Consider the following 121,896-nt stretch of genomic DNA (forward strand, 5'->3'; position numbering starts at 1 on the left):
TACAGGATGCGTGATCACTTGACTTTATGGGGTTCATAAACGGATGTTAATTGATGTAAACACACCGGCAAGTGGTGATTTTTTTTTTCAAAAAACTGTTTAAAACAAAATTTCTGAACAAGTTCAACTTGTTCATAAAAGACAGTTGTTCATGCGGCTTATGACATGTGAAAAACATAGCAATAACTTTTTTTATTAAGCCTGTATTCTTGACAAAACATTCGAGGTGTAATGAATTAATATACACGGTTGTGCTGCATGCAACGTGAATTATTTGCACCGATTGCATGCGTATTCAATAATGTATTCTTAAATCAAAAGATATAGGCACAAACTGCGAAGGGGGAAACTGTTAAGTAAGCACTAAAGAGTTTTGCAAACATATTTCAATAACTTGAGATATTTGCAAAAATAAAGTTCTTAACGGTGTGTTTTCATTATGGCCAGAGGCCTTGTGTAAATCCCTGTGAAACCCGTTGATTCGCACCCTGTATATAGTATTGTTCTGTTATGGGTTTGGCAAGTTTAAGATAAGATAAAAAAAATCTTCTGACTTATGTTGACCATTTTTAATGCATATACATTAGTAGTTAGTATACAAATTATCCTTGTGACTGTTTTCTTTTATTACTTCATATCTATAGTTTAGTTGTCTGTTATGCATTTTGGTTGTATATGTCGAATGATTTGTTTATTACCGTAAAACAAATGGCGCAGACGTGTTCTTGCTGTACTTTTCAAGTAATGGCAACAGTCTAATTGGAAAACATCAGCACACTAGTGCTTCTTATGTACTTGTTTTGGTTACTAGATTGATTAGTTATTTAAAGTTATGATTAAAATGAAATACATTGTGAAGTCTTTAAAAAGTTTCATATGAACTAATGTGTTAGTTTAATCATCATTCGGAATGGTTCTTTGACAGGCAGAAACACTATAAATACGCAATATCAAGAAGCCTTGATACAAAATAACGAATTGATAGACAGCATCCAGTTCACATAAAATATAATTTATTGTCATTAAACGTCATAAATATAAGTGGGAACACGAAATATAACGTAACAAAAACATGCAAACGATCATACCTAATTTGACGGAAATACTCGAGACAAGCGGAATATATTAGCGTTTTTACGGTAAATAATTTGTAAGTTTTACGAAAGTACATGTGCACCGTGCGCACCGATATTTCCGATGTCTTTTAGTATACTGCGTGTGTTCCTATGTACTTTATTTCCTGAGAACATTCAATTATACTTTTCTACTTGGTAATCAAGAGTATTAATAAAAGCTTTATTATGTTACGCGCGATGCATTTGTGAGGAACGAATTACACACATCGGAAGCTAAATTTAAATACTACCATTTTACTCTACATACATGTTTCTCTCAGAAAACACTTTGGTAGTACAAGCTTCAAATCAACTGTATGATAATAGAATATTGGCACGCAAACGTGAGAAATAGTTATAACTTGCTTTAAAATAGCACAATCCTGTCTGGAAACCGCTTATGTACTAATTCAACAATCAAACTGTTATTTTAGACGCCTCAATTTATTGATCTATTGATTGTTTCAAAAGTGCTACATGTTTTAAGACATATTGCTTATTTATACTGTACTTTTAACTGTACTTTTAATGCAACCCAATAAGTAAAACATATTTGGATTCTGCTAATACTGTCAGTGTATTCGTTGTGCATATGTTGTGTACTGCATAGAAAGGTTCCTAGTCATTTCTGCCTTGGCTGTGTTTCCTATTCAATAATGTGTTTTGAAAATAGATGGAAGATCTACCTTCATTAAAGGTCCATTTTCAACTTGAAATACATGATATGAAAATGTCCCCCAAAGCATTCCGGGCGATGTGTAAATTGCTTGATGCACAAGTATAAGCACACGAACAGCTTCTTCATTCGTAAATAAAAGCTTTCTGGCTCAGTTGGTAGAGCGCTGGGCTTCTAATCGAGGTCAGTTATAGTACACGCCCAGCAACATATCTGAATCGGCATTGGTCGTGAAAGTATTTTTACGCATTCGTATCCCTAACTTTTGATTCAAGTGGTGGCCTTTATAATGACTTAGCATCAGTTTGTAATTTTATAACTGGAAAAAACGCGTAGATTTGCTTAGCTTGTCCTAATGTGAGTAGGTTAACACAAATTACGCGCTTTAACTGCATTCAATAACGTAAATTTAGTTTCTCACTACAAGTGCAATAATTCTCTTAACGCAATCCGTAAATTGTTTTTGTTTGTTTCAAATTATTGCTCTCTTTCGACACTGGAAGATATTCTACTTTTAAATAAGAAGATGTATTCAAGTTACCGCCAGTGGAAAGAAAACTGACACAAGACGCATGAATTTAATTTAAGTTGCAGCACAAATATAGTAACATTTTCTTCTACATGTGTAAATAAAACGCCAGCTATTCCAGGATATGAGGACTTATATAATGTTCTACATTGTCATGAAAGGACATACATATATAGGAATAAAATACTAATCACCAGATGGTATAAATAAATCACAACGATACCTAGGTATAAAACCACACACATATGCTTAAAATTGTATTTATGTTCGAGTATTTTATTTGATTGGTTATCACAACGGTTAAGTATACTGCATAATAAACACAATGTTCCTGACACCAGAGATGGAATAGGCAGTAAATTAAGAATACTATAACTTCGATCAATTGTTCATAAATATATAGATCATCCTAGCGATAAACGAGGCATATTTGCCCCATCATTTCACCATCTAAGATTTCACCAACGCAGATAACAAGTTGAATGGTTTCTGCCGATTTTGCGCAGAATTCCATAAATCGTTGATGAAAAATGCAATACATTGAGATTTGGTTTCAGAGAGTTATAACATATTATCGTAGCGCGAATCGTTCGAAATTGTCATGATGAAATTTAAAGCAAGAAACTTACTTATATATCAATCGGGTTATAACTCTAACAATTTGTTATACAAAAATATGAGTGCTTTTTAACTTAATCGTTAAAAACGAAATTCTGTTTGTTAAAAAAAATATTATATTCATGCCTCAAGAAATAAAAGCTTTCGTTCAACACTTATCTTTCGAACTATTGATTTATGTTAATATGGTATTGATTATTCGGGAAAAGACGTTAACCAAAACGCATATTTGCATTTGTCTCGTCGCTATTAGTCCCCTTTATTTTCTACAATTTAACTTCATAATTCTATATGAATATTCAAAGTCATATTATGCGAATAGTTAGACATTGGTCATATCCTTGACCAGTAGTCCTTATTCTTCGTTTAACCGTAGAACACGACTCTTGTCCAAATATATTCCAGCCTAATTGGATTTAATTAAGATATGTGTTACTTTTTCGGATTTCTTAGTATAGCATTTAGCCTTCAAAACATATCACTTTAATTGTGCACTTTATATTATATCGTATGCGGCACTTACTGGTTCAGTTCAAATGTCTTTATAATCATTTAATTATTGTACAACCATTATGAAGGACAAAACACAAACCTGCGTATTATACGCTTGTTAATTGAATGTCAATATTGACACAATTTACAGTAACAATGCAGAGTTAAATAGCAATGTGATCTGTTTTGACAACAAGCGCAGTGCCATCTGCACTATAAACCATGCAATTTTCTAAAGGTTGCAAGTGTATACACCAACAGAAGAAATTAATATCTGCGTCCATGTAATGACAATAATAATAATAACAATAATTATAATAATAATAATATAATTATAACAACAACAAATAATGATGATGGTGATGATGATGATGATGATGATGATGATGATGATGATGATGATGATGATGATGATGATGATGATGATGATGATGATGATGATGATGATGATGATGATGATGATGATGATGATGATGATGATGATGATGATGATGATGATGATGATGATGATGATGATGATGATGATGATGATGATGATGATGATGATGATGATGATGATGATGTCTAAGGAAAATATTTGTCTACGACTCGCTATATCTGACTAATTGCACATCCATTTCACTCATCATCTGTTGACACCTTTATGAGTCGGTCCATTGTGCACCATTAGGCAGACTACGACTATCATCTGCATAAATGTGTTCTAAAGAAATATGTCACTAAATTGAACAATAGTATAAAAGCTCATTTTTTACATTTCGTACCGCCAAACTTCTTTTAAGGTTACACAATATTTCTGCATTCACAATTATGTTCAAACATGTACCATACATAAAACGGTTGTCTAAAATATATTGCAATAATTATTAGTTTCAAAAATGTTACTCTTTCTCCGTTAGCTGTCTTGCATATAAAACTAATATTTGATTGTTGTTAAGAATAGTATATTCGTGTTAAACCTCTAAAACTCTTTTGTATCAACGGATAGTATGGACTACGTGTCAGTGATAGATCAATAATTACAATTATAAAATAAACATGTTTGCAAAAATGGAGAAAAAAACCCATTTACCATGTACTTTATTGCAACAATCTCTTATATCAGCGGATTGTACGGACTACGTGTCAGTGATAGATATATAACTACCATTTTATGATAATGAAGCGATGTTAGATTAATAATTATCGAAACAAGATATGTCAAACTAACGTTATTACTTAGCTGTCTGCAATGCAAATACGGTCGTAAAATTAAGCTCTTGCAAAAAGTGGAAAACAAAATTGAACATGTACTTTATTGCAGCAATCACTTTTATTATCGACTGAAGAGACAATAAAGCTGATGTGAAGTGTCTGTTATCGGTAACTGACCGCATAGGGCGTACGTTGGGCTTGTTCCTCTTCGTTTCATCTTCAATATTTTAAGACAAATTTGCATTATATCGTGTCAGAATATGTTTTGTGTTAAGCTGCTGATAATTAAAACTATCAATGTATACTGTATTCAGATTTCTTTTTTATAGAAAGCATCGTTGGTTCAAAAAACAGAATATATATATTTTATAAAATTAGTTCCATCAGCAATGATCTCTATTCTTTGTGTTGCAGACTTATAAGCATAAAACTTAAAAACATGCGTTAAAATTAGATGGCGCAGCTTAAAAGGCATGTGAGTAAATATGATACTTGTCCTTTTTGAAAAACATTCAGACTTAATTTGTTTAGGTTGTGTACTGAAGGATTGTCCTTGAAAACGCTCATTATTATACCTACTAAGTCACAAAAGACTTCTGCCTCCTGCCAGATGATAAACTACATAAACTATCTAAAGTATAAACACTGTATTTGCAATTTTAAATATAACATCACCGATGTAATTTTAAAATTATTTAAAATTTTAAATGAAAGAACAAACACAAGATCACCTTTTTTATTGAATAATTATCAATAAACAAATACATTACAATTCGCAAAAATGTTCTTGTTTTTGAAAAATTATAATAGATTTGACTACTGTATGTATATACAATATTTATTCTAAATCAAACACAACATTAATATATGACTCAAGGCTTAAATAATGATGATAAAAAGTATAGGTTAATTCCACTTGGGTTTGTTTCGGAATAAATATTAATCAATAAGATAAATGTCGCGGTTAATTCTTCCTATTTTTTATATAACAATCTTCTTTATTTTGCATTTTATTTTGTTAACGAAAAATATAATTGAATCGCCTTTGTGTGTGAAAATGGTACTGCTTTGAACATATGCTCACAATCGTCATGATCTGAACATCTTATTTTATATTTATACAGGTGCATTTTAATCAAACCTGTAAATCAAACGTTTGAAACAAGAACATTTAAGCAAAAATATCAAAGAAAGTAGCAACGGTTACAAAAACGGTTTGAAGAAAAAGAATTGTTACTGTTAATGCTAGACATTTGATTGGCATGTAATTAAGGAGCCTAACCAAAGTATGCACAATATTTCTGAAACCAGTGGCGAAAACGGTGTCAGCATATTAAGATCATTTCACGATAGTTATGCAATTTATCAGATAGAGAACCGTTCAAAATAGTATGATAGCAAATATATCAAGGAACTAAAACAATTCAATACTGTAACTTAATGTACTTTATAATGATACGTTAACACAGTGATATCCTTTTTGATATACAAATATTGTTTCCAATATTCAATCGTTTAAGTTCAGGTGCATGTGTAATGCCTGTTATAAAAATAGTTATGATCACTATTTATAACAACATAATTTTGATCAAAAAGTTTAGGCCATTGCCTAAACACATTCTCGATCCAAATCCGTGAATTTTGTAGAATCGTGTATTTTGGATGTTTAATCGACCTTTCGAAGATTATTTTATTTGAACCACATGTCATCTTCCGAATGCCTGTAAAGATATTGCGCACTATGGTCCTGATATATGTCAATTTCCGTATTCTAATACGCTTTTATGATGACAGAAAATGCGCGTTTACACCGGCGGGCTGTTATAAAGGTAAGATTAGATCAAACTAGATAGTACAAATATTTTCCTTAGACAAAAACATCTTCGAATACATTACTACTAACTGGTTATTATCAATATCAATTATGATTTGCGTGAAGTAAACAATAATGTACAATATAATTATTTTTTGTCAAACCAATTTTGTTTTAGTTTATATGTTTATGCAGAATGATACGACTATGTGAGCTGTAATTCTTATCGCTTACTGTATGAAAAAACCTCGTCCTGAAAACAAGAATTATCTTCTGCTCAAGAAAATGACTTTTGACTTAATTGCTCGTTAATTAGCTATGTAAATACACAGACAATTTACTATTGGCCAGCTGACCCCAAAACTGAGACACATTCTTTCATTCAAAGAGCAAATTAGTGTTATTTGTTGGCTCCATCTTTACTATTTAGATTTTGGATGATTATTGACTTTGTGATATTTCATCGTTGAAGTCTAAACATAACATACACAAAGAGACTGCGATAAAGATAAAATAAAATAAACATTCCATTACTGAATGGGAGGCGGAAAACGACAACGGGCGAGGCATGGTATGGTATTGCGCAAGGGGGGGGGTTAGAGGGTTAGGATTAGGGTTTGGGTTAGTGTTAGGGGTCGGGTTAGATTTTGGGTTAGCCTAAACCCAACCCTAACCCTAACCCGACCCCTAATCCCAACCCTTACCCTAACCCTTTTTTGGGGTTATCACCCCTGACCATGCCTCGCCCGTTGTAGTTTTCCGCCTCCCTTACTGAATAGGTCAAATAAACCGGGTTGTCACATAGTACATTAGATATTCCTCCGTACATTTGACATATAAAAAGTCAAACAAGTAAATGAAAATTGTATTTCGTATTAACATGAGTATGTTGTTTTCTTCCTTCCTTGATGACATCTCAAACATGTGTTTCTTGTGTTGTAGTTGTGTCTATTGAATTATGATCGCTTTCCATCGACAACCTTGGAGAATGAAGAATAGCGCTTTTGAAAAAAAAGTGTCGGAAAAAAGGAATTGTTAAAATGGTTCTTATGGTTGCGAAATACATAAATACACTAAAGAGATTATATTTTGAAGTAGTCGTGTATCGACAATTTACGTGTCGATTGTGATACTTCGAAAGTTTCCTTAATCACGATGATAGGGCGAATACCACAACTTTTCCGCTCACCGTCGAAATTTTATACTTCTTACAAGAGCACCGTATCGTTCTGTCAAAAACATGGCCGCAACAATTTTGGCAAGTCCAGAAATGAAAGAAAAAAAACGAGAAAAGAAGATAATAAAAAGATATTTCATCGAACGAAGTATGTACTTTACATCTAATTGCCGTTTACCACATCAAAATTGAGTCGCTATTAACTTCAAAATAGTGAGAAAAAAATTGACCATGTGAAAGAAGTGACTTTCATGACGCGAAAAATCGTTTTTTTTTGCAGATTTTTAACATTTTAAATGAAAGATTTTTTTTGTTAAACGGTATTTTATGGTAGAAGAATCAATTTACAACACATTATGGCATGTTTTAATAAATATAACTGTGATTTTTACATTTACACGTGTTAGCAAGTATGCACCGCTCAACACTGACATTATAGAAATATGGACACCGCTCAACAATGTCCGTAAAAGCACCGCATCTTTATGATTGTTTGGCACCGCTTTATTCTGATATAAAACTATATCATCAGGCATCAATTCATCACTGTCTACGCCACTAATCGCAAATTCCAGCAAGATCTGAAAAAAATAGCACTAAATGTTTGTATTATGCCACAAGAGCTGTCGAAAGACAGTGTGCTCAACTATTCTCAGTGCTTTATAGTATGATAAAGCTATTCTAATTAGAAAAATTGTGGTAAGTTTGGTGTCATAATTGTTAACAATTATAAAGCAAAATATTAAAACATTGTCAAATAATGGCTTCATAATTTGAATCACGATGGTAAACAAGTGTACAAACGGCTTCAAAGCAATATTACAATGCATTTTGAAAATCTTGGGTTTTCAATTGTTGTTTTTAATACTTGACGGAAATAACTATATATGAATCGAACCCTTTACATCTCGTTAACACGGACCGCTCTGTAATGTCTTATCTATGGAGACATGCACTCACAAGCTTCTATAAACAGTCTCAAAAAAGTTGTTTTTTTATAATTGTAATCCCTTTGTTTCTGATATAAGTAGTCGAGAGCATCTTTGGTATATATCTTTGGTTTTGGCCACAAACACCAAATTCATATTTCAGTAAATGTAACCAAAGCAACACCACACTGTACACTCTATACATAACTAAATTCATTATTTCCTTCGGTTAGTTTTACACCAACATTTGCCTATACCTTTCCATAATCGTAGCTGGACATCTTTTTTACGGATTGTGAATCTGAAATCAATAAATAACAATATAGATAAATTAAAACATGAGACTTAAACATATGCCCTCCACGTACTGGAAAGCAAGACATTCCATCTCGGTGAACATTTTTTGGTGCAAGCATGCCTTCATTTTCAAGATCAATTCTGGGACATGATAAATGGAAGATTATCGTAAATAAATTTAGCTCACGATGGCTCGTTCTAGCTTATCATTTAAAACCATGTGCAGAGGTTAGCGGTGCCACGAATTTCAGTTACACAGAATGTAAATACCGTGTTTATAATCAGTGTTGCGCGGTGCATCGATATTTATGTAAGTGATGACAATCATCTGATTATTACATTTTTCTCACAATTACGAATGGGTGTCGAGCGCGACACGACTTTTTGTAAACACTATTTCAAAGTCATGCTAAATATTTCATGACTGGTAAACTTTTAAATAGACGACATATTGGTTCAGAAATTCGATGGAGTGCTTTGCAAGTGGCAATCATTTTGCAGTGTCTTATAATATAACATTTTGTCACCCACTTACCGGATATTTCTTCGCCCACCATGTTTGTTTTCGTCAGAAGGATACGGTGCTCTTGTCAGAAGTATAAAATTTTGACGGTGAGCGGGATAGTTGTGGTAATCGCCTTATCACCGTGTTAATAGTTTAGTTCAATAAGAGTGATTTGGACTGTACGTCGCGATGTAAAATACCATATCTGTACTTTAAACGGTTTGAAAAAAATTCTTCCACCATTTGTTCGAAAAGTTTCGATTACTGTTGCAAATAAGATCATGAATATTGGTTGGTTACTCCAGTTTTCGTCAATGATACATCTACGTTTTATTCCAACAACCAATCCACCATTTTCTTAATATAAACTATGCGCCGTTACTAAAACGTGTTATAGTAAATGGCATGCTGTTTTAAAATCAACAGCGGCCATCCGAGGCAATGCACTTTAATTTTTTATAAAGAGAAAGAGTTCCGAGTTTATAGAGTTTGAATGTTCAATAAGGCCTCTATCCTGATATCCGTTTTCAGCATATAATTACCCGACGGCTTAAGGAAAAGTGCATGACAGGTCGAAACTAATTGACGTCGTGAAGACGCAGGGACAACCTGTTAATAAACGTTTAATACAACAAAAGGATAAGTGCATCCGACAACCACTCAAATTGCGTTTCATACTCAAGTGCGGGTTGTTAATAAACTGCATACATCAACTTTCTATTTGCACGAATTTGACATTGTTTATACGTTGTTTTTTCAGGATAATTTTGACTGCAATAGATATACGTTGTTTCCCTGCTGTTTTTTTTTAATATTAAAGGGACCGTCAACCGCGATTGACGAAAAAAAGAAAAGTTCTAAAATACCATATTTTTTTTCAAATTATTAGTTTATATGGATTGAAATATCACGAGTGGTATATTACATTACTTTAAAAAAGTTAATATTTTTTGTCTATTCGGTAATGAAATTTCGCGATGTGAAATCGAAAGTTCATCGCGAAAAAGGTGAAATAACGATATACGCACTATAAAGAACGCAAGTAGATTGATCATTTTATATATATAATATATACAATTCACTACCCATGCACAATTTGCATTCCTGGGTTTACCACGTGACGATGATGATCAATCTACTTACGTTATTCATAGTTACCGGGTAACTGGTAGTTATCTGGTACCTGTACCCAGTAAAATGTATTACCGAATATACTGAAAATATGAAAACTTATCATCTTTTTTCAAATAATGTAATATACCAGCCGTGATATTTTAATCAATATAAACTAATAATTGTAAAAATACGGTATTTTAGAACTTTTTTTTTTCGTCAACGGCAATTGACGGTCCCATTAAATTTTGAAATAGACATACGTTATTAACTGATAATCAATGCAGATTGGGCATGAATAAACATGGTACGGTTTAGATAAATGGTTCATTGCTTCAGTATTGCGAAGGTGAATTACGTTCACGTTGCTTAGCGAATATGTCACCTTATTCAAGTCAATAGATGCTTGTGAGTTGCAACTCATACGTTACTTACCAGTCGGGGATCTTTCCCGATTGGGAAAGTTGGGTAATCCCCTTTTTACTTTCCTGATCGGGAAATATTGATTAAAAAATTGCCCGATCAGGCAAGAAAACAGCCATTTTTCATTTACCTTGGCAAAATGTGTCTGCGCATCATACAACTCATCCAAGGAACAACTTAAATAACTGAATCCAATCTTAAAACAATAATATTAAATTTGACCGTAGCGATTTTTAAAAAAATGTCGTTGTTCATCAGATATTAAAGCCCAAAGTTGAGCAACTTTTAGCATCTATCAACATTTTCCGCACTTGCCTGTTTTGAACACAAACTTGCCAGAAGGAGCAAGTCGTCGAGATAACATTATTTAATCACTTACCCGTTTTGAATTTGAATTTCCTGAACTAGCAATAGAATGCATTCTGTTTTTCATGTGAATTGGTGTATAATATTCAGGTAAGACAGAAAACATTCAAAAATCAAATTGAACAAATGAATTCATTCTTAAAATAATGATCTAACATTTCACAGTCGCGATTTTCTAAAAGCGCCGTTGTTTTTCTGATTGTCAAGCTCAAACTTGAACGATTTAAATATTTATTAACATTTTGTGCACTTGCTCGTTATGGAATCAAACTTGCCCGAAGGAGCGAGCTGCCAAAAATACACTCTTTGACTTATACATATATCTTATTACTTTCCTGTTTGAAAATTACTTTTCTGAACGAGCAAGTTTGTGAGAAAATCATGATCAAGTAAACACACAAGGTAAAATTTTCTGGTATTAATTAATCATATGTTATAAAATTATAGATCAGGGTGTTGTAAACTTGTAGTTTGGTGTGTCTGGCGTACCATCATACTTTGATATGATCATGGGGGGGGTGTCCTTTCACTATCATACTCGACCTGAAATTCAGTGACAAAATACTGTTTATGAATTGTTGAATTTCAGATAATGTGACTCTTAAAATGTACGTTATATAATGCTATTATTTACTTATTCGGAATTTCTATTTTATAGCACAGAACAACTCACGTGTGCGTTAATTTCTTTAAGAATGCCCTGTTCATCAGACGCTGTGCACATTAGAATATATTTTATTCTATCTGTTAAACTGGCAGGTGCTGATATCTTGTATTGGAAAGGCTGAATGATGCCTCCCCCTTTGGCACTTGTCTCTGGCCATGGATACGAGCTTGGGTTCCGAGAACAAATACCGAAAACATAGATATTTTATTATTTGTATTTCAAAGAGTCTTTCATATAGAGAGGCATATGAAAAAAATCGAGACTGTACATAGCATATCAGAAAGTTGATAAGTACAGGAAATTGCACAATAACTATCATTTATAAGCACTGGGTTTATTGAATCAGAAACAAAATCGTTATACCTTTTTAAAACAATAGTTCATTTCCAAAACTCACCATTCAATGGAAAGTCCAGAATGCATATCCATGATCGTTGTGAAGGCTTTATTTAGCGGAACAGGTAAAGATGGTACATGGCCTATGGATTTGCTATTATCCGTGCATATGTCAAGAATGGCATTCTTGACAACAACATTACCGAAATCCTTAACACACATGTATGTCTTTTCTTCAACCAATTTTTTTATAAGCATGATAGCCCTTAATTACAGAATTCAGCACAGCATGAGTCTAACAGTAGTGCGCCATTTTTATTTCCAGATTAGGAAAGGCACTGGAACATGCGTTTTAAAGTTGAACACGTATATTTTTATAGTGACATATACAATGGCCATTTAAGTTTTACAAAAAACTTATTCACTCGGCCCAATGGACTTATTAGTCACCTTTTATAAATAAATCAACTTTCTATTTACATAATACAATTATTATATGATAACAACTGTTTGAACCATTACATCATACTGCCTAGCTTAAATGATATTTTGTCTTTCAGACAACATGTCAACAGAAGCCACAATCATTAATTTACAAGAATCAGAAGCTGCAGTTACTCCTGGAGACGAACATCTTACAGAGGACGCACTTGCTGTGCCAGCCCTACACGCATCAATCGCAGACGAAGTAGCTGCACAAGTGTAAACTGCGTCTACCGAAGATGAAATAGCCGCCCATGCTCTCTGTGACCTTGTTGCCTCATCTCCTCCAGTGGATTTAGATTTGCCCAAGGATATTGTCTAGATGGTCTAGATCTCTGTAGGAAGATGAAATACAGTTAATGTCATCCGATACAGCTTGTGCCTCATGTTTTCCCAAATTGAATGCAAGCGTTTGTCTTGCACTGTTCGACATGCCTGTAAAAATAATAGCCCTCGGTAATTAGGATCATTAACAACTGGGTATTCAAACTTCGAGACATTTATTGGCAGATTATAGTAAAATTGTACAAAAAAACTAGTAGAAGCAGTCTTACTAAACTGTTATAATGCACTTTGTTTCATCAAATTCACACAGTTAACATAATGCTAAGAATGTCATAATTGTACTGATAAAACATCCATACAGTTAGTAACACTGTAGCGACAATTATCCCCGTTTTAACCTATTGGTTTATATAGAAAATCAACAACGTGACAAAACAATTGCTTCGGTGGTGGTGATAACTAGCATTCCAGTAATTTGGCTTCAGCAGCCTTTAACCTGATAGGTACGGGTTCGAATCCCACCACCCCTGTATCAGGCATAATAGACACGCATTTTTGTATCTTATTGTCATTTCGGTAATAATCTTCCAATCTGAATAAAACATTAAGTAGTGAAGCTATTAAGTTTATATAATCAAATGTTCAAGATTCAAAAATACCCTTGATAGTGTTTGAACGTAATTGACCTCCTTAAAGAAGTAAAAAGTAGAAATAACTCAACCTGCTATATACACACTGCTTTCACCGGATAAATCACTGTCGGTACTACAACATGCACCAACTTGTTGCGCTGGTTCATCAGGAGCCCTCTTTCTAACCCAATCCGTACAGGTCTGTTCGACATGCTGTATACATCTCATACAAAAAGATGCCTGTATTGTGTTAAGATGTCTATACTGTTTATAAATGTATAATCTGTCCAAAATTTCAAGGATTGAGCTTTAATGTGTCGTCTATTTAATATAGCTTCATCACTTTGTAAATTCCAGTGGTTATGTTAAAATTCAGTTCCACATTTCTTGCTAAATTGTCCCGCCATTTTCCCAGAATGTAACAAAAGTCAGTTGCAATAAATTGCTCGTTCAGGAAATTGAAATTTAAAACGTGCAAGTGATTGAATAGTGTAACCGCGACGACTTCCTCCTTCTTGCAAGTTTGTGTTCAAAACAGGCAAGTGCGGAAAATGTTGATGGATGCTAAATATTTTTCAACTTTGGGGTTGAATACCTGACGAACAACGACATTTAGAAAAATCGCTACGGCCAAATTTATGATAATTGTTTTAAGGTTGGATTTAGCAATAAAAGTTGTTCCTTGGATGAGTTGTGTGATGCCCGGACACATTTTACCAAGGTATATGAAAATGGCTGTTTTCTTGCCTGATCGGGCAATTTTTCAATCAATATTTCCCGATGGGAAAGTTAAAAGGGGATTCCCCAACTTTCCCAATCGGGCAAGATCCCGACTGCTTACGCTTGATTTCACTGATGTATGAACGTTCGAACCTTCGAGAATTGCCCTCTCGCAACATGTTAACTAAAATGGCATATGTGCATACTAAAACAATGCTATTGTCAAGCAATATGGTCCCCTACCGGCTCCATCATTGTCAGAAATTCCACCTTTTTCAGAATTGTTTTTTTTTTTTTTCGTTGCAACCACAATTTTTGACGTATGAACAAAAAGAAATGACGTGCATAATGTCCATATTGCCATCTATCCATGTTGCAAGTTTCATGAAAAAATATGAAGAACTTTTTAAGTTATCGCAGGATCCAGAAAAATTCGACGGACAGACAGACTGACTGACTGACACACAGAGCGCAAACCATAAGTCCCCTCCGGTTTCACCGGTATGGGACAATAAACACTAAGCGAATTAAAGGGATCTTTTCACGTTTTGGTAATTTGACAAAATTGAAAAACGTTGTTTCAAATTCGCAAATTTTCGTTTCAGTTATGATATTTGTGAGGAAACAGTAACACTGAACATTTACCATGGTCTAATATAGCCATTATATGCATCTTTTGACGATTTAAAAACCTGAAAATTATAAAGCGTTGCAACGCGAAACGATTGAATAATTTGGAGAGTTCTGTTGTTGTCGTTTAATTTTGTGAAACTACAAGGATTACCTATATAAAGTATAAAATACGTCTTTCATACATACTTGGCAGGATGGCCGAGCGGTCTAATTGGTTTTTACTCCAGGATTCCAGGGGTCAGTGGTTCGAGCCCTGACGCGATCTACTTTTTTTCGTTTTTTTTTTAAATTTTATTCTTGATTTTTTACTGGAGCTTTTTAGATCCAATGTTCACATTCATCAATATAAAGCATTTAATGACAAACTTCAAAACATGCCAAAATCTGTGAAAAGGCCCCTTTAACATAATCGTAGTCAAAGATCATTCTCAACAATTCATATTTAGCGTTTTGTGTCTTATTTAAACTTCTCAGAGATCAATCGTAACACACTTAAAATCTCTCATGTTGGGAACTTAGAGTCAAACATATATGCGCATCTTTATAAAAAAAATGGCATCTTTAGAGCATAATAGATACCCCATCGCTGCACAAATGCACACATACAGCAGAGTATCTCAAAACTGTTAATCATATTTTCTTACCATTACAACGTAAATGTGTCATTGGCGATTGTTTTTAACTCAAAAATGCCGAGGCAATTTTTAAAAACGTTTGTTTCTTTCTCGACGTCATTTTACCGGTTGCACCTTCACCTGTACCACGTGACTTTTTCGGCTATGTGCGGGACAATCGGATGTCAACAAACCATCGCTTCAGGTAACGTTTTGATATAATTTCTTCCTTCATTCAAAACCATTTTCAAAAAAACACAAACGAGAGCCCGGTCATTATCAAAATACACAATTGTGTTAAGTTTGCGCAAAATTAATTTAGTATTTTTTCCCAAAAGTGCAACCACGCGTTTGAAAAGACACGAGTTGAAATGCTATGTGTGGTATATTTTGTATTCAATCAACAAAAACGTTCATTATAATATTGTCGAAGGTTTAAAAAAAAATAGGGCGGACATTGTAATTCTTCATAGAGAAGCTTCATACATTATATGTTTGCACAAATACTTCTGATTCGGAGTGTGTGCTTTAAAATGCAATCATGCTATGTGTGGGACACGTTTTTGAAATGCTATGTGTGGTATACAAACTAAACTAGAGAATCGAAAGATTGACCTAAACATCAATAATATTTTAAGTCTGTCTAAATTACAAAAGTTGGTCAATAAAACATTGTTGGTACTGTTTTGCGTGCTTAAAATATGATAATCACGACGTTCATGTTACTCAAAATTATCATGATTGTCGATAATTTATATTCATATGTTTTACTTGTAGAATGCCATTTGTTTGGGAACAGTGTGGTAGAGAGGTCAAAACACAGTCGGGAATCTCCAAACACAAAGCCACCCACGCACGGGAAGGAAAATTTTTCTGTTGCGGCAAACATTTTCTTGTGAGTTTCTATAAAATTGATTGTTACAAAATGTTAAATTTTCAGTGAATTGTTACTTCCAACTAAGGCACTTGTTTAATACACAAAATCGTAATATTTGTGCAAGGTGTCATGTGAATATAATTGTAACAAAATTACAAATAGTGTTGTTGAACTTATGGTTGTGTGCTTTTTATCAGGAATGTGTAAACATATTAGACCGTAACGAGAGTTATATAATAAGCATAAAGAGATAATACAGCATTATTTAAATAAATAAACAAAAGGATCAATAACTTATTTTTCTGTAAAATCATGTATTCGTATCTAAATCCTATTGAGCTATCTTATATATCACGCATGTCAATTATTTATTTATTTTTTTAAGTTTTACAGTTTATTTCATGTGTATTTTGTTATTTTCAGGGAGATTAAGTATTTTTGGAAGCACCTTCAAGAGATGTACTGATATCTTGGTCAATGAAAAGTTGTCATATATAGTTTATGTTCAAAAGTTTAAAAGACTGTTTGTTTTGTTATCAAATGGTGCAAGTATTGCAGTGAAAGAAAACAATCAAAGTAAACATTAAATCCACATTTGACAATTCAACAACATGTATTGTTTATGACTTGGTGCGGTGGTAACAATGTCTTGCAGCCCCTTTTATGACCGGGTCGAATGAGTATTTTCATTAAACATCTTACGATATTTTCAGTTATTCAGATTTCATTTGAAATTGAGTTCATGAAGTATTAATACAATTAAATATGTTTGTTGGTATAATAAACCCCCAAAGCCAAGACTTTTTTGCGATGATCATTTGTGACGTGTTAATTAGATCATTTATATGTTTGTATAGCAAGATTTGTTACTTTGCGAATACTGATGTACTTCTTTATGTACTTTGAGCTTTAATTTCTATTGTAACATGTGCATGCTGGTTATAAAGCAATGTTATTATTTATGAAGTGTTTATTTTGATATACTTCAGATATTCATATAGAGATGATATTGGAAACTAAATGAACTTAATATACCACAAACAATCATCATTGGATTTATATTGTTATTTGTTATGAAACAATTGTTTTATTACTCAGATTTTATATTCATCTAATCAATGTCATTAATAACAATATACACAAATATCAATACATGCACTTTGTTTTGATTATGCCAAAATACATATTAAATGGTATGCTTGCATAGTTAGTTGAAATAGCTTTCCGTAAACATCACAGAATGAAGCTGGGTCCGTCTCTGTCACTGTGGTTTTGATAATTAACTTGCCGCATAACACCTTCCGTGTGGTTTGATGGTGTTCATCTAATTCTAACACAGCTTCGCGCCTTAGAGCGTTACAAATCCTTCGACTAATCCGTGTCAAGTCTGAAAAACAACAGAAGTAAAACCCATTTTAAAGCAAGTGCTTTTACTTTCTTTGTCATTCATTTATAAAAAAGGACCGAATTTAATAATCAGGCAGAAATATCAATCATGATATTTATTTAAAGACAATAAGTAAAAAAAAAAGAAAATATTATAGTTCAACATAACGTGTTTGTTAAAAAAGACCATTGGTTGGATAACAATTACGCAGTGTATTTTATTTAAAATTTATGTTCAATTAAACATAAATTGTTTAAACATTACACAATTACTTCAGTATTTCATCATGTAACATTTGGTTAATTTTATATATAGTTTCAGTACAGACTGAAGTATATGTTTTAGATTCTTACAAAACTGTGTTCAAATTAAATGCAGAACTGACGAGAAATTTCTTGCATACCACACATAGCATTTCAAAAATGTGTCCCACACATAGCATTATTGCACTTTTATACACAGACTCCGAATCAGATGTATATGCGCAAACATACAATATATGTAGCTTCTCTATGAAGAATTACAATGTCCGCCCTATTTTTAAACCTTCAACAATATTATAATGAACGTTTTTGTTGATTGAATAACAAATATACCACACATAGCATTTCACTTTGTGTGTTGTCAAACACGCGGTTGCACTTTTTGGAAAAAATCTTTAATTAATTTTGCGCAAACTTAAAACAGTTGTGTATTTTGAAAATGACCGGGCTCTCGTCTTTGTTTTTTTGAAAATGGTTTTGAATTAATGAAGAAATTATCAGAAACGTATATAAAGCGATGGTTTGTTGACATCCGATTGTCCCACACATAGTCGAAAAAGTCACGTGATACAGGCACCTTGTTAAAGGGATCTTTTCACGCTTTGGTAAATTGACAAAATTGAAAAAAGTTGTTTCAGATTCGCAAATTTTCGTTTTAGTTATGATATTTATGAGGAAACAATAATAATGAGCATTTACCATGGTCTAATATAGCCATTATATGCACCTTTTGACGATTTTAAAACCTAAAAATTATAAAGCGTTGCAACGCGAAACGATTGAATACTTTGGAGAGTTCTGTTTTTGTCGTTAAATTTTGTGGAACTACGAAGATTGCTTATATAAGGTATAAAATACGTCAAGCATGTGTACTCGGCGGAATAGCTCAGTCGGCTAAAGCGTTTTTACTTCAGGACTCTGGCAGGACTCCAGGGGTCACTGGTTCGAATCCTGCTCCGGGCAATGTTCTTTTCCTTTTTTTAATTTTATTCTTGATTTTTTACTGAAGCTTTTACGATCCAATGTTTACATTTATCAATATAAAGCTTTTAATGAATAAGTTAAAAAATGCCAAAATCTGTGAAAAGGCCCCTTTAAAGGGGCTTTTTCACGTTTGGGTAAATTGACAAAAATGACAAAAGTTGTTTCAGATTCGCAAATTTTCGTTTTAGTTATAATATGTGTAAGGAAACAGTAATACCGAACATTTACCATGCTCTTAAATAGCCATTATATGCATCTTTTGACTACTAGTATTTAAAAACCCGAAAATTTTAAAGCGTTGCAACGCGAAACGAATTAATAATTTGGAGAGTTCTGTTGTTGCCGTTATATTTTGTGAAACTACAAGGATTGCTTATATATAAATTGTATAAAATACATCAGGCGGTGTATTCGGAAGGATGGCCGAGTGGTCTGAGTCGCAGACTTTTTACTCCAGGAGTCCAGGGGTCAGTGGTTCGAGTGGGTGCTGTACGTTTCGTGCCACTACCAGTTCGTGCAACTGACATTTGTGTAGGAGGGCATTGGACGTTCCGTCCCACTGATAATATATAGACGGATAGGTGTGAATACTATCTTATAGAAGGTGTGAATAATAACAGCAAACTTTCGCACCTTTGATTGTAACATCTGTTCAATGTTAAAACAAGATTGTTTTATTTCATGATTGTTTAAGAGTCAATTTACATGCTTAATACAATACATTGACAAAAAATTACATCAAACATTTTCAAAACATTGACATTAACCATATCCAAAAGTGAATGGATACAATCATTTTAACAATATCTAGATTGATTACATAAATATATTCAAACATTTGCAATAAATTGACATTAACAATATCAGAAGTGAATGCATACATACATTTTAACAAAATCTAGATTAATTACATAAATATATTGAAACATTTGCAATAAATTGACATTAACAATATCAGAAGAGAATGCATACATACAATTTAAAATGTTTTAATACACATATACAAAAGTACATAAATATATAAACAAAAATACAACAGCATACTATCCTATACATACACAAATCAGATATACAAACTACCGGGGTATTGCATTTCAGAAGTCATCATTGTGGATTTTGTCCATGGTTGTGCTTGGTCCCAGCCCGATGATATGGCTGCACGCTCTCAGCAGTTCAGTAGTTGTTATGTCATCGTCTTCGTACTTCTCCAGATCTCGAAGAGTCGCCCGTGCACTTCTTTGAATATTTTCCGGTGTACCCGAGTCAGGGCGTATACCGACACTAGGCGGATTGTTAGATCCACTGTTTCTGCCTCACGGCGCAACAGGAGGCACGTAAAACCTTGGTCGAACTGACCCCAGTCTCACACGACAGATGCTGCCATCTTTCACATTCATCGCATGAGTTGGCTTTATCTTCTTCACCAACATTCCGTGCACAGTACACACAAGAATATTCGCAAGCCATTACTGGTTTTGTGAATTCAACGAACAACACACGTTTTAATACTATCAATAAATCATTTTATTTTTACAAACACATACACATGATGCATAAAAATAACAACACTTTATGTTTTACATTTATTGAACATAATGAACTATTTACAAATATTTGTATAATAACAATAAATCATTTTTTTTAGTTATTTATTATTATAATTGTCAACATTGTTGTAATTTTCGACATAAATATACACTTCAATATCATTCACACCTATACGGCATTATTCACACCTATCCTCCTATATATTATCAGTGGAACGAAACGTCTACCTCTTTTCAACACAAATATCAGTGGCACGAACTGGTAGTGGCACGAAACGTCCATAAACCGTTCGAGTTCTGCTGACGGTTACCTTTTTTCTCTTTTTTAAATTGTATAATTGATTTTTTACTGGAGCATTTTATAGCCAATGTTTACATTTATCAATATAAACCATTTAATGACAAACTTCAAAACATGCCAAAATCTGTGAAATGTCCTTTTAAATGGCTAGTTTTGTTGACGATACATATATACGTACCATCAAGTAAATATATTGATCTTGTATGAGCTTCTTCGTTTAGCCCAAGCTTCCGTCTTTTGTTTTCAAACATGGCGGCCTGAAGTTGTTTGAAGTGAAATTTTAAACGGTTTTTTTTTAAATGATAAGTTTTTAACATCGTACAAAATATATCTTATGGTGTATTTCAGCTATGCTAGATAATTAATTTATTTCTGTCTGTCAGAGATGTTGCTTTGTTTTAAACGAGTGTGTTTACAAGACATAAATAAATATGTATTTATTTATTTATCTATTTATATCTGTATTTACATTAATCATTATATTTATAGAAACTATAAAAAAAAATAAAGGATAATCTACCACCATGAGTGATGCTTATGATGGATGTTAACAGTGCAGGAATCCAACATTAGACATCATCGATTGTAAATAATATTCCTCCTGTTAACATTTTTTCTCGCCAGACTTTGAATATAAAAAATTGCAACACATTTGTCATTATCATATATTAGAACCAGACAAAACGCGTAAGTGCATTAAAGTGAAGATACTCTTACTTAAGTGCACCAGTCACATTTAGGGTTATCTCTATCAATATTTTCGCATAATTCAGGACGCAACTGACAAACCGTCTGTTTCTATAAACTGCGCAATTAACGTGTTTGTAACCAGACGCATAATACAAATCAAGAGAGATTTACGGCATGTGTTGCGGCTTAATATGGGAAAGATTCGTAAAAGTAAATAGAATTGTATATTTGACATTGTGCAATCATTACCAGGCATAATCAAATAAGATTGGACACACAGTCGATGAAAACACGTATGATATTTTTATAAGTATTATATACGCAATAAAACAAGTCTCGCTTTCTTTGGTAAATAACAAGTATACGCGTTTGTTAAAGTGATATTATGGGCATCTAACAGTTTATAGGTGGCTATCGCAACCGTTGTTTATTTTTGGTGTTTTCACTTCATATACATTTATATTTGTTAAAGCAGCATCAACATACTAAAACAATATCCCGGAAAGAGAAAAATAATGCATTTGAATATAAATCGTACTTTCGTTTGACAACTGATCATGCATGTACGATATGAATCTAAATTTAGTTTTACTGCAAATTCGTTCATACGGCACAAAGACACACTTTTTTTTTACGGATCATTTCGGCTTAGAGGACTGGGTGAGTCACGTAAGAATATCGAAAATAAAATATATTTTATAAACAACTGGTAGCAAGATGAGTTGCAGATAATTGGTTAGTAACTATATTTTAACTAGCTCTGTTGACCTGTTAATTCTTTTCAGCTCAATTCAACAGTGCACAATGCCCATAATATCCCTTTAACATTCTTACATTAATGTGCTCTTAAGCTTCAGTGTCCTCTATATTCAGTGGCAATATAACGTATAGTGACCACAATATACGCATCTTTTCTAATCGCTATTTCGTACACAGTTCTACAATTTTGCATGATTTTACATAGTATGTAATATTCACTGTTTCTCAACTAATGAATAATATTATTTGAATATTCAAATCAATATTGTACGTCCCAAGGATATATTATTCCTCATATTACATGCAAATAGAATCATGCGAATTCCCTGATCTTATTTGAAAATAGTGCTATATTCTAAGCACGTTGAAATAGTCTTCCAAAGCATAGAGTATATTAGACTTTAAATTGATAAATTATTATTTGTTGTTACTCCAACTGTAAACCTAATAATATTAATCATTCAACGACAGACGCCAACAGGTTTAAATTCCCAATTTATTATTTAAAAGGTTTGGCATTTAAATGTCAATGCTGAGATCATTTGTATTACACAGATTCCCCCGAGAACGGCCGGAAATTTAAGTACATTATGTCTATCCCCCCTCACAAATGGGAAGTGGTTTCATCGAAACTATGCCGCTAAACAAAACAATTTGTTCTCCAACACTGGTACAGTCAATTACGCAGGATCCTGTCGTCTGTGCCGTACAATGTAGACCACTTGACAGACCGACGGTGTTCCGCACGCTGCAGTCACAGCCATGACGATTAAGGTTTTTAAGGAAGGTTGTAAAACTCGACAAAGTCTGGAATATAACAAAATCTAGCAAGCACCGCTTTACAATCAGTAAACAAGATAACGAATAATGCAAAGCATCAAAGGGCGTCGGGAATTTCAGTGTATAAGGCACTCAATGAAGTTACATGGAACGATTTTTTTCTACTGTAAATATTAATTTATTGGCCGATTATTTTAAACAAAACAGAAAAAGATACTGGTATAACCATTATCTATGATTTTGTGTTAGAACTCCCAAATAACCATTATCTATAATGTTGTGTTATGATTTTGTGTTGTAACTCCCAAATATTTCATAGTTCATTTTATTTACATTGGTTTCCTTTTTTGTTACTGGCATCCGTGTGCAGTTTTCATTAATTGAACAGAACTATGTGGGTTTGAAAAAATTTGCTTCATCGTGTAAACGTTATTTCATATTTTTCTCAACTTCAAGGGGAGATGATTCTGAATTTATTCTTACGTTGCTCATTTACGATAGGCGTTGAGTACTCATTGCCATGAAAACACTGTAAAAGTTTGAAAAAAACATTGAATGAAAACTGTAAATTGCATAAAGAAGCTGCATTTCACAATACTTTTAAATTCAGTAAGAGATCATAATAGATTTATTGCTCCGATATTCATTATTTTCAATAGGGTTCGAGTAATACTGATATAAAAACACTTAACAAGTTTGGAAAGATTCAGACGAAAGTTGTGAAATCTTTTAAACGAGTGGAAAGTCTTTATTTTCTCAAATTTAATAGAAAATTATTCTCGACTTATTGTCCCGATGTTTCTCATTTAAAATGAGGTAAAAATGCTCAGTGATATGAAGACACTGTAAGTTTGGAAAGAATCTGATGAAAAATGTTGACATAATCACCTAACAAAGAAGTTTTTCACTTTTATTTTTAAATTCAAAGAGACATAATGCTGGACTTATGGTCCGATATTGCTCATATAGGGTTTGGGTTGGGTCCTCATTGATAAAAGAAAAACCTGTGCAAGTTTGGGAAGAATCGGATGAAAATTTTGGACTTTGAACAAGGATTTCAAAATTTCTCAAATTCTAAGGAAGATAACTATGGACGTAATGGTCGGATGCTTAATTCCAATAGGGTTAGAGTCCTCATTCATATAAAGACACTGCAAGTTTGGAAAGAATAAGATGAAAAATGTGACCTTTTGTGTAAACAAGCAGAATTTTACAATTTTCTCAAATGTAAGGAGATATGATTCTGGACTTAATGGTCTGATGTTGTTCATTTTAAATATTGTGGACTTTATCTATCGCGTAAACGAGCAGAATTTTATAATTTAATCAAATTCAAAAAGAGATAATTCTGGATTATATGGTCCGATTATTCATTGGCATTGTGCAACTTTGAAATGAATCGGATGAAAACTGTGGACTGTATCGCAAAAACAAGAAAAAGTCTAACGGACAGACAAACAAAAGGCAGAGACCACACCATCACATAAGCTCTTTTGGCCTACAGCCAGTGGACCTGTAAGGAAGATTTGCAATGCCAGGCTCATTTGTTGTTTAGGAAGACCCCATATACTTGTTGCAAATCAGCCAGAAAGCTGCTTCATATAAATTCAGACGCATTTGAATGAGTAGTCCTACTTGGCGACGAAGGGCATTGTGAAGTCAATTTTTTTTTAATATGTGGTTACGACCCCCCACTCCCACATATAGTTCATGGGCATACAAAAAAGGTTAAAATAAAACACCATATTTATTTAAACTAAAATGTCTACATAAAAACAAAAAGTTAACATAGAACACAAATAAAATAATTTGATTCTACTGGGGCTTGAACCTTGGGCCTCTCATATGTGAAGCGAGCGTGTAACCACTACACTACGGAACCGCTTGAAAAATCACCTTCTAACTAAGATATTAATAAGTGACTGTAGTGTAACGGTTATCAATAAAGCAATAAACCGTGTAATCGCTGTCGTCTTGTAAAATTGAAGAAAATACGCGTTAACCAAAACTCGAACAGCAAAAGTCTGCGCTATTGTTAGAAAAACCACAAAATAAATATATTTTGATTATGTTTTGTTTGTATACAAATCCAGAAAGTTTCACAACTCCTTGTGATATTTTATTATTGCCCAGTCCCTGTGATCAGTTATTTATTAAAAGAATTAGCTTTGCATAATTGCCGTCGTACACATACTAATACACAAAATAAATGTTGTAGTAAATGTAATAGGCAAAAATGCAGTACTAATTTACACTAATTTACACTAATTTACACAAAAAATCACCACTATGCAAGATATTCTGACAACAAAAATATATACATTGATCCGTAAAATAACTTCGCCTCCCATAAGCGAAAAAAACCGTATTACATACGAGTCGCCGCACTTCAGTGCGACGCCAATAAGTGGATGGGAGGGTGGAAAATGTAGAATTGTGTAAACCAGCGACTTACTCGGATATGCGACCAGCTCGAGAAAGATCGGTTATGCACGAGGGCAATGGTTTTAAACAGTGGACGAGTCTAAGTGTTACCGTTGACTGGGTAGAATGGGTTATGCCATAGTGGTGGTCGGTTTCGGCGTTCCCTATTGAAATAGCCTTTGCGTTGAATAAGACAGTGTATTCTTGAGCGAATTAATATTATTTTTATAATCATAAGCATCGACATCATCAACATAATTTACATCTCCTACTATTTTAAATAACATGTGACGCATATGATCTTTTTCACTTGTATTCAATATATAAAAGCTGTTTTCTAAGTAAACACAATACGCCGAGTAATAACTAATATGATGGGTTTATATTTATGTGTATGCACCTGTTGTTAATATGTATGTCATATATTATATATCATTACTATCATCAACATCATCATCATTCCCTTGGCCGGTTTGCCCGTTGAGAGGAACGATGATACAGAAATTCTCCCCCAGTGAGGTTTGTTGTGTGCTTCTTGAAGTAATTCTTCCATCGCAAAAGATGTCCATTCTTTTAAATTATCCATCTTGCTTTTCTTCTGACCGCCTCGACGTCGACCTCCCTCTAGCGTGCCCTGGAGAACAGTTTTGCACAGAGAGTCGTGTCTGGTGACGTGCGGAAACCGAGACAACTGTTGTCGTTTGACGGTCTCCAGTAGGGGCTCTTGTAGACCAACAAGTGTTGCAGTCATGCTCCGGACGTACTCGTTGGTATTGTGCTTCGTAAATCATTACTATTAAAAGTTACACAAAGACGTCGCGAGCTGCCGTTATTCGTATATGGCGGGATATTTTAATATTATATTGGTCCGCTTAGCCTGGCCGATTTTTCATATCTGAAAAGAATCGGATCGCGCGGCTTATGCTGAACAAAATGGCGCCACGTTCAGTCCAAAGTCACATTTGACACATACACCTCAAACAACAAATCAACGAAACAATCGAACATAATAATAAAACGTAGCACACAATTTGAATAATTAAACTATCGATTGCAAATGAATCCGTACTGTAGATTAGATTATCGACATTAAATACGAGTCATCAAAACACAAAATTAAGTAAACGACACGATTACCTCCATGACAACTTGAATATATTGCTTATAGCAAACAATAAAACAGCAACGATATGCACTTCCAAATTCCGTCCTTTCAACCGTTTGTATAAATATATTTTAAACCACACTATGTGTTGGAAACGTTCGAATCGAATGCTAACCATTCTGACCAACGATTAACGATATCGAATCACGAATGACCGGTCGGAGCGATTTATTTATGTCCAATTGAAGTTTCCATTTATGCATGACAAACACACAATCCGAAATATGATTTGTATTTGTTCGTCGATGCTTTAAAAATGTTGTAATGTTTAATAAACCACCACGTCAGAATGTCGTACTCAAAATCCAGAGAGTCTACCATAAACTGGTGTGTTTCGTCACAGAAAGTCCACTCTCGTTATCTCGCCATCGGATATCTCGATATTCTCGATATGTCGAAGTAAGCTCAATGTCCCAACTTTTTTCCTTCTTTATCTATATAAATAAACATCGCATATCTCGATTTTCGTTATGTCGAATAATTCGATATGTCGATATAAAATTTTGTCCCGAGTCCCGATTTTACATGTATTTACTGTGGTTAATCTCGAAGTGCGAATAACTGTCCCAGTGTCGGCAAAAGGTGAGAAATTTTTTCTTTGATACTTCGCCGTCTCGCTTCGCCCGGCTGCTCCCGATACTGTGCGGTAGGAAATTGACCCGTTGATTGCATCAATGATCACACGTGTGTAATGTCGTTAGCCATTAACACTTGAGTAAGGCCTGTCACTTTAACTGTCACTTTAACATGAATTAACTGCAATTAATACACTGCCTGACGGAAGGCCGAAGGACTAATTGTTTTTAATATATAATAAAGACAAGACTCAAAATGGCTTTTCATTTTTATTTGACCCTGTACTAATAATCGATTGAACTTTGCATTATAAACTACAAAATGTACATGTACACTTCAGTATTCCGGAACGTGATTTACGCATGTTCAGATAGAAAACACTCGTCTTGATTGGACGTCAATTGCATCATAACTATAAATAGCAACATTACCAGATGTTTACTCGACAGTTCAGAAAAATTATAACCGCATGTGTTCATGCAATTATGTAATACTTAAAACGTCATTTTAAGCATTTAAATAGCAAAATTAACCGTGCCTCGTAAAAACGCGTATACATGTATATCAGGTCGAGAGTATTATGCCACACGGTGACGGCTTTAGTTAGACCACTTAGCAGGTATTTATTTTTTTCTTTGAAAACGCCTAATCGGATATCTCGAACTCTCGTTAAGTCGATATTTTTTCTTGTTCCCGCCGACTTCGAGATAACGAGAGTGGACTGTACGCCACACGAGATACGTCATATATTGCTCAATCAATAGAATGAAAATAAAAGTACGGAAAGCTGGTTTCGGAATAAATTTAAGTGAAGGAGCAAAATAGAATGATTTGTAATATAAACTATAACACACGACAGAACTGAGCCAGACGTCTATAATCCGCCCTTACCGCATAATGACACTCGGGCCAAACGTCCTCGCGCCGTTAAATCGGCAGCTGGCTGATTATAGACGTCAGGTCCAGCTCAGCAGTGTTTTATTGTCTAAGTATGTTTGAGTAGGTCATTCTGATAGCATGTTGACACGAATTATCGATCGTTTTGTCAATAAGCACTTCAATTATTGCGACATACAACATGGTAATCAAATGTTCATAGCAATTATGGAAACTGAGGCTTCAGAACTAAACAAAAGTATATACATGTGTAGTTTGTATACATATGCATGTACCTTATTTTTTGTATACGTGTTACAAGTGTTCTTGTCATGTAAATTATGACAATATTTATTCCGTGTTTAATTTATTGCATCAAAAAATGCATCACATATACCGATCATACTTTTTAATTGAAATTCTGGTTCATTACATTTGATGTACAATCACGATTCTAATCCTTCTTGCATCGCAATAATGCCAACTTACGTGAAACATTTTGCATTTAACCATTTTCTGACAGAAGACCTTTTCTCTGAATGGCCGTATAGTATGGTACAAATCACTTAAACAAGTATGCGTATGAACTGGCATTAGTATTTTAGATTCAGAAGTACATTTTAAATACTTGGTAGATTATTTCATAGGGTAAAATCTAAGATGTCCTTTTACTATATAAAAATATATAGTAAAACAACTTTTCCATTAGTAGTTACATTTAAGTATTCATGTATGTATTCAGTATTAATTAGGTTTTAGATTTGAGTTAAACTTACTTTGCTTCTAGTGTAAGAAGAAAGATAGCACTCCTATGTAGTAGTAAGAATAGTAGTTTGTAACCTATCGTTTTGCACGAGAATTAATACTATTCACCTCACTACTTCGCTACTTTCCCGCACTTTGTCAGACACACAAAGACAACGAACACGTACTGATCGCGGTCGTACAGATAGTACAGATCATCTTTGCCGGCACATTCAAATCCATTTTTGTAAGGTTTAATAATAAACCCACAGGTAAATATTATTAATACATGTCTATATAATTGTTCAAATTGTGTATTTGTATTTTGTATTTTATTATGTGAATGATGTTAGAGATCCTCGCTCATCATACCGCCTGTTTTATAATACACTGTGATTGCCTTTTGTATTATTATAATTATTATTATTATTATTACTACTACATGATCTGACCAATACAGATTTAAGACCAGAACCTCTAGTTATTTGTCATTCCACCCGAGACGCTTAACGGGGCGTAGCTAGGCCGGAGACAATGGCGCTCAACGTTGCAGTCTTTTGATGTTTGGCCGAATGGGATAACTTGCACGTTTGGTATACCAGATCTTCAGGACGGTACCAACAAATCGATCTTCAGAAACCCGCGGGTACAGAACGTTTTAAGGGGCCCCATCTTCTAGAAAGTTACATCCACACCGAACCAGGGATTCGTCGCTGGAGTTGGAGTTTTGACATTAAATATTGTGACAGTGTGTGAACATTTTGTTGATTCGTGATCATCGATTCATTTGACGGTGGTGTGGTGAGCTTTATTATCTTTGCTGTTTTTATAGTCAATCAGATTATATTTATATTTATATATTCAGGTTATTATTTATTTCTGACATTTAAAGCCCTTTAAATTGTTTTTCCTAAACAATAAATAAGAAAAACCACTGCACTAACATTTAGGTTGCATGAAACCTGATCTGTCCCTGCATTTGAGAAAAATCACGTGCATTCATTGACCACTAATCCGTTGAACTTTACTTAGTTTTGCTATGTAGTTATTATGTGTAGTTAGCTAAACACATAACTCTATATAGTTATGTAAAACCCAAGAACCAGATTGCTTTAAATCTCCAGAAGCTAGTAGTACCCCGTGTAATCCCTCCAATCCCGCATTTATCCATTTATTGGCTATTGGTAAAACTGAACAGCTATACACGTGCATTTCATAAATGCACGGGTATTAGGTGAATGTGACCGTTGATGGAAGCGTTATTTTTCAATGAAATTTGTTGCAAGCTAATTTCATTGTAAAACAAATGAATGGTTATAGAAAATCCTTGCAAGGTTGCGCGATTTGATTAGAAAGCGGTCGTACGTTGATTTAAATCGGAATATTGTAAATCTTTGCAGGTTTAATCTGTAAAATTTACATATATTGCGATTGGATAGTTATCGAGTTACCGATCGAGGTTTAAAAGGCGTTTATCGGAAACGGAGAACGTGCGCGTTTACGAGTATTAATTGTTTGACGGGTTATTGATAAACATTTGTAGAGAATACCGATATTAAAACATTGAAGCGCAGCCGTTTGAACTCTGAACCGGAACCGGATATAGTTAAACCGGAAAGCGAAATACCGGAAATTAATTGCGCACGTTTGTATATCGTTGATATAGAGGTACTTTATGATACTTTGATTATGTATTAGAGTATTTTGAAAAAAGGATTTAGATTTTTGTGTTTTTTGTTACAAAATTATAATTTACTCTGTTATAATGAACAGAAAGCAATACAAGAAGATATTACACAATTTGTTCATTCTGAGGACAGAATTAAAAGAGAGAGGGGAAAAGACAACACATATGATCATCAGCTTATCAAACGAGATATACAGGATGAAAGTGGATACGATGATATAGAGCTAATGTGAAAATACTGAGCTCAAGCCGGGGATTGAACCCACGATCTCCAGAGTGGTAGTCCGACACTTTAACCACGTCGCTAAAGAGCTAGCCCAACAGCAAGGCTGTTGGAAGTGACCTTATTTCACTACACCCCTCCACCTTTTAATGTGTCAAGGCCCAGACACGACCGCTACATCATGTCTTGCATCCGCATGGCCCACCCAGACACCATTAAACAGCTCAGACCCATTCCCGCATTCACAGTTCTATTTTGCCTCGTCGCCATTAATGTGAAAATACTGAGCTCAGGCCGGGAATTGAACCCCAACAACATGCATTATCGCCCTGTGACTCTTCAGGTGATCTTACAATTGCACAGAAAATCACTTCGGGTGTGAAAGCACAAATCTGGAAAGCCGCGTTACTTTGCCCTATTTCCATAGTTCTAGAATTGTCAAACTGACATTTGGGAAAGTCATGGTTCGAAACTACATTGCCCTGGTTACAGGCTTCTGCTGGATTCTTGTTGCCACCACCTGGCATGAATGAGTGATCGTCTCGCCCCCCAGGATCCCAGGGATATGATCCTAGCTGACCAGCTGTCTCTTGTCTATTGGAAACGTCATAAACTGGCTGAACGTTCTCCACTTCCGTGCCATCCGACGGTGTACTTGAGCAAACTGCTCCTTCGATGCGAACTGATTGTTCATGTTCTGACATTGTTTGGTCACCCCTCGTTTGGAAACTGCCCTGCTCTACTAGGCCAATGGCGTCGTCGACGTCTTCTGTGAATGCAGCCCACTGATCATGTGCACGGGCACAGTAGTGACAACCACCACAAGGCAAGTCGGCAGGTATTATTCCTGCAAGATACGAAGGACATGGACTCAATATGTCTGGAAGACGTGATAACGCGTCAGCATTTCCATGATTTTTTCCAGGTCGGTGTTGCACGATCATGTGGTACTGTGCCAATTCTTCCATCCAACGGGCCAACTGTCCTTGTGGCTCTTTGAAGCGCAATAGCCATGTAAGACTTGAATGATCACTTCGGACAGTAAAGACTTTACCTAACAGGTAATATCTAAACTGCCTAGTAAACCGTACAATGCTAAGAAGCTCTTTTCTGGTGGTGCAATATCTTCTCTGTTCAGATGTCAGTGAGAAACTACTGTAGGCAATCACTTTTTCCACACCGCCTTGAACTTGACTGAGTACGACACCAATGGCTGTGTTGGACGCGTCAGTATCAAGGATATATGGGTCTTGGTGATTCGGAAGACCTAATACAGGCCCCTTGATCATGGCACCCCGTAACATCTCAAATGTCTTTTGCTGATCTTCACCCCATTTGAACAGGTTCCTGCCGGTCAGTGCATATAAGGGCTGTGCTAAACTAGCAAAGTCTTGAATAAATGACCGATGATAGTTCACAAATCCCAAAAACCGTTCAACGTCTTTTGAGCAATTTGGGATTGGCCAATCTGCAACTGTTTGAATGTCTTTTTCCGACAGAGCCATGTCTTTTCCATTAATAATGCGTCCAAGGAACTCGACCTCCGGTTGGAAGAAAATACACTTCTTCGGTTTAAGCTTTAAACCATGCAGACGGAAACGGGATAGAGCATCCGCTAGGTTTTTCAAATGTTCATCAAACGTCTTTCCCAGGACCAGTACATCGTCGAGGAAGGCTAAGACCGTTTTCCATGTCAACCCACGCAATATAAGGTTAACAACCCTTGCAAAAGTGGCGGGGGCATTTGTCAACCCAAAACCCATGCGCACATGTTGGAAAAGTCCATATTTTGTTATGAACGCAGTCTTCTTCCTGTCCTCCGGGCTGATTTGCACCTGCCAATAGGCGGCATTTGCATCCAACTTGGAGAACCAGATGTTTCCGGCCAACGCATCGAGACAGTCCTCAACCAGAGGCAAAGGAAACGTATCTTTCACAGTGACATTATTCAGCGCTCTGTAATCGATACACCACCGGACCGACCCATCACGTTTTCTTATTAACACCGGTGCTGATGCCCACTCCGAAGAACTTTCCTGGATGACGCCCGCATCTAACATTTTCTTCAAATGAGCCTCTTCCTCCCCTGCAAAACATGCTGGGGTTCGCCGCATTCTTTGTTTGATCGGTTTGGCCTCACCCGTATCTATAGTGTGTTCAATGGCGGTGAAACTTCCTAAATCGAACTCATCTCTTGCAAACACATCTGCGTAGTTGCATAGTAACTTGGCGAGTGCTCCGGCTTGTTCATCCGTCAACTTCCCTATCGACGCTTTGTACACTTCCTGCAGATGGTCAGGAACGACTTCTTTTTCCTTCTTTTGCTGTTCCGACTCACCATGGCAACCTGCCACGGTCTCCGGTTCTCTGGTTTTACTCAGCGACCCTTTCAGCTGATCTGACTCCACCTGGCAACCTGCCACGGTCTCCAGTTCTCTGGATTGACTGGTCGACCCGGCACAGGACAATCCCAACGGATTTCTATTATATTCCGCTGTTAAACGGTGGTCTACTTCAGCTACAGGATGTATCTTGATGCCATCATCTGTCGTTGCTTGGAAATCGCCTTCCTGAAGAACCTCTTCAAATTCATAGGCGTTCCCCACTACCACGTTTTTCTTGATAGTCTTAAACTGGTCAGTTGGTTTCACAAAACACACTACTGGGACTTCATTAGCATCCCGAACAACTTTTGGCACCAATACCTGCAAGTTGTTCACTGGTTCAATGTAATATGCCCCCAACGTTCCCTCCATTTTACAGGGGACCCTGACCACTGAATTTGGCGGTACCACTGTTCTTTTAGACATGATGATCCTTGCAACCACCGGTTTGTCCCTAAATGTTGTGTTTAAAGGTATACTTTCGCCATTGACCAATAGGCAGTCTGTGTGCAAATCAATCAATGCCTTGAAGTGCCGCAGCAGGTCATGTCCCAGCAACATCTCATCGCTGATTGGCGCAACGCATATCCCTTCCCTGGAAGACTGTTTTCCCAGCTGTACATGGATAGGCTGTGTCACAAATCCCTTCAGAATAGAATTCTTATCAGCAAGCTGCATGTTGATATCCTTGACCTTGCCTGGTTTCCGCTTTAACCGGTCATAAACTTCTGAAGACAGTATGGATATATCCGCTCCAGAGTCTACCCGAGCCCTAACCTGCCGGTCTCCCACCAACATATTCACATAAGACGACCCTGCCGTCACGACCTTGACTGCTATCGTCTCCCCTCCACTTGCTGATCCGGATTTGTCTCCTTTTTCAGCCGCCAATCCAGATGAAGACTCCTGCTGCACTTCAACCGGCGCTAACAAATGGCCTCGTTCTACATCGGGCTGCGGTGCCTGGCCTACGCCACCGGCCCCTTAGAGTTTAAAGGCTTCTGTGGACTCCTTTCAACCACTTGACCTCCAGACTTTTGTTTAAGGGATTCCTGATACTCCCTACAGTCTCTTTTCATATGGCCCCTGCCATTACAATGAAAACATCTAAAGGTCTTCCGTGGGAACTTCCTGTCCTTGTTACTTGTTGAACTGTTTGATGCTAAACTAGCTTCAAACTTACAAGTTAACTGCTCAAACGCCTTTTCCAGACTCTCCATTCTCACGTCTGCCGGGGACTGAACCGCATTGACTGTGACTTCTTGGTCATATTTCCTGACCTTCTTGCCATCAACCACTTGCGAAACATACTGATGATGTCGTACCAGATCAAGAGCATGTTGAATCGTTCGTGGTCGTTCGAAGCAGGCGTGCTTTCCCGCTTCCCTGTCAATACAACCTTGACAGAACCTAGAAACTGCCTCCCGTTGACCAAACTGATCTGGAAGGTCCCTAAAAGCAGGCGTTGCCAGAGTTAACACTCTATCCGCCCAATCTTCTAAGGATTCCCCCGGCTGCTGTGTAGCCTGCTGGAATTTGGCTCTACTGGTTTCGGGTAGTTCCTTGGAACCAAAGCGCCCTTCCATCTTTCTCATAATGTCACGGAAAGAAAAACTTTCTCCCATGCGCGTCTCAATGGTAAAGTAGTCCAGAGCCTTTCCTTCTAAGCACCAGTTGAGGTAATCCCGGCATTCATGGTCAGACCATTTGTACACCTTTCTGTAGCTGTCAAACTTCTGTTTGAATGACAGCCAACTGGTACGTCCATCATATCGTAGGTTCTTCGGCATCTTCTTGGGATCACCATGGACTCTAGAGTGGTAATCATCCTCCGATAAACTACCAGATTCTGAAGTCGACCGAAAGTAGAACCTGGATCCTGATGACCTTGACCTACGGCGACCATGCCCATGACGATGACTCCTCCTTGCTTTACCACTGTGTCTCGACCCCGATCTTGAACTTGAGTCGCTGGAGTGGTTCCTGCGCTTTGACCTCCCACCGGATGGAGCATGACTTTGGCGGGTATGTTTGCGAACCGACCGTCTGTCATCGCAGTCGCTGTCGTCGTCTTCCCTTGATAAACTATCATGGGAACGGCGATACCTAACATGGCCAGATGTCCTGTATTTTTTACCTTTGGACTGCCTTTCATCGCGCTTGCGTAATGACCGTTTGTCATCACAGTCATTTCCGGAGCCGCTGCTGGCATCTTCCCTTGATAAACTATCATGACTCCTCCTTGCTTTACCACTGTGTCTCGACCCCGATCTTGAACTTGAGTCGCTGGAGTGGTTCCTGCGCTTTGACCTCCCACCGGATGGAGCATGACTTTGGCGGGTATGTTTGCGAACCGACCGTCTGTCATCGCAGTCGCTGTCGTCGTCTTCCCTTGATAAACTATCATGGGAATGGCTACGCCTTAAATGGCCAGATGTCCTGGATTTTTTACCTTTACGCCATTTCTCCGCTCGCACCGGTGAATGACCCTCGGAGTCACTAGTCTCGTGTTTCTTGAATCTCGCACCGCTTTGTCGCTCCAAGGGCTTACATGGTTTGTCATCTTTTTTCGGCTGCAAAGTGTCAACATTTTTCAGATTAGGCTTCTGTTCGACTTGCTGCTGGCCTTTCTCTAATTTGGTGGCAGCGCATGTGCTTTTAAGCCTTGCTGCAACATCCAGCTTGGCTGTACCTGGGGACTGGACCTGTACACTTGCTGGTAGTGAGAGAGCAAACTGCTCAACCTCTGCAAACTGCTCGCTAAGGTCATCTGAAACGACTAAACTGAAATCCTGCTCTGCCTCTGGAAACTCCACAAGCTGCAGCACATGGCTGGGGACAGTTCTTCCCAATGCTAATGACAATAACTCTGGTGTCATAGTCCCATATTTTTCCCTTAATCGAACAATAACCTTTGCAGTCTTTTGTCCCACCCCCGGAATTGCACGTAACTCTGCCTCTGATGCAGTATTAATTCGAACAACCATTTTTAATTATTTTAAGAACTAGATGAAACAAGCACGGGTGTGTTGCAAGTCTAATTAAACGATACAGAGTTGTGTTATGTATATATTGTACTCTTTAGTTTCAATCTGAAGTTACCAAAATAGTATAAACAATGTATTAAAACCAAGTTTTTATTTATTATTTTTTATTTTATTTTTAATAACAATGTTAGCAAATGTTCTCTTGTCCAATTAATTAATGGCAACAAAAGCCCACCATACTATACATACCAACCAAACTGGTTAGACGTATATGAGCAGCCGCGTTCCAAGCACCTCCCTCCTTCTTATCACTGTAGTAGAGCCCCTTGTTGCAAACTGCAACACCTCTGTGCACCTCCGCAACCTGCGATGGCTAGAAGATTCCTTGCACAAACTGCGCAGCACCCCTGTGTACCACCGCAAACTGCGATAGTTCTAGTGCACCTGAATAGATACGCATAAACACGTGACGTCACAGCAACAATCGTTATTTTTTAGGAAATAACCGTCTCAAACAAATTTATTATGCCAAACTGGCTCAAATTTGCCTATAACTAGTTGTAACTGATCGTTCTCTACCGACAAATGTTCTCTATACGATCTACGCAGTGAAACCCACGGTTGCAAAAACACGTGTTTGCCAAACTGGCAAAAGTTTAAAGTCGTTGTTTACCCTGAATCCCGGTGTTTTCCGCAATTAACCTCGTCGCCAATGATGTAAATACTCTTATTTCACTTTCCGCGTACTGACAACACAGACTGATAAGGATATAACAACACTTTAATGATTTAAATATAACAGGTAATTTCACAGATCGTCTTTATTTGCTCGGCGCCTCGTCTCACTGCGCATGCTCCCAACGCGCTTCCGCCAGGTCACACACAACAGTCCAGCAGGTCAGCCACAACAGAGCATCTCCAGAAACAGATAGGGTTGATGAAGCTAAAAGAAAATGAAATTTCCAAAACAATTGAAATGAAAGCACGGCTAAAAGAGCTGAAAGAAAGAGACAGATTGAGAGAAGAAAAAGATATGCAATATACAGAAAGGGTTCGAGCTCTGAAACAACAGAAACTTGACTTAGAGCAGAGTCTATTGGAAAAACAGAGCGTGTTAAGTTCATTGGACGACGAGTTAATGAAGCCGAGTTATTATAAACATACATCCAATACACACAGAGAGAAAACAACCGAAAAACAAGTACACATGCCGTTCATGCTCAAGCCAAACGTTCAGAAATTTTCCGAACCTGCACAATTTCAATTTCAAGAATGGAAAATTGAAGAAGAAAGTATGTTCATTTCCAACATTTACCACAAAGAGATTCTGAGACAAGCCATACGAAATGCTATTGGTGGAAAACCCAGGAAAATACTTACCACACTTAAACCCACAGCAACAACTGAGGAGATACTTAAAACGCTAGAAAGCAATTTTTGAGACATTAAGAGTGGTGAAAATTTTATGGAAGAATATTATAAAGCGAAGCAGGAGAAAGATGAAGATATATCAGCATGGGGTATACGGCTAGAGGAATTGCTACAAAAGGCCATTGACAGAGGAGAGATAAAAGAATACAGAAAAAAAAGATGTTGAAGACGAGATTTTGGAAACATCTGGGAAACACAGAGTTGAAAAACGCAACACGAATGTTTTACGAATTTGGCTGTACGTTTGAAGAACTGAGACGAAAGGTTCGGAAAGAAGAGCAGGAAATTAAAGCGCGAAGGAACCAGAACACCCGAAACAAGTAAATGTTCATCAGATGGAAAATCATTTGAAGATTTTGAATTACCTGAAAGAACAAATGAAGGAGATGGAGAAGAAAATAAACACCCTTACACAGGAAAGACAGAAACCAAATGATCAAGTTAACAACAATACATGGACTAACAGAGGCCAATCATACAGAGGCTATAGAGGCACCATTAACTTCAGAAGTCGAGGAGGATACCCCACAAGAAATGGTAGATTCTCCCATAGCTACAGAAGAAACCACGACAACAATGGCGCATTTTATAACAGAAATAATAACAACAACAATCGAACGCAAAATTTAAACTAGAAGAGGCTCTGATCGAGGAGTTGGATGAAAGCAGAACAAACAAGGTTACCATAAACTCCAAAATACATAAGAAGGAAGATATTTTACAACGAATGATAGGTGATGCCAATTTAGACAAGATCAAATTAGATGGACATGACACTACGGCACTCATTGATAGCGGGTAACAAGTGAGCACTATTACCGAAATATTTTACAACACTATGTTACCGAAGCAAATATTACACTCTATGGACGAATTCGGTGTTAAACTGAAATGTGCAAATGGCAGTTCAATTCCATAGAAAGGATACATATTTGTTAATGTTGAGACTGAGTTTACGCAGAAGCCCATTTAAACTGTATTGCTCGTAGTTCCAGTACAATAATACAATGGCACTGCTCATGTATTACTCGGAAAAAATGTTCTACGTGAAATCAAACCCTGGGCTGATAATACAACTGTAAATGAGATATGGAAAGCTGGTTTTATGTCCCTTAATGCAGAGATGGGCCTTGTTACAGCAACAAAACCGATCACTTTACATCCTGGCGAGAGCAGAACTGTCACCGGTTTCTACAGGAAACAAGGAGTCGCAACAGAAGCTGTTACCGAAACCGTTGAAGACATAGCATGTCATAGCGCCATCGTTTGTCCTAGGGTGGTCAGTATTGATAACCCGGGGAAGACAGCAAGAATACCAGTATGAATTTGCAACGTTACAGCCAGACCCATACAAATTAAAGCGAAACAGACACTTTGCCAATTGAATGTTGTTAAAGTTCTGAGAAAGCGCCTATTTGTCAACCTGTGAGTGCGAATATCAACCACATGGATGCTTCAGAAACAGAAAACAAACGACAATATGAAAATAGGAAGGAGAAGTACGGCATCGATCTAGATGATTCAGATCAAAAGACAGAAGTTTACAATTTGTTTGAAAAATGGCATTCGATATTCTCGACGTCGGATTTGGATTCAGGTCATACAAAAGGCACTGAAACATAAAATCAATCTTATTAATGAAGAGCCATTTAAAGAACCGTATAGAAGATTACCACTAGCCCTGTTTAATGAATTTACGGGAGCATCTGAAGGATATGTTAGACGTAGGAGCCATACGAGAATCGAATTCCCCTTGGTCTTCAAATTGTGTTATCGTAAGGAAAAAAGACGGCAGCATTTGATTCTGTATAGACTTTCGTCGTCTGAATAAACGAACAAAGAAGGATAGCTATAAATAACCAACCTTTCAAAGGCTCATGGAGCGATGTATGGGTGACTTGAACCTTTGAGACTGCTTAATATATCTCGATGACATCATCATTTTTTCGTCTGACGTAAGTACCCATATAAGTCGACTAGACCAGTGTTTTTCACGATTTGCCTCCTACAACTTAAAAATAAAACCTTTGAAATGCCCATTTTTCAAAACACAGACAACTTTCCTTGGTCACGTTGTCTCTGCAAATGGTATCGAAGCTGACCCAACGAAAATTGCAGCAATCGTCAACTGGCAAGTTCCCTCCAGTGTCAAAGAAGTAAGGAAGTTTTTGGGCTTCGCTGGATACTATCGGCGATTTATTAAAGGTTTCGCGAAAATTGCTCGACCATTGAACAATTTACTTATTGGACAGCTCACTAAAAGTAAACGCAGTGAAAAGATTTTAAAGAAATTGCCGTTTAAATGGGAAGATGAACACCAGGAGGCATTTGAAGCCTTGGTAAAACAGTTGGTCAACCAACCGATAATGGCCTACGCCAACTACGACCTACCATTTACCTTGCACACGGACGCATCAGGTTCTGGTTTGGGAGCTGTGCTTTACCAGCATCGAGATGACAAAGATAGAGTCATTGCATTCGCCAGTAGATCGCTCAAACCGGCCGAAAAGCACTACCCAGCGTATTATCAATTTTTGGCGTTGAAGGCCATAACCGAAAAGTTTCACGACTACCTGTACGGTGCAACTTTCGAGGTAGTTACAGACAACAACCCACTTACATACGTTACAACCACTGCGAAACTCGACGCCACGGGTCAACGCTGGATGGCAGCGTTAGTCAATTATAATTTTACAACGCGCTATCGACCAGGGAAGAACAATGCCGATGCAGATAGTTTAAGTCGCTTGATCATTGATCCACCAACCTTCCAAGCTTTGTCAACATCAGTGGCAGCGACAGTGGAAGCCTTAACAGTCATTCTGAGTACGGTCATTCCCGAAAGTATATCAGAAGTGGAAGCTCAGGCAGGTGTACAAATTCCTGATGAAATTTTACTGTCATACTTTGAGTTCTAAGGACTGGATACAGGCACAGTCGTAAGATCCAGTCATTTCCGTTGTTATTGGTCATGTACAGAAAGGCACCAGGCCGTCAGCTTCGCGGGCTTTCGGCACAAATGCGGTAGATAAGCATCGACGAGACTGGGATAAATTGGAACTCAGAAATGGTGTTTCATACCGTAAAGGCACTTTTTTCGGTGAACAGTATCATCAACTGGTATTGCCGTCTGCACTTAGAGATGAGGTATTTCAGGCATTACACGATGACCTTGGACACCAGGGCAGAGATCGAACTATGTCACTATTCAAGCAGAAGTTCTACTGGCCAGGAATTGATACTTTCGTTCGCGACAAAGTGGCTAGTTGTCCAAAGTGTATTCGACGAAAGGCAGCACCTGATTCAGCTTCTTTGGTCCCGATATCCACGTCAGTACCCATGGAAATGATCTGTGTTGACTATTTAAGTCTTGAACGATCAAAAGGCGGGTTCGAACATATTCTTGTTGTAACAGATCATTTTACAAGATACGCCCAGGCCTACCCAACGACAAACCAAACAGCCAAGACCACCGCCCGAGTTTTGTTCGAGAAATTCATTGTGAATTACGGCTGTCCGGAACGGATCCAAAGCGACAAGGGGGCAAATTTTATGTCGAGCCTGATGACAGAACTTTGTCGTCTAGGAGGTGTGAATCAATCACGTACTACGCCGTATCACGCTATGGGGAATGGTATGGTCGAGCGATTCAATCAGACACTACTTCAAATGTTTGGAACGCTTGACGAAGACGAGAAGAGTAACTGGAAGGATCACGTCGGGCCAATGGTTCATGCATATAATGCTACCATTCATGATAGAACAGGCTATTCCCCGTACTATTTAATGTTCGGTCGTCATCCAAGGCTAGCAATAGATATTCTTCTCGGACTCGATATCGACGACCTCAATGCCAGATGTTCGAACGAATATGCACGTAAACTCCGCGAGCGTCTTGCGCTCGCATACAAAACGGCTAAGGAAATAGCAACGAGAACGGCGGAGGTCAATAAACGACAATACGATCAAAAGGCGCATGCCGCGAAAATTGAACCCGGCGATCTTGTCCTAGTACGTAATTTTACCCTTCGTGGCAAGAAGAAAATAGCAGACAAATGGGAGAATGCCCTTACGTTGTCTTGGATCAACCAAACCCTGAAATTCCCGTCTATGACGTTAAAAGGAATGATCCAAGAGCAAGACGTGTTTGAAGACTCCATCGGAATCGTATCTTACCCCTAAGACAAACTGATGGAAAACTCTCAGATGTTTTAAAGGATGTCGCTACAGCCGGTACGAAATACGTCATCCCACAGAAGCGAGGAAAACCTACACCATCCGATGATGACGTGAATCAAGAATTACGAAGGTCGACCAGGAACCGCCGCGCTCCGAAGTGGCAAACTAGTGGCCAATTCCAGATGTACAACGTGTAAGCACATTCTGCATAGTGGTAGTACAATTGTTTTAGCACCATATCGATGTACAAATATTGTTTATTTTTCTTTTGATATGCATTGATCTTAAGTGTTTTGACATTTCGAAACATAATATATTTACTACCGATTTCCGTCTACTAATTGAAAGCGGTAAATTGTTTGCGTTTGCAAAATGTCATTAAAATTACATAATTATTGACTTTTATAATGTGAGAGAAATTTAAAACACTAGCCGTGTTTATGATGCGCATAAATATTCGTCGCACGCCGCGATTGTAGTAATTTCGAGACGTATTTATATGTAATTTTGTCGTAAAATATTTAGTGTTTTTAGGACGGCTTAATGCTTCAAAACTACGACACATTACTTGAATGGGAATTCATAACATGTATGTTCTGTTCGTGATTCTGTTTTCAATAAATACTTGCATACGGTTTTATTCTGCTTTTGGTCTCCAACTAGCAATTAAGTTTCACCAGATGTTAATTGAATCAAGCACGCAAATATATTCCTATGCTCAATACAAGCGTCATCTCCCTGCATCAATACAACAGAAGCTTAAATGAATTTTCAGGTTCGATACCTATATGTATATTTGCACGTGTTTCATGTTACTGAAAACTGTAAATGATATTTTAATGAGCACATATAACGATATTGTAATCTCTACACATACATATGTTCATTATAGCAACAGATATGTTCATTATAACAACCGCGTTGCCGTTTTGTGAAATTAAGATATCAGGTCTGCCAGTGGCTCAAAAGACATTGAAATTATACTTAAATGTGTTATGCATGTAAATACGAATACGTACATACATATTACGAAGTGCTTACTCAACGCAAAATATTGTGATTGATATCAATATCATAATTCGTACAAACAAGTAATGAAATCAATTGTATTATGAACGAACATATACTCTCTTCAACACAGGCATGTCCCATATTTTAGAAAACGACACGTCGGAAAACATTTTTGTTGTTGTTGTTGTTGTAGTTTAGCCAAATTTTGCTACATTAAACAAAACCAATATATGAATACTATCCATTATAATAATAATAAACAAGAAAGTATACTTTCCATTTACGTGTACGCAAAAACCTAAGAATTTCCGTGATGTGAGACACATTCGCGTCATGTATCCTTGACATTTTAGCAGGCTTTAATTAGACTGCTACACTTTGCCTCTACATTAGAGGGGATTTTATCTAGTTGATTATAGACTTAACTGACGTGGTACTTTAAGACATGTCTTGAATAAATGATAATTGTGACGGACGCATTAGGCGATTGTTAGATAGTCAGTCCTATTTCTGTTAACCTGAAATTTAAAGTGCCTTATTAACATTCGAAAACGTTATTTTATGACATTAAAAAGCCCAAGATAACATATTATGTACATCGTTAATAACATGTCAAAACTACTCTCGGAGTTATTGAATACTTTTCATCGCATCCTTCGTGAGGTCGTAGTACTTTCTATTAAGTGACTTCATGACTTAATTGTTTACACTCTTTGACTATACAGCAATGTCTATGGACCTATTGCGAACCGATTTCAAAACGATTGAAATTTAACATTGCTTTTTTGACCAACACAACCACAACTCAATATTTGTTGTGTTAATTTTTGTTATTCTCACACAGCCTATTTTAGTTATTGTGAAATAATTGACAGATTCGTGGGTATAAGTGTGACTTAACTGCCGTGGGTCATATTAAAATAAAATTATAATACGTTCAAACGTATATAGTTTTCTTATAATAGTAAACTAATTTCAGAACAGAAAACGAACTTGTTTTTAACGGATTATGCACTAATGATTGTTTCTGTCAGATAAATATAATTGAAACTGTTAAAGATTTAAAAAGGATATTTAATCTGCAAGCTGTGTTTTTACATCGAGCGAGGTATGATTTGTTCCAAAATATAGCATATTTCTGAGAAAGCCTATTGGAAGCAAATGCACTTCTTGTCCTGAACAATAAACATTCCGTATTGTAATCACGTTATAACGTTTCAGACAAACACGCCAGACAAACACATTAAATGATGCCTTATTTATACCCATATGAACTAGTTATAATGATTTAACCAATCAAATATTCAGACCAGTGTTCAATTAAGTTAAAATTCCTTTAATTTTAAATTTGTATTAAGAACTTGTTCAGAAATGTCACGCTGTGTAGCTCTTAATTTTGCATGGATTTGGGACAATGCAAACATGTAATAATGTTTCAAATGTTTAAAAACTGGTAATATACACAGATAAGTGCATTTGAGCATCATATTTTATTTTCAAAATAATATATGCAACGAAGAATAAATGTATATTGTAGAGTTGCATACACTTTTAATTACTTTTGTGAGTGAAAGCACAATTATGAAGTTCACTGAAATATAAATTGTCACGAATGAATAAATTTTCTAAATATAATAATCGGTCAAAATATTATTACTTTATGTGATTATTCCTCACTAACCTTCTTCAGTAAATCTAATGTCAAGGTTATGTTCGTGTTCGATCTTCGTATTGTTAGCCGTAGTTTATTTTGCCAAATATTTCCTGCAGTATTTATTAGGTCGCCATGTTGTTGTCAGAAGTGATCACCAGGCTCTCATCTGACTTTTAAGCACAAACGAGCCAAGTTGTAAGATTGCGCGTTGGATTGAAATTTGGTCAACTTTTGATTTTAGCATAGAGTATCGCACTGGCAAAAACAGGCAGACTGTGACGCGCTTTCACGGTGTGACAGTCCTAGAGATAAACAGGTAGACATGAGCGATTCGCTCAAATGCGGTCCATGTTCAAAGTGTCAGCATAGAGCCGAAATGATGTTAGCCAGCAAGAAACCACATTTTCCCGAATAGAGAAAAAAGCGTGCGAAAAGGACGGCAACGATAGCTTGTCGGTAAACGTCTCGATAGTATTCACAAGAGCACAGGCATGGATTGAAACCTACTCTTCGCAGGAAATTGCGAGGCTTCAAAACTCTGACCCGTCCATAGGTCCAGTCTAGTCCTTGTTCAAAGAAAGCCGAGAGCCCAAAGACAATACAACCGAGTTGGGCCGGAATCAATTCACAACGTAATGATGTGGGACAGCTGGACAATTATTGTTGTACCTTAAGGGTCCACTCGACGGGCTGTCCGACAAACGCCTGGTGGTGCCGCCTCAAATGGGGAACAACCTGATAAGCCAGATGCATGAAACCATAGTAGGGCATCAGGGTATCAAGCGAACAGAGGAAAACATCATGTGCATTATTGGTATAACCTAAAATCCGACGTGAAGTTCAACGTCCAGCAGTGCGAATAAGAAATTGCAACATTAACCTCGCGCTCAAATGGGCCGCATGGTCAGGCGCTCTGTGAGATCTTCTCTGCATTGGTCCACTGCCTGTTACACCTAGAGGCAACCGGTAAGTCCTGGTTGGTCCTGAATGACCACTTCACGGTTTCTCCCCGAATTTGATGGTCACTGGTCGTGTATTCCAACTCCCAGAAGATGCCATTTATGATAATCCTTCTGCTTGCTTCACCACTGTGCACAAGACCGGATACATTCGACACATCCGAGAAAGATTGGTCCGCGTCCATCAAATAGCAAGGGACCACGTCAAACAAAAGACAAATCGCAGTAAAGCTTGTTCATGATCACGAGGCTTCACTCCTAGAATAAAAGATGGGAGACGCAGTATGGTGTCAGAATGAAGGCCGTTAGGTAGGACCTTTGCCAAAGCTCGAACTAGCAAAGGAGGGGCCCATGCATATACAAAAAAAATATCAGCAGTAAACGTTGTACTGCAAACTGACAGAGAGGGCCATACTAAAATTGTGCACCATGATATACCGAAACCGTATAGGGACAAGCATCTTCCAAGGTGGTGTGTTCTGTGTAACAGAAATATAACGCATACATATGAAAGTAACAAGTACATGAGCAAATACCTAATAAATAAGCAAATACTTGGGATCCCGCGAGAAAAGGAAATCAAAGTGTTAAACAGGGAACTGTATATTGTAAATATTTTAATAGGGGTTTAATATAAACGAGTATCAATATTATAGTTTAACTGTAAGTGAGAAAAACAATAATAAAGTGCGTCTCAGGTTTACTGATCTCAATAATAATTGCATAGTGTTTGTCACTACTGGTTGGTTGTATCAGACCATGTGGCGAGTCGTAGACGTGTTACGTGTTAAAGTACTATGTGCCAATGGACAGGATACCATTTTCATGTAGGTAATGTGTAATTGTCGGTGCCTCGAACAGCACAAGCTAAATTGACCATTTCCGCAAATACAGGAGACATCAAGATGAAGTAAGAAAGCTCAGTGTGTCGAATACGTTAGCTCTCCTAAACTAGGCTGAGAGACCAATCGATATCGCATATTACCTAGAGGCTATAGAGGAGAACGATGATCCTCTCGGTTCGGTGCTGCTGCTGAGCAGCATTGTGAATGGCTCTGGATAAGAGTTGGAGCGATTGAGGCAGGCGCAAAAGAAACACGCATCGAAGCTGGCTACTACTAATTCATTGTGCAGCCGAATACCAGCTTCTGCTTAATCCATCTCAACAGGGAGTGTGACGTGACCTTCAATAATTTAGTATGATGCCCCAACGCCCTTATAAGATGAGCCCAGTGAGGTTGAGGAGTTCACTGACTGGTTGGGGTCTTTCGATTCTGATGACGGTCCGAATACGGCTTTTCACAAGGATCAGAATCAGCAGGTCGTTGTGTCGAAACTGACGTCTGCGGAGCCGTGCGATACTGTCAACCCTACACCACTGTTTGCAAAATCTGAACCGTAGGTGGTGCTTTTCCATAGAACGGCGGCTCCACAGATGACGAACGCTATTGCTCAGTATCCGATTAGTAAGGCCATAAAAAAAGTCTACAATACAGATCTTAAAGGGACACACTGCAATACTGAGTAACATTAACGCAAACAAAAGGAATTAAGTGCAATTGCTCAAGGAGAAACGGGACGCCGTACAGAAAACAAACAAACAACTGACTAAAATCCTAACTTTGCCAGTTATCGAATGCGACGATGACAATTGTTTACTTTTCTAGTGTTCGTGTTAGAAAAACTACAGGTGATGTTTGTGTTTAACTTTAAATTTTACTGAAATGTTAGTTGGCTACAGGAGATTTGCCAAATTTAGTGGGTGGTAATGATTTGAACTGGGGTTTTATCAAATATTTTACCCTGTAAATACTTGTCTAGGCATAATCATCCCAATCGTTAGTTTAAAACAAAAAACAACGTTATAAGTAAATATGTTAGTATGAATATCACTATTCGCAGATCCCATGACATAATAATAAAATGATATTTGTAAGATGCCAGCAATGAACTCGTTCTTTATTGTAACTTTTTTAGACATACATAATAACGCGCACCCAGTTTTTCAACTATTGGAAAATATAATTACGTATTCCAATTTTAACTTCCTTAATACATAATGTGAGGCGTCGTTTAATCTGTGTCGTTCATTATTATTTTATTGGTGACTACGCTACCGTGTCAGGAACGTAAAGTGTAATTAATTATACGTTTCATTAAACATTTTTGAAGTTCTTTTTTGCATGTCGGTGCAAAGTTTGTTATGAATAAACGTGTTTAACATTTTAAACAAGAATTGAGACTGTTGAATGAGAACCACGAAATGCAACAGTATTGTTGCCCGTTCTAAGGTACCACATGTGGAAGAGCGGTACTTGTCGCATTTTGAGATCTGCGCCATGTAAATAATATAATGAACAAAGCGAACATGTTGAGGCACGGTCCATCGGAATATCATGCGTATATCCCAGTGAGATGAGAGAAGCTCGAAAGCAACTGAGGCGGTCCGAGACAAATACGCGAGTTGGAACATGCCTGCCGGCGGAATGTTCAGTTCACGGCGACATGGTCAGGAACCTGCTCCCTGGCTGGCACTTTGTTATGCGGTTCTTGAAACTCCGAGGTTGCCTCGCCTACTGAAACCCTTTTCAATAAAATAACCGCTGTTTTTGAAGTTAACCGACCGAAATCCTCAAATGGAACGCCACGATCCAAAAAGCTCCAGTAGTTCGCTTTTCGCGAAGCACGAGGTCTGCGTTCAATCCCTCCCCAGTTCTTCCACGCAGCTCGAATACCTGATGCTGGTCAGGCCCAGCTATTTCTCGGGCTACCATGATAAACCTATGCGCGTCCGTTGACTGGCAACGATAATGTGGACGTCAACGACCCCGCCACGGCTATTCTATGAAGAAACACAGGTAACGTGGCATCTTGTAACAAAATATGTAATTTTGACTTGCCACTTGTAAACAAAAACTAACAACACGTACCACAATCATCTCTTCTTTCTTCGTACTGTTATGCCGACATTTTGAACTTAACGTTTCTTTCTGTACTTACAATACAGATTTGTATAACTATGAGTGATACAATTCATCTGATAAATGCTTATTTAACCTAATATCATTGCATGTCTGACTATACCGAATTCCAAAATATATAACTCCAAACTATGACATAGTGCAAACCCTAGAAACACGATTATATATATTTGACGTAATATACATCCATAAAACCACCTTCAAACTTAGCATAGACTTAAAATGTACGCGGAAATCAGGCGATTTCGCATTTTTGACGATGCTGGAACAGCTTCGTCTAAGGTTTGATAACCAGTAAAAAAAATCTTTACAATGGCGACCTATGTAAAAGACCGAGCCAGTCCGATTGAGATAACTCGATTTTTCAGTTACTTCCCTTGGCATTCGCCACTGCGTAGGAGATTGCTCGTTGAGTTTCATTGATAACATTCTCCTAGCAGAGTTGTCGTTCGTGTTGATAAAGGTAAATATAAATAGAACAGCATATCCTGGGAAAACAGATTCAATAAGTTTATCAGAACGTTAATTTCAAATTAGTAATTTTACATCCATTTTATTTTTATGGACCAATGAAACAACTATATATTTTCTCTATTTTGTTTGATATTTGCTCTCGATTTAGTAAATAAATTGCGAATAAAAACATGTAAAATTAACTTTTTACGTGATCACAAAACTAAAGAATGCGAACAATTTCGAACCTGCAAATTGTAAACGCTGCACTGCTATGATATATATAGATAAAACAACATATTTTTGCGTAATTGTCCGTCCCGCTAGCGCAATGGTAAGGACGTTCGCTTTTTCACCTTTACGACACCGGTTCGATTCCCGCTCCCGGCGCAATGTTATATTTTGTCTGTTTTGTGGTCACCATTCCGGACAGGTGTTTTTTTCCGGATAATCTCATCCCCCGCAGAATTTGACCATATAAAAAATTAAAAAGTATTTCAGTACAATACAAATAGCTGGATATTGCAGCTGTCATTCAAAATTCGTCCCAACTGTTGTCAATCTAATCTTATTAGGTAGGACGGCTGGACACACTCCGTGTCCCAACATTATGCAGCCTCAGCGCGGAGGTAACTCATTACCTTGGAACAAGAAATATCTTTAAAAAAAGATATACGGCGTTGATTGTGGTCGATGTTTATGAACGATCAAAAGTTATCTCTATGAGATAAAAAGTAGCGGATGCCTTTTTTCTGCGCAGTTCTTAGCTACATCACAAGCAAATCAATTACGGGGTGTTGCGCCAGATTTCGTGGCTTATTTTGCTTTATGTGATATTATTACTCAGATATCTATATTTACAGAATAGAAAAACACAAGAACCATGAAAATAAATGAGTGCATATAGGTCAGCCGGCATTACTCGAATCATATTTAATTGCATTATTATAGTATAGTGAATTAGTGTGCTCATGCTTAATAAACTGGTCTAAATGGATAAATATTTCTAATTAATTTTATCAAAATTGGTCCTTAGCATGCACATGTTGAAAACATATTAAAAATCGATGATTGACATACCACAATACTATCGCCGAATATCTTTATTTAGTATCTTTCTGATCAAAACTGACTTCAAGTGCACAAAGTTTACGAGACGGCGTTTTTATAAAGATTTCTGCAACTGACCGCAAACTGACCTTGATACCTTGCGGATTGGAATGCAATGCGTTAAAGTTAGGTAACAATTCTGCTGCTGAAACGACGGCTTGTTTAAAGCTTTAAACATTTTCTTGTTTAACGGTTAATTTAGAAAACAAGTTTTAATATGTTCGTCAAAGCGTATATCAGGTTACTTAACAACGATTCTTATATGATCTAAAAATTTTGAGTGCACAGAATGCAATATCGTAGTAATTACCAAATATGAGAACACAGCCTTTAAGCTCTGGCGCTGACATTCTTCTAAATATTAAGGGACACGCTCTCTGTATATGATGTCGAGAATTAAGTGTGAAACTGCTCCATCTCTCAAACCTAATTATTAGAGATAGAGCTACAATTGTTTCATGCTGAATACGCAATTAACATCGTTGCTAAACGAACTGTAGTATCCCTTACCCTACACTTCCCAAAAATAGAAAGTCGATGGAATAACATATTAATGTTAATGTGAAATCTGTTTGTAGATTGACCGTTTTCTACTGCGAAAAGTTTCAGGCCTACTGGCGGAAAATTTTATATTCGAATTGATTGGTCGTTTACAAAGGTCAGGCTAAGGTGAAAAGCTGGCGTATACAGCTAACGCCGAAAAACACAAATACACACACTGGGTGCAGCCTAGGCGCGTATAGACTCAAACAAGGCAACAAACTCGAGTGCGGGCACACTCATTTAAAATTTACATATTGAATACGATATTCTAACAGAAATTACACAACCACCTAAGTGTACATACCATGTTTGATATTTCGTTCGATTGTTAGATTTCAGCATATACATGTATAAGGTCATTTCGCTATTAGTTAACTTATCCATATGTTCGTGGGCGAACTCGGATAGTCAAGTGCTCATACGATTGAGCTCACATAGTCCGGCTATGTGCTCATACCTACTTTCGAGAATCATCATGAAGGTATTGCCACCCGCCTCCCAGTTTCGCTCAATGGGTCAAGTTACCCACGGGTACTTCTTCCCCGTACCCCTAAACTTTTTTTCGTACCAAAAATGTTTCGTACGCAATTTTTGTTCGTATCAAATTTTTTTTCGTACCCAAAATTTTCGTACCTAAATTTTTTATCGTACCCAAATGTTCGTATCAACAAACACAATTGTGGTGATATAGATAAACTTAAATTGATGTTTTATATCCATCCTCTTCAAAAGCATCGTCACACCAGTACTGCCAGTACTTTGAATAATGATGCTATGAGTAAGTTTTATGTCGAGACACCAAATTCAAAATGCTAGTATATTTTCTTGTTTAATATTAGTATCGGAAAAAACATTTTATAAGCAATCACGATTTTTAATTAACATTCTACTGTTTGTACTAAAAAATGAAATCGCTAACATAATTCGACAATGTTTTCACTGGTAATTCAAACCAATGACCTATACAAACAAATTTTTGTTTTGAATTTACCTACGGAACCCGGATAGTGCCACTATAATCTCGCCATTCTTTCATCAAGGTCGACACACGACACACTAAGCGATACACGATATTTTGCGCGACAGTCGAGGCGACGCACGATATTTTGCGCGACAGTCTCGGCGACGCACGATATTTTGAGCGACAGTCGCGGCGACGCACGATATATTTAACACGATATATTGCCCTTGTGTAGGTAGCCCGAAGCGATATATCGTGTTGAACATATCGTGTGTTGCTGCGACTGTCGCACAAAATAGCGTGTATCGCTTCGTGTGTTCTGTGTCGACCTTGATGAAAGAAGAGCGGGATTATAGATGGCCTATCTTGATTCCGTATTTACCCGATTTTACCGACCTCTATACATCTATACCATTATTTAAAACAGTTCTAAATCGACCAAGACACTGTGCGTGTAAGCTATCGGTATCACAAGTCATCACAAAATCTAACAAAGCTAGTTAAACGGAACAAGCCATTTAAAATGTGTGTAAGTTTAATAACTTATTTATTCTGAATGGCTTCTTCGGTAATGACTGAAGAATTGGGAAATCTACTTTAAGAAATGATATAGCGATTGTTTATGTTCTATCTTCCATGAAATGGGCGTAGTATGATTAACTAGCTGGATATTTTATAATTTGGCGAATTTATAGCAGATACCCATAGCATGATATCAATTTAAGACGTGCTCTGTAAAAAGGAGATTTAATGCATATGCCTAAAGTGTCGTCCCAGATTAGCCTGTACAGTCCGCAAAGGCTAATCAAGGGCGACACTTTCCGCCTAAACTTGATTTTTGCTAAGGAGAACCTTTCTTAAAACGAAAGATATCATAAAAGCGGATAGTGTCGTCCCTGAATACACAGGCTTATCTGGAAAGACACTTTGCGCATCTGCAATAAACCCCCTTTTCACGGAGCACGACCCATTTCACTAAATATACAAATTTATGTTATCATTATCCCAATGCTTGAATTAGACAGAAGACACACTCTTGCCCCCACCTAATTATCTATGAGAAAAATGAAATACAAATCCTATATAATAAGTGTGCTATTTTATATTGTTTGAACAGTATGGGTTCTGTCAGAAGCGGAAAGAGTAATTACTGTTTGTCGCAAAATAAAACACCATTTCCGTTTCACATAAATCACGGGAAAAAAACAGTGCCATTCTGTTGGTTCCTCCCCCGTTACCGGAAACGTCTGATCTGTGTTGTAAAGTACATGATCATTAGGTGGTTCATCCGTTTTCTGGAAATAACACTGAAAGCTTTTTAAATTTAAGTACAATCCTCGGATAACAAGGCGTTTTTACGCAGAAATGAACTTTGCGTCACATAGTTTATCCCGCAGATATATACGGACTCTTGATTTTGCCATTTATTTCTTGTTACACTTCGAAGGATCCACTAGTAGACTTTGTCGATGAGTCATATATTAAAAGCATGAAATGTTGAGATAATAGCAAGGAACATTTTTACGTGCCTATATAAAATTTAATGCGTTAAAATTTTCGCAATTATCTCGTTGTTTTGGTGAAGTTATTTAGCTTTAAATATCACATGGTCGTCGTCAAAAACATGGCAGACGTAAACTGGCATAATCGGATTTCTGTGCTGGCGGCTATTTCTTTTTAAATAATCAAGTTAAACCAAGTTATATTCATTTGGCAACTTCAACTTATTTAGCCAAAAATCAAGCATAAGAACTAACTATATAAATACATATAGTTAAATGGCATAATAAAACAAATCGCAAAAAGCTTATGAATTGTTGAATTAGACTCATGTTCAATTTTCAATATTGCTCCAAATGTATATTTTTACGTATAAATAAAAGTATCAAATGTTTTATTGATTACTAATCAACTGTATACAGTCGCGATGATGCGACAGTTAATTTTCACCTAGAAAACAACTTTTCTGCAAAAGATCTTTACTCTTGATTTCAACTTGACGGGGAGCATGGCAAGAATGCGATTACTACCCAGCACTATCAAAAGATACGCATTACTAGAACCGAATCGCCGTATCCGAGCGCCCTGACCAATTGAAAAAATAAAAAGGGCTTAAAAAATAGTTTTTAGTTAGCTTGCAAGTTTTGGGAAATTCTTAAATTTGGGAACGGGAATGTACTTTTAAGTAGGCAACATATAAACAGACGGTTTTTAACAACGATTATATAAAGGAAATATATCAAATTACTTATATTTATGTATTGCGCCATAAATTGCTCAACAGTAAAATAAGTATAGCATAATCAAAAACAAATTACTCTGGACATTGCATTTAGCCTGAACACCACCTTTAACCGATATTTATAAAGATCGATTTAATTCCACAACACCGCTGACTATCGGGACATGCTCATTCACGTTCAAATATTGTATACAATGACACAGCGTGTTTCAGCGATCGATCTGTTTACATGTATCGACTAAAAAGACGGATTGGTAAAGAATGCTTCATTTATAACATCTTGACTGATAACACACTTGGTTTATCGGACTAACAGGTGCACTGGTATGTTTATTTGCTTCAATACTTGCTATGTCAATAGCTATAACTTATGTATGTTTAAACTGTAATTAAATCATGTATGTTCATTGTTCAGTAAAGTTTAAATTCATTAACTGCTTGGTTATTTAATAAATAGGTTATTGTAGGATTACAAGTATAGTATCAACATGGGGTGTTGATGTTAAAATATGAATAAAAGGTGTACACTGGTTCTATAGTTTGATTTGTGTTCTATAATTTGATTGTTTATAGATCTTTGTAAGGAGGCGTATTGGAAAAGTTAGGCATATGATTATGTATTAGAATATCTATTCGATCTAGAATGGTTAATCAAGTTCTATGTTGTTGTTGTTGTTTGAATGTTCTTTTCCGCATCTTATGGTTTCAGTCTCGATCGTAAATCTAACCTCTAAATACACACATTGTAGACGCCTAACAAAGGGACGCAAAATTAATAACTAATTATGGGAAGTCAAATCTATGTGATGACGTCATCGTAAGAATGTCACAAGGTCTCGAGATTCACGATGCCGCCTCAACGGGCGATTTCGACTCCCTAGAAGAGTATTTAAAGAGCGGAAAGTTTGACGTCAACATGCGAGATGAAGAATGGGGAAGCAGAACAGCCCTTCACTGGGCATGTGCAAAGGGTAAAGCTAATGATTAACCCGTGAAATATGTGGCTGTAAATATATACAATTTTAGCACACCTGAGCACAACGTGCTTATGGTGGACTTTTGTGATCGCTTTGTGTCCGTTGTGCGTCGTCCGTCGTCAACATTTACCTCTAGCTGCCACACTTATTGTCCAATCTTCATTAAACTTGGTCAGAACATTTGTCCCATAAATATATTGGACGAGTTCGAAAATGGTTATAGTCAGTTGAAAAACATGGCCGCCTTTGGACGGGTTAGATTTCCTTATACGGCTATTGTAAAACCTTGTAAACACGCTAGAAGTCACATTGTTATTTCAATATTCATAAAACTTGGTCAAAAACTGTGTCCTTAAAATATCTTGGATGAGTTTGAAAATGGATCATGTAGGTTGAAAAACATGGCCGCCAGGGGGCGGGGCATTTTTCCTTATATGGCTATAGTAAAATCTAGTTTACACTCTAGAAGTCCCATTTATTGTCCAGTCATCATGAAACTTGGTCAGACCATGTATTGCAATGCTATCTTGGATGAGTTCCAAAATGGTTCCACTTCGTCGAAAACATAGCCACCAGGGGGCGGGAACATTTTTCGTATATGGCTCCAGTGAATCATTGTTTACACTCTAGAAGTCAAACTTTTAGTGCAAATTATTTAGAACACTTGCTATATTGATTTCTCGGTCGAGTTCGAAAGTTCTTCCGGTTTGTAGAAAAACATGGCCGCCGGTGACGGGGGCACTTTTCCATATATGGGTATAGTGGCAACTTGTTGACCTTATATAAGCCACTTTCATAGGACAGTCTGAATGACACTTAATCAGAACATTTTTCCCAAATAAATATCGGCTTTTATTGAAACATGGCCATGTGAGCTAAAAACTAGTAAACCAGGTGCAATAAACAACATATTAATAGTCTTGAGATCACCTTTTTGGCCCAATCTTTATGAATAAGCTCGCACTTTCTCAAAAAAGTCTTGTTCCTTTGGATATCAGGTGAGCGACTTATGGACCATGGTCCTCTTGTTACCATTGTCAGTCATCTACCGGTTAAGCCGGAGGCGACTTTGGATTTACCCCCTGGTCGTTCCGTCCGCCCGCTTGTCTGTCTCTCCGTTCAATGCTATAACCTGCGAACACTCAAAAAGTACTAACGCTAGGTTGATGAGGCTTGGTTAGTGGATATATTGTTATATGGGAAATATTCGGGGTTTTATGAGAAATATGCACGTTATTTAAGATTATCCGTCACTTAAAAATTGCGGTTCTATAGTTACCAAAATTAATGAAAAAATGTCAAAACATTTTGGATTTTGAAATAACTCAAAATGAACTTAAGCTAGATTGATGAATCCTTGTATTTGGAAATAGGGCTATATGTTAAATATGCATGTTATTTAATGTTTTGTCCGAGTATAATTGTTACAGCACTAAGTGAAACTTTCCAAACATCTGGATCCTTCTATAAGTCTTCAAGCTATAATGATGTGAAATTAGGTATTTATTGAGGGCAATAAGTGGGATATATAAATGTTACTACAGTTTTCCGTCCGACAAAAAGTGTGGTTCTTATAAAACAGAAGTTAGTGAAAACTAAAATCTAGATTCTGCGACAATACGTACTCAATAACAGTTTATGAAACTTGGAATGTGGTTAGCGGACAATATGGGGATTGCGCATCTTACTTATGGTTAAGTAAGTAATTAATCTGGATCTTGAGACAGCGCAAGAAATACTTGAGCTTAATTCGGCAACATGGACCCGGAAGGGGGCTGTTGTTTCATCACAGGTATGCTTGCTATTAGACGGACTTTTCCTATTTCATGTTGATCTATATTTTTTACAGAGGCATATTCACAGATTTTGGTGAAGGTTGCATGTTTTGAAGGTTGTTATTAAATGCTTTATATTGATAAATGTTAACATTGGATATAAAAAGCTCCAGTTAATAAATCAAGAATAAAATTTAAAAAAGAAAAAAAGGCCAACAGGGCTCGAACCACTGACCGCTGGAGTCCTGGAGTAAAAAGTCTCCACTCAGACCACTCGGCCATCCTTCCGTATACAATACCGGATGTATTTTATACTTTATATAAGCAATCACCTTAGTTTCATAAAATATAACAACAATAGAACTCTCCAAATTATTAATTAGTTTCGCGTTGCAACGCTTTATAATTTTCGGGTTTTTAAATCGTCATAAGATGAATATAATGGCTATATTAGACCATGGTAAATGTTCAGTATTACTGTTTCCTCACAAATATCATAACTAAAACGAACATTTGCTAATCTGAAACAACTTTTCTCAATTTTTTCAATTTACCCAAACGTGAAAAGGTCCCTTTAACACTTCCTATGTTATTGTTACAAGGTCCACGAAATTTCGGCACCTTATAAAATCAGGAGTATTTTAAATGTATAACAGTATAAAATGTCTGAAATTCGCTGTTTGTATAACATACCGTAATTGTGTATTTAAGCAAAATAACTTTGGATTCCCTTTGCTGATCGATGCATCCCTTAAAGTGATATTATGGGCATTCTTCACTGTTTAATTGAGCTTAAAAGAATTGACAAGTCAAAAGAGTTAGTTGAAATATGGTTACTGACCAATTATCTGCAACTCATCCAGTTGTTTATTAAAAAATATATTTTATATACGATATTTTACATGACTCACCCAGTCCTCTAAGCCAAAAGGATTCGTAAAACAAAATTGTGTCTTTGTGTCGTATGAACGAATCTGCACTTAAACTAAATTTAGGTTCACATCGTACATGCATGATCAGTTGTCAAACGAAAGTACGGTTGATATTCAAATGCATTATTTTCTCTTTCCGGGATATTGTTTTAGTATGTTGATGCTGCATTAACAAATATAAGTGTATATGAAGTAAAAACACCAAAAATAAACAACGGTTGCGATAGACACCTATAAACTGTTAGATGCCCATAATATCACTTTAAGACTTATGACTCCACCTTTACCACAAGTAATATAGTTTTTTTTCTGTTCTATTTTTTGTATTTGTACTTTGAACTTGAGTTAATGCAATAATGATACTGTTGATCGTTATTCTCGATCGTGAGTGCTATCGAAATAGAGATTATATCTTATATTTTACATTAAAAGCTTTGACCTGAATTCGCTTGACTTATAATCAAGTTATTGTATCCACAGTGCACTTTCCGTAAATTCTCTTCATGTTCATAGTAGAAACTAGAAACTTATCCGTCTTTGTGTCATGGTGATCTTGATAGAATATGCCAATCACTCTGTGTTAAAGCATCGGGAACACTTAAGATACTAATAGATCATCTTCACTTTATTTGTTTGTTTTAATAGACCAATTCATTCATGCTATCCACTATGGGCTTGTGATTGAAGCTCCCTATTAGAACACTTTAATCAGTATCGTGTATCCTGATGTTGTTTGATTAAGCTGCATTTGTCGTTGTATTCAGATTGTTGTTCAGCACCTCAATCATTATCATGCGTATTCATCATATGTAAATGCAGGGTACGTAGAGTGCATACGTCTGCTATTGGACTACGGTGCTATAGGAACAGCCCGAAATGATTCCGGCTGGACCCCGGCCCATTTCGCGGCGGAGACGGGGAAGCTAACGTCTCTACGGGCGCTTTATAACGCCAACGTCCCCATTGGTTTACAAGACAAATACGGCGACACGCCCAGACGGATTGCCCAGATGTACGGCCATACTGAATGTGTAAAGTTCTTTGACCAGTAAGTTATATAATGTTTTTTTCTTGGATCATGCCTGTAATTTTTAAGACGCCAAATATGTATATACATACTCTAGACTGTATGCCTTTGACATTGTTTTATTCAAAGAGTACATAAGCTTTTTCGAGACAGGTCAAGGCACTATTTATATTTAATAGTGTGACATTTACGTTAAGGAGATACTCAAGACGAGCTATCCGTGTGCACAGGGTTACACTGCTACCATATATATATATATATTTAGATGTGAGGCCGAAATAGCGGCCGTTATCAAGCCTCGAGCTGTTGTCCCCAAATCCACAGCCGCGTTAAGACAAAAACGCGGTTCTCACTCCCACGGATCGCATTCCCACAAACACGTTGCAGAATCCCCAACGGAATCTACAATGACACCATCAACAGAAACCTGGACATCACAATCAGCCGACATTTGTCCGATTGAAACAGCATCCCAAAAGGGGCCCGTCCCTACCGAATCAACAGTTTACACGATATTAAAGGCAAAACAAGGGGAAGTGCACAGTACTTCGAGACATTATACTCCGCAACAAATTTTAAGCTAACGGGGAGGTAAAGAAAACAGCATTCAACCAACCTCTCACCAACCGGAAATATCCGCTTAACCAATAACTCTTTTAATCACCTTGACATCCCTTGCTTAACCTGACATTCTTTCCCATGATGCATACCCAAATTAAGATTTGCCATCAGTTTGCTTTAAGTAATTCACCACAATGCACCAAATATAACACTGTTTCCGGTCCGACAAATGATAGCGCTGTTTCTGGTCAAATAAACTGTTTAATTTGCGATATTTACTATCGATTGTGGTTGGAACTGTAAAACAATCTTTAAAAGAACGCTATGGTGGTTTACAAATATGTTGATATGGTAATATAAGCATGAATTAAGGGTAGTCTTGTATAAGGTTACTAACAAATAATAATAAAAATACTTAAATGCAAATCACGAGGCAATGTACATAACCGTAAGACAGGCGATTCCGCCACAAAAATATAGCATACGGAGAGAAAACGGAAAAGAATATTCCCCTGGCAACATCTTATCCAACTGGAACAAAATGCATAACTATTAATCTAACCTACTCGTTCGCTTTTACCCATGCTGCCTATCCCATGATATTTACCAAACAGTTTAATCCAACACACTGATCCTATATTTGGGAATTCGATACAATATCGACATAGATTCGCCATATAAAAAATAAACATGGTCGAACACACTTAGTTGCGAACTGGCTATAGATTTGTGGCAGTTTCGTTATGAAGTAACTATCAATGTGTTCAAACGGCACTCTTGCGGTATACACAAACTGGTTTGAAACCCGATTGGGGCAAACTTTCGGTAAAGCATAGACAGTTCTGTGATAGTTAATTTTCGAGAACACTGACTCTTTGTAATTTTACTACTGACGTTTGCTTCTTAAATGGAAATTTGCGCAGAAGTGTTCTCGAAAACCAGAGCAACACACAAAACGCGTGATATACCGATCGAAAGCTATATGCGTGCCATATTGCCTGAACTAGGTCGTATGAAAGTCAGAGGATGATCAGCAAAGATATTGGAAAAAAAACTACCTTGCGCGGCGGTTTGTTGTCATAAAATGACTACTGACGTTGACTTTTGTGGTCACGTGACAGTTTTTGTTCATTCACAGTGTTAAAGAAAGTCTCTTCTTAGTTAAAATCTAGTTTGGGCGGAAAGTGTCGTCCCTAATTAGCCTGTGCGGACTGCACAGGCTAATCTGGGACGACACTTTAAGCACATGCATTGTGCACAGTTTTCTCAGAACGCGACACAAATAATGGCATATGTGAAAAATTGAATGATGTATCTTTGGGTTTTAAGTAAATATACGCTTTAAAACGTACACTTCTAGTAGATTGTTTTATGGCAAAGTATCATTATTTTCGTAAATAACTATGTTATCACAATAAGACTTATCACATAATTATTACTCTTATTGTAATATTCATGTTTATGCTCCCCCAAAATTTATTTTTGGGGAAGCATATAGTCGTCGCTTCGTCTGTCCGTGTGTGCGTCTGTCTGTCTGTCTGTCTGTCCGTCCGTGCACAATTTCTGTCCGTGCTATTTCTCAGCAACTAATGACCGGAATTCAATGAAACTTTATGGGAAGCTTCACTACCAAGAGATGTGCATATTATCAGCGGGTTCTGGTCGGATGATTTTTCACAGAGTTATGGCCCTTTGAAATTTTTGAAATTTTTCATAAACTGTACATATAGTGCAATTCTTGTCCGGGCTATTTCTCAGCAACTAATGACCGGAATTCAATGAAACTTTATGGGAAGCTTTACTACCAAAAGGAGATGTGAACATTATCAGCGGGTTCTGATCGGATGATTTTTCACAGAGTTATGGCCCTTTGAAATTTTCTGTAACAAAATTATTGCCCCCCCCCCCCAACTACTGTGCCCTCAAGACGTTACCTTTTATCTAAATATATAGTGCAATATTGTGACAAAGCAAACCTTTGGGGAGCATCACCCGTCTCCAACAGTTTCTTGTTTTATTAGCTCGGTTGTTTTCGGGAAAAAAAACGAGGTATTGTCATAGCCAGCTCGTCGTCCGCCGTCCGGCGTCCACCGTGCAAAAACCTTGACATTTTCCTCTAACATCAAAGTGCTTCCACCTACAACTTTGAAACTTCATATGTAGATGCACCTTGATGAGTTCTACACGCCACACCCATTTTTGGGTCACTAGGTCAAAGGTCAAGGTCACTAAAAAAAATCTGACAAGCTTTCGCAGCCGAGCGTGGCACCCGTTATGCGGTGCTCTTGTTTTAAATATGTTAAACGATATACCAAACAATACTTAGAAGTTCACCTCGAATAATTATTCACATTCAATCATTAATAAACAGCATTAATTAAATGTTCAAAGTAACCACAATACGAAATTCTAAATGCTACAAAATAGTTTATTCCGCAACACCAAACAACTTATGGAAAATGCATATTTGCATACTTTATTCATAACTTCTCATACCATCGCTGAATGTTACTCGGCAAACTGTAAAGGTACAAAAAGGAAGCATTTCATTACTTTGATTTATCATGCATATAGTAATTGCAGATCACAGCTATTCGTCCTGAACATGAAATCGTGTCGGTCAGTAAATTGCCCGTTATGTGCTTCCCGGAACACTATGTATGTTGTTAACACCACTGTCATGATCATTTTGATCTCTGGCGCACGCAGCACTTCGTTTGGTGTCGGATTTAGATACTGTTAAGCCACGTTTCCGGTTTCCCCATTAGGCTTAGGCGAATCGTGCAAAAACCACATGTTCGAGCTGTTAATGCTAATTATGGCAAGAAAACAAAACATATTTGCGACATGTAAATTAATTCCACTTTCCTTGAGCCATTCATCGAAGGGCTTAACGCATAATTATTCTCTTTGCGATTGTTTCAATTAATTTAATTACAAGTACTTTCAAATTATGTTTAGATCCGATTAAACTACATTCTTAATTACTTACTGTAAAATGTTACAAAATGATATATCTTCTAAGTATATGTCTATGCAGAACTTTGGTCACAATGCGTTGAGCTGTTAAATGCAAATGTTCGTTTAAGTATTCACGAATATAAGTCTTACATATCACGCAATAGGTTTGAATTATGTGTTGTTGTTGTTGTTGTTGTCGTTGTTGTTTTCATAAGGACCATACAAATGTTAATAATCTGCAGAAATAATCCTTACTGAAGCCCGTCCATTTTCACCTTAATTATTGAAATAATGTATGTATAAATGTTCCTGTGACAACACACTAGTTATTTAACGATATCCGTAGATTGATATAATACTATGAATAAGAAACATAGTTATAACATTAGTTGATTGCATGTAAGTCTTTTATTTTCACAATAACCAACGTCTTTTACTAATTGTTATATAACTAATGTATATGTATGAATCTAACACAAACGGAGTTGAATTAAATGATTAAATTCATATTTAGAACCACACATTCTATGCGGGAAAAATGCATGTTTTCAATGAACATATACCTTAATTTAAATTATAAAAACTTATAGTATTTATGTTAACGTATTCACAATTAAAAGTGTGATATAAATAAAAGATATTCAAATATTAATTGACAAAATGTCTGATGACCAAAACAAAAGTGGTTTTAGAAAGTTATTTGCGAATATATATTTAAGTTATATTTAAGTTGAATATTTCACGTGTCCCGAATTGTTTGTTTTTCCTGCACATCATCTTATGATTGTGTTTGATTTTCAGCAACGTTCGTGTATTTCCATTTTCAGTTTACATCCCAAATCATTGTCTTTTGAGTAATAGATATCCCAACATTAAGCTATAGTATCATTAAATTATATTACATGCAAGTCTAAAAGTTCTGGCATACTCATAAAGCAGATATTGCTAGATATTTACTAAATAATTTGCCCCTGGTAAATTGTCTTCGATGTATACCGATCATGCGCAAAAACGGATGTTTGCGCCTGCTTTATACTGAAATGTTGCGACAAAGTTTAAATGGGGTTAGACAGGGTACATGAGACCATCTAGTCTCTTCTTTTTATCACTATATTGTAATTAACCAGGTTTTCCGAAGGAAAAAACTGGTTATTAGATTGGCGAATGCGGGCGGGCTGGCTGGCTGGCTGGCTGGCTGGCTGGCTAGCGGGCTGGCGGGCGGGCGGAACAAGCTTGTCCGTTCATTGTCCGTTCATTGTCAGATTTTAAAATCATTTGGTACATTTGTTCACCATCATTGGACGGTGTGTCGCGCGAAATAATTACGTCGATATCTCCAAGGTCAAGGTCACACTTTGAGTTCAAACGTCAAAAATGGCCATAAATAAGCTTGTCCTGGCCATAACTATGTCATTCATTGTGAGATTTTAAAATCATTTGGCACATTTGTTCACCATCATGGGACGGTGTGTCGCACGAAAGAATCACGTCAATATCTCCAATGTCAAGGTCGCCACGACTAAAAATAGATTATTTTTTTAAACAAACTTACAAAGGGGGTTAATTTTGTTTGTTCATTTCAAAAGTTCAGTTTGAGTTTTCTACCTTTATCAGATTTTTTTTCACAATGAAAACCTGGTTTTGTGACAATTTTGTCCCTTGTTTTAGTATTGCTTTTCTTATTTCAAAATTCAAATAATAGTGTTTAATTGTGCGTTATCTCAAATGTATATTTTGCAAGCCATAATTTCAGACTGAACGTTATTTTAAACATACATGTAAAAGATACGTTCAACATATGTTGTTAACAATGATTATGTATTGTTGATAGTTTATGCTTTGGAAATGCAACATCCTGTGCACAAAATTTACCGAGATGTGTTATTTTTCGAAAGCAAAAACGTCAGCACCAGTATTTTGTACACGGAAGACATAGTATTCATCAATTAATATGTTTTTGTTAAAAACAAAACAAAGACCTATATAATAGTGTATTGTAGGTCTTTGAAAAAAAGAAAAGCATCAATGACAGAAAATCTGTTTTAGAGAGAATTCCATCTTAACATTGTAAAGACATCTTCAGTTCCAGCAACAAACTTTGACGTATGCCTTTTTTAACTTTGTTGATGTCGTATGACTCTAGACCCTGTAAAACTCTAATTCTTTATTTCCAGTGCTCTTGAAGACCAGAGAGAAAAAGGTATCAACAACGATGAAGCATTTGAACCTGAACGCGAGACCTGAGCACGTGTCATCTCCGGAGAATATTGATCTTGTTATTGGCATTCTTTTATATTTACTATTACTACTGCTACAACAACTTCTAATGCTACTAGTGCGCTCATTTTTTTATTATCAACATTGGTTTTTACACATTATAGTTAGATTTTATTTGAAAAGTCTTATTGAAGGCTTATGCATTTTGAAATGCTTGATTACTAATATTTATTATTATTATTATTATTTTCTATTATTATTATTATTATTATTATGTATTATAATTATTATTATTATTATCATTATTATCATAATCATTTTTTTGCATAGCAAATGTTTATGTCAAATGAAATGAGCAGCAATAAATACAACTTGTTGCAAAATTTTAATGTGTAATGAAATGACCTTTGTAGTTTGTTTTTGTTTCCGGCTCGTTGGTCAGTTTTCGGTTTTCAAACTTCACATTACAGTATTTCTTGTTTATTCCTTATTGTTTAAGAATGATATAAAATAAGCAGTATTGCGAAAACACATCTGAAGAAGCATCTTGCCTAGTTGAGTCAACAAAGTCAGAAAAAAGTTTTAAATTATTGTGCTTGGTAAGAAGTACAAATCATTTGGGACGTGCTCTGTGAAAAGGAGGTTTAATGTCTGCGCGTAAAGTGTCGTCCCAGATTAGCCAATGCAGTCCGCACAGGCTTATCAGGGACGACACTTTCCGCCTTAACTGGATTTTTGCTAAGAGGACACATTCTGCAAACGAAAAAAAACATTAAAGCGGAAAGTATGGTTCTTGATTAGCCTGTGCGGACTGCACAGGCAAATCTGGGACGACACTTTACGCACATGCATTAAACACCCTTTTCACAGATCACGGCTCATATTAACCTATTTTTTGTTAAACAATGACGGATATCAAATATTTATTTCTTTATGTGTCTCTAACTATTTATTGATATAAAAGGCCCATCATGTTGTAAACATGTAGTTTTTTTGCAATTTGAATAATTTCTTCGCCATATCTGCAACACTTGTAAGGTCGTAAACAAGATACAAGACATTATCTGTGAATGCATTACTATATTTTTGAATATATCCCTCGCTTCAAAGCCATGCTCATAGCTAACACATTAAAGTTTGCTTATCGTATAAACATAATACAATATGGGTTAGATTTACAGTACAAAATCAACAACAAAAATGTATGAAATGTACATACGAGTAAATTATTAAAGCATGCTATACAAAGGTCGTCAACACGATATTTATCAAGTTAATTATTTATGTATCACGACATAAAACTAGCCACATGAAACTTATGTTTAACAAAAAAAACATTCATTGTAAACATAAGTTCATAATTGATGTTATACAATACATTCTATAGTATGCGTGAACATTATGATATTGCACATTGATTAACATCAAAAACTGTCATTGAAACTAAAGTGCGCATCAATAGAAACGTTAGATAAAAATGTCAATGCCAAAATCCCAGAACCAAAGTTTTTGTCAAACAAACAACAAGCCGTTTCTTCATAGTCCATATCAGTCCAATATTCGACCAGTCTTTCCTCCGGCACATTGCCTCGTCCAATTAGCAGGGGATACATTCGGCGTTTTGTTTGTTAGGGTGCAGGAGACCACGAAGAATACGGTGCACGAATTTGCGAACGAATTGTTGCAGCGCATTTAACAGCAAGCCCGACTAGCGCAATGTCGTAAACTGTTTTTGTGTTTCATCTCACGGCAGGGCTGCACGCGACGCAAGACTATGTTGCCCATCTAGTGCTAGGGATTCACATACTTTGTGGTTACAAACAGAGGATAAGGGAGCGAGGACAACAGGTGTGAGTGTTGAAGGGGTGGGATAGTGGTCCACGTGAACAGTTCGAAAGTCCATAACCGGTTTAATGCATGTATAATGAAGTCTTGTGCAATTACGTTTTAATAACAAAGGACTGGTCCAAGCGTAAACCATCCAATTTCTCTTTCCTCAAGACCTGGAATTACCCTTACAATTTAATTTATAATAAGAAACACACAAATAATTAAATACTGTCATACTTATATTCCATTGTTTATTTACTTTCATAAAATATTAATTACAAGCTATCGTATATATGCTTGATATTAGCTTAACTCATTACGTGCGTATATTGGGATAAACAACAACAAAAAACGCATGCAAAACGGTGCCATAAAGCCACGTGAAAGGTAAGAAAACAGTTTTATCGTAGCAGAAAAGGGGGGCAATATTGTGTGCAAATACTTCTGGCCTATCGACCGTTGAACTTTTGCGAATGACCCGTCTAGTGACATAGTACAGGTCCGAGGGTAATAGCGCCCTCCTCCCCAGCGGCACCTGTTAATGATTTCATAATATTGACGTTGAAATCGGTGATGTTGATATTTTTAATAGAGAAACTTATATAAGCATGAACCTAATTGAAAATTACATAAAACTGTCCTAAAGCGCAGTTAATTTGTTCATTGCTTCAAATAAATTAAATGAGATTTTCTAATTCACTTGCTGCAAATGGTTTCTGTTTAAATTATCACGAGATAATTTACCTCTATCCTTATTAACATTGTATTTATTTTGAAATATATTCATTTTTTGTATGTTCACATAATTTCAGATTGATTATTCTTTTCAGTAAGACATGACAATAAGAACATTATCAACACATAAATTTACTATACTTTTTTCAAAACTAAAACATGCAATTTAAAACATGCAAAGGCTATGATAGTCATTCAAATTTATATCAGAAATAAATCATGGATCCTAAATGTTTAATTTATTTTTATGCTACTTCGGAAAAGCGGTCGTCCACAAATGAGGTTGTAAACACGAACGTGCCAGCAGCACGACCAACTCCACACGGTGAAAAGGAAAGAGAATAAAAGACGCATTTGCGTAAAAGCAGGCATAAGAAAAAGACTATTATTACCGGAAATACAGCACTGCATTGCAAACGGGATCACACAGATTCTAAGGGAACTAATATAGGGCTAAATCGCAAGTCTGTTTCATAAAGACGTCTTAAAATAAGCACTGGTCCATCCGCCTGCGGTATTGCTATCTTTCTCAATAAGTGTAATAAATGTTACAATTTATGAACGCGTTAATTTTTTTTTCAATAACCAATTTTACTTTAAACACATAGCACTTTACAATGTTATGTTCATGTTATACAAATAGAATAACAATGGATATAAACGCACCAATCTTTTTGGCAATACAGTATCTTTGCAAGTTAAAAAACACACTATAATAAAGACAGTTTTAAACAAACGTTTATAAATGTCATTGCAACTGAATGACATGCGTTGAAAGGAATGATTCTCCCCGATCGTGCGCTTTGACGAGGTATGGGGTTTTTTGAAGATCAATAATCAACGATCTTAGTATTCACATTAAATAAATTTCTGAAAAACCATAGGTCCGTAACAACCTGGCTATAACCTGGCTATATAATAATCCTCCGTATAATAACTATGCATCAATTGAGATCAGTAGTTTCTTTGACCCGATCGGAATCCAAAAAGAATATCTTAAAAACGAATTCTTTATCGAAATGGTAATTGTTCCGCAAACATTCATTCACTTGCAATACTATGCTCTCGCTTGAAAAGAAACTACCGGATGGACGGTAATACGAACATCCATTATGTTGGATAACATTTTCGGGGAAAATGGTTTCGTACTTCCACTAACTCAATAGCATTTAGATGTGAATTCAGACTGGCGACTACATGACCCAACCACCCTATTCAGGGATAATCAGAATTTATTATTACCTTGTACCGTGTTCGTATCTTCCGAAACAACTCCTGTCAAAATTGCATTTTACAAGCGCCTAAGATCCTCCTCAAATAAATGTGATCTCATTACGCACAGGCGGATGTCCTGAGTTATTTTTCATTAACGTGTAGCGCACATTTGCAAGAAAATTTGTGCGGGGAGCAGTAACTCGCAAACGTGAAATAATAATAAGAAAATCTTTCGGAGGTAAATGTAGGTTTTCCGGTCAACTATGCATGTCCCGTGCACAGAGTTGGTCCAATGGTAAGAAAACCATCTTCCGAGGAACCACCTTTGAAAACAATATGTAATCATGTAAGATGCCTGAACAGTTAATACAAAACAAAATATGGGGTTTGAAGTTGTTTATGTGTTGTGGTTGATTTTGTTTTCATTCAATTGTCGAAATAATATTCCCAACAGGTAACTTAATATTTAGAAGCGACTCTTAATGACCATTGAGGGGTAATTTTAAAAGGCGTCTTCTTATGCTATAAGGCTATCATATACGTGTGTAGTAATACTTATTATTTTGTTTACCTGTTGAGACACTTTCATGAGCAATAGGAATCATAAAAAGAGGAACACGAGGCGTAATATGATGAATATTGGTATTCTAGTATAGGTCAATGTACATATGTATTAAGGCATAATAAAGTAAATGTTGGTATTATAGTATAGTTTTATGTACATATGTATTAAGACATAATAAACTAAACGTTAGTATTCTTGTATAGGTTGATGTACATATTTATTAACACATAATAAAGTAAACGTTAGTAGTATAGTATAGGTTTATGAACATATGTATTAAGACATAATAAAGTAAACGTTGGTATTATAGTATAGGTTGATGTACATATGTATTAAGACAAAATAAAGTAAACGTTGGTATTCTAGTGTTGGTTGATCTGCATATGTATTAAGACATAATTAAGTAAATGTTGGTATTCTAGTATAGGTTGGTGTACATATGTATTAAGACATAATAAAGTTAATGTTTGTATTCCAGTATTTGTTGATGCACATATGTATTAAGACATAATAAAGTAAACGTTGGTATTCTAGTATAGGTTGATGTACATATGTAATAAGACATAATAAAGTAAACGTTGGTATTTTAGTATAGGTTGATGTACATATGTATTAAGACATAATAAAGTAAATGTTGGTATTCTAGTATAGATTGATGTACTTATGAATTAAGACGTAAAATGGCGAATATTTGTATTTATATAGGTCGATGTCAACATGTATTATATAGAGGTACAAACAAATATGAAACTAAAGGTGTTTGCGAACCTTATACTGAAGTGTTTTGATGACCTGCATTAATTGAGTCGCGTTCTGAGAAAACTGGGCATAATGCATGTGCGTAAAGTGTCGTCCCAGATTAGCCTGTGCAGTTCGCACAGGCTAATCAGGGACGGCACTTTACGCCTAAATTGCATTTTTGCTAGGGCTGCAACGGGTACCCGAAATATCCGATGATATCGGATCCTATTTCGGATTCGCGGGTACGGATCCACCCCTGGAAATTTCGGTTCCGAATATTTATTTTTATAGTTGTATGTAACCTAGCGCTGTTTTCACGAGTATTGTTTTTAATAAAGACTGGTTCCATTTAAAAGATAAAAGAAACGTATAATAGTCGATTTTTATTGACGTGTGACAGTCAAATGGCAGATCATTCGAGATCCTTCGGCTTTTATTGTATAAGAGTGTCATGTGCGACAAAGCAAAACTTACATCTACATCTACATGGTACTGCTATACAATCGTTGAACGATTATCAGAAGCAGGCGCGTTGTCAGAAAATAGCTGTTTAAGATATGTTAAGTGCAATTTACTAGGTACAGATAAAAAGATAAAAGAAGCTACAAGACTAAGATAAAAAGTTAAAAACACAATAGATTAGAACTGGTGGAAAGGATGCAGCTGCCCAGTAAAGATGTCTAAACTGGGACTAGCTTGTAAGGACACAGGCAGGCCATTCCACAGACGAATAGTACGTGGGAAAAATGAATTCGAGTGATACTGTGTCCTTGAGTACGGTACCAGGTAGTTCAGGTTTCTGGTGGGTGTCAGGTGGTGATGGTCAACCCACACAAGATTATTTTGGATTTTGTATAATAATGTGACATTACTGATGTTACGACGCTGTTCTAGGGTTTGCCATTTGAGATCATTTAGCATTTGGGTAACACTACTGGTATAGTTGTAGTCATTACAAACATACCTGGCAGCTGATCTTTGGACTTGTTCAATTTTGTAAATGAGATATTTTTGCCAAGGATGCCAAACAGTTGAACAGTATTCTAACTGGGGCCTAACATACGTTTTGTAGGCAGTCCCTTTAACCTTTTTATTTGAAGTTTTGATATTTCTTTTAATGAATCTGAGTGAATTACTGGCCGTTGATGTTATGTTGTTTATGTGATTGGTCCAAGACAGGTCTTTACTTATGGTGACTCCTAGGTATTTTGCAGTCTCTGTGGCTTTTAGTTCTATACCATGGAGTTTGTAGGGAAAAAGGAAAGGATGTTTTTTGCGGCTGATTCTAAGGATTTCACATTTGTCGGGGTTGAATTCCATTGACCAATCGGATTCCCAGTTTTCAAGATTTAAGAGATCTTTTTGGAGGGTTTGTGCATCTTGGGTAGATTTAACTGTTAAATAAACAATAGTATCATCTGCGAAAAGCCTAACCTTGCTCTTAACACTGTCAGGGAGGTCATTAATGTATGAGAGAAACAGGCAAGGTCCGAGGACCGAGCCTTGGGGGACGCCAGATAGGACTGGAAGGTTGTCAGAGTTATGGCCCTCGACGGCAACCTGCTGGGTTCGAAATCATGGAGGATTTACACATTACAAATGCAATTCATAATGGCAATAAGTAAGTTTTCAATCCTTATTGTCTTTCTGAGTTGTATTAAAAACAACGGTAGTGGATCCAGTGTGTCTGGAATGTTATTCAGGTAAATTTTGCATAATTTCGCGACCTGTCCAATTGAGTTCCTGCATCATGTAAATTGTAATGTCTTGAAAGCATCATCCACTAAGTTTAAATGCTATCTTGTGATGCAAGGAACCTCAGTGCCCAGTGAGAGAAACTTCTGCACAGCAGGAGATCTCGCCAGTGCTCATAGGGCTTGCCTGGACCCGGACAATGTTAAAATGCTAATTTATGTGAAAACAAACATCAAACTGTATGAACAGTGAAAAGCATATGTTAACAAACAAACTATTGAGTGAATAATTGTTAGGGTTTCGTTTTTTTTGACATTGCTACAATGTTAAACGAGAACTTTGTTTTGTTTTTTTGTTAATAAATGTTTAATGTTTATTAGTCAAATTATACTTCTAAAACCATTGATTTCTTTAATTTAGACAGAAACTTCTAATTTTCTCTTATATGAGGGATCTGGATCCGAAAAACTGTAAGAAACCATTTTGGATTCGGATCCGAACAAATTTTTTGGATTTGTTGCAGCCCTATTTTTTGCTAAGAAGAGACTTCATTTCAACGAAAAATCTCATAAAAGCAGAAAGTGTCGTCCCTGATTAGCCTGTGCGGACTGCACAGGCTAATCTGGGACGACACTTTACGTACATGAATTATGCCCAGTTTTCTCAGAACGCGACTTAATTTAATATGCTAGGTAGAAAAATAGCATCAGCTAGCATAATACATGTTCAATTATGGGCGTTTTCCTAGTTTTAACCAAAGTGTTAGTGCATTGAGACCGCATTGTGTTATTAGGCAGCAATAAAACAAGTATTAACAGTTTAATACGTAAATATAAGTATTTTAGAATTTAATATTCTTTTTCAAAATGCTAAAGCTCAAAAGGGCAAGCCTTTCATTTAGTACTGTATTTAATATATAAAATATATTTTGTTATTTCTGTTACGAAATGCCAATGATTGAAACGCGTGTGTGTCGGGCTTCTTACATCACCTGTAATACACGTATTCATCATTGGTTGTGGTGTATAGAGAATAACAGGTTACTGTCCCATCGTTTTGTAATATATCAGGTGAGGCTTAGAATAATATAACGGCGAGGCTTGCCGAGTAGATATTTTATTCGTGCCGAGCCTCATATATTACAAAACGATGGGACAGTTACCTGTTTTTCTGTTTATCATAGCACATTTTCCTAAAAATCTGCAAAGCAATCCATTTTTTATAATTAAAATGTACGGATCACCGCTGATTTTGCTGATCCGGCTTTTACACGTTAACATACATGTAGCAACGGCGTTCGAAAAGACGACACGAATAATCGCTTATTTTTAACATCGTATAGAGAAAAAAAAATTGTTTGCATTACGAATGGAAAGAGTACACCCGCTTTAATTAATTATAAACGTCTTGAATTTGAGATCAGGAATGGACTGCAGCGACAAATTTAATCGAAGAACACACTTCACCGAATAGTTTAGAGATGCCATTTTGGAGACGTGTATTGAAATTGACATGTTGATGATGGTGTCAATATTGACATAAGTACGGTGGCATAGAGGTGACATTCACTACTCTTTTTTTCAATTGCTCTCCTCTTTTTTCTATCTCGTGGCCACGACATAGCTAACTCGTGGCCACGAGATAGAAAAAAGAGGAGAGCAAAACTAAATAAAAGCGGAGTGCAATTAAAAAAAGAGCGGTGCAGTAAATAAAGGCAGAGTGCATTCAATAAAAGAGGAGAGAATTTTCGTCATCTCGAGATCTCGAGTTAGTCAGCCAATCAAATTTTGCGTAACATGTGTAAATATTCTGTACGCATATATATAGCTGGTCAAAGCAGGCAAGAATCTTATATAAGTTCATATAACATAACATACTACTATTTGTACTACTATTACTACTACTACTACTGCTGTTGTTGTTGTTGCTGCTGTTACTACTACTACTACTACTACTACTACTAATACTACTACTACTACTACTACTGCTACAACTACTGCTACTTCTTCTTCTACTACTACTACTACTTATTCTATTACAACTACTACTACTAAAACTACCACTACTACTACTGCTACTACTACTACTACTACTACTACTAAAACTACCACTACTACTACTATTACTACCATCGCTACTGCTGTTACTGCTCCTCCTCCTCCTCCTCCTACTACTACTACTACTGCTACTGCTGCTGTTGCTAGTAGTTGTAGTAGTAGTAGTATTAGTAGTAGTAGTAGTAGTAGAAGTAGTAGAAGTAGTAGTAATAGTAGTAGTAGTAGTAGAAGTAGAAATAGTAGTAGTCGTCGTCGTAGTAGTCGTCGTCGTCGTCCGTCGGTCGTCGTCCGGTTGTTAGTCGGTCGTCCATCGGTAGTCCATCGTCCGTCCTCCGGTCGTCGTCCGTCGGTTGTCCATCCGGCGTCGGTCGTCCATCGTCCGTCCTCCGGTCGTCCGTCGGTCGTCCATCCAGTGTCGTCCGTCGGTCGTCCCTCGTCCAAACATCGGTCGTCCCTCGGTCGTCGTCCATCGGTCGGTCGTCCGTTGTCGTCGTCGAAGTGGTTGTCGTAGTAGTTGTAGTAGTAGTAGTAAAAGTAGTATCAGTAGTTGTCGTAGTAGTAGTAGTAGTAGTAGTAGTAGTAGTAGTAGTAGTAGTAGTCGTAGTAGTAGTAGTAGTAGTAGTAGTAGGAGTAGTAGAAGTAGTAGAAGTAGTAACAGCAGCAACAACAACAGTAGTAGTTGCAATAATAGTAGTACTTATAGTAGTATGTTATGTTATATCAGAGCCTTGCCTGCTTTGACCAGCTATACATATGCGTACAGAATATTTACACATGTTACGCAACATTTGAATGGCTGACTAACTCGGGATCTCGAGATGACGAAAATTCTCTCCTCTTTTATTTAATGCACTCTGCCTTTATTTACTGCACCGCTCTTTTTTTAATTGTACACTGCTTTTATTTAGTTTTGCACTCCTCTTTTTTCTATCTCGTGGCCACGAGTTAGCTATGTCGTGGCCACGAGATAGAAAAAAGAGGAGAGCAATTGAAAAAAAGAGAAGCACCGCTCTTTTTTTAATTGTACGCCGCTTTTATTTAGTTTTTCACTCCTCTATCTCGTGGCCACGACATAGCTAACTCGTGGCCACGAAATAGAAAAAAGAGGAGAGCAATTTAAAAAAAGAGAAGTGAATGTCACCTCTATGCCACCGTACATAAGCGTGTTAAATCGTTTGTTTGAATAGTTGAGGATTAGCATACAGTTATCATTTGTCTTGACTTTCTGTGCAACACTTACGAGTACAATGACTATATCGCTATTCAAGATTTATTGTCCCATTGATGACGTCAATTAGCTTCTATAGTGCTGGCTGTGATTTTTTTTAAATAAACGTTTTTGTGATTTATGACTTTAAACTAGAATAAAATATGTACGTTCTTGGTATCAAATTGTTTGTTTTGTTGAACCTGATTCATGTTGATAGAAACTGTTGACTTAATTGCAAATTCCACGTAACTCTAAACATTGACTGATATAAGAACTTCCTGTTGACCATGATATAAAATAATATATCAGGCAACGTTATATCAGGCAGATATCAATGCGGTGGTATGATAAATATTATAACTTTAGTGTGGATACATATACGTCGATTGTTTGTGGTATATATTATAACTTAAGTGTGGATACATACACGTCGATTGTTGGTGGTGCATATTTTAACTTTAGTTAGGATACATATACGTCGTATTGTGTTATTTCACATCAAATGTTAGGTCAACAGGTTAGTAGGTATGAACATCGTAGGAAGAAAATTCTTTAGAGTTTGATATACTTTCATAAGGCTTTTGTTTTCTTTGAAATTATTATTTTATCTTGTTTTATCCAAACTTAAGCACCTCTTTCAATCACTGGTATTTCATAATCGGTGAATTATATGTAATGAATTGCAGTATACGTTTTAACTTAAATAATATGTGCTTTATAATGTCCATGAATATCTGTACAAATAAGATCAAATGAGTTTTTAACTTTGGATTCATTGTCTTAATTTGTGTATGAATGTTATTTTATAACGAGGGTGTTAGTTATTGAAATAGGAAGTTTACTAACTGCTATGTATATAACACATGACAACTCCATGAATATGCACATTAGAAACTTAACATATAACTGAAAAACTAAACGAACATATTTTTTTATATCTAGATATGTACTAGACATGTAAACACATATAGAAGACGCTGTTATACATGTAGCAAGCTTATAATTTAATTCAAATTAAATAATCATTTTTTGTTAAATGTTATTAAAATACTTATCATGCAGTGTTTACATGCCTCTACATGCCTACACATAAATAATACTGTATGATAGTGTCTCAAAGTTCGTGTAATGCATATATTAGTCGTACAAAATAAAAAATACAACGATTTCGTCAAATATGTATGTCTGTGTTATAAGAGATTTCTGGCATATCGTTCTCGTTTAACGGATACTTTGAAGAAGTTCAGCAAAACACCAACATGATAGAACGACATAATTACCCACCAGAGCGACAAACACGGTACCGATACGACAAGTATGACACTTGTGTTCTTTTTGTGTATTTTTCTGGCTTGTTTTAAAGTTGACGATCTTTAAACCCACGTACAAGATAACGCGAAAGAACGACACATATTTCCAGCCTGAACGAAAAAAAGGCGCCATGTTGTCTAATTTCCAGACTTTAAGTGAGAACGATTGACGTCCAAAGATACAGACATACATATTCATAAAAATTGACTAACTTAAAAACAAAGCAAAGGTCCAAGCGAGAAATATCCTTCTTCGTGATCGGCACCTGTAAGCAGAATATGGTACAAGCGAATCTAAAAGTGAAGATCTGACTTAGATAAAAGCTGCAATACAAGAAAATAAACAATTAAAGGGGCCTTTTCACATATTATGGCATGTATTGAAGCATTTCATTAAATGCTTTATATTAATTAAATTTAACATTGGACCTAAAAATCTCCAGTTAAAAAAGCGAGAATACAATTAGAAAAAGGAAAAAAAGGAACCCTCAACTGGGCTCGAACCACTGACCCCTGGAGTCTTGGAGTAAAAAGTCTCCTGATTAAACCACCTGACAATCCGTGCTCATGCTATGTGCGGATGTATTTTTTCACTTATATAAGCAATCCTCGATGTTTCCCAAAATCTAACGACAACAACAGAACTTTTGAATTATTCAATCGTTTCGCGTTGCAACGCTTTATAACTTTCAGGTTTTCAAATCGTCAAAAGATGCATATAATGGATATTTTAGAGCATGGTAAATGTTCAATATTACTATTTCCTCACAAATATCCTAAATAAAACGAAAATTTGCGAATCTGATACAATTTTTTCAATTGTGTCAATTTACCAAAACGTGAAAAGGTCCCTTTAAGTTCAGTAGCTGACATCGCTTTTAAAATTGCCATGGTCCGTATTCCCAAACTCAAGAAAAATAGTTCAAAGTTTATACTGGCTATCCATAGTTTCAAAGTTTATACTGGCTATCCATAGTTTTTATTCGATCAACAGTTTGTTCTAAATGTAATATGATATAATTTGAGATGATACTGTTCATGTTTGACTCAACATAAAAGTCCTTTTAAGAATTTTTCATTTATTAGAAAATTCTTCATTTTCAACTTTAAGTTTGAGAATTGGTTCGTAAATATTTGTCTTGTTCGGAGTTGTAAATAAAGGATTAAGTTTCCAATACATGGGTTATATTGTATTGGTCATTAACCCATTAATGCCTAGCGTCTAGAAAAAAGGCCTTGGCAAAAAGCGTAGACCCAGATGAGACGCCGCAGTATGCGGCGTCTCATCAGGGTCTGCGCTGTTTGCTTTAAGGAATTTCTGTAAGAAATATTCTAAATATAGAAAAACATATACTAGACATCCCTAATTTTGGAAATAAATTGATCCAATTTCGAAGGATGGGAGAGTCCACTAGGCATAAATGGGTTAAAGCCCCTGGTTGATTCATTATCAAAATTCATTCTTTAAATGGTTGGAACGACAACATCAGACAATGAATAAGGCGATAAAACGACATACACTTCTCGATGTGTAATATAATTTTACAATATTAAGTGTGCACCTTTTTCTGAAAGCTAGTCTTATAAAAGCGTCATGTTAAGAGATAAACTACGTGGATATGTACTATGAAACTATGAATATATCACAATAATATTCCCTAAATAAAATGCTATGTCTGGCAAATGAAGAGCTGCAACGATATATTCAATCATGTATGCATCTTTTTATCAGTTGTGACCCAATTCAACCTTCGATGCTTAACCAATTCAGTTCTATATTCATGATATTCATATATCGTTATTAATGGCTGAATAATTCACATTTAAAATATGAGGTTTTTATAGGGCTGTCATATGTATTGATTCGTCATTGCTATAAGACCGATATGGTTGTAAAATAAAAGAATCACCAAATTCTGATCATTCCAAAAATTGACACGTATCCATGAAAAGCATTAAATGCATATATATATATATATATATATATATATATATATATATATATATATATATATATATATATATATATATATATATATATATATATATATATATATAAATTCCTTGGAGCTCCAAATATTACCAATATTAAAATCAGCTTAATATTTGAGAGTGTCAACAAGTTGGACTAATATACTCATTAAACTGGACTCAGGAATACCACACATGTCTGTTAAAGTAAGTATTATCATATTTAATTTGAAATATCGCAAAAACATACATTGAAACTGAATCACGTCTCATTGCTTACTAGTTGCAGCTACAGTTGAACCGGAAAAAATAATGCTATGAATATATACCTGTGTCACCAGCGTAAAACGAGTGGATAGGCAGCTCATCCTTGTTCGTCACGAAACCTTCATCGTATCGCCACACGTCGTCGTTCTCATCACAGTTACACGGAAGTGACGCACTGAAACAGGAGTTCGTCTCCCCGCATGCGCAGTTCCCACTTCCGGGAGATCCTCCACCGAAGTAGTTGGCCATCTGCTCGGTGCGATTCATCCAGAACGTTGTTAGCATGTCCGGGTCGTAGGGATTGTGGATAATGGCTGCCTTGCAGTCCCAGCGCATGAACTGGGCGCACTCGTCGGAGGAGTCGACGATCTTGATTGCCGCTCCCCAACCGGTCTCGTAGTTAAGGGTGACCTGGTACTCGCCCGCTCCTTCGTAGCCCTTAACTTGTGTTCGGTCCTCCTGGTCGTGATCTGAAAACATAATTCAATATAATAAATATAATAATCAACAAGTCAATTAGCAAAATGTTTAAAAAAACTGGCGAAAACATTGAGACGGCCATGGCTTTTATCATCACCGCACAAAATCGAACCAAACAAACCAATTAAAAATAATCAAAATTTCAGTAATTAAATACAGGTTGATAAAAAATGCATAAACGAGGCGATATAATTAGGAACGTTCAATGGTCTAGTAAACTAGTCAGCGGGTCCTCACATAATGCCGATCCGGCAAAGAGACCTTATATTATCTAAGGGTAAGACGTGTACCAGTTTATTCAAAGGTAACGTAAATAAGAGGAGAACATACGTATCACTGTAACCGCCTTTCCTGGTTCCGTGTCGAAATCGCACTCGACCTTCACGGACCCAAATAAGGGCTGCTCGCCGTCCGGATCCACATCCGCTGTGCAGCTCTGGTTCAGTCCGCGACTGGCCCAGTCGGCGCAGTGGATAGCTAGAGGAAGGGAAACGGTACAAACAGGAAGGTGCAAAACATATCATTATCCATGACGCGAATAAGTGTTCCTAAATTTGCATTCAAATCAATGTGTTTGTTTCAGGAAGAAACATTTGAGATTATAAGCCAAGATTAGTGAGGGTCACTTAAAACGATCACATAATAAATTACCAGAATAAGTGTTCTTCCTTAACGGGTAAAACGTGTAGTTGTCACAGTATGGAATTCACACATGCTTCCGTTCAATTGACTCGGTGAACCTCTTTTCCCGGTTCTTAAGAATGCATTCAAAATATGCAAGATACCGCTGTGTAACACTGTAACCGGTGAAACGGATAGTTACCGTGCGATCAAATACTGTGACAATTTGACATATTAAATAAATAGCCTAGTATTGGTTAGGATAAGAAGGAACAGAGGGAACGCAGAATTATTCAATCAAGTAAATGTTGTCTTTAAACAGCAGCGTCACAAACTCATACAAAATAATGCCAATAACATGTTTTGAAGTCATAATGCTTTCATTATGGACATAATTTAAAAAATAATGATTGCGTTAACTTTCCGATTATGCGTTTTTAGCGTTATGGTTCGTAAATGACAGTAAAAGTATCAGTGTCTCTAAATATACCTTACCCAGTGGGAAACAGTGGTAGGTATGACAGTTGTCTAATTCATCAGTAGGCCCTTCACAGGGGGCGGTCAGGTTGCCAAATGACGTCATATCGCACGTGCGGTTTCGATAGCGCGTTCCACCGCCGCACGTGACAGTACATAGCGACCAGATCGACCACTCTTGCCACAGACCGGGGACTTAAATCAGTACAAAATTGTAATACACTAACGTCGAACACAATTATTGATCTATAATTCATTATTATGTTTTGATGAGTATGCAGGCGACAGCATGCAGGCTTCTGTAAGATTTTTGCGGAAACCAATACCTTAATACAAGCTTTGTTGACCTTTGACCTGATGACCTCGAAATCAAAGTTCGCATGCGGTCATTTTCATGTAAAATCTGCCGATTTGCAAGATTGCCGCTCAAAGCGTTCGAAACATACAGTGCCAAGATGATTTTACTGTTACAAGCCCCAATGAACTCGACATGTTATTTATTGACTTAAAAATTAACAAGCGTCTTCCTTTACACCACAGTAGCCACAATTCGAATTGCATGATCCTATGTCAAAACATCCAAGATATAATGTCGGGAAACGTATTTATTGTTAAATCCCCATTGTTATCTGGACCTCTGGCCCGCTGACAACCAAATCGTCAGAAGTCTCGCTCCTTCCCGAGTAAAAATCTTACCAATGCGTATGGCTTTAAGTCAAAGCGTCGGGAAAGAATGGCAAAACGGAACACCAGTTGCAAAACAATAGACTCCCGATTAAAATTTCAAAAAACATATCTTAGATTTAACTGTCTTTAAAATGCTTAATTCCAATGAACTACGAAGCGAAAGCGTGACATATACGAACTATCTACGAATATTAGCATGCGATATAGGTGCAAGAAATGTGGAGTTGCAAGACTTAAAGAATTGCGTTAAATATTATACAGATTCAAGAAAACATAAATGTTTCATAAATCTAATACACTATTTTAAAACAACTTAATGTCATGTCATTACAATTATTCAAAGTATGAACAATAACAGACAAATATCGAGTTATCAGTGCTTAATTTTAAAGGATACTATAACTTTACCCAATATGAATAAAAGTACATATTTATACGCATTGTAAAACATGATTTTTTCGATTACGATCTGTATTTAAAGTTACAGCAAAATTTTCTTATATACTAGCAATAACACAATTAACAATACACTTATTTAAAAGGTATTGTTTACATCGATTTAAACAACTAAAATACAAACATATACAAAGAATTATGCAAAATTACAAACGCTTCGAATAAATTAATATATACCTTTTTATGAAGAAAGTAGTTCCATAACAACAGAAAAAAAATATTTTATAGTCCTACTTGGACATGGATCAGTTCCGCATATTTCCGTGTCATTTGGATTCTCTGGGCACTTGGCCCCTCCAAAATGGGGCCCGTCACATGTGCGTATACGTGATCGTTTGCCGCCCCCGCACGTGGTAGTGCAGTCTTGCCACGGTTGCCAGGCCAACCAGAATCCGTCAACTTGAAATAATAATGATGAAGAGTATGATTTTTGTTCATGACAAGAAGCTTTTACATGTAATTGGAAAAGAAGATTACTTTTAAAAAAATAACACACTCGCGAAACCTTGAAAATATGTGCCTTAGCACTTATAGGTTACACGCGCGTAAAATCCAAGTGTGAATGATTTCCTCCCCATATGAGCTTGACGATTCGATTGCGGCACAAGAACCTGCCGATTCGCCTTAAGAGAAAAGTGTACATGTACTGAAGTTTCATTTAGAAAATCAGAACAATGAATACAAGTGCATTTTCCCAGATCACGCACCATATAGTATCTCATTCAGAATGATGATTGCAGGACACTGGCAAACGAGAAATTCGCCGACCTCACAATCAAATAAATGTGTCCAAACAAGCTTATTCAATAGAACTTTTATGAATTAATAAATGCATGTTTATGTTTAACCTGGGCATTCTTGGGTATTGCATTTTTGTGTATCGCCAAAGTCCCCGCTGCATTCTGCACCACCATATAAGGGGCCAATGCAGGACCTATTTCTCAACTGTATTCCTCCGCCACAAGTGACGGCACAGCTGTACCATTCGCTCCAGTCGCTGAACACGCCGTCAACTAAAATTGTCAAATTACACTTTTGTAAACACAAAACAAATTATTTAACGGTGATTTGAAAAACATTTTACATTTCTGCTTTACAAATCGAGGCAATAGTTTTCTACATGATGAAATATTCAAACACATATGTACAGAAGATCAGCAAGATAGATATTATAAAGACATGCGTAAATGTTTATCATTTCCATTTAATATAAAAACATTTATTATGTAAGATAAAAAAAACTAACAGATATAAATCTACACAGTGAATTAATGCCTTCAAAGAAAAATGTAGAATCACGTATATTTAAAAGCATTTATTCAAAACGACACTTGGTGAAACATTGCGGGGGAAGTTTTGTCGGGGAAATTGCTGAGGAAATCGCAAGTGGTATAGTGACAACACAAACAAAGACAATCGGCACTCTTGTGCAAAAGGATAAGGTCAAAGGACATATAAACAAAATTAAAGGCTTATGCTCCGCGCGTCTAGCTGAAAAATATATTCAATTTTATTATTTGAATGTGTTTAAGACAATGTAAACAGGTTTCGAGAATTAAATGTTTGATAACAAGTACACAATTTATATTTAAACTTGTTTAAAATATTGCCAGCATAATCATTGTTTTGCCTTTGAAATAAACAAATTAACAATGTTATTATATACTTTATACGGAGAAAATTTTTCAAATTAACGCACCTCTATTATTGAAAGAATAATTAATATTCAATTATGTAAATTACATGATACAACACAGTTTTCATTTCTTACAACAATTTCAACAACTTAATGCAAAGCTATGTCTCTTGATAAATGTAAAAACCTAAAAGAAAGTGGATTCATACAATTAAATTACACGTATGTATTGGTCTCATATATCAGCCCTTTGCTTGACTAGTAATTGAGTGTAAAATCTTACCTGGACAGTTGTTAGAGTTGCAATCTTTCGATTCCTCGTTGGGTCCCGTACAGTTGGCCCCTCCGTAAAATGGGCCAAAACAGACCCTGAAGCGCGAATGCGCGGCCCCGCCGCAGGTAAATGGGCACTCATTCCAGGCGCTCCAGGGGTCCCACACGCCGTCAACTTGACAAATAGATTACTGCATATAACAACGGTATCATCGCTTCTAGCAACATGACAAACATTATTATCATCGTGGTCATCGTCACAATAACCATCACTATATTCATCATTCAATCATACCATTATTATCATCATCATCATAATAATAACAACCAGCAGCAGCAGCAGCTGCAGCATTACTAACATCATACTCGTCATCATCATCATCATCATCATCATCATCATCATCATCATCATCATCATCACCATCATCATCATCATCGTCATCATCATCATCATCATCATCATTATCATCATCATCATCATCATCATCATCATCATTATCATCAACATCATCATCGTCATCATCGTCATCATCACCATCATCATCGTCATCATCATCATCATCGTCATCATCATCATCATCATCATCATCATCATCGTCATCATCATCATCATCACCATCATCATCACCACAATCTCCATCTTTGTAAGTTCCGTAAGTTTTCGGACTCAAAAAATACCGGTATACTTACACATGTCTTTAATTTCCGAATTAGGCAAATGTATTGGTCTATTGCTTTATTTAAGTATCTTCTGTCATATTGTATTACCTTAATCCGGTTGCAAAAACGCACGATCGAGTGTAACAAGATAAGCGCGAGTGGTAAACATTCTGGTAAAATAGAATTGTAAATTAAACTGTCCGAAAATTAAAAATCATTAATTATGAACGAAACCCCGTACGTTCGAACATTTAGAGACATGAAAAATTTTTTTTTTTCGTAAAAACGGCAGTTTCCGAAAATTTAGAGAGTCCGAAAATATAAAATAATAACTGTAAACATTTTCCGGACATAATAAATCCCTTAATAAATGAAACCCTAAATTAAACCCTAAATAATGAATTTAATAAATAAATTCAAAAATCTTCTACACAAACCCGGGCAGTTAAATTCATTGCAAGTCTGATTCTCTTTTTCCGGCCCAATACAAGCGGCCCCGCCGTAATAAGGTCCGTCACAGGTTCTATTTCTCCACTGTGTCCCTCCGCCGCAAGTGACGTCACACGCCTCCCATGCAGACCAGTTCATGAAGACCCCGTCAACTGCAACGAAAAGAGGCATAGCGGAAATGAACTGGCCTCGTGTTCACAAAACATTTTTTGCAATCGAAAATCGATTTTGCTTGTGAAATGAAAATGAATGAAAATCGATGTCATTTAAAATCGATTTTCGATTGCAAAATCGTGTTGTGAACATGGGGCCAGGTTTTATAACGTAAGGGCCCCAGCAACACATAAACTACACGTGTATGTAACAGAATTTGGAGCAGCATCCGAACATAATTACATGACCTTCATTCTAGGACATACAGGGGGTTTCAAGACAGAACCACCAAAAACAAGTTAAACACTATTGTTTGACGCTATGTTTGACTTTAAATATTTTCGTTAAAGCCAACAACATATATATTTGTTTAACTCACCCGGACAGTTATGTGTGTTGCATTCACTCGATTGTTCCAGTGAATCTGTACAGTCAGCGCCGCCATACAATGGGCCGATGCATGTCCTATTTCTCCACTGTATTCCTCCGCCACACGTGACGTCGCAAGTGTAAAACTCCGACCATTCAGACACGACACCGTCGACTAAAAAAATCATCAATCCAGTTTGTCTGTGTGTTTGCTGTGGCAACTGAATTTCTTTTTTAGAATACGCACTTAAATTAACGTTTATCAATTTAAATGTGGGAATACTTGTCATAAAACAATGCTTATGTGTGGGATTATGGTGAGGTTACAATTGTAAGTGCGATCCCTACCCTTTAGAAAAAAGATTAAGGACGACCACAATTTTAAGTTCCATACGGAAACAACGTTGATTCGACGCAATAAGAAAAACGTTTTCGTTTAATTAAGTCAAAGGTCATAATAAAATAATATCACATATCATTTAACAACACATATATACATATATATAAATGAACAAGTAATATGAAATCGAAAATAAGAATTTTCGGTTAGGATGGACGTATACATGAAGTATCTTAAAAAGCATTCTCAGGGATTTTAACAAATGACAAATAGTGAATTTTTGGTTTTCCGGTTACAAGTAATTGCAAAAAAGTGCATATTTTAATGAAACACACATTTTGAAAGTAAAACTGAATAATTACTTGGACAATTGTTTGAACTGCATTCACGTGTGTCCGAGTCGTTCCCGATACAGTTTGCGCCTCCGTAAAATGGACCGGTACAGTCCCTGTGACGTAATTGGATACCCCCACCACACGTTACCGAACACACCTCCCAGCTCGACCAATCAGTCCATACACCGTCAACTATAAAATTGTGTACATGTACATTTTTATTTCGGTTTAATTAAACAAATCCGCATATTAACGTTATGGTACACGTTTATTATACGGAAAAAAACGTACTTTTAAATAACATGTAGCAATTTCAGTATATTATTTATATTGATACAATATAATTATTTGAAAACATACGCATGATAAAATTCTTATATGTTTTTCAATAAATATGCATTAAGTTATCACCTATAAACATGTTTAGTGGATTATTCGTTTAAATAAATAAAAACACATACTCGGGCAATCGTGGGTGTTGCACGCCTCCGATGACATGTTACTTCCTGAACACTCCGCTCCCCCGTCGAAAGGCCCAAGGCAGTCCCGTGACCGCAAGCGCGTGCCCCCGCCACACGTGACGTTGCACGTGCTCCACGTTGCCCACATTTCCCAAACTCCGTCGACTGTGGAATCACAAATAAATATTTTAAATAGTACTAACAATATTATATTTTCATGATTCAACGAAAAATATCCCGGTTTATTTGATTTAATATATGTCAAGAGATATTCTACTTCACCACATTTACTTGACATGTACCTATACAGTTGTATTTACAAAAATCAATGGTATAACCTAACCTTTAGGCTTTCAATACGCTATCCATATTAACTAATGTTGAGCGTGAATGTAAAAATAAGCTAGCACGATAGTATAAGATGTATATGAACGTATATAGTGATCTACTTATGTTTGTACATTTATACACAAATAAAAAAAACATTTAAAACAAGATGTGTTTGTAAAACACTATGTCCCCCTATATATTTGACCTTTGACCTTGAAGGATGACCTTGACCTTTCACCACTGAAAATGTGCAGCTCCATGAGATACAAATGAATGTCAAATACCAAGTTGCTATCTTCAATATTGCAAAAGTTATGGCAATGTTCAAGTTTGACGCAAACAAACCAACAAACCAACTAACAGAAAGGGCAAAAATAATATGTCAGCCAGTATAGACTGAGGGACATAAACAAATCAAATCAATAGACTTTAGAAATAACAAACGAGTTTTATTTTTAAAATTGCCCAATAGAATAAAAACAAACATTTAACTAATCTAAATGCATGAAAACATTCCTGTATCAAAGCAATTAAAAAAAACTGCTCGACATATTTAAAGCCGCTTTGAGTGCGCAAAAAACGCAATACGGTGATCATTCAGATGCTCGGTAGATTCGATAGTTATTCGTATATTTAAAATGATGCTATGAAATTGGTCAAAAGTTAAAATACCGGTATGTATTACGTCTTCTATGCAAAAGAGGTCTGAGACGATGTTTAGAGTGACATTTTACAAGGCGCTTAGTTCGATGGACAATATTGACTAGATAAAAAGAAGCTTAATTATTTCAATAAGAATCATACGAGTATTGGTAATAATTTGTTTTCGACGATTCAACTATTTGTATCTTTGGTATTAAATATGCCGATTAATTCCAAAGGCGTCTAATGATATGAAAACGCGTAACACGTAACGTATCGATTGAAACTTGAACATCAGTGCAGGCATTATCTCTCGGTGAATGCAAATTAAACGCTACATACACAACGCTTTTGATGTGTGTACATAAGCTGACTTCACATTTCTATCATAGGGGGCTGGAACGGTGTTGAGATAGTATAATTAAGTGTGTTTAGACCGAAAATGAAAAAAAAAAAATTAAATAGAATAATAGTAACAAGGGTTTCAACCCAAAAATTTATAATTTCTGACTGCCATCAATCAGATTCCAGTTGCATTGCCAAAAAAACATAATACAAATTAACAACAATAAAAATAACAACTTTTAGCACAAGGCACTGAAAATCTTATTTTTAAGAACTTAAACACTCAAAAATTGCCTCTTTTTTACTCGGCCGAGAAGTCGCAACACGGGAACACCTACATTCACGCCGTAAACATGTGTCTAGAACGCATCTGCGGTCCTTTCCACGCATGCAATCGATAAATAAACCGATAATTTGCCAGCTTACTATGTAATCATATGCGAAGCATGCAACCGATCTATAATTTCAACTAATGTTCGAAATGGATTTTACATTTTAAATGGAGTCGACCATAACTTGTGACATGACTGAAAGCCTACACAACTTATAATACATGTTTACGGCGTGAATGTACGTGTTCGCCGTGTTGCGACTTCTCGGCCGAGTAAAAAAGATGCAATTTTTGAGTGTTTAATTTCTTAAATTAAGATTTTCTGTGCTTAGTGCTAAAAGTTGTTATCTTATTGGATAGAGCTATGTCTAAGCTACATCTGCATGCCAATGTTGTTGATTTGTATTATGTTTTGGCAATGCAACTGGACTCTGATTGATGGCTGTCTGAAAATAGAATTTTTTTAGTTGAAACCCTTGTTACTATTATTATATATATATAAAGAAACAAGATATGTGTTTGTCAGAAACACTATGTCCCCTTTTGCGCCGCTTTGAAGCTATATATTTGACCTTTGACCTTGAAGGATGACCTTGACCTTGACCTTTCACCACTCAAAATGTGCAGCTCTATGAGATACATATGCATGCCAAATATCAAGTTGCTATCTTCAATATTGCAAAAGTTATTGCAAATGTTAAAGTTGGCGCAAACCAACATACCAACCAACCAACAGACAGGGCAAAAACAATATGTCCCCCACTAAAGTGGTGGGGGACATAAAAATGGCATTTTCTTTCTAAACACACATTACTATACTATACCAACACCGTTCCAACCCCCTATGCTTTCTATAATCCACTCTTTTTGCATACCCGGGAACGCATGCGCGCACTTTTTGCGATTCCCTGCGCAGTCGTTTCTATTTACAACATGTACAATGTAATCGCACATTCGCACTCTCAATTGCTTGCCGGCACCACATGATTGGGTGCACATGGACCGAAATTTCCCATGCAAGTTAAGTGCCATCCACTTAAAATCGTGTCGAAATGGCATTTGGAGATACAATAAAAGTTTATAGTAAAGATATGCATGTTCGATGTGCTGCATTGCGATGTAATTAAGGCAGATTTTTTTTTCAAAATTTCTCTTAACCCTTACATCTTCGGACACCCATGTTCGACCCATTACGCTCCCATTCATCGGTGGGGTTAAAGGGCGTCGATCGGCTTAGTCTTGGATATTCGACGAAGCCATCCGACATAAAGATACCCAATAATAAATAATCAAACGCTCGTACCGGGGCATGTGTGTGTGTTGCACGGCTCCTCTTCCCCTGCCGCTCCTACGCAGTCCGCGCCACCGTGGAAGGGTCCAGTGCAGTTCCGGTACCTTCGGCGCTCCCCCGTATCGCACGACAGTGAGCAATCGGTCCAGATGCCCCAGGTGTCCCAGAATCCGTCGACTGATGGGAAAGACGAGAATAGAACTTACGTTACACGTCCAACTCTAAAATACGTAAGATCATGGCGCGTTTGAAAAAAAAATGTTGGACACTTTTTTGTGTCATCAACGGTCTTTAGTAGGTGAGGCATTTGTTTGCTTTAGTTTGTTACGACGAACTACATGATTACCATCAAATAAAAACGTTTTAGGCTCTGTTCGGTGAAATAGAAGTTTATATGCAGTCGATATGCATTTTAGTATATACAACACTTGTAATCAGAGATTAAATGTAGCAAATGTATATAGCATAAGAATACACATAGGCATAAAATACAAACAAAAATGTTAATGATGCTGGTGGATCTTCGATGAACTCCGATGGTTCGCTTCGTTAATGTATGCGTTTTTATTTGTAACTGTATGTTATTCAAGGAGCAAAAGCTCCATTAAAACTATCTTAGCAGAATAACCTCGTAAAATGCTCTTGACAGCCCTTTTGGGATACTACATTCAGAATTTCGTCAAACTCACTAGACAAAGTCATATTGATCATCAAAGAGCAATAACTGCCGAAAACATTATTAGAGCGGAAAAACCGTGAAAATAAATATATGTCGACCCAATCGAATCATTTGTGTCCGAGATTAAACGCGACAATCGGTAATCATTGAAAGGGCAATAACTCCGTAACGTCGGTTGAGAGGACGTGACTATATCAACATGTATAACCTGACAAGATAGATCACATACACTTTTATCACATGTGAATCATCACTTCCCGAGATCTTGCGCGGAAACTAAACATTATTTAGAAACTTTCTGATGTACACATGTATAATCAAAGCAAAAGAACTCCTTAAAAAATGAACCGGAATAACCTGAAAATACTCCCTGTAAAATCTTTATATCGCAACGACCTGAACATGCAGCACATGAATGGAAGGTTCATACTGAGTTCCATCAAAGTCGGATCGATATTGGACATATGAATAATACAACGGCAATAACTCTCGATAAAATCATTGGACAGGAACAACATAACTAGGATGCCAGTGTTCACCCTATACAGATGATGCTTATCATGTTTCATCAAAGACGGAAGGATGCACTGACAAAAAGGACGGACGGACAGCGAATAGGACGGAAACGATAATTGGGGAATGTCCTTTCAGACTCGGGCAAACTAAATTCTATCACAACTAGAATTTGGACGGACAGATAAAGCGGCGAATATATCCTCCCCCCTTTCACGAAGCATAAAACGTGTTTAATGAAAACAATTTCTTCAAACTCACTTGGACACTCGAAAGTGTTGCAAACTTTGAACTCCTTCGCTGGACCCGTACAGTTCGAGCCGCCAAACATGCCTTCCGCACAGAACCGAGTGCGACCGGAAGAACCTCCCCCGCACGTGACGTTGCACTGCGACCACTTCGTCCATAGCGACCACGACCCATCGACTGGGAGACACAATATGTTGTCTGTATCCAACTTTTCAAACATTCTAAGTGCTGTATATTTCTTAATAATATTTCAATTATTGTATTCATGACAAACTTTATTTTAACAACTTTTTTACTTAAACATGCTTCCGGAAAATTTAAGTGATTTTATCATCACATTGTATAATTGATAAATTATCAAGCATGTATATGTTCATGCTGTAAAACCTCGCTAAAAAATAACAACTGGAAATCCTAAAACACGTCATTTTGTGGAGTTATAAGATATGTGTGCAACTGCAATGTAGTAGAAAGATAAATTCAAACTTACATCATTCCGGATACTCTTAAGTATACTACAAAGTACCCAGGATACGAGCAATCTACACAAAAGTACACAGGAGTATGGTCGGTGCATTTACGTGTTGTTTTTTTTTGTGTACACGGGGTATATTGTAGAATACTAAAGGGTAACCGTGGTAATTAGTGCATGGGCCAACATCCATAGTTGGAGCTTACGTGTATGAGCTGTTACCTGGACATGGGTCGGTGTTACAGTCCTGTGACTCTGCTGACTCCCCCGTGCAGTTCGCCCCATCGTAATAAGGGCCCAAACAGTCACGTGACCTGTTCTGCAGCGACCCCCCGCACGTGACAGGGCACTCCTCCCAGGGCGTCCAGTCGGTCCACACGCCGTCCACTACGGAAGTCAAAGATCAAAGATCACATGTGAAATATTTTGAATTTGTGTCTGTATACTAGTAGTGATGACAAAGGGATGCATTTTGTATTTCAAATCTTACAATTAATTTCGTTTTCAATGTATCCATTTGGCAAAACAAATAGTTGATTTATATAGAAGTATAACCATATTTATAATGTTTAAGTCTAAAATAACCTGGGCACCAGCGCTCCCAGCAATCGTTGACTTCCGTTTCCGCTCCCTCGCACTCGTCACCGCCATTAAACGGGCCGTCGCATGTGCGCATCCGTAAACGAGTCCCATTTTCGCACGTTGAGCTGCAAGCGGACCATTGCGCCCACACGTTCCAAACACCATGCACTACAATTCGTAATCAACACGGACGTGTTTCACGTCACGATTTTAACCGATCGCATAGCCATGAAACCTGTAGGCACATATTTCGTCAAAGGCTTGCTAATTTTGAGAAATAGGTTTAGCAGAATATACAGTGAAATGACAAAAGTCTGACACTTCAATCAAAGTGTGAATGACAATGGGATTGTACAATCACGTCAAGCCAACAATCCACGGGAAAGGAAATAGTGGTTTGACTGCTATTTAAACGAGTATGCACACTGTTTTTTTGCAAGTTATGGAATTCTCATATTAACTGAAAATGCCTATAAACCAATTATGTGCAGTAAAAATACTTATTATATACAATTTAAACTGTTATAATCATCGAAAACTGCTAACCAATCAAATAAGAAGCAAACATTTAACTATAAAATATTTAAATATTAAAATAAACTTATGGTAAAAATAATATACATATAGCTGTCAAATAAGCGGGTATTGCGCGGGGAAATGATTATTGCCAAATGATTGCAAATAATAACATTGAAGATGTACAATGCAATATTGCCATGATATCTCAGTTATACATATGGTACAATAATTTTTCCATCAAAAATATTCATAACTACTTGTGTAACCAAATGTTGCAGCATCAATGCGATCTTTTTCCTTAAAGTATTTATGAGTTTAAACATTCTAAATTGATACAATTAAACACAATTATGTTAAAATAAAATCTTTGATAAACAGTCCACTTGGCAATAAAACAAAATAAGCTATTAATAGACAAACGTCTCAACTTGTAAGCTTCTGTGAAGGAGAGAATCTATATACGCAGAACCCAATATCTACTAGCACCATGCAGAAAAATCACAAAACATAGAAAGCCATGGGGTACGATGAATCAGATGTTTAAAGAAGATAATTATTCTGACCGCGAAAATATATGACATTATTTAAATTAAAAAATGCCTTTAAGCGTATACATTGACATTTATACTGTCATCAAATTCTTACTAGCATTTTTATTAACCAAAGTATCAAATACATGTAGTACATGTTCTTGTTATTATGGCCATAGTTTGTCATATATTGCCGCGACGTACAATTTTCTCCACACCTCGATGAGAGGGACATTTTCACAGTTATAAAACCTCTTGGATCATGTGGTACCTGGACAACTCGAGGGGTTACAAAATTGAGATTCCTCGATAGATCCCACGCACTCGGCCCCTCCATTATAAGGGCCGAAACAGGTCCGGTTCCTAAAGGTGCTACCGCGTCCGCAAGAATGGCTGCAGTCGGACCATTGTGACCATTCGCCGAATATCCCGTCGACTTAAAAGGAATCACATCATAATTATATGAACAAATTTATACGTGCAGTGCATAAGTCTACTTCTGAGAATCATTAATTGATCAATTTAAATACGCGTTTAAACGAAACTGAACGATGCCTTATATGTCGTTAAATGATAATATCGCCGTAGTGAAAATAGTATTTTTGCATCAATTAATCATTTTAGGAGCTTCCCGAGACGCTCGGTAGCTGAACAACATATATACAATTTTACATCAAATCTCATTATATTATTTTTCTTGTTCGTGAAATATTAGCCCATTTATGCCTAGTGGACTCTCCCATCCTTCTAAATTGGGTCAATTTATATCCAAAATAAGAAATGTCTAGTATATTCATTTCTATATTTATAATATTTCTTACACTTACAGAAATTCCTTAAAGCAAACAGCGCAGACCCTGATGAGACGCCGCATCATGCGGCGTCTCATCTGGGTCTACGCTGTTTTCCAAGGCCTTTTTCTAGACATAGGCATAAATGGGTGAACACATGCTTTACACTTTTGATTAAACAAAAAATATACTTGGGCACATGTCGGTGTTGCAGTCTCGCAGTTCGTCCCAGGCGCCGCTGCAGTTTTCTCCGCTATGGTACGGTCCCTCGCACGTGCGGTTCCGGTACTGACTTCCGGTGCCGCATGTGACCGTGCACTCGGTCCAGTCAGACCACAACTGCCACACTCCGTCCACTGATAGCAGTAACAGGTGGATACATTTAATTAATTGGTATTCTTTATAAAATTTACTATTGTGTGCAGTTTTAAGAGACAAACTCACTATTAGCTCCATTTTAAATAGAATAGAATCATACATGTAAATATTTATTGAAAACAGAAATCGATTCGTATAGTTAATAAAATTATTATAATTATTATTATTATTATTATAATTATAATTATTATTATTACTATTATTATTAGTAGTAGTAGTAGTAGTATAACCATTGACAAATAGAAATGAATATAAGTATATACTTCGACAGTACTTATGTATATGTTTCATCAAGTAAATAATCCACTTATATGAAGAGACGACGTAAAAATGTTAAGTACAATACAACACATATGACATTGTGTTTTTATAGTGCTTATATATTATACAATTGTGAGTTCGAATTGTACATATGATTGTGTATGTTTTTTATTACAATCACAAGATATATTTAGTATAATATTAGTGTTATTTCACATCGCTTTTCATTACTGAGCTACCATATTCTTAAGATCAGGGTCAATCTGAAAACTGAAAAAAAGACAATTCATACTCCAGCCTGCATGCAGCATGAAAAGGTATACAAAACATGATAAGAAGTCCGGTGCGCAAACTGCACCCTTTCTAATATATACAAAACACGTGGGTATAAATCACGTCAAATACAATGTGAGCAAAGGGAATTTGACTTTAAAACATCCACTAAGAATACATTATCATCTAGGTATTCATTTACGTCATAATGATCAATTAAGGTATGTATAGACATGCAAAAATAAATACTTTATATAGAAAATATGCACACGTAACAATCAAAATGCACACAATGCAAGTCAAAATATTTCATATAGGAAATATGCACACGTAATAATCAAAATGCACACAATGCATGTCATAGCAATCAATTTGATGAAGTAAAAACAGTTCATTGAATTACCTTCTAACCTCTACGGGTTTTCAACATGCACTTATGCTAAACATGTTACTTTTAATTGCATGCCTATATGTCACAAATACGTTAAGACCGGAACTCTTCTAGTGATCAACATAAAACTGCAAACTTGAACTACGTGCTTTAACAGTTGGCATAAGGATTCAAATATAGACACAAACATCAATCTAAACCGTGATGCTCAGTAAACATTTTATACAAAATCTTTTTTAAAAGGTTACTACTTGCATTCTCCGTAAGACAAAAACATTTATCTAAAACACTTGACGCTTTACTATCAACTATGTAACATAATTAGTCATGCTCAAAATATTTTGAAAATGCACTCACTGATCCAAAAACTGCATTCAACGAATAAAGGCGTACTTGCATGCACATATACATACCCGGACAGTTGTGCTCGTTGCAGGGCATGAAATCCTCGTGCGTGCCCGTGCAATATTCCCCACCGTGCAATGGCTGTTGACAGACACGTTTGCGCACGACCTTACCCCCGCCACATGTCACGTTGCAGCTTGACCACGCATTCCATGGCTGCCATTCTCCATTTACTGTGCGTAAGAGTAGATTGGATTTTAAAGTTTATACAAGTTTTTCGTTACTGTTTTGTCAAGCTTTTCACCCTAGCTAACCTTTTTAAGCGTCTTATGAAATTGAATATAAAATTTCCCGCCGTTTGGCAAATAAATTTTCGAAATAGAAAACGGACAATCTTCAAACAGTCATCACATTTACATTAATATATCATTCAATGGACTTTCTATTCTTGTGAAATGTGTAGTATGAACAGGTATACTAAAGTTCGTCTTACGACGTTGTAAACTGCGTGTTCAGCATGAAACAATTTTATCTCTAACGAAAAGGCTTGAACAGTTAATATCCCACTTTCGACATCAATATCATGTGTGCCCCTTTATATTCAGAAGATAATCAGCACCATGGTGTTTGTAGTTAAAGGCTGTGTTCTCATATTTAGTAATTACTACTGTATTGTATTCCTTGCACTTGTATATTTTAGATCATATAAGTATTGCTGTTATTTATCATAATATTCGTTTTGACCAAAACAGTTTAAATAGTTTAAGAAATTGACCGTTAAATTTGTAAAAGTATAAAGATTTAAAAAGCCGTCGTTCCAGCTGTGGAATCGTGACCTAGCTTAAAAAAAATGTTTTCCATCCTACAACGTATCAAGGACGGTTCGCGGTCAGTAGACGCCGTATATATTAATGTTTATAAGCTTAAGAATAAACTATCTTATTCAACGCAAAGGCTATTTTCCACTCTAACTCTAAAAACTCCTCTTTATGAAACGCTATAGTCCATTGTATCACTTAGACTCGTCCACTTATATAAACCGCTTGTTTTCCTCGCAGTCATTCCTTTTCGAGCTGACCAGTAAACCGAGTAAGTCACTGCTATACGAATTTTACATTTAACCACCCTCCCTCCCCCTATATTACTTATTGTAACGCGATGCTTGCCAGATTTTGATAAATTTTAGTATTGGCGATTTTGTCAACCTCCCTTAGAAACATACATCGTCAAGGCTGGGACTTCACAGCGTTTGGAACACCGTCAGTCGGTAAGGTCAAATGTGTACAGAGTTCAACTCCCGACGACAGGATCCTGTGTAATGTACTGTACCAGTGTTGGAGAACAGAGACTTATGTTAACGGCATAGTTTCCATGAACACACTTCCCTTCTTGTCACAGGGATTTGACACTATAAACTGCTTTTTCCGCCGTTCTCGGGGGAATCTGTTAATACAAATCGTCCCAGCCTTGACATTTAAATGCCAAACCTTTTTAGTGAATAAATTGTGTTTAAATATTTTCTTGGTGTTTGTCGTTGAATAATTGTTAGAGATATTTCTTGTTTATGATCCCACGACTGGGGGACCTTATAGTTTGTACTTGTCCGTCCGACCGTATTGACGTTAATCCTGAATGTTGTGTGTTGAACTCCTCTTTAACTATTGGTTGGTAAAAAACTTTCACGGTTGAATGAACTTAATGTGTAGATGATCGTCAATAAGAAATTAAGGTTGCGACGGGTTTTGTCAGAATTATGTCTTTTTGTCTGTTTTTCCACTGTTTGGTACATATGCGACTTAAGCTTGTGGATTCAACTCGTTTTTAATTACCATGTGAATCTCGCTCAAACTTGCACAGTTTAATGAACTTTACATGATCGGAAAGCAATGACTATTGGCTGCGACGAGTTTTTGCAGACTTGTGGCCCTTTGTCTGTTTGTCACTTAAGAATATATACATGCAGTACCTTGTCTTATGAACTTCTCTTTAACTACTTTGAGACTTGCGCACGCAATTTCACTTTAAAAGACCATACCATGTAGATGATCGTGTATATATGAGTATTGACTTCGACGAGTTAGGAAGAATTATTGACCTTTGTAATTTGTCCTTCTTGGAATATTAATGTATTGTGGATTTGTCTGTGTCAAAACTTGTGCTGGGATGGCATCAATGTTACAAATGCATTTTCAATAATTTAACGATGCATTCCTATTTACGGAGAACAAAATATATATGTGACATTTAATATTATGTATCATTTTCAATCAAGCATACCTGGACATGGAAATGTGTTGCATTCCTGCCAGCTCTCGGAATCGCCGACACAGTCTATCCCGCCAAACTGCCCCCTGTTGCATTCCCGCATGCGACTCTGGTACCCACCACCGCACGTGGTATTGCACAATTCCCACGTACCCCAAACCGCCCATTGCCCATCGACTGAAAATCAGCCATGTGGGAATTGTGCGAGAGCTCTGATGCGAATGCGCATCGCTGCTTTTTCCCAAGATGCAGCGCGATAATGATGCTTATTGCGTTCGGGGACTTTTCAGTAGAATTGGTGATTTATTTTGTTCTCGTCATGAGATAAGTTTGCATGGATTGACAAGATACAATTAAACGATGTGAAATAAACCGTACAATAGTGGTCTAAATGGATAATTGATTATATAGTAAACATCTAGAAACATAATGTGTGGTGCTTGATATAACAATAAAACAGAAACGCTAAGGTTTAAATTGTGTTACTGGTTAAATTCGTATTGAACTGATTAAATGTTAATTATATACACACATATACACACATAAACGTGATACAATTGTTTAAACATAAAACGACTTGCATCAAGGTAACCTTTTTATTCATTTTATCATGAAATTAAATTATACGGTTCATATCGAGAAAATGATTGACCAGATGTGTTGAAATGAAGAAAAAGAATGATATACACGTATATGTATTATCTAAAAGACGCTACAAATGTGTTCGTGTTTCATATGCCTTTGGTGCATCACGTTTCTGATAAAAATTAAACTTAACGCAGTCCGAAAAGAAAGACTCATACAACTCGTCTTAAATATGTCCACCACAAGGTGATAATCATAGCAAGAGTTAGAACTGTCCACCACCAAGGTGTTAGTCATAGCAAAAATTAGAACTAATACAATCTTCACAATACATCGTAGTCACCAACCCATTCTAATCATTGAAGTGTATATGGGTAAATAAAATGTTTAATCCCAAATGTGGTTCATCTTAACTCTGATCGGTATTCAACAACAGCAATTTGTAAGCGCTTGTAAAAATTTTATTTGTAGTGCTTTATTTTATTTTATTGTATTTCTATTAATTATTTTTATTGATTTACAACTCATAGTCATTGATTTCCATGATACCCGGTTCATTTACAGAGAATTTTTTCTGGACAATAGTTAATTGCCATGTGTACGCAAGCATTAGTAAAACAAAAATTAGTGATTGTATAAGTTGTTTTCAACAAACGGTTGCCATCGTTAGATTTAATATCCGCAATAAGTTGTTTTTAAGTCAAGTGAAATGGAACCTGGGAGTCTTAATCTCCCTATTATCCTTAAATCATAGAGTGGGTTACTGAATACGACGTGTGCAGGTCCACACTTACCCGGACACTCATGGGTATTGCATTCATCCTGGTGTTCTTTCTCCCCGATACACGGTTCGCCGTCAAAGTAAGGTCCAATACATACCCTCTGACGTAGCATCGTGCCGCCACCACACGTGACGTTACAAGCGTCCCATGCCGACCAGTCGTTCCACATCCCATCAACTGAATATAACAGCAAAATATGAAATAATCCAAGAAAATCTGCCGTGACATGTTACTGATGCTCGATATCCGAGTAAAACATTCACTCAGCCATTAAAATATTTTAGTTATTACAGTTCGGTATGCTTTAATCAGAATAGGACAAATGATGTCATGTCCGTTGAACGAAAATAATACATGTAAGCTGTTTAATTTGCTACATGAATAGAGTTAAACATGTGTTATACTTCAAATAATACGGCAAAAAGTAAAGGTATATTATTAATAAGCACTGGACATAAAAAAAACTCTCCTTACCTGGACATGAAGCGGCCACGCATACCCGCTCATCGCGCAAGTTTCCGCTGCAGTTTTTGCCGCCATGATAGGGCCCGTATGCTTCCCGCTCGCGCCATTGCGTGCCGTTTGCGCATGTCACTGAGCATGCGCTCCAGAGTGACCATTCCCCAAACACACAATCGACTGTTGCAAGAGTGTATTGAAAGACAATTAGCAAGACACTAACTCGCTAAGCTGACATTACAGTACCGACACATTCAGTCATCCAAAACAATAAAAAATATTTTTCCATGCTCATGCATGATGCATCTATATACTGATATTAAAAGAATGTTATAAGTAAGCGTTTTTTTTTCTCAGTTGTAAATAGGCAGGTTTCTATGCAGTCAACGTACAATTGACTATTATTTCGGTTTACTTACGAAGGTTAAAACCTTATTTCCTTGGAGATTCAACTCAACATGCACTAGGAGACGTTTCTAACGAAACACTTTTCAATCGTGAATATTTGAGTTGTGATTTAAGATTTTGATTTAAAATTGTACATGTGATTTTTTTCTATATTCTGTAAAGCTTACGATAAAACAATTAATCCGTGATTATCGGACGCTTAAGCACGTTGGGTAGGTTGCATGCAACTTGCCAATTGCGCGGGTGCGTTCCCAAATATTCATATCTTATGTTTTTCTGATAAAAAACCGACATTTTTTCGTTTTGCCATTTTCACATGCAGACAAATGAAACCATACCTACTCCACTTAAGAACCTGATCGCCACGGATGAAGGATTAATCATGAGCACAGAATGTTGTAAAAAGAACACGTGTCTAACTTTAAATACAAATTACCAACAACAGAGACATTCGAGTTCGAAAAGTCTTGCGTTAGAATTATGCAAGTGTATATGTCAGCTATAAAATGCAATGCAAACACTCGGTAAATTTTATTTAAAAGCGAGGGATATGCGCACAGGTAACTACACTACGCGTACTACAAGTTCAATGTTAGCTAACGTTTAAAGCTTTCGTATGCGGAGACGACTAAATTCACTGTGTCAATGCAAAATGTGATGGCAAGCATCTAAATCCAAACCAGCTCAAAAGTTTAGAAAAAACTACAAAGCTAGGACCTTAGTATAACTACGCCACATGCTAACATACTTGGGCATGGAAAGTCGTTACAGTCTTCCGCCTGCTCAGATGGGCCTGCGCAGTTTTCACCACCGTGTTCCGGTCGATCGCAATCACGCGATCTATTACGCAACCCTCCACCGCAGGTTACACTGCACTCTCCCCAAGTTCCCCACAGCTTCCATGATCCATCGACTTAATTATGAAGTATACCAATCTATTATTTTGTTGCAAGTTCCCCAAAACTTCCACGATACATCGATATACCAATCTTATATATTCTACTTGCTGCGTATGTAAGAGAGATGTATCGTATTTCACTTACGCATATTACAGCTCATCATGATAATTCAAAATAATTAAACACGTTATGTATTTTTATCGTACCAAGAATAAATAAACACACGGATCTGAGGATGTCACTTTTCATTGACTTAATAAATGCTCAAAATTAATAATTAAAAAAAGAATCGCACACTTCTCGGATATTTAATACAATAAAAATAAAAAAACTTACCGGGACAAGAAAATGCGTTACACGTTTCCGCGTCGTGGGGCGAGCCAGGGCATTCCGCACCATCGTGGAAGGGGCCTTTACATGTCCTTGATCTATTGCGGTTACCATAGCCACATGTATGCGAGCACTCGCTCCAAGCGACCCATGCGTTCCACACGCCGTCCACTGAAGGGTAGAAAGAAACGTCATATTTTGTAATTCATATACATGTACAACCATTTTTATTTAGGCTAGTATGTATGTCTTTTAGTCAACAAACGAGAAATATATTTCTTTAACTTTGTTGACTAGTTAAACGCAATGCTTCTTACACAGCTGATGGAAAATTCAACTTTAAGGTATCTAGATCAGCAGATGGCTGTGTGGAATGAAAAGATTTGGCTAAATATATACTCATTATTGCTTTTTATTAGATAAATGGTCATGCTATAAAAGTGGCGTAATGCTATATTAGCAAATTTTCATTACAGTTAAAAATAAAATTGTCAGTAAAATATTTTCATTCATACATACAAATTTCAAACGACAAGAGTACCCGGTACGTATTAATTTCACTCGTGATCTGGTATGTTAGTCAGGAAAAAGAATAAACACTATTGGGTTTGAACGTTTTAACAACATTAAACACACTGTATACAAATATATATAAGGTTCTGTCTATCAACAACCGCAACATAAAATGAGATATAGAGGATATTTGTTGGATCCGGTGGATTATCGATTTTAATTCACGAGTGATCATAGAAAATAATATTTTAGCCACGAGTGAAAATATATATTTTCTATGATCACGAGTGAATTAAAATCAATAATCCACCGAATCCAACAAATTTTCTTTTTATTTAATACATTTTTCACAGTTTATATACATTGTTCAAGAGTTTAACTAACGAATTTCGTGGGATAATGACGTCATTTCGTCCAAAAAATGACGTCATTTCACAGTAAACAATGAAAATTATCCATAATTCTCACTGATAATTTTCACTGTTTAAAACAGTGAAATTATCAGTTTTAATTCACTGATATTTCTCTATAAACCACCGGAAAGCATTAAATAAATGATTATGTAGTATGTCACATCATATAATACTTCACAACTAATGAAGTCAACAAGTTTCATTTATATGAAATATGCTAAAAAGATGTTAAATGAAATGCGACGTAGGATGTAATTACTTAATCAACGCGAAGCCTAATTTGTCGTATCCACTTACCCGGACACATTCGTGGAAAGCAGCCCTCCACTTCCGACGCCTTCCCGTGACAGTCCGAACCCTGGTGAAACGGTCCAGTACACTTGCGTGTGCGGAACCGAGTACCATTCTCGCACGTGACGTCGCAAGCGCTCCACTGAGACCACGTGGCCCACACTCCGTCGACTAGAATCAATCAATATCGAGCTTGCAGTTGTGTTGAATCTGTTTATTTCTTTATTGAGTCCCTTCTCGAATTCCTTCGTCGTATAAGTTTAGTGTTGGTGCATTAGAACAACACTGTATTCAATACTATGCGGACTGTTCTGATAACCGTACTCATGCGAACATTTCCCATGCAGAACTTTTTTTTCAAAGAAAAGTGGTGGTGAATTGTGAACGTATAGATCTATCTACCTTCTATTTATATATTGTGATTTTGCGTGCGTACGCGCCTACCGATTCTAATAAATGTGTTTTCTGTACAATCTACAACCGCTAAAACACCAAGTACAATACTATTTATACCGGCAGAACAACTGATTGCCGAACAGTTGCCATAACTGACTGTTGCCCCAAAACATGGGAGGTTTTTAACACATTCTCGAGTGCGCATACGCGCACCTATGCCACATGTGACGTCACATCCTGTCCATTGATCCCATTCACCCCAAATTCCTCTGCCTGGTAACAAAAACAGCAAACATCACTTAAACCATCCTGTCTGAAAATGATATTATAGGTTCCCACATTTCAAATAAACGTTTTAAGTCTGAAAATTAAGGACGATAATGTAATTGTATAATCTTTCAAAGATTATAGTCATAAGCCCTCGAAGAAACGAACGTGGCTGATCATAACAAGGCAGTCGTTAGAAACCGTTTCCATTGATTGGCATTTTTAACGTAATTTCTGTACTTAAAAAACACTCGTCTATAATAAAACGTAAGAAAATAACGAACCCGTTCAAACGAAGCCATCTGAAATTGACATTCTATGACAAAAATAAAAACTTGTATCAGAATATGTGAAAGATCTTGGTATTCTAATCAACTTCGTTACTTTTGCCGAAATACAACGGTATAATATGCCGGTAATATGTACGCTCTTTCGTCTCGTCATTTTGAAGAAAATCATGCCATAAACAGTTGCAAATCTAGTTCTAAATGCAGCGGATGTGGTTTAAGCTCTGTATGCCGTTAATTGTCTACCATCATACCTCCTTGTGCTTTTTATCAGAATCGGTTAATACAGTGTAGTATTCAAAATTGAACAATTACTGTAATTGAAAACTTTATTTTTTAAAAGCATGTAATGTAGAATATAAAAGGGTTGACGTGCAAGCGGTTAAATGATCATAAATAAACTTGTGTGCACTAGATATAAATATTTATATCAAAATGTGTTGGATTCCAACTCGATTTCTTTATTCGATTAATTAGTAATATAAATCGACATCACAGTGCCGCGTGACATAAAATGTTCAATTTGTTATAACTTAAATTGTTCTTGCTAGGAACACCACAAATGTGACATCATGCTCAGACATTGGTGACGTAGAACAACGTCACAAAGATATTGTTGATATTGTTAGTGCAACGTGAATCAAACCCCGACATAGTGCGCGTCGTAACGTTAGTGCAGTATCTCGAGAAGTTAGACAGTGAACATACCTGTGTAAATAGAAACACATGCACTCGTGAAAACAATTGTTAACCCGTTCATGCCTAGCGTCTAGAAAAAAGGCATTAGCAAACAGCGTACACCCAGATGAGACGCCGCATGATGCGGCGTCTCATCAGGGTCTGCGCTGATTGCTTTAAGGATTTTTTTAAAGAAATATTCTAAATATAGAAATAAATATACACGACATCCCTAATTTTAGAAATCAATTGCTCCAATTTAGAAGGATGGGAGTGTCCACTAGGCATAAATGGGTTAATATACGTGATGCAATACGTGAAAGCATGCCGTCATAGTCGTCGTCATTATGAAATATAACTAATATCGGTAAAACAAATATTTTATGCTGATTTTTCTGTAAATTATTTTTAAGCAACGTCATCATCGCCATTATCATCATCAGTATCACGAACAGAACATCAGAACCGTCATCATCAATATCAACCACATCACCAGCATCATAATCTGTCCATGACAACTCACCGAAAACGAACGTTTGAATTCTTTGTATTGGTCTTAACATACCTCAAATGAGAACGTGAATGCATGTAAGCTGTGAATTGCGATTTTTATTAGGTTAAATGTTCACAAATAATAGTTTAATGAGGCGTGCGAATTCTCGTGGAGTCTGATATTGAATGGCGTCAGTTTCAAAATCTGTCGCAATTTCGAAAATGAGTCGCGTTTTGAGAAAACTGGGCATAATGCATGTGCGTAGAGTGTCGTCCCACAACACCTTGCGCATTTATGGCATTTTTCGTTTAAATGAAGTCTCTTCTTAGCAATAATATAATGTAGGCGGAAAGTGTCGTCTCTAATTAGCCTGTGCGGACTGCACAGGCTAATTTGGGATGACACTTTACGCACATGCATTATACCCAGTTTTTTCAGAACACGACTCATATAGACACATGAGATCCAATATTACAAGCATTACCATTGGACAGCGTTGTCACGTGAGACATGTGAGATCGTAATAAATCATAAACTCGATGCAATTACATTTAGACTTATCCTTAATAATCATTACAAACAATTACAATTTTTCTACATGACATAACATGTATAAGAATTCATAAAGTTGCTTCCATTATTTTTCCAACTGACTTCGTGGCAATACTCACTAGGGCACATCTTCTCTGTGCAGGGCTTGTACTGAACATGGTCCCCGGGACAGGGCGTACCCCCGTAGTTAGGGGGCGGGTGGTTGCACGCACGTGTCCGCGTCCTCTGTCCATCCTCGCACGTGACCGAGCATTCACTCCACCCACTCCACAAGCTCCATCCACCCTTAACTGGAGCCAAGGAAAACAAGACGACAATACAAAACGATAAAGCATTCGGGCGGGGGTTATTTAGGAAAGAAAATTTACAGAAACTGCAAGATCATCATTTAATTAAAAGACTTCAACGTAAACGCCGCTATATTAACCTGCTGTAGAATACCCACCACTAGTTTCATTATTATTGGTTTTATCATCGTCGGATACCCCTTGTCTATTCATTACGTTACTCTCCGTTCTTAGATGAGCGGAGCGTAATCAGCAGCCGTGGGTATCCGACGATGTGGTTTTATGTGTTTTTAAACAAATAAAATGTCATAACATAGTTGTTGATTTTTAATAAATAAACTTCTTATGTATTGTAAAATGCATTGTGACGGTCATAGAAAAAAACAAATCATGCATTGTTCAGAATAAGTTATCGTTCTCTGGTCCAGTATATCTTCTTCGTTCGAACTTTTTTCCAAGTATAGTACAGGAGAACAAACTGCATAATTCAACAAAAGCCTATCTGATCTCTTTATCTATTTGTCTGTTTGAAGTATACATCCAATTACGCGGGCCAGGGTACACTTCATATATTATTCACAAAGAGAGACACCGTCGTTCTTCTAATTACATTAATTATTCATGCGGGAACAGGATGAACGTATCTAGCCAAACAAAGCAATGGGATAAGAATGAAAAATCCCTTCTTTTCAAAGTTTTTTAAATTCATTTTCCTGAACAAACTACGAACTTACTGATTCAAAACAGAAACATTTCTCAGATGGACAATGCGAGTGTATGCATATTGTAAAACAAAACGTTTTTAAAACATTCAGTTCATTAACAATGCTTAAAATCGATAAAATGTTGAGTTAAATTAAACTTGTTAATTATTTTTACTATGGCAATACTCTTAACTTTGATTGACTCACTTTTGCACATCATCCCGGCTAATGTCGAGCAGTTCTCAACTCGTTCCCGTCTACACGCCTGAATAGTCTTTTCCGAGCCGGAACACATCAGTCTATACACGGGTGTGCCGGGTACCAGGCGGTTCATTTGATAATGGTTCATGATGGCGTCTAAACAATAAATATAATCGAGACATCCAAATATGGGGTGATGTGTAAACTATTCCTTCAATTCAGAGTAATTCCAGCCCTGCGGTTACTACGCTCATTTATGTATAAGCACACACGTGAACGGATTCGTATGATGATTTATTTCATCGGAAGTTGCATATTCAATGTTGCGCTCTTTATGTTGATTTATATTTTCCGATGAAGGCATTCTTTAATCATGTGAGATTCATCACCCTAATTATAAGTTCATTTTTACTCAACTTAATTGAGTATGTAATGAATTAGATAGAAGCAATTTCACTGATATGTGTTTTAATAGGTTTTGATAACAACGGTCAACGTCGAAAATGTATTATCGATAAATAGTCCAATGCTTGTAACCAAAAAGCATTATAAAAAGAAATAATAAAGATTGTTTTATTACATGCTATGCATTGTTCTCCATGTTAAAACCGTTAGAGTTAGTCTGATCTCAAACATGTGTAGTATAATTGTGAGTGTGTTCATTGGGTACTTTTCGTTTTGACTGATCGCGAAGTTTTTTGTTGATATTACGTTGCAACGTTAACGCTATGTATAACTTAAATATATTTGCAATAAAGTTTACGAAATACTGTCCGCTTATTTAAGAGAATATGGTAAAAGAAATGTCACACGCGTTCGTTTTAGAAGTAATTTAGAAAACTCGTTCACGAAATTCGTAAGTTAGACTCGCTTATGTACAAAATTCTTTAACACGTTAAATAAAATCTGGTATGATAAGACAACTGAAATGAGATCGCGTACAGTTCACTGGCTACTTCAAGCAGAAGAGATCAGTGCAACAATATCTTGTCACGGTCAAGATCAACTTACCATCCGCAGCTCCTTGGAACCCGATCTGTCTGCAGACGACGTCTATTTCGGACTGGTCCCAGCCATGGTCAGCGCATAGGGCAAGTGTCGAGTCGTCCAGGTCATTCTGTACCTCCACCCGTCCGTCCCCGTGCTTCCGGCTGTCCGTGATCACCAACATTCCTACGTATAGCACAGCTTACAGTTGGCTAACAAACACTGGTGAAAACGACGATAACTTTTATGCGAGTTGTTCTCAGATTAGTATAGTAGTATCCCATACACGGTCTTACCACGGCAGAACAATTATAACTAAGAAAAGAAAAGAGAATACGAACTCTAAAGTGTAAATGTTAAGAAAAGCACGTTGCTTTCACAGTGATTTCAAGCATGGTGATTGTATCAAGAGGCAAGTGTCGGACTGGCCGTCGAACTGTTCGAAATTTACACATAATGTGGTAATTTTGACTGCATGTGAACAATTCGAATGCGGTTAGCAATTAACCCCTATTCAGCCTAGTGGACTCTCCCATCCTTCTAAATTGGATAAAGTTATTTCCAAAATAAGGGTTGTCTAGTATATTTATTTCTATATTTAAAATATTTCTTACAGAAATTCCTATAAGCAAACAGCGCAGACCCTGATGAGACTCCGCATGATGCGACGTTTCATCTGGGTCTACGCTGTTTGCCAAGGCCTTTTTTCTAGACGCAGGCATAAATGGGTTAAATTAAACAAAATAAATATTTCATCGTTTTGAAATACAAGCTTTTACACCGTATTTAAATTAACCGATGATTACTTACCAATGACCGTAGCTCGAAACCAGTTTTCTTCTTGACGACTGGTTTAGTACCTTGCTGTTAATACTTGAATCATCACAAATACTAGATGTTTAAATATGTTTTCAGTATTTGGTTAAACAATCATTATTGGATTCAATAAATGTTAAGGTATTGATAATATTAAAGATTACCTCTACAGTTGATTCCCTCACAGGGGGCAGACTGGTTGGTGAAGCCAAGACACCATCTGTCTACACCGGGCACGCCGCCATTAGAGCATTTCCGATGGCGCAGTTTGACGCCCCGCCCGCAAGTGTCTTCCGTACTACACGAGCCCCATTCGCTCCACTGCAGCCAGCCTTTAAAAGATTAAAAGAGGGTATGTGATGTGGCTAGTATCATATCATTACTTGAAAGGGAGAGAAATACTGTCTCTATATCCGCTGAAACCAGCTTCAAATCACGTTTATTATGCGGTTGCTGATCAAAACAGGCATGCATATGAGTCGCGTTCTGACAAAACTGCTCATAATGCATGTGCGTAAAGTGTCGTCCCAGATTAGCCTGTGCAATCCGCCTAAATTGGATTTTTGTTAAGAAGACTTTCCGCCTAAGAAGAGACTTCATTTAAACAAAAATTTCATACAGCGGAAAGTGTCGTCCCAGATTAGCCTGTGCGGACTGCACAAGCTAATCTGGGACGACACTTAACGCACATGCATTGTGCCCAGTTTTCTCAGAACACGACTCATATGAGTTCGTCAAAACTTTGCAAGCTTTAATAGAACTACAGGGTATAAACTACATGTAGATTTCGGGTTTTGTGTAATGATTCTATATTAACAAGTATGTGCATTATTTTATACCATTTTCATACCCGTAGCCGGGGGGGGGGGGTGCGTTGGGTGCGTTCGCACCCAATGTTTTTAGAAGATTAAAAACAAATATTTGAACTATAAGATGCACCCAACTTTATTCGACGCAAAAGCGAGTATTTATCTTTTCCCGGAATCCAGTGAGACTTCGTATTTAAGCGTTACAATAATGTTGACTTCAATATGCTACCGACAGGAAATAGAGAATATTTTAGATTATTATTATCGGAATGTTACGCCAGCTTCCGAAAATGACGGCAATCCAAAGACACCCGTCGACTATTGCCGAAGACTAATGAGTCACTGGTTAATAATTTTGCATTATACCACGATTTATAAAAATTAACGATTATACACAGCATTTTCGACAGAATGCGTTGTCTTTTTGTTATATCCCCGTACAACCATTTTCGGATCACCTTACGGGTTTTCAGACAAAAAATATCAGCTATGCTCAAGACAGGATAATTTTTTGTTGTTGTATGGCAAGAAAACAAATCATTTCTACAAAGCAATATAGCTTTTTTGCCTTATGGCGTCTGTTTTCTGCTCCACATACAGAACTGCCAACAATGTTTTAATTATGTCAAACTTGACACTAGAAAATATGCCATACTCTGAAACAGTTGTTACAATAAATGTAAAACGTTATAACATATATGATCAGGTGGACGTTAACGTTAAATGTTCATTAACTGTGACGGATCTTGAACATACGGTCAAATAAGTTCATATTTTCTCTTCAACGTCTTGTTATACATTTATAAGGTCTTTGAGACGATAGGACCAGTAGTTTGTGGTTAAAGGGTCTTTATGAAGCCTTAATTGTTGTATTCTAAAATTCCTTTGGAAAATGATAACTAATTTGTTAAAAATAATTTTAAAAAAATACAAGAAACCAGTTATAACATTTTTATTTCTGTTTAGTATTGATGAAGATTAGAGAAGACCCAGTTTTGTTAATCAGTGTTTGTTGTACAAAACACTATTAGCATATTTAGAGAAATGCTAGGCCTCGGGTACTATCCATAGTAGCGGACAAACAGTTGTTTTGAAAAAAGTTAATTTTTTCCTTTTAATTTGCTTGATTTAGGAATGGTAAAATTTAGGAATGGTAAAATACACCAATGTTATCAAGATTCCAATAAATAATGATATTGTATACCGTTTTTTTTTATATTCTATCAATGTGTTGTTGTATATGTAAACAAAGTGTGTGCGCGCATACTAGCTTCGGGTATAAAATAATGTATTTCCGTGACTGATCAAAAAAGGTGGTTATTGAAAAACGGCAGTGGGGAATACATGTATGTTATATCATATTCATGTCGATCAGTTACTGCGTATAGTATATGAATGTGAATTTTCAAATAAAAATGCTAACAGTCTCTGAATTCAGATAAAAGCACCAAAATGCAGGATTTTACTTTTCATTTTCAAAATTTTCTAGAGGGAGGACCTCCAAGCCCCCGATTGCACGACGGGGACAACCAGTCCCCCACCTACCGCCACGCCACTTCGTTGCTTCATAACAATCGTTGATGGGAAAATTCGCATCCCCCTTTTCAAAACTCTGGCTACGGGCCTGATTTTACGGAACATTACCGTGCAGGTGTATGATTTGAATTGCGATTGTTGTGAGGGCACGTTATTGCACACGATTAATGCATGGATGTAAAAATTCGTAACCTGCTTACAAATTGATCGAAAAGTACGGATTGTTAAATACAAAAAGTAAATTAATTAAAGCGCAATTGCTTTATAATTACGAGGGCACGATTGCAGCTTGCATGACTTGTACTCGACGTCGCGCCCGAAACATTGTGAAGGCGGTAACGTCTCCGACGACACGACGTCAATGCAGCGTCGACGTCGCGCAGTCCAGCCCTCCTCGCACGTGACAGAGCACGGTCCCCAGTCCTCCCACTCGTCCCAGTCGATCTGATTCTCTAAAAGTAATTGCATATTCAAAAATGTAATATTGTTCGGCAGCGCATGTAAAACTATTTACTGTACATTTACTATTCAGGCAGTTTATATTTTGCAGTGCTTTAAGTAGTTACACGTTAGTTGTTATTTGCACATCTATACATAATGTAAACGTTAAAAGACAGGGTTATGGTTAGGCATAAACTTAGTCGTTACATGTCACTAAAGCATTTATTTTTCTAGACTGAGAACGACGCCGATCATATAAGATCGGTTCCTTCTGCTTGACGATTGTGTTGTTTTTGTTTTTATGATGAAGGTAATAATGATAATGCAACTGATGATACTCGTAGTATTGAAGGCAGTGTAAACGATAATATTGTTGATGATAAAGAATATGTAGAAAAAAAGATGCTGCTGCAGTTACTGCCTCTGTTAATGATAATTATAATAATGTAATATGCGTAATATGTTGATCTTACTACGACAGCCGCTTCTTCTGCGGCCGATGATGATACAATGGCGGCGATGATATGATGATAACAATCGTAAGAATGTTGCTGTAAATTTTAATGAAGAAGGACTAGAATAAGAAGATGATAGTGATAATGGAGATGACAATAGTGGTCTGAGTCTGCGTGCTAGATTCGGAGGCTTACTCTTCTGTGTGCAGTTCTCCCCCATGTACTGGTCGGTACAGATGCAGAAGTATGTCCGCTCCATGTTGTGGGTCACCGTATCCAGGCAACGGCCGCCATTTTTACACGGCTCACGAGCGCACGGACCAAGAGCTTCCTATAAAAAAACAAGCATTTACTTTTTTCAGCTAGGGTGCTGTTGTATTTTTGTTTCGTTATATTTTCTGTGTTTTCCTTCTTACATATATGTATGTGTCATATAAGTAATGGAATTCTTTCAATGAGCTAATAATTTTTAGGAATTATTTGTAAGCAACATTTTACGATAGTTTAAAATTACCACAAAAAAGTGTAGTTCAATTGATGAGATTGATCTATTTGTTCCTGAAAAAATTAAGTGACAGACTAAAAAACTTGAAAAGCCAGACAAAACTAGAATGTCTGAGACAATTTTCTCCAAACTAGTATCGTGATGTAAATCTGCCTGACCTTGAGTGTTCTAAGACATAACCCTAAAAGCCCTCTATAAATCGAATGTTTCAACATCGTTACATGTTGTCAAAATGTACAATACAAAAAATGTACGGGTTTAAAAACTACAAGTTGATCTCATTTGTTAATTTTGCACAAAATTCTCTGCACAAAGAGAGATTAAATAATACTTTATTTCAAGTTTCAAAATATTTGTATTTACGCCCGCTTCCCCTTATTGTTTCGTACACTTTAGAAATATTGCTTTAATAAATTAAACAATTTAAACATTAATTGTGTTTTGCTTTTATCTTGAAAAAAGGCTATTTGTAATTATGCTCAAAAACGTATTCGTGTATAAAGGATAAAATCATTTATCAAATATGATAAAATATAAACACATATTTTAATAACATTTAGTTATATAAAAAATAATGTCAATACCCGGTGTATGTAAATGTACATATAAGATTTTGGACGTGTCTGTTAAAGTATGAAGGTGTGACATTGAAAGGTGTGACCATTCTTTAGTTTGACCACAGTAACACCTGTTGTTGGTTGTCCAATACAAGGGTACAGGATTTAATTAGGTGTGTGAACAATTCGTTGTGTTTTACATTCTTTGAAATTATTGGTAAAAAAATCACAACTAGTATGATTGTATATAATCTGTTGTTGTTTATATTAGTCTGCTACGTTCTGTTATCTTAGTAAAGAAACTGAAAACGCATACATATCCATGTTCTATGAAGTATTTTCTTGACAGCCAAAAGCAGTCAAAGAACAACAAGTGCTTAAAGAAAACACAATTTTGGATGTCAGCAAATGCTCGTAAATAAAAAAGGGACAGAAAATGTGTTTATAATCTAAGGCACTCGTCATTAAAATGGTTCGCCAAAATAAATACCGGTTCAATAGAGAACGCTGCTCGCTGGAAGTAGTCGCTGCTCGTGCCCTTAGCCTCGTCCTGGAGACTTCTGGTTGCAGTCACGTGGTCGGCGTCGTTGAGTTCGCAGGTGTGTGTCAAGTGCTCAAAATTGAACGAGCGACATCGGCTGGACTTGAGGCACTCGTATGCACAATGAATCACTTGTCGTTTGGTGGTAAAATTATTGTACATGTGACCCACCAGTCTTTTCCCGGGAAATGAACTATTTGAATTTTCGCTCAGGTGAAATTCGTATATTTTGAAATCTTGTTCCGCACTGATCACATCGATAATAAAATTGGTAAAGAAAAAAAAAACAATTGTAAATAAACAACGGGTCTTCATTTTGTCACCTTGAAATTTGCACTCTAAATTTTATTTTTCCTATTGTATTGGTCGTTCTCACTCAAAAATACAAAAAGATAAAAAAATGTCGTTTTTTACCCGTCTCACAAAATATAAAACACACTATCCCGTGGTTCCTAGAACACTGACTTATGACCGAAACGTGGTCGAATTCTCAGAAACAAGAGATTGAAAACTCGTTAATTATTCAAGACACCGGTAGGGTAATTAGATTGTTGATCAGGTAACAATAAAGCCGGCTTTTCGGCATTTAATTATATAGATTTCCGTTGGTCAAAGCAGGTCGAAGTACGACAGCGCAGGCAATAACATCCTTCTGTTGATTAGATAATACGAGCGGTGATGTATCGGACTTCTGTATTGATCTCTATTGAAGATTTTCTTATGCCTAAAGGGTTTTCTCTTCTTTGCATACGTCCGGTAAAACAAAGATAAAAAACTATATTTTAAATTGAAATAAGATAAACTGACTTAACTCAAATAAAAAAAGCAATGTTATGAAACGTTACGTAACGTAAAGCAACGTATCGTAACGTTAAGTCACGCAGTATAATATAATGAAGTATTATAATATTGAAGAAGTAGTAGCAGTAGTGAGTGTTGTTGTTACAGTTTTAACAGTATCAATTAAAGAAGTAGAAGTAGAAGAAAACGTATTTCGTTTGGGGTGCATAAATTAATGTTTTCTTAACATCAGTCCCAACTTTGATTATCGTAACATATTTGCTTTCTTTATTTAAAACATATATTTTTGTAGCTGAAAACAGAAGATTGTAGTAATTGTTTCTATCCTGCCATTGTCGCTTGGGTCTGATTATTCCTGCATTTGATATTAAACAATCATATTATTTCTGTAATGTATATTCACATTCTCGAAGAGGCGTAATAATTCCGTATATATCTTTTTTTAATTATGCATTCTCAAAGTGGCTTAACTCTCTTGAAGTACATAAATTAATTTAATTATATATCATTGACCTAAAAATTAATAATCCCAGAATCGATAATATGGGCGCCGCCATATTGGCTATTACGTAACCCGCGATTGAAAACGGTACTGAAGAATTTGACAGATTACAACGTTATCATAGTGTACACCCGCTTTATTCCAATAAACAGTACTTTAAGACTTCGCACATTAGGATTGAAAACAAGTGAAACATGAAACCAAGTGTCGATATGTATCACATCGTAAATCAATATAATTTAAATAAAAAATATACACGATAGATTCATAAAATATGTGTCTCTGCAATAATATTCAGTGACAACACGTAATGTTTAAGGCCGAGTTGGCATTTTTAAGCATACCTTTCAGCATAATGCCTTTGTATAAAAATTTAATTATTTCTTTAAGGAATAAAATTATTCAAGCATAATTATAAAGGTATAGAAATATCTAAAGTGTGAAGTAAACGTTGTGATTTTAGCGTAAATAGTGCCGGAGATATTAACAAAGATCTATCAATATATAAAGATTGGAAACATCCATTCAGACCATATTTTTGGAATAGATCTTTAATATTAATTAGATAGATTTAAGATCGATGTAGACAATTAAATTGATATCTGCCTTTGTTTAAGCCTATATTATGTCTTATTAAATGTCGTACTTTCTATACTTTCCGGAGATATTCATTAAGAAACGTTGTAAGATTAAAGACTTAGGACCACTTCTTTAGTTAAATAATGCATCTCTTTGTTTGTCTAAACAGTTACCATTTCGCTATTAATATTTACCTTGTAAGTGTCATTTTAAAGGTAATATACAAATCTATAGCCGAAATAAAGTTTGTGATTCTAAAATTGTTTCGTAAATCTTTGTTATCGAAACTCTGTAAGATTTTCAGGTAGAGATTTTTTTAAATTAAAATTATGTATCTAGTTTAGTCTAAAACTTAAGTGGTTTTTAGCAAGCTTTTATTTAAAAATCGCTCTCAAGCTAATACAAAAATAACTAGCCGAAAATGAATTTTGTGATTTAAATGAACAAGTATCGGAGTTATTCGCTTGCAAAACTGTATAAGATGTCAGGATATGTCATACTTTTTTATTGAAAATGACATATCAGCTTTTGTCTACAACTTTCTTATATTATTATTTAAATAACGTTTTACATGTTGCTTGAAATATTATAAAATTTTCTTAATAACATCTTAATTCACGATTGAAATGTTCAACATGAAAAATAATGAGCCTTAAATAAACTTAAATAGTTCCAATTGTGTTCTCTAGATTTCCTAGACGTATGTCTTTATTAAATGTTCGTAAAACGGTCTAAATTTACGCTTAACAAATAAAAAAAACACGCATGAAATAAGTGATTTATTTTTCTTTAATTACGGATTATAAATGACAGCAACATACATCTCTTGAAAAAAAACAACATCAGCGATAAAGGCGCGAACGAATTCGCTAAATGGGAGGCGATGTTCCAAGTGTGGATTAAAAGCGTTTATGGGTTTGCCCGTGACACCACATGTCTGCGCATGTGTTGATACCGAAATTTAGATAAGATATCACGCGTCACCTTTAAATAACATGTTAAATGACAACCAAGACCTTATTCATGCCAGGGACCTACACAAATAGGTCCACGCCCATGCTGTGTGTTATTACTCTTAAACGAATGCAGATGAACCTTATTTCTACTAATTACGTAATTTATATTAATAAAAAAAAACGAACTATTATGTGGTTTTCAGATCGATAACAGAAACTCTTTAAATCCTCAAATATATTTGATAAACCCGTTTCGCTTCCTTGTTTTGCGTAGGGACCTATACACATGTTTATTTCTTCAGTACCGTTTTGGAGGCGCGCGAGAGTATTTAGGGGCGGGTAATCCGGGAGGTATCGATTGCTGGGATTTTCTATACGAATAACGGCCGGCTTGCGTTTCATTTTGTTACTATTTATAGTAACAATATGTTATATTGTTGTTTCTCAACAAACCATACACATTCGTTTTAAATCATCCACAATCGTGCATATTTGCATGTTTCAATAATGAATTAACAAGTTTATACTCGGTATAAACGCGTGCAAGAATCCATTTTGGGACATTCCGTCATTATGTTAAAATTGCCATATATATAGTTCCTTTACTTGTATCCCGTAAGTGACCGAATCACACACATGATTAATCGGTATTGCAATGTTTAATGACATCATATTTATCGAGATCATCGAGAACAAATCCCCGAATTATATCGATTTAATGTTCGGTCTTGACTGGCTCACGGAATGAGTAGACTGGGACGTAGACTCAATACGATTATGAAGAAACGTGGTCGGACACTGATACTTGTTACTTCGGTCATTTCTATGACAAGGCGAGGGAATCACACTGAACCACAATGTGTCATATTGAAATGAACTATAATACCTAACCCTCCAACAGACGGTATTTGGGGAAAAAATCCGTTAAGAACATCCTAATTTATTTTTTACGATACATACCAGTACAAAAAGAGCCAGTATTTGCATGCATGGCATTTGTATGAAAAGGTTTGGAGTGTTGGCCATTGTCTTAAGAAAATGATTCCCATTCACTAACCAGTAACACGTATTATTGCTGCAAATTTGTTAAGCTTTATTACATCTAACTGGCCACAACTCATAAACAGTGGGTTTAATATACAAAAATGTGTGTCAGGGTCTGTAGATTTCAGAACAAGATGTCGTTTTTCTGGAAAGTGCTGGAGGGCTTAGAAATCCAAGATGGCGTCCAAGATGGCCGCCGTTTTATGATTCAATTACTAATAAAGATGAATTGAATTCGTCTATTGAACACCTATATGTACTGACTTTAATATCTGATAGAAGTAATCCATTGATATAGGGCCTCTACCAAACAGATCACCAAGGTCACCAAAGGTCATGGTCAAGGTCATTTCATGGTCAAAATGGAAAAATAAACGATAATTTGAGTATTGACACATCATTTTCTTTTTTAATTCAAATGCTTTACATTTGCTGTGATAATTAACCTCTTTATTATATAGCCACATTTACAACCTTCATTCTAAACAAAAGTAAATGCCTAAAATTGTGTTGGTAACCATGGTAACCAAGACTACATACGCTATGTGGCCATTTTCCTGGTTCGTGGAAAGTCATTTGGCACAATATATCACTATAGCCTCGAACAAGTTTTATGACTTTTATCACATTTATTTTGTCTGACTCAGGAATTAATTTCAAGCAAGGATGTATTTTGACACAACTTAAAATATAAGTCGGGTGAAATTACAGCAACATTTGCCGAACAGCGCCAACGAGCAGAAGCACACTTTTGGATCTACCTTTAATCCGATTCCAAACACACTTGGAAAAAAAAATGATTTAGATGAACACGTTACTGAAAAAAACGCATTGTAATCGGTGGAATAACGATTTATTTGCTTTAATAAATTGCATAGATAGAAAAATACAAGTGATTGCGCTAGAAGCCTTTAGAGTTAATCGATTAAGTACATACGCAAAAATAAGTATCGAATCTAGCGCTTTTGAACAGACACATTTGTTTTTCTTCAAACAAAATTCGTTTCAATGAAATAAAAGACACTTTGTTTTATAAGTACTAATTATAGTTTAGCAAGACTTTTTTTTTTCAAACGTACTACGTATATTTAAGCATGCATTCTGTACTGTGACACGCGTATCATCGAAGTTGCAAACTGTGACCTATTTCGGCTTGAATCAGCAAGCTACGACTTATTTTAGCTTGGGTTATCAAGCAGTAGAGGGTTATAAGTAAGCTATCTTCACCCTCGAATATAAACGAGTTCACTCGCATTAAGCTTTACTATTCGAATACAGTATTACTATGGGGAAAGAAACACACACGACAGAATTGCAGATTATTATGTTCATGTATATATGGCTTTTTCAGATTGAAGTCAAAGATCTGGGCAAAATTTAACAACAATTTAATTTGTCAACCAAGTTTTACAAGCAATGCAGTTAACCGCCCTATAATAATTTTTAAACTGAGCACTTTTAGATTACAAGATAAACACGTTGGTTTCTGTCCACTCGAACAAATGTAGCTGATAATTTGCTCCGATTAGTGCAGATTAACTGAGGACTCTCCATATCACGTATGATAAATAGCTTCTCATCTTTGTTTACTTGTCAGGATTACGGTATCCACCGACGGTTTTGATTTTAAAGTGAGTAAGAGTTATCTGTAAGTATCGACTGTTTGGGAACAATATCTTGTTGAGAAAATGGATGTGTAGAATCTTGCAGAAATGAACCACTTTGTAGCATATATTGACATCAATGTCAAGCATGTTTATACTTGGAAATTAATCTCCCAATAAGCACGTTCAGGTTAGAAGTGGCAATATGCATTATTTCATTTATGTTAAATTAAAGTCAATATATCTGCCCATTAAACTCTTAACAATTGTTCCATGATTTGGAATTGGGTTAAAACTAATTAAGTTTAAACATCATGATCGTTATACGTGGTGCATTTTACGTACATAAACTACAGCTTTGTCACAAACATGACTTAACATACCCTCTCGCCACTTTGAAACAGCAAACAAAATTGTGTCTTGAACATCATATACTTCATGTTATTGCCATATTTCAATTTTCCATTCTATCGCTTGAAAATATGGAAAAAGATCACTTCACAAACGGAGAAAATTGTATACGTTTGCCATGATAGGTTTACTATCAAGGCTAAATAACTCAAGAACGTGTGGATCACTGCTCATGAAAAAGTGTCTTGCACATCTTCACTTTAAAGGGGATTACATATTCCAAGTTTCGATTCAATAGCTTGACAAATGAAGTTGCTCAACAAACTTTAAACATTTGATTCGGACAAACAAACAAACCAATCAACCCACCAAGCAATCGACCGACCCTCCAACAGCGTGACTCCTACATAACTCCCTGTAAAACTTCGGTGTATAATTATGTCAATCTGTTGTTATTGTTGTTGTTTTTTTAAATATAATTAGCAATTAAAAGCCCACATATTGATCTATGAAATTGACACAAAATATGGTCAACGTACCGCTTATAAGACTTTTTAATAGTGTTATTTGTGTTTTTGTTGTTATACATCAACCACTATTTTTTTCATAATTTTGTTTTTCTAAATGCTTTTCATTACATAAAAGTGGCCTGGTATACGTATACAACTAAAACATGAAACCCGTTTGACGACGACCCCTATTGGTACATACGAGCTTGACACAAGATTGTCACTGCACAGTTTATATTTTGTCTCTAATATATATATATATATATATATATATATATATATATATATATATATATATAATGTAGTGATACTAATGTGAGCATGTAATATACAACATGTTTATTATTGCTTCAAACAGGAAAATTGTGAATCGAATTACGTGTCAATGTTTTCGAACAGTTTGAATAACAGTCATGAAGGGGGTTTATTCCGCCTGTCTGAAAACTGGAAGGGGATTTGTTCCGCTATGGAAGGGTGTTCCTTCCGTTTATGCAAAATGTGAAAGGGGGTTTCTTCCGCTATACTGTTTTTAGGGAAGGGTGTTTCTTCCGAAGGGGGTTTATTCCGGGATTCGTTTTGACAACACTCAACACTTAATCCAGTTTCGTCTGGATTTTCTGTTGCACCAGTATACAGTACAATAACTGTTTCTATAGTGACTTATGTAAACGTCCGTAACGATAAATATACAGTGTGTGTTTGATTTGCAATTAATTTTGAGGAAATGTCAAATTCCAAATCATTCGCTATATCATTATGTTAAAATTTTACCACGGAACATTAAACGGAAATTTCATGCATGCACGCTTCCCATGAATTTGACGTGACGTTGTTCATGTAGGGAATAATTTGCGCGCGCTTTTCTCGAGAGAAAAGATTAAAACACACTGTACATTTACAGTTTGATTGAAGAATGTGATCACGTCGAGTAAAAATTAAATAGGTAAAAGTGTTTCGGATTACAAATTTAATTATGCGCATTTGAGAATTCAACAAAAAACGGAATATAGTCCAATTTCTAGGACGCGCATACTTCGGTACCCAGTGTTCATTCTAGAAATCGAAAAGTAGGGGGGAATTTCCCCCCTCACTTTGAAAAATAGGGGGAAATTTTTCACAAATGGGGGGGGAATTGATCAAGTACCATTTATATGTTTTCATTTTCGTTTTAATGTTTATTTGTTTTAACTTCTACATTACTTAAAACAGTCAAGTCAGTGAAATACCATTGTAACTGCTGCTAAATATAACTGCACTTTCCATAGTATATTGCTGACTTAAATAAAAACAAAGGATTATGAAAATAATTGTTCACATGATATTTCTGTATCATTTAAAACAATAAAAAAATACTGATTGTCTATCATGATATGATATGAATGATGATATGATATTAAAACCTAAGTCATGTAAGTGTCTTAATTAATGTATAGAATTAAGTTTTTACATTCCAGTATCAAAGGACAATTTTCTGAAAATTCTCCTCTGCTTTTTTGTTTTGAATTCTTGGAGGACCTTTGCAGCATCAAAACTTCTCAAAGGGGGTCCCTCAATGCTAATAGTCATCAGTGTCTGCAGGGATGATTCATTCAGCCTGTTTCTATGGGCAGTTTTGATGTTGTTTTGGCATGAAAAGCCACGTTCACAAATGGCTGTCTGCACAGGCAAAGTCAAAGCAATGGAGGCAAGTTTGAGTAAATTTTGGAATTGTTCCTTGTGACATTCAAAGATTATTTTCCACAGGACAGCAAGCTTATCCCTTGGGTACCTTTGCTGAAGTACTAGTGGCTTGAGTAAAGAATACTCAGCTCTGGTTGCTTTCGCATCTACAATTTCAGGGACCTCAGGAACACCTCTTGGTTTGCTGTAATAGTCCAGTAAGACGTCCAGTTTGTCGGATCCATAGGCATCTATCTGTGATGTAGGAACAAATGATAGGTCTCTCATAGCCAGAGCATCAAACGCGGAAACAACATAAATGCTGTCATCTGGAAACCTCTTTTTCATGTTTTCTATTAAGTTATTAATAAATGTCTGCATTGCTGATTCAACCAGTTGTTCCTGTTGTGTTTTGTAGCTTAACCCATGATCAAACAATGTATCACCCTTCAACAGACGTTTGAATTCTTGCTTGTAATGTCCATCATTTGATTTCAGGTAATCTAGTTTTGAAATTGTAGTATCTACAATAGGCTTAATGACAGAAACGTCTAGAGAATCCTTCTGAAACATCAGGTTGAGGGTTGTGATGACTGGTATGATATCCATAAGATACCATGTCATTGCTGGAAACTTATACTGCAGCAGAGACTTTCGAAGACCAGTTGCCTTTGGGTCCTTAGACAATTCAGTGGAATCAAAATAAATGATGAGTGCAGACCAGGACTTGTATATACCTTCTAGTACATTATAAAAGGAAAACCATCTGATATCATGCATCTCTTTCATCTTGATCTGGGGTTGGTCAAATAAATTCTGTATTTCAGCTAGCCTGCTGCTACGAACTGAAGAACTCTTGAAGTAGTAGTACAGGCTTGTAAGAATGGACTTGTACTGTTGCATTACATCTACTTTTGAGGCTGCCTGGCTGGTGCATAGGGCTAACCTGTGTGCAACGCAGTGTATATTAATGAGAAATGGAGAAATTCGTTTCAACTGGGCTGCTACACCATTGTTCACGCCAGTCATCACACTGGCTCCGTCCGAGCCCAGACAAAGAATTTTGTTAGCAGGAATTCCCCTTTCTGCCAATGCAGTTGTCAATTTGTTGGTAATGGTAGTGGCATCTTTTTCACCTATGCTAAAGTTACCAAGAAAATGGGATTTAACATCAAAATCTTTAGAAATAAATCTCACATACAGGATGAGTTTACCAGTGACAGAAATGTCTGTAGACTCATCACTTAATATGGCAACACATAATGCGTCTTTCATCTCATCAAGGATATCAGCCATGAGTGTATCTGCTATGGATTGTTGTATTTCCTGAGCGATGGAATATGACCTGTATGATGCATTCCCACTAACATTCAATTTTGATACATTACTACACCCTTCTTTCTCTAAGAGCTCTAATAAGGATGCATACTTGTCTGTAGCTATGTTCTCTTTGGCTAACCAGTACACTGTGTCAATTGCCGATGTTACTGCTGCATCTTGGTGTGAAATAATATTCATAACAGTCTGTTCTAGCGCATGTTTTCTCTGGGATCGGGCAATAACAGAACGTTTATGATCGGCTGTATCGACGTGTCTTGCCAGCGTTGATGTTCGGAAATTCGTGCAACCAGTCGTGAATGTGTTAGAAAGTTTGTTTTTAATGCAGAAACTGCAAAGCATTTCACCCTTTTCATTTTGAGTTAGCCAGGGCCAGTCATTTTTCCATGAACTTTGGAAATGGGATAGTTTTATTTTTTTCGACGAACTTGGCTCGGATTCGCTGTTTTGTTTCTCATTTGTTTCGGATTCTGGCGTAATGGATTGGGAATCGACACCAACCTCCTTCGCCGATGCCGGTTTTGTAAAAAAATATGTTATCCGCTTCTTCGACATGATATATGACGTATACAAAAACAATCGTCTGCTTTTCTTCCTTAATCATTCACGAGTCGCATCCCTTTATTTTTTAAACGAAAGTTCTTATTTTTTAATTAACCCAAGTATCATTTCAAACGAAAATTATAAAGTTTATTAACCCGTGAGTCGAAGAGTTAATTCCCTTTGATTTCCGGTGTTTTTCTCAATAAATACGCGAAGCAGAATTTAACAGTTTAAAAAACCCGTAACGGATATCGAGTGCGCGAATTTTTTCGCACACATGCTGCAGATGTGCGCGATCTTTGAAAAAATAGCGCGAATCGCGCAATCGCGCGGTCTAGAATGAACACTGGGTACCATGTTTTTTTCCCCGGATATTCCCATTGCAAAAGCAT

At 36.4% G+C, this 121,896-nt stretch overlaps 3 protein-coding genes across 3 annotated transcripts; 2 read left to right on the plus strand and 1 right to left on the minus strand.

Annotated features, from left to right (window-relative positions):
- The first annotated feature begins 40,068 nt into the window (after positions 1-40,068).
- LOC127861754 (uncharacterized) lies at positions 40,069-48,085 on the plus strand. Its single transcript, XM_052400434.1, has 4 exons — positions 40,069-40,569; positions 45,222-45,360; positions 46,729-46,903; positions 47,917-48,085. The coding sequence occupies exons 1-4, from the start codon at positions 40,069-40,071 to the stop codon at positions 48,083-48,085; spliced, it is 984 nt and encodes a 327-aa protein (XP_052256394.1).
- A 5,865-nt stretch (positions 48,086-53,950) lies between these two features.
- On the plus strand, positions 53,951-64,474 carry LOC127862513 (ankyrin repeat domain-containing protein 66-like). The gene is made up of 4 exons (XM_052401668.1): positions 53,951-54,119; positions 54,505-54,766; positions 58,299-58,527; positions 64,203-64,474. Exons 2-4 carry the CDS (start codon positions 54,619-54,621, stop codon positions 64,270-64,272), a joined length of 447 nt encoding a protein of 148 aa, XP_052257628.1. The 5' UTR covers positions 53,951-54,119; positions 54,505-54,618; the 3' UTR covers positions 64,273-64,474.
- A 2,154-nt stretch (positions 64,475-66,628) lies between these two features.
- Positions 66,629-105,083, minus strand: LOC127862514 (SCO-spondin-like). The gene is made up of 26 exons (XM_052401669.1): positions 104,978-105,083; positions 103,899-104,069; positions 101,113-101,277; positions 99,896-100,060; positions 99,409-99,573; positions 98,268-98,432; positions 97,806-97,970; positions 96,439-96,603; positions 94,230-94,394; positions 92,705-92,869; positions 91,994-92,158; positions 90,677-90,841; positions 90,314-90,478; positions 89,632-89,796; positions 88,191-88,355; positions 85,240-85,404; positions 84,806-84,970; positions 84,114-84,278; positions 83,569-83,733; positions 82,482-82,646; positions 81,411-81,575; positions 80,797-80,961; positions 79,438-79,614; positions 78,652-78,798; positions 77,904-78,311; positions 66,629-68,348 (listed from the first exon to the last, which is right to left on the minus strand). The coding sequence occupies exons 1-26, from the start codon at positions 105,063-105,065 to the stop codon at positions 68,287-68,289; spliced, it is 4,353 nt and encodes a 1,450-aa protein (XP_052257629.1). The 5' UTR covers positions 105,066-105,083; the 3' UTR covers positions 66,629-68,286.
- Between the last annotated feature and the right edge of the window lie 16,813 nt (positions 105,084-121,896).

Source organism: Dreissena polymorpha, chromosome 16 (genome assembly GCF_020536995.1).
Source record: "Dreissena polymorpha isolate Duluth1 chromosome 16, UMN_Dpol_1.0, whole genome shotgun sequence".
NCBI classification, from domain to species: Eukaryota; Metazoa; Mollusca; class Bivalvia; order Myida; family Dreissenidae; genus Dreissena; species Dreissena polymorpha.

Bases quoted from the DNA above. Each gene is read 5' to 3' on its own strand.
- LOC127861754 (XM_052400434.1), top strand. From the start codon at position 40,069: ATGGCCTACGCCAACTACGACCTACCATTTACCTTGCACACGGACGCA. The intron at 45,361-46,728 runs GTATAACCTAAA...CGCCCTTATAAG, and splicing joins AAACATCATGTGCATTATTG to ATGAGCCCAGTGAGGTTGAG. The intron at 46,904-47,916 runs GTAGGTGGTGCT...CGTATATCCCAG, and splicing joins CTGTTTGCAAAATCTGAACC to TGAGATGAGAGAAGCTCGAA.
- LOC127862513 (XM_052401668.1), top strand. From the start codon at position 54,619: ATGTCACAAGGTCTCGAGATTCACGATGCCGCCTCAACGGGCGATTTC. The intron at 54,767-58,298 runs GTAAAGCTAATG...ATGTAAATGCAG, and splicing joins TCACTGGGCATGTGCAAAGG to GGTACGTAGAGTGCATACGT. The intron at 58,528-64,202 runs GTAAGTTATATA...CTTTATTTCCAG, and splicing joins TGTGTAAAGTTCTTTGACCA to TGCTCTTGAAGACCAGAGAG.
- LOC127862514 (XM_052401669.1), bottom strand. From the start codon at position 105,065: ATGTGTTCCGGCTCGGAAAAGACTATTCAGGCGTGTAGACGGGAACGA. The intron at 94,395-96,438 runs GTATGCTTGATT...TCTTACGCACAG, and splicing joins CAACACATTTCCATGTCCAG to TAAATGGAGAATGGCAGCCA. The intron at 80,962-81,410 runs GTTAAACATAAA...TATTATTTCAAG, and splicing joins CAATACCCAAGAATGCCCAG to TTGACGGATTCTGGTTGGCC.